At 44.0% G+C, this 144,179-nt stretch overlaps 1 protein-coding gene across 5 annotated transcripts; it reads left to right on the top strand.

The window, feature by feature from the left end:
• Positions 1-47,935: 47,935 nt before the first annotated feature.
• On the top strand, positions 47,936-130,898 carry LOC100762612 (IQ motif and Sec7 domain ArfGEF 2). Of its 5 annotated transcripts, XM_027432142.2 has the most exons (15): positions 47,936-48,657; positions 69,773-69,802; positions 105,845-106,106; positions 106,885-107,286; positions 113,234-114,129; positions 115,664-115,825; positions 116,283-116,405; positions 117,602-117,768; positions 121,214-121,353; positions 122,284-122,409; positions 124,804-124,903; positions 125,962-126,123; positions 127,925-128,098; positions 128,579-128,628; positions 129,217-130,898. In XM_027432142.2, exons 1-15 carry the CDS (start codon positions 47,951-47,953, stop codon positions 130,180-130,182), a joined length of 4,467 nt encoding a protein of 1,488 aa, XP_027287943.1. In that variant the 5' UTR covers positions 47,936-47,950; the 3' UTR covers positions 130,183-130,898. The 5 variants fall into 5 exon arrangements, with proteins under 5 accessions (XP_027287943.1, XP_035305866.1, XP_035305867.1 ...); XM_035449975.1 differs by lacking the exon at positions 128,579-128,628 and having other exon boundaries at positions 129,217-129,359; XM_035449976.1 differs by lacking the exons at positions 47,936-48,657; positions 69,773-69,802; positions 128,579-128,628 and adding exons at positions 81,547-81,657; positions 83,504-83,599 and having other exon boundaries at positions 129,217-129,359.
• The last annotated feature ends 13,281 nt before the right edge of the window (positions 130,899-144,179 follow it).

Raw genomic sequence — 144,179 nt, 5'->3', positions numbered from 1 at the left:
CACATATCCAAATTTTATGATACTAAAAGGAAAATTCATCTGGGCATGGAGGTGGATGCTTGTAATCCTAGCACTTGAGACGTGAAGACATGGGGGAATCAGGAGTTCAACTTCAGCTTTGGCTATGTAGTAAGTTTGAAGGCAGCCTGGATTATATGAGACCTTATTTCAAAACAATAAAAACACTTTAAAGGGCTTGGGAGATAGCTCGTAGGTTAAAAGTGCGCAATTGCTCTTTTAGAGTACTGGAGTTTTGATTTCCAGCACCCTCACTAGACAGCTCACAACAACCTGTAACTCCAGCTCCAGGGGATTCAACACTCTTCTGACCTCCGCTGGCACATGCACATACATGCACACGCACACATTAATTAATTAATAAATTAATAAAAATAAATTGAAACCAAAACATTTTAATGTTTCTCTTTTAAGGGATTAGGAGGGGAATGAGATGTAGAGACACTATGCAGGAGAATAAATAATAAATAGGGTGAATTAAAGCAGAAGACGTAGGTCAGGTTTACTGCCGAATGATTGTAATCCAGTATTTGGCAGAGGGTAGGAGGGGTTAGGAGTTTGAAGGCAGTCTTTCTTCACTTCCCAAGTGCTGGGATTAGGGTATACATTGCCACACCTGGATTTTTCTTGCTTTCTTTAGATTTGTTTGGCCATGTTTAGGGCTTAATTTGTCTTGTATCTTATTTTGGGAGATAGCATAGAGATTATTATTTAAGAGAAATTAGGAAAACCAGTGTAGGCTTTTTTGAAACAGTAGTATTTGGAGTATGCAATGAATGCACTAGAGACAAATCTTTGATTGGCACAAGAAGGTATTCAGTGAAAAACAAATGCCTTAGCCTTCATCCTCAGTTCCCCGGCTCTACCCTGAGAATCTCCATCCACTGTTAGCACTTCCTGTGTGGCTGTTATGTAGATAGTCTAAGCCTACACAGTCATCCCTCAGTAGCCAATGGGAACTGGTTCCAGGACTCTCCTTGGATACCAAAACCCACAGACATTCAAGTCCCTTATATAAAATGATGTAGTATTTGCATAATAGCCTACACACATCCTCCCATATACTTTAAGTCATCTCTAGATTATAATACCTAATAGAATGTAAATGCTATGTAAATAGTTATTACAGTCTGTTATTTAGGGAACAATGACAAGGAAAAAATATGTACAGTACAGATATAGTTTGAAAAAAATATTTTCAATCCTTAGTTGAAACTGCAGATGTGGGAACCATAGTATGGAGTCCAGTTGCATTTATAGGTTCTGGGAACTAGAATGAGGACACTTGCTTGTGTGCTTGGGCATATATAAGGAGTTCTTTTGTCTTTTCGTCCTTTTTTTGGTTTGCATACCTGTTTTTTGAACAGGATTTCACTATGCAGCCCTGGCTGGCCCCAGGCTGGTCTCAAATTTACTGCAATCATCCTGCTTCAGCCCCCAGAGTGCTAGGATTACAAGTGTGAGTCACCACACTTAGCTTGTAGGTTCTTAAAATTTTTTTAATTAAAATATTACATCATTTCCTCTTTCTATCTTCTCCTTCCAACCCCTCTCATGTCTTCCTCCACTCCCTCTCAAATTCACGGCTTCTTTTTCATTAATTATTGTTGGTACACATGTATGTAAATACAGCCTGCTGAGTCATTTATTGTTGCTTGTATGTATGTGATTTCAGAGCTGAGCAATTGGTATTAGAAAACCATTTAGGGACCTCATCCTGGGGAATTCTACGTCTTCCTTTTTGTCAGCTGTTAATTGCTTGTGTCTCTTCTATATTGGAATGCCAACCATTGTTGGAGTTGTTCAGGTTTAGTTTAGTTTCTTTTTTTTTTCAACCACATTACTGAGATTTTATGGGTATAGCTTCCCTGTGATAGCTAGAAGATATAATGTCACAGCAGAAGTCCTGACCTTCTGGATCATGCAATCTTATATTTTTGTTTGTGAACCTAGTCTTTAACGGCTGAACCATCTCTTCAGCCCTGGATCATGCAATCTTTCTACACATCTTCCATGATGTTCCCTGATCTGTAGGTGCAGGAGTTGCCTTGTGGATGTTTCTGTCTATTGGATCTGGGAACCCAGCGTCAGTTGTTCTCTTCATTCTGACCAGTTGTGGTTTTCCTGGAACGGTCTCTGTGTCCTGAAAAAGGAAGTTTCCTTGATGAGGGATGAGAGCTACAATTCTCTGTGGGAAAAAGGATAATCATTTAGAATGCAGTTAGGAATTACACCTGTCCAGAAAAGTGGTGATAGGCAGTTCTTCTCTAAGATTCATGACATCACTAGCCAGGGGTATTTGGCTGGGTTTCTGTTGTCTAACAGTTTCCTCTGAGATCAAAACATTCCATTCTGCAGGGGATCTCCCTAAACAGGGAGGCAAACAACTAAAGAGTAGCCTCAAGAACTCCCTGAAACTGACCAGATTCAGTAGGTCCCTCCCCACCAGAGTGAACAACAAAAGCTGAGAATCTCAGACGGAAAAAAAGCTGGTCTGCACAGAAGACTCTAAGACCAGCTGAGCTTCAAAAAGACTCCGTGGAGAAAAACTGCAAAGACTGACAGCAGACTGGCTGCCCAGCTGCCTGGAAGAGGTTTAGACCAACTGAACCACTTGAAAGGGACATTCCTCAACCTGTTGAGCTACCTGAAGGCTGTGCAGTGTGCTCCAGGTTTCCAAGCTTTTGTGAACTGTGTCACCCATGCTGGAGTGGGACTTGGTGATGTAGTTGTCTTGGGGTCATTTCTACTCCTGTAAGTAACTCCTCACCTATTATTCTGGCTAGATTTATGTCAGCTTGACACAAGCTAGAGTTATCTGAAAGGAGGAAAAAATTGAAAAAATGACTCCATAAGATCTGACTGTGTGGCATTTTCTCAATTAGTGATCAATGAGGGAAGATCCAGCCTGTTGTGGGTTGTGCCATTCCTGAGCATGTCGTCCTGGGTTCTATAAGAAAGCAGGTTGAGGGTTGGAGAGATGGCTCAGTCATGAAAGGCTAGGCTTACAACTGAAAATATAAGAAAGCAGGTTGAGCAAGCCATGGGAAGTAAGCCAGTAAGCAGCACCCTCCATGGCCTCTGCATCAGCTCCTGCCTCAGGAATCCTGCCCTGTTTGAGTTCCTATCCTGACTTGCTGTGATGATAAACTGTCATGTGGAAGTGTAAGCAGAATAAATCCTTTCCTCCCTAATTTGCTTTTTTTTTTCAACTTGTTTCATCACAGCAATAGAAACGCTAACACCCATATTCCTGTAAGTAACCCCAATAAAACTCATTGGTTCACCAAGTTGTATTTTGTTGTTACCCATACTTTGGTCTCTGGTGGGTTCCCTATCTGGGATGAATAGACAAGTTTGTTTCCTCTTCCCAGGAAAAATTTTGTCACACAACAGTTTCTAATACCAGATATGATTTCCCTCCAGTTGTCCAATCAGACAGCTGTTAGTAACCACCAAGATGTGAGTACCACTATTGCACCTTTAGGGATATCTTGCCATGCTGATCATTGTTGTGGTTCATAGCTATTGCAGCTGGGTAGGACTGTCTATTACTTTCTTCTCTTGGCTGCTTGCATAGCAACTTCTGGTGATATGAGAGCTATTCTTCAGAGAAGATGCTATGGGGTCAGACCCAGATGGATTGTTCCATGTCCTTATCCAAAGTGTGTGGTTTCTTCAGCAATAGGGAATTACCTTCAACTTCTGGGAAACAACCAAGGGCAAAAGATATAGCCTATATTGTTTTGGGAGTCTCTTGGACTCCCCTGATCAATAACTCAAAAAGAAGTTTCTCATACCTGGTACTGGAGATACAGTTAGTCTAAGGTTCTTAAATAGATTTATTGAGATATAATTCATGAACCATACAAATTACTCTTTACAGTATAGAATACAGTGGCCCTCAGTATACTTATACAGTTGTCTAACCATCACTACAATATGTTTTAGGATGTTTTCATAAAGCTATCCTATACCCCACAGATATCACCTATCAATATCCTCATTCCTCTACCTAGTTGTAACCACTAGTTTCCTTTCTGTCTCTATAGGTTTGCCTTTTATCAACATTTCATATAAAATAGAATAATACAGAATATGACCTTCTGTGACAACTTCTTTCACTTAGCATGTTTCCAAGGTTCATTCATATTGTAACATAGAGTAGTACTTTATTCATTTTTAAAATTACATGTAATTGCTGAGGACATAGCTTTTATATCAATGGCAGTGTGCTTGCCTGGTGAGTGTGAAGAATTGTGTTCAGGCTCTAGTACTGCATGCGTGTGTGATATGTGTGTATATATACAGATGCATATATGTAAGTCTACATTTATTTTCAGAGCAGTTTCATATTTACAAAAAAATTGAGTTGAAGCTACAGAGTTCAAAGTTCACATATACTCTCATCCTATCCTAGTGCATATTCCACAACTCTTTTTTTTAAAGTTAGGGTCTCACTATGTTATCAAGGAAGGCCTTTAACTGCCTCAGTTTGCCATGTGCTGCTACTACAGTTGTCAACTGCCATGCCTAGCTTATTCTATGAATTTTGAAAATGTATGGCATAAATGTTCTTTGGTTTCATACACAATAATTTCACTGCCTTAAAAAATCTCTGTTCTGGGGAGGACATTAGGGAGCAAGAAGGTTGAGTTGGGGGAAGAATAGAGGAGAACAAGATAAGAAATACCATAATACAGGGAGCCATTATAGGTTTGAAGAGAAATCAGGCACTAGGGAAATGTCTGTAGATCTACAAGGATGACACCAGCTAACAATCTAAGCAACAGTGGAGAGGCTACCTTAAATGCCCTCCCCTGATAATGAGATTGATGACTAACTTATATGCTATCCTAGAGCCTTCATCCAACAGCTGATAGAAGTAGAAGCAGATACCCACAGCTAAACACTGAACTGAACTGGAATCCAGTTGCAGAGAAGGAGGAGTGATGAGCAAAGGGGTCAGACCAGGCTGAAGAAACCCACAGAAACAGCTGACATGAACAAGGGGGAGCTCTTGGTCCCCAGACTGGATCTCTGGAAAACCAGCATAGGACTGATCCAGACCCCATGAATGTGGGTGTCAGTGAGGAGGCCTCAGAAATCTATGGGGCCTCTTGTAGTAGATCAGTACTTATCCCTAGCATAGGAATGGACTTTGGGAGCCCATTACACATAGAGGGATACTCCCTGAGCCTAGACACATGGGGGAGGGCCTAGGCCCTATCTCAAAGTATATGACAGACTCTGAAGACCCCCCTATGGAAGACCTCACCCTCCCTGGGGAGCAGAAAGGGTATGGAATAGGTAGGGTGTTAGTTTAGGGGGGCAGAGGAGGAGTGGAGGGAGAGGGAACTGGGATTGACATATAAAATAATCTTGCTTCTAATTTAAATTAAAAAAAATATCTGTGCTTGCTGTGTGGTGGTGGTGCACGCCTTTAGTCCCAGCACCCAAGAGACAGAGGCAGGTGGATTTCTGAGTTCAAGGCCAGCCTGGTCTACAAAGTGAGTTCCAAGACAGCCAGAGCTGTTACACAGAGAAACCCTGTCTTGGAAAAACATTCTCTGTCTTGAAAAATAGTTTTCTGTGCTCACAGCTTCCTCCTGCAGCACTTGGTAAGAAATATAAAGACCCATATTCAGATAGTTTTTGGATAGTGAGAGACCTTGGAACACTCAGGCCTAAATGGGATGTCTCCATCATATCCCTCCCCCTCAGAGCTCAGGGAACACTCTAGTAGAAGAGGCAGAAAGAGTGTAAGAGCCATGGGGGATGGAGGACACCAGGAGAACAAGGTCCTCTGAATCAACATGAGCAAAGCTCATATGAACTCACAGAGACTGAAGCAGCATGCACAGGTCTGTACCAGGTCCTCTGTACATGTTATGACTTCCAGTTTAGTGTTTTTATGAGACTCCAGAGTGTGCAAACAAGTGGGTCTTTGATTCATGTGCCTTTGCTTCTGGCTCTTTTCCTTCGGTTGGTTTGTCTTGTCCAATTTTGATGTGATAGTTTTTGGTTTTGTCTTACAATATTTTATTTAGTTATATTTTTAAAATGAATGGATAAAAACCTAGCTACTAGGGTAAAGGTTAATAACTGAACTGTCATTTATACTTCTAGCTGCTGGGAAAAGGAAAATCAGTTTCTCCAATGGAATGAATAGCACTGAGTATGCCAACCACTCCAGGACAGGCCCCATGTTCAGGAGAAGTTGACCAAAATATAACGGATTCCACAGTTTTTTGTATGCTTTTATTTGGCTATAGTTGGTGTTTCATTTTGTCTCTTTTGGGGGTGGTGTTTTTTGAGTAAGAACTTAAAAGTTGTGTGGGTAGGGAGGGGGAGAGTATGAAGAAAGACTTGGGAAGAAAAAATATGATCAAAATTTATTTAAACTTAAATTTGTTTTAAATAATAATATAATAAAAATTCTCTATGCTGTTAGCCTTTTGTCCTCCAACCTTCAATAATCACTAGTTAAAAATTATTATTATTATTATTATTATTATTATTATTATTATTCGTCCATGTGTTTAGTGTTCAGAAGAAAAATTTTTTCAAGACATCAGGATTTTAATACATGCTATTTAGAAAAATGTGTGTGATACTATTCCCTCCAACGAAGCCTGAAGACTCATGCATACTTGCAAAAGAGCAGAAGACAACTTCTAACAGTTGGGTCTCTCCTTCCACCTTTGTATGGTGGATTCCAGGGATCAAAACTCAGGTAACCAGGGTTTCACAGCTGAAAAATTCCTAATCATGATTTTTTAAAGATGAGATGTTGCTATGTAGCCCAGGCTGGCCTGGAACTTTGCATCCTCCTGCTTTAACCTCTCAAATGTTAGGATTAAGGGCATGGGTCACTCTACTTAACAATCACTGATAATTTTTTGTTGTCACCATAGTTTTGCCTTTTCCAGAATGTTACGTTGGATTCATATAGTATTTAGTCATCTTAGATTGACCTCCTTCTCTTTACAATACACCTTTAAGGTTTTCTTTTTCAATTTTTATTTTATGTGCATTGGTGTTTTGCCATGGGTTTGGGGTCCCTGGAACTGGAGTTACATACAGTTGTGAGCTGCTATGTGGGTGCAGAAAATTGAACGTAGGTCCTCTGGAAGAGCAGTCAGTGTTCTTAACTGCTGAGCCATCTTTCTAGCCCCCCACCTTTAAGGTTTATCAATGCTTTTTTTTTGTTTTTTGTTTTTTGTTTTTTTGAGACATGGTTTCTCTGTGTAGCTTTTGGAGCCTATCCTGGCACTCACTCTGGAGACCAGGCTGGCCTCAAACTCACAGAGATCCACCTGCCCCTGCCTCCCGAGTGCTGGGATTAAAGGCATGCACCACCAATGCCCGGCTATCCATGCCTTTTTATGATTTAGCCAGCCATTTCTTTTTATTGTTGAATTAGTATTCTATTGTATGGATTATTGTAGTACCTCACCTGCTGAAGTACATTTTGGTTGTTTCCAATTATGGGCAATTATGAAAAAGCTGTTATAAATGTTTATATGCAGATTTTTGTATGGATTTATTTTTAAGTCATTTGGGTGAATACCCATAAATACAACTATTGGATTATGTGGGAAGATGATGTTTATCTTTGTAAGAAACTCTTAAACTATATTCCGAAATGATTGTTCTGTTTTGCATTCCTATTAGCATTTAATGAATTCCTGTTTTCACATCCTCATCAGCATTTGGTGTTGTCAGTGTTTGGAATGTAACGTTTCTAATAAGTGTGTGTTGATAATCATTTTAATTTTCAATTTCCTAATGACACATGATGTTGAACATCTTTTAATATCCTTCTTTGCTGTCTGTATATTTTCTTTGCTAAAGATCTGTTCAGAAATTTTGCCCATTTTAAAGCTGGTTTGTTTCCTTGTTGTCTTTGAAAGGCTCTTTGTCAGCCAAGCAGTGGGGGCACACACCTTTAATCCCAGCACTTGAGAGGCAGAGGCAGGCGATCTCTGTGAGTTCAAGGCCAACTTGGTCTACAAAGTGGGTTCTAGGACAGCCAGATCTATACAGAGAAATCCTGTCTTGAAAAACCAAAAAAGGAAGAAGAAGAAGAAGAAGAAGAAGAAGAAGAAGAAGAAGAAGAAGAAGAAGAAGAAGAAGAAGAAGAAGAAGAAGAAGACAGGTTCTTTGTGTTGTGGGGGTGTATCTCTGTAGTGGATTTCATGTTTAGTGGGTGTGGCACCCTAGTTTGCTCCCCAGGACCAAAAAAGTTCATTGCATATTTTGAATACCAGGCCTTCCTGTATTAGACAAGTGTTTGGGAGATAATTTTTTCTCCCATTGTTTGGCTTGTGTTTGCTTTCTTCTAACAGTGTCTTCAGCAGAAAAAAAATTACTTTCACAAAGCACAATTTACTGATTGTTTTCATTCATACGGTGTCTATGTAATGTTAGATCTAAAAAGTCATTGCTGTGGGGCAATGGTAGCACACACCTTTAGTCCCAGCACTCGGGAGATAGAGGCAGGTGAATCTCTGTGAGTTTGAGGCCAGCCTGATTTACAGAGTGAGTTCCAGGACAGCCAGTGCTGTTACACAGAGAAACTCTGTCTCGAAAAACCAAAAACCAAAAACCAAAAACCAAACCAAACAAAACAAAAACAAAGAAAACAAAAACACAAAAAACAAAAACAAAAAACAAACAAGTCATTACTAAAGTTAAGGTCACTTGCGTTTTACCTGTTGTCTTTTAGGATTTTTATAAATTTGCATTTTATGTTAAGGCTTATTGTCTATTTGAGCTACTTTGTGAAGAATGGAAGATCTATCTAGATAAATGCAGATATCCAGTTGTCCCAGACACATTTGTTTAAAAGATCATCTTTTCTCCATTGACTAACCTTCGCTCCTTTGTTCAGATCATTGATTAGATCTGTGCTCACTTCCATGTTTTCGATTCTGTTTTACTGATGTATTTATCAATTCCTTCACAAGTACCACATTGTCTAGTTTATTACAGCATTAGAGTATGCCATGATGTCAGGTAGCATCAGTCCTTATTTTTGTTCTCTTTCAGTATCATTTTGGTTATTCTAAGTCCTTTTACCTTTTAAGGGAAGCTTCAGAAACACTTCGTTGATGTCCAACGAATTTTGGGGATTTTGTTTAGGATTTCATGGAATCTCTATAGATCAATGATTCTCAACCTTCCTAATGCTGGGGCACTTTAATAAAATTCTTCATGTTGTGGTGACCCCAACCATATTTCGTTGTTACTTCATATCTGTTATTTTGCTACTGTTATGGATTGCAATGTAAATATCTGATTTGCAGGATATCTGATATGTGACCCCAAAGGGGCCATGACCCACAGGTTGAAGAACCACTGCTTTAGATCAAGTCAGTCAGAGCTGACTTCTTAATATTCCTATATGTATGTGTGGAATATCTTTTTAGTTTTCTTTTATTTCTATAATTGGAGCATTGTATCTTTCCTCATACAGATCTTGTACATATTTTTGTTAGGATTTATACCTAAGTTAAGTTTTGGGTGCTAACATGGATAATACTGTATCTTTTAAAGGTTCAAATCCCAGCTGTTCTTGCTGCTATATGAAAAAGCAGTTGACCTTTATAGCCAACTTTGTTATCTTGCAACTTTGCCACAATTCTTTGTTACGAGAGGCTTAAATTTTCAACATAGATAATATCTTCGGACAGAGAGTTACATTTATTTCTTCTGTCCCAATCTGCATACCTTTTATTTCCTTTCCTTTATTTCCTTTTCTTATCGTCTTGGTTTATAGTGTGATGCTAAACAGGAGTGATGAAAACAGACATCCTTGCCTTGTGTGTGTGTTCATGTGCATGTATGTGTGTGGCTGCAAGTGTACAAGTATGTGGATGCTACAGGTTAAACCCATTGTTACTCCTCAGAAGCCATCCACCTTTTTTCTTGAGGTGCAGTCTTTCACTGGGGCCTGGGGCTTGACAGTTAGGGTAGGCAGGGTGGCCGGTGATATCATGAGACCCTTGTGTCTCCACCTTCCAGTACTGGTATTAAAAGGAATGCTTTCTACATGGGTGCTGGAGATTGCATTTGTGTTCTCATGCTTGTACGGCAAATACTGTGTTCTCTCTCTAGTCCATAGCAATGTTCCTTATAGCAAAAGAATCCTCTGAATTCTGTGTATTTAGTTATTACATCCCTTTAGCCTCACTACGGTAGAATTCTTCAGTCTTTGTGTTTCATGGCACTGACATTTTTCAAGAGTACAGACTAGTTATTTTTAGACTATCCCTCAATTTGAGTTTTTCTAGTAATTTTCATCATTATACTCTCGGAAGATCACAGGAGTGATGATGTGTCCTTTTTGGTACATAGTAGAAGGAGGCATATAATATCTATTTGTTTCACTAATGGTGATCACATGGGTAAAGAATGCCTTCCAGATTTCTCCACAGTAAAGTTACTGTCCTTAATAGTATCTTGCGGAAAGATTCATCACACTTACTGTAATTATGTCTTTACTCAGACTTGAACCTGCTAGTTTTCACATTCACCTGAGACAATTATCATTACTGGGATTGTCAAATGGTGATTTTCAAATGCTATCATTCTTTTAACACTGCTTTTTCTAATGTAGGGGAGAATTATCATTACCCTAGTGTAAGGATATAAGTGTGTGTGTGTGTGTATCCATATATGAATATATAGAGATATATATGAATATATGTGTGGACATATAGGACTCAGCAAGTTATATCATATATTAGTGTCATTCTTTTTGTTTTGTTTTTGAGACAGTGTTTCTCTGTGTAGTTCTCACTGACCTGGAACTCACTCTGTAGAGCAAGTTGTCCTCGCACTCACAGTGATCCACCTGTCTCTGCCTCTGAATGTTGGGGTTAAAGGCATGCGCCACCACCGCTGGGCTCATTCTTTATATTAGCATTTAAATGTCCAATATTCAACGAGGAGGAACCATTTTGTATTAGTCAGGCTCCTCCATGGGGAAAAAACAATAAAACACATATAGAGTTTTGATGAGATTGACTGACAACATCATTGAGGCTGAACAAAGTGGTCTTCTTTGAGTAGCAGAGTGGAAAGCCTAAAAACAGCCCTTCAACCTTATCCCATACAAAAGAACCAAGAACCCACCAGTACATAGACACATGCTGATACCCAGAGTTCAAACACCTGTAGTTCAAAGTACATGGGATTCGATGCCCAAGGATAGTAATGGCAGAAAACATGTTCATTCTTGAACGAAGAACTGGAGAGACAAAGAATGTTCCCCTCTTCCTCTCCATTCCATTTTGGGTCCTTATCTAATTAGATGATAGTCGATTTATTTAGAGTGGGTCTTCCTCATTCAGTTTGCTTACCTTCTCTGGAAACACATACCTGGAAGTGGTGATTTCCCACTTTTCTAACATCTGTCAGTCTAATCAAGTTGATAGACAAATTTAACCACCACTCCACTCAAGCTGGCTCCTGTATGCTTTTAGTCTTTGTCACTCCATCTTTCTTTGAGCTGTTCTTTATTTTCTCACACCAGAAGATGTTCCAGACCTCTTACATTTTTATTTCCTCAGCCCTGGAAATAGTCAACTTTCCAAGAAGCCTAGCTGTTTTGGCCAGATAATGACATTTAGAAACAAAGATTTGGATACTTGGTGTTTATTATAATATTTAAAAGTCTGCTTTTTTTTTAAATTTGGGAAGGAACTCTGAAACCACACTGCTGACAGCTAAATGCACTTTGTTGGAAGTGGTGGGAGATTGACAGTGTCTTCCTGTTTTGATATCTTCTAAAAGCAACTTTTACATGCTGATGTTACCATAGAGATCAAGGTGAAGACGTGCCACCTGAAGTGATTGGCAATGAGATTCGGCTATAACACTTGAAAGGTTACTAATGCCTAGTAGTAGCTTCCCTTTAGGGAGAACTTGCTGAGTGCCATACAATGTGCTGGGAGCCTTATAAACATTCTGATTCCCTATGGGATTTCTGGAAGATGGAGTGAGACCAGCCTGATTGGCTAGTTATAACTGAGCCAGGAGAAGAACTGAAAAAGACTGAGCTACATAACTTGGTGTGCTTGGGAGACTTGTAGCAGTGGGAGCGGGGCCTATCTCTAGTGCTTTGGCTGGCTTTTGGGAACCTATTCCTCGTGCTGGGTGACCGTGCCCAGCCTGAATACAAGGAGAGGAGCTTAGTCCAACCTCAACCTGATATGCCATACTTTGTTGACACCCATGGAGGGGAGCTGCCCCTTTCTGAAAAGAGACAGAGGAGTGGATTGGGAGTGAGGGGGAAGGGAGGAGTGGGAGGAGATGAGGGAGGAGGCTGTGGTCAGGATGTGAAATAAGCAAATTTTAAAAAAGAACTCAGAAAGATAAGATGGTGGAAGACCCTACCTACTCTAGGGGAAAACCAATGTATTTGGAGAAAGCACTCTAATGTAACAAGCTGCAAACTGAAAACTTGATGTTCTCATGCTAGTTTTGCCACCCACTGATTGTAAAATCTGAGGTAGCTATATATTCTCTCTAAACATTAGTTTTACTGGCTGGCTACATCATATGTTTGTTAAGGAAATCAAATTAAAAACACGACTGGAAAGCAGATTTGTAAGCTCCGAAAATGTTACACAAATGGATGTAGCTACTATTTATCTGGCTATATAGCCTGGAGTCTCTTTTGCCAAAGATCATACTTTTCATAAAAATTAAAATTGAGCTGAACATAGTGTCACATGCCTGTAATCCCAGTACTCAGCAAGTGGATATAGGAAGATGTTCTGTATGGTACAGAGAATGAACTATGACAGCCATATTTTAGAGTTTGAATGTAGTTTATTAAGTACATAACAAGCCAAAGTAAAAGAATAGGTGGCAAATGACTGATGAATTGATAGATAACAAAATATCATCAAGTTAGATACACAAAACATCCAGCAGAGATCAACTGAGGAAGCCCCTCTAAGGCACTCAGCTGACCTTTACCATAAACAGATTCCACGTGGGTAACGTTTCCAAGTAAAACCAAAAACGAAACAAAAGACCAAATAGCAACAGAAAGAGATAGTATCACCAAATTGGCTCATGACATCCAACAGAAACTGACTGCATACGTTGAGGCAGTCAACTGAAGTTCCTCATTGTGCTTTCTTTCCATGGCTGTGCTTCCAATGATAGAACTGCCCATGGCTGAAATTGCAGCCTCATTTTTCCACTGTTGGCACATGAATACCCTGGGATGGATGATAGTTACATCTGTTAGAAACAGTTTACCCTCTAGCTGTTTTTAAGGGCACAATAATTTTGTTTTTCATTTTTAGAGACAGGTTTTCTCTGTGTAGTCCTAACTGTCCTGGAACTCGATCTGTAGACCATGCTGTCCTTGAACTCAGAGAGATTCAGCTACTTCTGCCTTAGTTCTGGAATTAAAGGCCTGAACCACCACCACCTGGCAAAGACACAGTATTTTATAACTCTGTTCTGCTGTTGTTGTCCCTCTGTCACAGAGTTGAGCAGGGGAGCCTATCCCCAATCAAGTGAACTTGGAGGACACTTTGAGACAAGCATGCTTCAGGCCAAAGTGGGTTGAGGACAGTCTCAATTTCAAAATTAGCTTCTCACTGAACTCAAACAAACAGCACATGTCAATTTGTTAATGTACATTTGAGGATGCTCTGAACTATATGGTGAATTCCAGGTCAACCTAGGCTAAATAGTGAGACCTTTCTTCAAAAAAATCAAAGAAAGCTGACTGTGGTGCAATCTCAGTACTGGGGAGGTAGAGGCAGGATGATCAGGTCACCAGAGAGGTGGAGGCCAGCCTGAACTGCATGACTTTGTCTCAATAAAGAAAAGGAAGTATAATTCTGGTTTCTTTGTTGAAAATCAGGTGTCTTCAGGTGTGTGGCTTTATGTCAGGGTCTTCAATTCGATTCCATTGTTCCACTTGTCTGTTTTTATGCCAGCACAATGTGGCTTTTATTACTATAGGTTCTATACTAGAGCTTGAAGTCAGGGATAGTGTTGCCTCCAGAAGTTCTTTTACTATACAGGATTGTTTTAGCTATCGTGGGTTTTTTGTTTTTCCATATGAAGTTGAGTAATTATTCTGTCAAGGTCTGTAAAGAATTGTGCTAGGATTTTAATGGGTATTGCATTGAATCTGTAGATTGCTTTTGGTAAGATGACCATTTTACATGTTAATACTACTGATTCATGAGCATGAGTATGCCGTCTATTGACATCTTCTTCAATTTCTTTCTTCAAAGATTTAAAGTTCTTGTCATACAGGTCTTTCACTTGTTTGGTTAGAATTACACCAAAATATTTTTTTATTATTTGAGGTTATTGTAAAGGGTTTGATTCTCTGATTTCTTTTTCAGCCCAGTTATCATTTGTATATAGAAGGGTTACTTATTTTTTGTTAATCTTGTATCCAGCCTCTTGACTAAGGGTGTTTATCAAATTTAGGAGTTCCCTGGTAAAGTTTTTGGGGGTCACTTATGTATACTATAATATCATTTGCAAATAATGACACTTTGATTTATACAATGGAAAATAGAAAGCATTTTCCAACAAATGGTGCTGGTCCAACTGGATATTGGCATGCAGGAGAATGCAAATAGATCCATGTCTATCACCCTGCACAAAACTCAAGTCCAAGTGGATCAAAGATGTTAGCATAAACCCAGATACACTGAACCTGTTAGAAGAGAAAGTGGGAAGTAGCCCTGAACATACAGGAGACAACTTCCTGAATAGAGCACCAATAGCACAGATACTGAGATCTACAATTAATAAATGGGACTTCATGAAAATGGAAAGTTTCTGTATGGCAAAGGACACCCTCTATAGGACAAAATGGCAGCCTACAGAATGGGAAAAAGATCTTCACGAACTCCACATCTGACAGAGGGCTAATCTCCAAAATATATAAAGAACTCAAGAAACTAGACATCAAAATACCAAATAATCCAATTAAAAATAGGGTACAGATCTAAATAAAGAATTCTCAACAAAAAAAACTCAAATGGCCAAGAAACATTTAAGGAGATGTCCAACATCCTTAGCCACCAGGGAAATGCAAAACAAAACGACTCTGAGATTCCATCTCACACCTGTCAGAAAGGCTAAAATCAAAAACACTGATGACAGCTTATGCTAGAGAGGATGTGGATCAAGAGGAACACTCCTCCACTGCTGGTGGGAGTGCAAACTTGTACAACTGCTGTGAAAGTCAGTGTGGCAATTTCTCAGAAAACAATCTACCCAGCTTTACCTCTCTTGGGCATATACCCAAAGGATGCTCAATCATACCACAAGGACACTTGATCAACTATGTTCATAGCAGCTTGATTTGTAATAGCCAGAACCTGGAAACAACCTCAATGGCCCTCACCTGAAAAAATGGATAAAGAAAGTGTGCTACATTTACACAATGGAGTACTACTCAGCTGTTAAAAACAAGGACACCAGGAAATTTAAAGGCAAATGGGTGGAACTAGAAAAAAAAATCATCCTGAGTGAGGTAACCCAGACTGAGAAAGACAAACATGTTATGTACTCAATCATAAGTGGATATTAGCTATAAAATAAAGAATAAATATGCTACAATCCACAGCCCCAGAGAGACTAGGTGACAAGGAGGGTTCATGGGGCGGGGGGGGGAGGGAATGCCATGATCTCCCTGGGAAGGGGAAATGAGTGGATTGAGAGTGGGTGGAGACAGGAACATGAGTGATCAGGATGGGGAGGAGGGGGAGAGTACTGAAAGTGACTACTGGAAAAGGGGTGCATTTGGGGGTCAGGTTAAAAACATGGTGCAAGGGAATCTCCCAGGAATCTACAAGGATGACTCCAGCTAAGACTCCTAGCAATACCAAATATGTAGCCTGAACTCAACTGTGATCAGAGAGGCATCATGCAGCAACTGATGGAAACAGATGTAGACCCACAGCCAAACATAGGCAGAGTTTGGGGAATCCTGTAGAAGAGGAGGAGGAAGGATTGTAGAAAGAGGGGTCAAGGACACCACAAGAAAACCCACATAACCCACTAACCTCATAGGGGCTCACAGTAACAGAACTGACAATCAGGGAGCCTGCATCGGACTGACCTAGGCCCTCTGCATATATGTGACAGTTCTGTAACTTTGTCTTCTTGTGGGATTCCCAGCAGCAGAAACAGGGGCTGTCTCCAACATTTTGGCTAGCTTTTAGGACCCTACTCCTCATACTGGGTCGCCTTGCCTAGCCTTAATACATGGGGAGGTGCTTAGTCTTACTGCAACTTGATACACCATGTTTTGTTGATACTTATGGGAGACCTACCCTTTCGTGAACAGAAATGGAGGGGGGAATGGATTGGGGGTGGGAACAGAGGAGGGTGGGGGAACAACTTTGGGGAGAGGAGGGAGGGGAAACTGTGACCAGGATGTAAAATAAAATAAAATTTAAAAAAGAAAAGGAAGTAAGGAGAGAAAGATGAAGAAAGTAAGGCAGTGGTGGCACACGCCTTTAATCTCAGCACTCAAGAGGCAAAGGCAGGTGGATATCTGAATTCGAGTTCAGCCTGGTCTACAGAGGGAGTTCTAGGACAGCCAGGGCTACACAGAGAAACCCTGTCTCAAAAACCAAAGCAAGCAAGCAAACAAACAAAAAACCCAAAGAAATTGAAGTTTGTATTGAGAAACTTGTATTTTTTTCCCATGTATCAGGGGACTCTAGGAAATTCCTTTGGCAAATTTTGAATTAGCTAATGATTCTACATTTACTGAACTTTGTATTTCTTAGTAACTGTGATAAGTAAGTAACCTTTAGGATGACCCTCCATGATTCTTACTTTCCATATTGACATCCTTGTGTGATTCCCCCCTTTGGGTGTCGGTTGACATACAGAATTGTGTACAATCCATGTATATGACAAAGGTGATGAGATTTAAGTGTTTAGATTTACCTAGGACTGAGACCTATCTTGCTAAACAATGATTAATTAATTTGGTGTGTGTGTGTGTGTGTGTGTGTGTGTGTGTGTGTGTGTTAATGGATATCAAACCCAGGGCCCTGTCCTGCACATTTCATCAATTGCTTTACCTGTGACTTACACTTAGGGTCCCTCTGTTGACTTTGATGAAACAAGTTGCCATGTTAGAGAGGTCATGTGTCAGGGAATTGAAGCCCAGGAACTGAGGGGGGTTCTCAGTCCAACAGTCACTGAAGAAGGGTTGAAAATTTGTCAATAACTGTGTGATCTTGTGAGTGGGCCCTTCCTTGGACACCTTTATTGTGGCCTTGTGAGGCCCTGAAGCAGAGGACTTGAGTTAATTGTGCTTAGATTCCTGACCCATAGAAAATATGAGATAAATAGGGTTGTTGTTCTAAACCACTAAATTTGTGGCTGCTACTCAGCAATAGATAATAAAGTAACCACCACTAATACAGTAACTTCCTCTGCTCTGTTCTGTCCTGTATTTCATACAATTCTGTATTTCCTGTCCCTTGAGCCATACTTGAATTTCTTCATTTCCTTCTAAACATTGTCATTGTATCTTTCTGGAAACCTTACTGTACAGTTAAGGGGCTCCCTTATAGGTTATAAAATATGTGCATAGGGCTGGCGAGATGGCTTGGCAGGTAAAGGCACTTGCCACCACACTTAACAATCTGAACTCAGTCCCTAGTGTATAATGAAAGGAGAAAACCAAATCCTGCAAATTGTCCTCTGACCACCACTGTGGAACAGGCATGCCTGCGTGCACACACATACATACAATAAATAGATGAATAATGTAATAAAATAAAAATGTGGGAAATGTTCAATATTTATAAAAATGTTAGTACTCTTCAAATAGAGTCATACAGTTCATGAAATTAAAGTAAGTTTAAATTGATCTTGCATATATAAATTGAATCCCTTTAGAAAAATAAAGATCCAGAAATAACAAGGAAAATTCCGGGATGACTAATGAGTAATGAGTAACCACCAGTCTTTTCACTTAATGAAAGAAATTGTGAGGCTGTAGGAGTTAAAATATAGTGCTACTGGTTCAAAACTGAAAACTAGATTAATGGAATATTGCAGAATGCTTTTAAAAATCAGGTTCATGAAGAATTTAGCATATTAACAATGATAAATTTATTTGTGAAAAGATGAATTGTTTAATTCCCTTGTAATTTGACAAAAATAAAGTTGTATCTCCATCTTATTGCTTATGCCCAAATAAAATCCAAGTAGTCAAAAAGGTATAAATATTAGGAGCTGGAGAGATGGCTCAGCACTTATGAGCATTTACTGCTCTTGCTGAGGATCCAGATTCAGTTCTCAGCACCCGCATGTTAGTTCAAAAGCACCTGTAACAACAGTTCCAGGAGATAGACCACCCTCTTCTGGCCTCTGTCCATGGTGCACACAAATTCATGTGGGTTCACACACGTACATAGAAATAAAACAATTAACTTTAACATGTTTTTAAACACTCATATTTTATTGAAAGGGGGAAATGGAAACCCCAAATGCCCAACAGGTGAATGGACAAGCAAATTAAGACACAAACATGCACATATGAGAGGACTGCTCAGCAAGACAGGTATGGATTCCTGATGCAAGCAACAACTGATTCTCAGAGTCATTATGCTGACTGAATGAAGCCAGACACACACACCCGGAAAGCACATCATGTATGACTCAATTTTTGTATTTTTCAGAATAACAAAACTTTGGATAGAAATAAGAACAATAGCACTTTGGAAAGAAGACTGATTTTGAAGGGTCATTAGGAGAATGGGAAGATTATGTGCCTTGATAGAGATGTGGGTTAAGATGGGTTCATGCTTTTGTTGAAACTGATTGAACTTTTCACTAAGATCTGAGCAATTCATTTTATGTAAATTATACCCCAATAAAAATCAATGTTACTATTATTAGTTACAACAATGCTCAAGGTTTTAAAAGAAAGTATGAATAGATGTGTGGTGATATATTATTTATGATTTATTAAAGCTTGCCTGAAGATTCAGAAAGCAAAGTCCGCCACAAGCTACAGAAACTAGGCACACACAACTTTATACCCAGCAGCCAGAAGCTTGGAGGTCCACATCTTTAATCCTAGGACTCAGGATTAAGAGGGAGATGAATCTCTGTGAGTCCACAGCCACCCAGATCTAGACAAAATTGTTCCAGTCTTAAAGAGAAACAGCTCACACAAAGATGATCTCAGCTTCTGGGATCATACGCCTTTAATCCCAGCATTAGGGAGGTATATAAGATTGGAGCAAGGCCTCAGTATCAGGCATTCATTCTCCAGCCACATTGAGGACAGGTGAACTCATTCTCTGGCCACTCTGAAGATAGGAGGCATTCATTCTCCAGCCACATTGAGGATTGGAAGACATTCAGTCTTAGGATTCTCCAGCCACAATGAGGAGAGGCAGCAGGATCAACCCATTCAGCCTGAGGTAGTGGTAAGAGCTAGTAGCCCACTACTCTGCTTTTCTAATCTTTAGCTTGAAGTTTGAGCCCCAATATCTGTCTCTGGGTCCTTTTATTTTTTCGTGCAACACTAGAGTGGAAAAGGACTTTTTCCTGCAGATTTTTTTTATTTGAATTAGAAACAAGATTGTTTTACATGGCAATCCCAGTTCCCTCTCCCTCCCCTCCTCCCCTACTACCCCCCCCAACTAAAACCCTACCTATCACATATCCTTTCTGCTCCCCCTGGATGGTGAGGCCTTCCATAGGGTGTCATCAGAGTCTATCATATCCTTTGGGATAGGGCCTAGGCCCACCCCCATGTGTCTTGGCTCAAGGAGTATTCCTCTATGTGGAATGGGATCCCAAAGTCCACACCTATGCTAGGGATAAGTACTGAACTACTACAGGAGGTCCGGTAGATTTCCGAGGTTTCCTCACTGAAACCCATGTTCCTGGGGTCTGATCAGTCCCATGCTGGTTTCCCAGCTATCAGTCTGGGGACCAAGAGATCCCCATTGTTCAGGTCAGCTGTTTCTGTGGGTTTCACCAGCCTGATCTGGACCCCTTTGCTCATCACTCATCCTTCTCTGCAACTGGATTCCAGTTCAGTTCAGTGTTTAGTTGTGGGTGTCTGCTTCTACTACCACCAGCTGCTGGATGAAGGCTATAGGATGGCATATAAGTCAGTTATCAATCTCATTATCAGGGGAGGGCATTTAAGGTAGCCTCTCCTTTGTTGCTTAGATTGTTAGCTGGTGTCATCTTTGTAGATCTCCAGACATTTCCCTAGTGCCTGATTTCTCTGTAAACCTAAAATGTCTCCCTCTATTATGGTATCTCCATTCTTGTTATCTTCTATTCTTCCCCTGACTCAACCTTTCTGCTCCCTCATGTCCTCTATATCCCTCCTCTTCTCCCTTATCATTCTCCTAGCTCCCTCCCGCCTCTTCTCGTGCTCCCAATTTGCTCAGGAGATCTTGACCCTTACCCCTTCTCCAGGGGACCATGTATGTCTCTCTTAGGGTCTTCCTTGTTTACTAGCTTCTCTGGCAGTGTGGATTGTAGCCTGGTAATCCTTTACTCTATGTCTAAAATCCACATATGAGTGAGTACATATCATGTTTGTCTTTTTGTGATTGGGTTACCTCGCTCAGAATGGTTTCTTCTAGTTCCATCCATTTTCCTGCAAATTTCAAGATTCCATTGTTTTTTTTTTCTGCTGAGTAGTACTCCATTGTGTAAATGTACCACATTTTCTCTATCCATTCTTCAGTTGAGGGGCATCTAGGCTGCTTCCAGTTTCTGGCTATTACAAATGATGCTGCTATGAACATCGTTGAACAGATATCCTTGTTGTATGAATGTGCTTCTTTTGGGTATATGTCTAAGAGTGGAATTGCTGGATCTTGTGGTAGACTGATTCCCATTTTCTTGATGAGTCGCCATACTGATTTCCAAAGTAGTTGTACAAGTTGGCACTCCCACCAGCAGTGGAGAAGTGTTCCCCTTTCTCCACATTCTCTCCAGCATAAACTGTCATTGGTCTTTTTGATTTTGGCCATTCTGACAGGAGTAAGATGGTATCTCAGAGTTGTTTTGATTTGCATTTCCGTGATGGCTAAGGATGTTGAACATTTTCTTATGTGTCTTTCAGCCATTTCAGATTCCTCTATTGAGAATTGTCTACTTAGTTCTGTACCCCACTTTTTAATTGGATTGTTTGGTGTTTTGGAGCCTAGCTTCTTGAGTTCTTTGTATATTTTGGAGGTCAGCCCTCAGTCAGATGTGGGGTTGGTGAACATCTTTTCCCAGTCTGTGGCTGCCATTATGTCTTGCTGACTGTGTCCTTTGCCTTACAGAAGCTTCTCAGTTTCAGGTGGTCCCATTTATCAATTGTTGATCTCAGTGTCTGTGCTACTGGTGTAATGTTCAGGAATCGGTCTCCTGTACCAATTAATTCAAGGGTATTTCATGCTTTGTCTCCTAATAGGTTCAGTGTGGTTGGATATATGTTGATGTCTTTGATCCATTTTGACTTAAGTTTTGTGCCTGGCGATAGATAGATAGATCTATCTGCCGTCTTCTACATGCCTGCATCCAGTTATGCCAGCACCATTTGTTAAAGATGTTCTCTTTATTCCATAGTATAAATTTAGATTGTCAAAAATCAGGCGTTCATAGGTGTGTGGGTTCATATCAGGGTTTTCAACTCTATTCCATTGGTCTACCTGTCTATTTTAGTGCCAATACCAAGCTATTTTCAGGACTATAGCTCTGTAATAGGGCTTGAAGTCAGGATGGTAATGCCTCTAGAAGTTCCTCTATTGTACAGGGTTATTTTGGCTATCCTGGGTCTTTTGTTTCTCCATATAAAGTTGAGAATTTTTCTTTCAAGGTCTGTGAAGAATTGTGTTGGGGGGAAAGGACTTTTTCATGTGACTCAAAACCCAGAAACTCTAAAGAAAAAGATGATGTTTGCAGCATACTTGTTTTGTTATTTCATTGAATAGGCAATTTATTTATATAGTGTGGAATGCTAAAGAATTACCTTCCAAGATTGTTCACATCATTTCCAATAACTTGAAAATAATACTTTACATGGCCTCTTAACCAATTCAGATGCTTTAAGAACATGTTTTAGACCAGTAATTCTCAACCTTTCTAATGCTATGACCCTTTAATACAGTACTTCATGCTGTGGTAACCCCAGCCATAAAATTATTTCATTGCTACTTCATAACTGTAATTTTGCTATTGTTATGAATTGTAATGTAAATATCTGATATGCATGATATCTCATATGTGACCCCTGTAGGCGTCATGACCAACAGGTTGAGACCAACTGCTTTAGAAGGATAATGTTTTTCATTTTTTAAAATTAAAATATAATTACATCATTTTCTCCTTCCTTTTCCTTCCTCTAGTCATTCCCATGTATTCTCTGCTCTCTTTGAAATTCATGGCCTCTATTTCTTTAGTACACACACACACACACACACACACACACACACAGACACTCACACTCACACATGCACTCACACGCACATGCACACATATGCCCCTAAATGTCTAAATGCAGCATGCTCAATCCATATAACATTACTTTTATATATGTGATTTCAAGGCAGACCATTTGGCATTAGACAACCAGTTTGGAGGTTCTTACTTGGGGAAGACTGTTTCTCCTGCTCTCAGCAGTCCTTAGTTTCCTGTAGTTGTCTAGGGTTAAGGCCACATGAGCTTTTCCCAGTCCATGGTAGCATGTCTGTTAGTGTTGTCTTTGTTCAGGTCATGTCTAGGCAACCATATTGTTGAGACTTCATGCATGTAGCTTCTCTGACATTTCTGGGAGACACAATCTCACAGTAAACTTCCTGTTCTTACAGTCTTCCTACCTCCTCATGTAAATGAGTGGTGTTGTAGATATCAGTTGGAACTGAGCTTCACAACTCTGCGTTTTGATTGGTTGTGGTTTTCTCTGATGGTCTCCATCTGTTGCAAGGAAATGTTTCTTTGATGTGGGATGAGACTTATACTTATCTATGAGTATAAGGATAAATATTTAAAATGTAGCTATGAATTAAGCACAAGGTAATTGAGTTGGTTTCCAGTACCAGGCATGATTTCCTTCTTATTGGTCAGGCCTTAGGTCCAATTAGACAGCTGTTGGTTACTGCCAAGTTGTGTGTACCATTACTGCACCCTTATGGATAATGAGCTATGTTGGTTACTGTTTTAGTTCGTAGGCTAAATGGGTACTTTGTAAACAATGCAATATGTCTCATACTTCTGAAGGCTGAAAAGTCCAACATCAAGGCACTGGCAGATCCAGTGTCTAATGACAGTCTGTTTTTGATATGTGCCACTTGTTTTTTCTTATTCTTTTCTTCTTTTTTTGTTTTTTTTTTTTTTTGAGACAGGGTTTCCCTGTGGCTTTGGAGGCTGTCCTGGAACTAGCTCTTGTAGACCAGGCTGGTCTTGAACTCACAGAGATCCACCTGCCTCTGCCTCCCGAGTGCTGGGATTAAAGACTTGGCCACCACCGCCCAGCGGTAAGTGCCACTTTTTAAAATACATCCTCACGTGATTAATGGATAGAAAGGAACTAACAAGATTTCTTGGGATTCTTTTATAACATCATTAATCCCATTCATGAAGGTTGAGCCTCCAAAAGGCCTTAAAGCTTTTTTATACTAACACCATGTGGGTTAGGGATCAACACAGGAATTTTGTGAGAGCACATACGCTTAGATGTTAATACACGTAAATGTAAATGCCAAATTAAGGATCTTGACAATAGGAATACTACTCTGGATTGACTAGGTAGGATCAATCTAATTATAAGGGTACTTACAAGCGAAAGAAAAAGGGAGGAGAGTCAGAGAAGTGTAGCAACTTGTTGCAGAAATGAGAGAGGAGACAAGAGGGAAAAGAAGAGAAACAGGTCATAAACCAAGGAATATGGGAAGCCTTTAGAAGTTGGAAATGACAAGGAAAGAAATACTGAAATACTCCCCCTTGGCACTAAAGAACAACATGTCCTTTGCTTTTGGCCCTGTAACACCCATTTCAGACTTCTGACCTCAAAAACTGGGGATTGAACCCATGGCCTGCTGCATGCTGGGCACGTTATATTTTTACATTGATTTATTTAGTGTTTTTGCATATGTGTGCATGTGCCATGGGGCACATGTGAAGGTCAGAGGACAACTTGTAGAAACAATTTCTCTCCTTCCATTATGTGGATCCCAAGGATTGAACTCAGGTTTGGTGGCAAATGTTTTACTTGGTAAGCCAGCTTGCTGATCCCTGAGTATGTTATTTTAGCCATCGTTGTGGTAACTTGTTATACCAGAGCTAGGAAACTAATACAAATAGTTAAAAAATTGAAACTGTATGTAAAGTGTATCCTGGGAATTATTGTCAACAATCTGTCCTCACCCAGCTGTTTCCCTTGAACTCTATATAGTAACTATTTTTTTATTAACTTCTAGTGTTAACTTCATTCCTTCTTTTTCTATTGGACTTACATATGTATATGTTTATGTCCATGCATATGCTTGGAGGCAACAGGAAAACCTTAGGTGTCAGCCTCAGGAGGGTCATCCACCTCCTTCAAGGCAGTCACTCATTGGTTCAGAACTCATCAATTAGCTAGGCAGTGGTGGTGCATACCTTTAATCCCAGCTCTTGGGTGGCAGAGGCAGGTGGATCTCTATGAGTTCAGGGCAAGCCTGGTCTGTAGAGTAAATTCTAGAACAGCCAGGATTATACAAAGAAAACCTGTCTCAAAAAACAAACAAAAACTTTATCAATTAGTCTAGATTAGCCAGCTGGTCAGTGAGTCTCAGGGATTCTGGGATTAAAAGTGTAGGCTACTGTACCTGCCATTTTTATGTGGGCTTTGAGAATTGAATTCAGGTTGTTATGCTTGCAAGGCATGCACTCTAACAACTGAGTAATCCTTCACCCCCATTGTTTCTTTATGTTGTCATATTTTCTTACTCTTTGCTTTTGTACACAAGCATAATCCCATACATAGACTTCTCACTTTTTTTCAGCTAACAATACAAGGTAGATAAATCTAACCATGTAAAGCTAAACATTGTTAAATAACATTCCAAGTGAAATCAAAGGATAAACTTGGGAAAATATTTGCATAAAGCCCACACTAAAAATCAAAAGCTGATTATTCATTGATAGAGAATTGCTCAAGCAAATTATGTTGTATTCATAAGATGATTTCAAATACACAGTAGCAAGTAAACAAGGCACTTGCAAAAATACTATGTATATACAAGTCTTTTGTTTGTATAGCATAGAAAATAGAGAGAAAGAATATGTGACAAATTATAAATAATAGCTATCTTGCATATGAGATTATAAAGGACTTTTCATTTTCTTCATTAAATATTTGTACAATAGTCAATTTTTAACACGTGTTATCACTTTAATTGTCAGAAAAGGTTGACTCAAATATTCTCGTCCCCATATCCTTTACTAGTCATGGATCTATTTTGCAGTTATGTCAGCCATGTCTCTGGGTAACTGTAACAGAAAATGCAATTTCATTGTTGAGACTGAAATTATTGGAATTAGAAGTGTTGGTAGCTGTGGCAGAAGCATTTACTACTTAGTAAACTTTATTTGGTGAAGCCATGTGGCTAGTTCTGGTCAGTGTGTTGTGCATTTAATAGCTGGTACTCAATCCACCTATTCTCTCTTCCTCAATTGTTACAACCATAAACGCTAGATGATTCAGTCAAAAAGATGGTAGAACATTCGTCTGCCTGAACCTCTGAGTTACTGCCTAGAGAACTATTCTAAAAAGCTGCTAGGGGCTAGAGAGATGGCTCAGAGCTTAAGAGCACTGACTGCTCTTCCAGAGGTCCTGAATTCAATTCCCAGCAACCACATGGTGGCTCACAACCATCTATAATGAGATCTGGTGCCCTCTTCCGGCCTGCAAGCATGCATGCAGGCAGAACATTGTATACACAATAAGTTTTTTAAAAAAAGCTGCTAGACCTGCAGTAAATCTTGCATAGACAAGAAATATATTTGACTAACCATGATAGTGCATGCCTATAATCCTAGCATTCAGGAGGCTGAATTTAAGGCCAGTCTGGGCTGTGGAGAAGACCCTGAAGTTAGGAAGAAGGGATCTATATGTGTGAAGTCATTTCAAGATTTTATTCAGTTTACAAAGCTTAAGCCAGCCTACAACTAATAGAAAAGAATGTCCATGAGAGTCCTGAGGAAAAAGACAAGGTCATGAACCAGGCATGGCATGACGTAAACCTAAGAACAGCATGGATGATAGGATAATTCTGTCTCACCCACGAACAACCTAACACTTGCCTATACAGCTGTAGACCGTGCTATCCCAAAGATTTTGTTTTGAGACCAGGTCTCACTTTGTTGCTCAAACTGGCCTTAAATTCATGATTATGTCTCAACCTCCTGAGGGCTAAGATTTTATGTGTGTGCCTTCACGCTTAACTGTATCAAATTCTTAACTTCATCAGTTGCCTTGAAAAATCACTAAATGACCCTGCACACTTTTGTATTATTCCTTCAACATTTCAAGTTGAGGGCAGGATCATGTAATTGGCCATGTAGCGTCCCCAGGGGATGGAAGGAAGAAATAGTTTGTGTACTAGAAGCTTCATTAGGAAAACCTCAAGAAGGTGTGATACAGTTCAGTGGTAGAACACTTGTCTAGAATTCCCAAGTGCCTGGGTTTGATCCCCCACCACTACCCTCTCTGAGACACAAAGCAACCTACAAACTAGGAGAAAGCAATGCAAACGGTATGTCTGATAAGGAATCCAAATCCAGAATATGTAAAGAACAACTCAGTAGCAATAAGATGCATAATCCAATTGAAAAATGGACAAAGGACTCAAATAGAAAATGAATACATAGAAATGGCCATGGAGTACTGGAAAAATAAATTCATAGCTGGATGTGATAACACATGCCTTTAATCACAGCACGTAGAAAGTAGAGGCAGGCAGATCTCTGTGAGTTCGAGGCCAGCCTAGTCTACCTACTGAATTCCAAACAAGCTGCAGCTACTATTGTAGTTTGAATGTATTTGGCCCCCATAGTCCCAAAGAGAGTGGCACTATGAGTAGGCATTGCCTTGTTGGAGGAAATGGGTGTGGGCTTTGAGGTCTTTTTTTTTTTTTTTTTTTTTTTTGCTTAAGCTTCGCTCAGTGTCACAGCCCACTTCCTATTGCCTCCTGATCAAGATGCAGCCAGCACCATGTCTGCCTGTATGCTGTATGCCACCATGCTCCCCACCATAATGATAATGAAGTGAACCTCTATAAAGGAGCCACCCCAATTAAATGTTTTCCTTATAAGAGTTGCTGTGGGCTGGGCATTGGTGGTGCACGCCTTTAATCCCAGCACTTGGGAAGCAGAGGCAGGTGGATCTCTGTGAGTTCGAGACCAGCCTGGTCTACAAGAACTAGTTCCAGGACAGCCTCTAAAGCCACAGAGAAACCCTGTCTCGAAAACAAAAAATTTTTGGGCTGGAGAGATGGCTCAGAATTTAAGAGCACAGGCTGTTCTTCCAGAGGTCCTGAGTTCAATTCCCAGAAACCACATGGTGGCTCACAACCATCCATTATGAGATCTGGTGCCCTCTTCTGGTGTGCAGATATACATGGAAGCAGAATGTTGTGTACATAATAAATAAATGAAATGTTTAAAAAAAAAAGAGTTGCTGTGGTCATGGTATCTCTTTGAAGCAATAGAAACCCTAACTAAGCTACATAAAGAAACCCTGACTCAACAAAGAAATTCATAGTATCATTAGCCATTAGGGAAATGCAAATCAAACTCACCTCACACCTACTAAGGTATGTATAATTTTTTTAAATGGTAAGTGTTGGCAACAGGAATCTTTGTACATTGCTCACAGAGATTCAAAATTGTGAAACCCTGGAAAAATTGTTTGATAGTTCTTTTTAAAGGATAAACATAGAATTACCATATAAGCCAGTGATTCCACTCTTAGGAATATATTCAAAGCAACTGGGGATAAGAATTCAAATGTACACAAACATCCATAGAAGAATGCACAAATGCATAAATGGCCATAAATTGATGAATGAATAAAGTAAATGTGATATATGCAGTACAATTTAATATTTTCAGCCACAAAATGAGATGAACTACTGATACATACTACAATGCAGATGAACCTTGAAAACACAATGCTAAGTGAAAGAATCCTGACACAACAGATCAGCTATTCCATGCTTACATTTAAATGAATAGCCACAGAAAGTAAATGCATATACACACAAAGCAGAATAGTAGCTGCTTATAGTCTGGGGTTAGAGAGCAACAAAGGATGACTGCTAAATGAGGACTATGGGAGTTCCCTTTTGAAGTGATGAAAGCAATTTAGAACTACAAAGGGGTGATGCTTGCACATTATATGTGTAATAAATGCCACTAAATCATACCATTTCAGGACTTTTAATCAACAAATGAAAGCATTGTCTGGGGCAAAGAGATGGCTCAGTGGATAAAGACCTTGTTGCAAGTTTGATGACCCAAGTTCAATCCCTGTAACCCAAGTGAGGGAGGAGAGAACTGACCCCCCAAAGTTGTCCTTTGATCTCCACATGCACCCCAATAAAAAATGAAATCTAAAAACTTTCAAAGCATCGCCTCCAAAATTCTTAAGAATCTAATCATAATTTACCACATGATCCCAAAATTGTACTCTAATACTCTAAAAAAATTAAAACTTTAGTGAGTACAAGAAAAATATATTCAGGCTAGGCGTTGGTGGCACACACCTTTAATCTCAGCACTCGGGAAGCAGAGGCAGGTGGATCTATGTGAGTTCGAGGCCAGCCTGGTCTACAGAGCGAGTTCCAGGACAGACTCCAAAGCTACAGAGAAACCCTGTCTCAAAAAACCAGAAAAAAAAACAGAAGAAGAAGAAGAAGAAGAAGAAGAAGAAGAAGAAGAAGAAGAAGAAGAAGAAGAAGAAGAAGAAGAAGAAAGAAAGAAAGAAAGAAAGAAAATTATAGTCAGATGCCTTATAACGGTTTTGTTCAAGCTAGCCAAAAGGTAGAAACAGTCCAATTTTCTATCAACTGGTGAATGCCTAAACAAAACATGGTACAGTCATGTTATTCAGAAACAGAGCAGTGATACATGGTACAGCATATATGAACCTCAAAAACGTTGTGCTCAGTCAAAAAACTCAGGCACAACCAACCATGCACATACTATCACTCCCTCTATAGAAACTTTGCACAAAACACAAACATATAGTAACAGAAAGTAGATAAGCAATTGACTGGGTGCGGGTGGGAATAGGAGGAAACCGAATGGGCATGATTGATCTTTTGGAGGAAATAGAAATGTTTAAAAATTAGATTGGTGTTGAGAATGGTGGTTGTGCCTTTAGTTCCAGCCATTCAGGATACTGAAGCAGGAGGATTGTTTGACCCCAGGAGTTCAGGCCAGCATGAACAACTCCTATCTCAAAAAAGTGACTTGTGATGATCACACAATTTTGTAAAGAGGGTAAAAGTAATTTAAGTGTGTACTTAAGTCACATGAAGTTTATGTTACGTAATGCTACATCAATAAATGTCCACTGCTCTCTAGCTTCTGCCCTATTCCTCTCCTCCCTGTCAGGGACAAACAGCTTGAGAATGGTGTTAGCACTGCCGTCCCACCTCCTCGCCTCCCCTTCACTTTTTAATCTTTTCTCCCCCGTCACTTCTTAACCCCTTTTCATTTTGCCTTCGACTTTTTCCTTCTTAGCCCATTGTAATTTACCATCCACGCCCACTACTCCATGGAAACTGCTCTCTGCAAGACTGCCAATGGTCTTGTTTCTAAATCTGGTTGATTCAGAGTTTGTTTTGTGTAATATTTGGCATCATAGACCACTCCCCCATTTGGTTTTGGTGACATACACTCTTCCTGGGTTTGCTCTTTACTCCTTGGCCCCTACATCTCAGTCACTTTTGTGGATCCTTCTTTCTCTGTCCCTTTATTAAATGTTTTTGTTTGATAAAGCTATGTTCAAACCCTTTTCTCACTCTTGGGTGGGGGGAAGGGCAGCGGCAAGCCAAATGAGAATAGTAAAAGCTATTATTTAGAACTTGCTATAGCAAGGAAATCCATCACCGTTTCATTTTGGTAGAGACTCAGAGGCAGGTAGAGGAGGAAAGGTTCAGAGTCGAAAAGAAAGGTTTTTTGTTTTTGTTTTTTGTTTGTTTGTTTGTTTGTTTTAGATGTGCCCTGATTAGAGACTGTTTAGCCTGGGAAGCCGTTAGAAGCAGGGTATCCTATGTGATCAACTAAGGGTACATATTTGCCTTCTGTTGTTAGTTCTAAGTTAAAAGTGGGGGGGAACTCAGGAAAGTATCAGTTTTTTATCAAGTCCTAATCATTTGGGGCCAGTTGTTATGGAAGTCATTTATTTAGCTGCCTCGAAGGTTGTTAGAAGTAACCACCTAACTTCTTCCAAGTCTCACTTGTTAAGAGCTTGCTTCCTAGGCTGATTACCGTAAGTAAAGGGTGAGTTTCCTAGGCAGGTTGTTGCAGATTGTGTCAGAGTTCTGTTTTATTTGCAGTCCTGCATTGTCCATCTGTATACTCAGTGGCTCACTTTGCAGGTGATCCATCCACTCCTTGGTAGTTACTAATTACCTGCAAGATGGTCCCCAGTTCTGTAGCTCCCAGTTCTATAGCCTACATGTCTTTCTTGAACACCAGATCCTACATCCATCTCATGGATGTCTTCCCTAAGGCAGAGAAGACATAGATGCCCATTCAATATTTTTTCTGCAGACACCTATTCCTGTTTGGGTGTTGTCCTTCTCAGTGAAAGAGTCGACCATCCATCTAGCTATCTCTTTAACTAAGCAGGCTGTATACCAATGCAATCCCCTTATTGGTCATGCTGCTCTATTTCTTTTTATTTGAATGGGTTCCTGCTATGCCCCACAGGCTAACCTCAAACTCCCGCATTCAAGTGTACCTCCTGCCTCAGTTTCTTGTTGCAGCTGGAACTACAGGAGTTTACCACTGTATTTGGCACTCATGCAGATATTCAAAATCTCTATATTCTCTAACTCAGAGACCCTACACAGGTGTTCATGGACTGGATGGTTCAGAACACACTAAAATATGCTGAATTATAGGCAAAAGTTGGTGTGCTGTGTGATTTGCAATTTTTTCTGGGGACAGTGTGCAGGCTGGAGCCTTTACCACATTCTCAGACAGATGAGTAACTCAACAAAAAGTTAAGAAGCAGCTCTCTGAATTTATCCATTTTAGTTATTCGCCTTTCCGTTCTGACAAAGTGTACTCTCTGCATGTGTTATTTCCCTGTATAACTGCTTTCCCTATCTCTTACAGCTGCAAACCAGATTTTGCTGAGGTCAAGGACCAAAGTGTTGGCTTCAGATCCTGGCCTTTCTTTTTTTATGTGTAATCTCACCTGTCTGCCTGGTTTCTTTTTTTTTCCCAAGAGATTAATTTTTTATTAGTTCAAACCAGAAACAAGGCTGCTTCACATGTCAATCCCTTCTCCCTCTCCCTCCCCTCCACCCAACCCCCCACCAGTCCCCCACCTCATCACCCCTCTGCTCCCCAGGGAGGGTAAGGTCCTCCATGGGGGTTCCCCAAAATCAGTCATATCATCCTGGGCAGAGGCTAACACTGAACTGAATTCTGGAACCCAGTTGCAGAGAGGGAGGACTGAAGAGCAAAGAGGTCGGGATCAGGCTGGTGAAACCCACAGAAGCAGCTGACCTGAACAAGGGGGAGCACATGGACCCCAGAGTGATGTCGATGAGGCCAGCACAGGACTGATCCAGACCCCTGAACATGGATGTCAATGAGGAGGCCTCAGCACTCTATGGGGTCCCTGGTAGTGGACCAGTATTTACCCCTGGTGTAAGAAGGGACTTTGGGAGCCCATCCCACATGGAGGGATGCTCTCTCAGCCTGGACACATGGGGGAGGGCCCAGGCCCGGCCCAGGATGATCCTGGCCTTTCTATTGATAGATAATTCCTTGATTTCTGTTTCCTCCCCTCCCCCATCAGTCTTCTCCTTTTCTCTTTCCCTTTTTCAATTTCTGCATCATGCTTCATTAACACACAAATTATAGGGCCAAGAGATCTTTAGCAAACAAAGCTTGAAACTTTTCTCTTTTTAAAAAAGACTTTTATGTTATGTATGTGAATAGTCTTGCCTGCATATGTGTTCATGTAGCACATGCATGCAGTGGACATGGAGGCTAGAAGAGGGCATCAGGTCCCCTGGAACTTGAGTTACAGAGGGTTATGAGTCCCCATATGGATACTGTTACTAAACAGTACACCGAAGTCTGCCTCTTACTTTCTACCTTGAGACAGAGTCTCACTAAGTTGCTAAGGTTGCTTGTTCTGTAGCCCAGGTAGGCCTTGAACTTGTGATTTTGTCTAAGCCTCCTGGGTAGCTAAGGTGATAGACAATGTCATCAGGCTTGCCCTTGTTACACCAATTCTAAAATGAAGTTCTAGCGAAGGGGGAGAACTTGACACATTCTATTCCATGAAGGAAATTTGTATTTGATGCATCTTGCATCTAGCCTGAACCCATTCTGTTTTAGATCATATCCCCACATTGCTCACTTGTATGGACCATGTGACAAGAAGCTTGTTTTAAAAAGGAAATGTTAAATATGAGACTGTACCAGCAACCTTCATCTAGTTCACGGACAAGTTTGTAGAAGATCTTGACCTGATTTTTTTCAGCTCCTATTTCCAGTAAGTTCTGTTGTATGTGTCTCAGAATTTGTTCTAATCTGCTCTATTGATCTATGTGTGTTTTCCTCTTTAGCTCCTCTGTATACTGTAACTCACTTCTACTGTGGCTGCCTTGAAACAGGATAGTGTAAACCCTCCAATTTTGTCTTTTCATTTCTTTCTTTCTTTCTTGTTTTTGTTTGTTTTTCAAGACAGGGTATTTCTGTGTCATAGCTCTGGCTGTCCTGGAACTCACTCTGTAGACCAGGCTGGCCTCAAACACACAGAGATCCAACTGCCTCTGGGATTAAAGTTCTGTGCCGCCACCACCCAGCCAATTTTGTTTTTCTTAAGTATTGTTGTAGTTGTTCCAGGTCTTTGGCCTTTCTATATCAACTTCAGAATCATTTTGTCTATACCCACAATGTAAGCTTGTTGGTAATTTGGCTGGAATGACATTATATCTAGGCATTAAGTTGGGAAGGATGGATCTTCACAATATCTAGTCTGTTTATACATGAACATAGAATAATTATTTCTTTATTTAGATTTTATATCAATGTTTTGTGTTGTACACTGAGATCCTATACCTATTCTATTGTTGTAGTTATATCTAAGTATTTCATTGATGCTATTAAAACTAGTTTTCCTGCCTTAAAATTTCAAATTCTAATTGTTTATTGCTGGTATGTAAGAAGCAGTTGATTCTTGCATGTTGACTTTGTCTTTTAATCATGCTATACTCCCTCACTAGTTTCTGGGGATTTCATTTTATTTTGATTTTAAATGTAGATTGTTTGGGGACTTCTAAAGATTGCTTGGACTTTTCTATGACTTATGATTTGTTGTTGTTTTGAGACAGAGTCTCCCTCTGTATTCCAGGATGGCATGGAACTCCCTATGTAGCCAAAGCTAGCCTTGAATTCACATAATCCTACTTCCAGGATTACATGTATGAGCCACCGTGCCTGGCTATGGCTGCACTTGTATTTGAACACTTCCAGTTTTCCCCCAGTGACTTTTGCTCCTAAGTCAGTGTATCTTTAGGATTACTCTGTGTATTATAAGTTATCTATTTCTTTTGAGCTCATTCCTTTTTTGTTAAATTTTTTTGAAGGGAGATCCATTGTCAGAATGCATGTGGAGGTCAGTGGACAACTTGTGAGAAGTGCCTCTCTCCTTCCACCATGTGGGACCGAGGGATCAAACTCAGCTTGTCAGGCTTGGCAGCAAATGTCTTTACCCCCTGAGCCATGTTGCCATCCCTGAGCTCATTCTTGAACATGTGTATAAAAGAGAAAAAAATAAATAAAAATATGGTCATTATAAAAATGCTAAGGAAGGCAGTATTCAATAAGATAACCCATGTTCATAACAAACAAACTTCTTAGCTACTAGGAATAAGAGATTTCCTTACCCTGATTTTTAAAAAAGTACTCCAAAATCTAAGCATCATATGTAATGGTAAAACATGGAACTCTTTTTCATTTAGTTAAATAACGAAGATGCCCATTTTATCTCTTTTGTTAGCTGTAGCTACAGTAAAATCTGTATCCATCCCCACATTCTAGAGATCCCACACAGTAAGACAAGGAAATGAAACAACAAGAACAGGAATTTGGAAAGAAAAAACGAAGTTGCCATTTAAATCTCCTGTCTCACATCTTTCACTCAGTATTCCTTCTGCTCCCTGGAGTGTGTGTGTGTGTGGGGGGGTGTCCATATAATAGCTCCGTCTCGGGGCCACCTCATCTGGTAAGGTTAACCCCAAAGCGCTTTGCGATTCTATCTTCCTGTGCTTATCTGAGTTCATAATCTCATCCCCACAGGCATTCCCACTTTCCTCAATAGTTCCTGATGAAGAAGGTTTCCAGATCGCTCCTTTCCTAGCAACACACTCCATTTTGTTTTGTTCTGTTCTGTTTTGTTTTCTAAATGGTACCCAGAACTCAGAAAGAAGGTGAAGAAACAGGAGGGCACGAAAAGATGGAAACACATGAAATCAGACCGAAAAGAGAGCTTGGGAAGGGTGGCGAGGAGGGATGAAGAGGCCTGGCAGAGAGAGCTTGTCAATAGAGACCCATCTCTTTGACTTATTTTTGTGGGACAAGAAGAAGGTCCCCGTGTGCTTTTGGAGCACAGAGTCCACAGGCTCTGCTATTTCTCTTTCCTAGCACTCCTGCTCCTGGAATCCAGGACTCTCACGCTGGTAGCTGGGGTGGGGTTGGAGGCAGGGGGATATTGACAAAAGCATGCTTGGAACAGGAAAGGGAGCTGAACAGATCCAGGTCTCTGTCCAGGAGGCAGGAGCAGCCGCCACAGTGGGAGGGAGAGGCAAGCCAACAGCTGAGTGAGACAAGGCCTGGGTTATTTTTTTTCCAGTTTGTTGGCATGTGGGTGGATTTTTCTCCTTTTTTTCTTCTCTCCTGCTCTCTGCCGTTTCCACAGAGATGTGGGAGTTTGCAAATTTGTCTCAGTGGAGGGGAGAGGCAGGAGCTGATTTTTTTTTTGGGGGGGGGTCCTTGTCAGGGACCAAGGGAACAAAGAAGGACATGTAAATTTAGGCGGTCAGGAAACTAGGACCTCTCTCCTGACAGACTTGCTAGGATAAGGAAGTCGAGCAAGGTGGCTCCTTTCCCAGTGATGCCTGCTTACCTCTCCTCAGCTCTTGATTCTCAAATCCATCCCACCTGGAGATTTCGGAAGCCTCCCTCCCCATCTCTCCTTTGTCTGCGATGCCAGATGCCCTTCCTCGGGCCACTGGACAAACCTGAGACTGCCCTCAACTAAGGTTGCTCCCCTCTCCAGTATTTATGGAAATGAGAGTTGGGGCGAGGCTGAGAAAAAGAAAACCTTAACAAAGATGGGAGGGGGAGGGGTGAGGGAGCAAGGAAGGGGGAGTATATGAGGGCAGAGTGGTCTATCAGGGTAAGCTTGTGGGCAGTGCCTCATCTTCTTGGCTTATCTGTCTCCCTGGGAAATATTTTCCTCATTACACATTTAGAAGGTAAAAAACGGCACCAGTATTTAAAGAGGGAGGGGTTTTGAAAGGCTGAAGAAGCAGAGCAGGTGACTTAGGGAAAGACCTCTTAGAAGATTGGAGAGCTTCACAAACTGACAAGTAGCTGAGGAAATGGTAGGCAGGGGCAAAGCACATGAGGCTGTTGGTCTACAGCTTAGATGCTATTCTGGATTCTACTGTTAAATTGTATCATAAGACTCAGAAAGTTCTTCCATTCTTTCAGACTTGGTTTCTTTGTCTGGAAAATGGGCTGATCTTGAAGGCTCTTTCCAAACTGAATCTTGATTCCTAGCCTTGGGAGTCATGAATTATCTAGGGAGATCATATGTATGCAGGGTATGTTGAACACTGTGGAGGGGTAGTATGGCCAAATGTCCTGGTTTAACCGGCATTCAGAGCCTTCAAGGGATCTGGGGTCTTCAGTGATTAGAAACAATTCTGGGAAAACTGGAAAGGTTGATCATTCTAGCAAAGATCATACCTACTAATGAGCATTTGATCATCATTATCATCATAATTACCACAAGAGGGCAACACTCTTATGCCTGACAGTAGGTCCTACCCTTGTCAAAAGGTGTAGAACCGTCTCCTGAATCCAGAACCAACCATTGTTCTCTGTCTTGCTCCTAGAGATGAGAATGCTAAGACACAGAGCAAGCTACGACTCCCGAGTCTCAGGAGCAGCCCTCTGTGGTCTGACTACCAGTTGTGCTCAGTTTATTCCACTCTAGCAGAACAGGCTGCTTCTCAGGCAACTGGGAAAATAAAGGAATTCTGAAATGTACCTGGTTTTGTCTGAAGAGGACTTTCACAAAGCTGTGCTTTTCTCCCTATGGTTGCCTGGCAGCATGTACATTTCTGAGGTCATCCTAGACCAGTCCCATGGATCTGGAACTGGCTATCTTCTTCCTAAGGAAGTGATTTTTATATGCTATCTTATATCCCTTATCACACTGAAATATAATTATGATACATCTATCTACATACTTTAACATTAGGGTGTTGATTCAGACATCCAACAGATTGGAATCTCCAGGATTTTTTTACTATACCTATGGCCTTGAATGGGGATTGCAACAATAGACAGAGGAATACCTACCCTTGGGATGCTAACAGTCCAAAGAAGAAGCAGATACTAAGCAACAAAGAACTGCACACGTTGGTATGCAATTACAAGCTTGTTGTGCTGGGCAAGGAAAAGAACTCAGTGAGAGCATCTATCAGAGGGACCTGCCTACATTGAGAATGAGAGAAGAGGGTGCTGATGAACTCAGTTCTGAAGGATGCACAGGCAGGAGGTATGCACAAATGGGGAAGAAGCTTTCCATGACAGTACATGTGCAGGCCAAAGGCAAAGCATTTGCTCCTTGAGGACACAGTTTATCTCATGCCTACTCTTGTATGGCTCCAGGCTTCTGACACAGAGATGGGAAAATTTATTTGACTAGAACTGAATGTTATTTTGTCAAAGAAAGCATCAAAGATCATGTTAGAAGGCCCAACTTCTAGTTTCAGCCCTTTGGGGACAATTATGCTCAGTTCAATGTCCCAACCACTAATTGTGTACCCACCATGTGCAAGGATCCAACACCAAGCATGTAGAAGGATTGAAAGATGGAAAAATTGATTTGCCCTCCAGCAGCTCTTTGTGAGTTGAACTGGGCAATGGGTAGACTACTCCTTTCCATTCCTGCCTCTGTCTGTCTGTCTGTCTATCTATCTGTGTATATATGGAGTCTCATTATATAAACCAAGTTGTCTTTGAACTGAAGATGCTGGGATTACGGGCATGAGCCACTACAGCCAGCTCGCTCTGAGATTTGGATCACATGATATCTAAGGTTCCTTTAAACTCTTAACAGCCTTGGCTTATTCTTCTTTGAATAACAGCCTATGGTGTATCGAGCAATGCAAAGGGCTTTTCAGTTTCTTTCCCCCTATAAGAGTCACATGGAATAGGACTGGATTAGTGCAGACTTGGGTTCTGTTTATAGCCTGTTATTCTACTTTTGAGTGTCTCTGAAGTGGTCAAGGTTCATTTTGACTGGAATATCCCAGTATTTGGTGAGTCTTTACTTCTTTCCCTTTCTCCCTCCACACCTTTCTCTTTTCCCTCCTGTCTTCTAACTTACAGCTATGATGATGTCTTGCACATGTTAGGGCTGTAAAGGGACTTTAAAACCATCCTATCTAATATGTTCCCATTCTCTGTTGCAACAGATCCTCCAAATGATACTATCCAGTCACTATTTGAAGGCCTGCAGTGACAGTGAACTCGCCTTGTTGATTGAGCTTCCCTGGAAAAGGTTTCTTCCCTTGGGCTCTGTCTCCCAGTAATTTTCACCCACTACATCTGGCTGTGCATTTTGGAGCTATGCAGAATAATTCTACTACATTACTCTCCTGGTAGCCTACTGGATATTTGAAAACGGTAATCATGTCCTTAGAAGCCTGCTTTCCTTTAGGCCAAATATCAGCTGTTTCTTCAAATGTTCTTCATTGTTTTAAATCCCCTTAGCATCTGTAAATATAGTTTAGTTTATGTGAGATTTATATCTCGCCTACTTTAAAGAGGATATTAGGCAACTCGTCAGTTTATAACATGAAAGAAAGACAATTGGGGATAAAAATGTGGAGGAAAACAGACCAGCGACTAAGGAAAGGAAGCACAAATAGATGCTGCCAGGTACCTAAAATGAACTGGATTATAATTGGACTCTGAATTTGGCTCAAAGTTTTATGGCAGCTAGGACAAAATTGGAAACACGATGGGTTATGTGGTTTTATGTTCTGACAGGATCTAGCTTACAAATCATCTTCAGAGAGAAAATTTCTCCTAAAACGAAACTCCACAGCAGCCTATTAGGCTTGCTCTCTGCAGTTGTTAGAGGCTGACAAGTACTTTGGTTACATATCACCCCATCCCCACTAGGGGGAAGGGGGCTGGCAGCGTAGTTAATTAATTAGCTAAGAGCTGTCTTAGTTTTAAGCACCGCTATCTCTGTAAGGATACCCAAGAGAAAAGCGTAGTCCTTTTCTCTCTTTCTTTCTTTCTGTGTTCCACATAAATGGTCTCTTTCCTACTTTCCTGCTCTCTGAATTCTGATGCTTCATCTTCGTGTCTCTTTGGAGCAGCAAACTCCAGGAAATAGCCCAAGAAAAGCACTAAGTGGCAGTCTACTAGACTAGTGGTCACTGACTGCAGCAATTAGGTGCAATCAGTCTCTTTGATTCTCAGTGTCTTTGCCTTGAAAATGAGTTCCTCTGGACACTGAATTGCCTGAGAGAAAGATTTTTTAAAAAATGGGATCTCACTCTGTAGACCAAGCTGGCATTGATCCTCCTGTCTCTGCCTCCCGAGTGCTGGATTAAAGGTGTGCACCGCCATGACTGGCAAGCCCAGAGACTTGCATGTGCTAAGAGCATGCTCTACCATTGAGAGACACCCAAGAGCCTTATTTTCTTTTAATCTTATATTCCCATTTTTGTACTTGGCAGCTAACAGGTGTAGGAGAAGGTCTGTGCATAGATAGAGCTGTGAGAATCTAGTAGACAAGACCCAATTTGAACAGATGCCACCATCTGAGGAAAATGTTTCATGGCTCTCAACATCACGACAAGTTCCTTGTTGACTGGATACTGGCAGTGGTGAGAAGCGGTTTGGGGGGCTCTTTCCTCCTCTAGCACACATTCCTTGGCAAAGGTGGCCCTTGGATAAGGAGAATTGGAACAGTCTCACTGGCTACAGAGGCTTCTGGGAAATGACTCTGGGAGGTGGCAGGCAAAAAGAGATGTAGTACCATGGTTTCTGCTGAACAACAATAACAAACCAATACTGAAGTCATCTTGTAGTGTAGCATGTTTGGGGCCTACAGTACCCATGTGGGTGCCCACCTAACATGTTTAAAAACTTTTCATTGCCTATAAGAGAAGGTCCAAATTCTTTAGCTTGGCAATAGAATTTTCCAGTTAATCAGGCACTGTTTTCCCATCTGTTCTCCCTTACAACACTTATGTAAACACACACACACACACACACACACACACACACACACACACACACACACTTGCACATGTATATCTATCATTCTCCCCTCAATGCATAGTTTTTCTGCCTCTTCCTCTCCTCCCATGGCACACGAAGTCTTGTTCATTTGCTTCTCTTCCTTAGTTGTATTTGGTCCAGGACCCCTGCCCATGGAACAGTACTGTCCACATTTGTGGGGTATATGTCTTCCCTTCCCACCTCAATTAACCTAATAGCCACAATCTCTCATAAACGTTTTCAGAGATTTTTTTTCTTATTGAATTGATAGTCATTATCAAAAGTCATCCCTTGTCTACATAAGACCTAAACCATTAACCCTCTACTCCTTTTATCCATAGACTCACACTGTCTCGTAATGCAAAATACACCAAGTCAAACTTCAAAACTCTTCACAGTGTTTAATAATCCCAACACTGTTTAAAAAGTCCAAAGTCAGCCCTTTAGAGCGAGGGCTCACCAGATAAGAGTACTTACTGCTTTTGCAGAGGACCGGGGTTCAGTTTCCAGCACCCACATGATAATTCACAACCATCCAGGAGTTCTGATGCTGTCTTCAGGCCATTGCAGGTACCAGACATGCATGTAGTACACATACATACATGAAAGCAAAACACTCATACACATAAAATAAAAATAAGTCCTAAAAATAAAAAAATAAAGATCCAAGTGTCATCTGAGACTCAAGGCATTCTCTAAAACTGTGAGTCCCTATGACATCAGAAAATAAGTTACCCACTTTCAACATATATAATGGCACAGAATGAATGTTCTCATTCCAAAAGGGAAGAATGGGGATATAACAAGGAGAGATTGGACTAAAGTAAGACCAAAAACCCAGCAGAGATAATAGCAAACTTTGAAGCTCTGCATCTCACATCTGGGATTCCAGATGGAATCATTCAGACTCTAAACGGCTTAGGTAGTTCTGCTTCTCTAATTTTGCCACATGCAGAGCATATAGCCTCTCTTTTGGGTTGAGTCCACCCAATGCCTGCAGCTTTCCTCGGCAGAGGTCTCATGGTTTTGGCACCTCCAACATCCTGGGATCTCCATTGCAACTTAGACTTTAGCTTTTCAGCTTCTCAGGGTCTCCCTGATGGGCCTCCGACCCTGCCCCACATTGTCTGACCTCTGGGGTTCTCTGAAACCATGGAATAAGAGTCTATGACCACTTCCATCTTGTATTGTTCATGCTTTCAGACTAGTACCGCATGGATGCTACCACCAAGTTTTCTGCCAGATCACCCACTTGGACCACAGCTGTTATCAACTCCTGTGTGCTGACCATTGGGAAACAGTTCCTTAGGCTGTTGCTTTTCAGGAGCTGGGAATTCTTTTGCTTTCGACTTTCTTCCTTCAAATGAGTTTGTATCTTTATAAGATGGAGCCTTTGATGTGTGTTGTTCTGTCTTCATGACATCATTCTTACTGGCTCCATGCAAAGCATGGGGTTTCTCTTTAATGATGCTAGTCTTTTTAACAGTCATATCTACTTTCAAACCTGCTTTGTCTATAAGGTTATATTTGCTTACACTCTTTTCTTCACTAAAATACACACTTTTGATCTTTCTGCTTCATTTTTTCCTTTCTTCCAGTAGACCTGGGTCAGAACAATAAACAGTAGATATGCCATAGCCCAAGTGCCATTTTGTCTTGAAAGTTTCTTCCACCAAACAAGTTAGTTTATTACCTTTAAATCAAGCCTCACTCGTGTTCTTAGAACACAGGCAGAATGCAGCCAGATTCTTGACCAAAACATCACATGAATGGCCCCTAGCCCACTTTTCCATGAGTCCTTGTTCCCCTCTGAAACCTCATGAACTGGGCTTTCACTGTTCACATTCCTCTCAGCTCTCTGGCCTTCCAAATTCCCATGAGAATGGCCCATTAAGTCCTACTTCCAGCATGTTATAGTTTTTCTAGCCCCAAGTACTACACTCTTCAACATTCCATTTACAAAACAGTTCCAAGAGGCTTAAGGACTACAGGTAGGTTTATCATAACAAAAGCCCCCATAGTCAGTTTTATCACATCAAGAGCCCCACTTCAGCTGGGTATGGTGGCAGAACACTCCTTTAATCTAACCCCAGCACTCGGGAGGCAGAGGCTGGTGGATCTCTGTGAGTTCACGGCCAGCCTGGTGTACACAGTGAACTCCAGGACAGCCGGGGTTATGTGTAGAGATCCTTTCTCAAAAAACTAAACCAAGAAGGAAAAAAAAAAAAAAAAACCGAACCAAACAACAACAAAAACTCCAACAAGCAACCCCATAAAACAGAAACAAAAAAGAGCCCCACTTTTTTGTACCAATTTTATATATTAGTTACTTTTTTCTGTTTCTATAATCCCTGATGAGAGCAATTTAAGGGGGAAAGTTCATTTCCACTCAAAGTTTTGAGGGTACAAGTCCATCATTGCAGGGAAGTGAAGTCATCAGGAGCTTGAAACATCTGGACACATTGTATCCACAGTCAGAAAGCAGAGAGAGATGCACACTTGTGCTCAGTTCACCTCATCTTTAGACAGTCTATGGATGCTTCTTCCTACCTCAGTTGAAATAATCTAGATAATCCCTCACAAGCATTCCCATAGATTTGTTTCTGTTGTGATTCTAAATTCTGTCAAGTTGACAGTCATTATTGGATTAGAACGCACTAATTTCACAGGACCTTATTTTAATTTGATTAAATCTCCAGGAATCCTTATTTCTAAATAAGGATTTAGAATTACTTACAGTTTCTGGGTGGACATGCATTATGGAGGAACCTATTCAGCACAGCACATATTCTGTCTATTTTTCTTTCTAACCTGCTGGGATGTTAGCACCATAAGATTAGGGCTTGTTGTTTGTTTATTCTAGTTTTTTGAGATTATAGTATAATTATAGCATTTCTTCTTTCCTTTTCTTGCTCCAAACCCTCACATACACCCCTCCTGTTTTCCTTCAAATTCATGGCCTCCTCTTTAAAATTGTTATCATATGCATGTATATACATGTATACATATATGTTACTTCTATATATGTTTTCACAGCTGACCACTTGTCACTAACCAACTCATTGGTGTGCTCATCCGTGGGTAAGGCCACCTCTTCCACTCCCAGCTTTCCTCGGTTTCCTGTAGTTCTTTGTGTAGGGTCAAAGACTTGTGGGGTTTCCCCTATCCACTTTGGCATGTCCATTGATGCTATACTTTTTATCTCATGTTGGGGCAGTCATGTTGATGATATTTTATGGGTGTAGCTTCTAGCATTACTAGGAGACTGTTGTCTGTCTTATTTATTGTTATATCTTCAGTGTTCAGAGAAATGCTTGATACATAGTAGACATAGTATTTTGTGAATGAGCCTTAGTACCTATCTGCCTCCAACGCCAGAGGGCATTTGAATGACAGATGCAGGTAAGGATGAACACGCAGGTGTTGCCTGGAATATGGACAATGCTTTACACATGTTTGCTGGATGAATAGAAATATGCACTAGATATATGACTAACATTTACAGAGTGCCTCTTTTGTACAAGGCCCTGGGAGAACATGCAAAGATGTGAAAAGGAAGCTGTTGAATAAGTATTTTGGTTATCCCTCTGTGTGACTATCATCAAATCATTCAGTCTTCATTTTATTTTCCTTATGTATTGAATGGCATAACAGAACCTACCACATAACATTGTCATGAGGATTGAGTAAGCTCATATATTTAAGTTGTTTAGCATAGTATCCAGAACATGGGAAACACCATAGCAGTAATAACTGCTATTATTATAGCTGTTGTTGTTATGTGCTAGTTTTGTGCAGCACTTTTCTTTTAAAACAGCTTTATTGAGATATGGTTCACACGATATGAACCTGCCTCCCAACCCCCTTCTTTTTCAAGACAGACTTTCTCTGTGCAGCCCTGGCTGTCCTGAAACTTGTTCTGTCGATCAGACTGGCCTCGAACCTGGAGATCTGCCTGCCTCTGCCTCCCAAGCGCTGGGATTAAAGGTGGAAACTGGCCCTTTCAAAAAAGTACCATTTAATGGCTTTTAGTATACAAGCAATGTTAAACTATGATTAATACAATCTACTTTTAAAGACCTTTTTATCCCCTTCAATAAAGTCCCATACACATTAGCAGACACTTTCTACTTTTCCACCTATCTAGCCTCTACTACTACTACTCTACATATCTATAGAGTTGTCTATTTCAGAACTTCATAGAAAAGGAATCATACTGGTTTATTTCAATTTGTTTAATGTTTTTACAGTTCACCCACCATATATATATATATATATATAATATATATATATATATATATGTGTGTGTGTGTGTGTGTGTGTGTGTGTGTGTGTGTGTGTGTGTATAATATTTTTTGTTTTCAATACATCCCAACTGCAGTTTCCTCTCTTCACTCATTGCAGTCCCCCGCCTCTCACCCCTCCCAGTCCCCACCCACCTCCCCTCTCACCCAAATTTTTTTTTGTTGTTTTTTCGAGACAGGGTTTCTCTGTGTAGCTTTGGAGCCTATCCTGGCACTCACTCTGGAGACCAGGCTGGCCTCAAACTCACAGAGATCTGCCTGCCTCTGCCTCCCAAGTGCTAGGATTAAAGGTGAGCGCCACCAAAGCCTGGCCTCACCCACATTTTCTACGTGTTAATTCATTATTTCTGTTGTTGCTTTGAAACTGAATTTCACTATGTAGCCTAGGCTGGCTTGGAATTCACAATCCTCCTGCCTCAGATTCCTGGGATTATAGGCATGCATCACCACACTAGACTCTTCATCTTTTTAATGGTCAAATAACATTCTGCTTTTAATTTTAGATGTATTTATTTTATGAGTATGGGTGTTTTGCCTAGATTATGTGATGTGCAACATACATGTGCCTTGTGCCCAGAGGTGTTGAATCCCCTGGAACTGGACTTATTTATGCATGATTGTGAGCTGCTTTGTTGGTGTTGGGATCAAAGTCAGGTTCTCTGCAAGAACAAGTGTTCTTAACTGCTGAGCCACCTCTCCAGCCCAGTATTTCAATTTTTGATTATACCATGTTTTGTTTATTCATTCATCAACTGATTTGTTTAGTTGTTTCTACTTTGGGGTTATTATTATTATTATCTATAAGGCAACAATGAATACTCTATGGGCTTTTGTATAGTTGTACATTTTTCTTCTGTTTGGACAGATACCCAGAAGTAGAACTGTTGGCTCTATTTTTTTTTTTCGAGACAGGGTTTCTCTGTGGCTTTGTAGGCTGTCCTGGAAACAACTCTTGTAGATCAGGCTGGTCTCGAACTCACAGAGATCCACCTGCCTCTGCCTCCCGAGTGGCTCTATTTTTTTTAACCTTTTAAGGAATAGCCTGGCTGCTTTACAAAGCAATGGCTTCATTTTACATTCCTGCTTGCAATGGATGAGGGTTCCAATTTCTCCATGTCCGTGCTAACATCTTTGATTTAGCCATCATAGATGATGTGGTATCTATTATGCATGTTTAAGAAACTGATGTTTAGGGGCTCAGAAGTTAAAAGCACCTGCTGTTCTTCCTGAGTACCCAAGTTCATTTCCCAGCCCCTATATCAGTACTCCCCACTCACAGCCACCTGTAATTCCAGCTCCAGGGAATCCAATGCTCTCCAAAAGCATCTGTACATATAATGTAACACACATACAATAATAATAACAATAATAACAAAGCTTTAAAAAGAAAGCGATGTTTATTTTCCATTAGCTTTATTTCACTTTCTGTTCAACAGCCTGTGGAAGGTTAGCTCAAGAACATTCACTCTGCATCTGTTTCTATGAAGGCAATCCTGGCCAGTGGGAGCCTAAGCCCAGTACTCACTGGCCACCTAAGCACACTAGAGGACTGCTGCATAGGCTCAGAAAGCATTTGCCATGCTTTCAAACCATTCTGGATCCAACCTCATGTCAGAAAGCTGGCTATTCTATTGTCACTGAGCTTCCTCCTTAGTTAGTCACAGCCTTTTCAGCACCTTTCAGTTTGCCCTTCCTGTTCAATTTCTTCATGAGTTCTGTAGAAGTACAGAACATTTATCACTAGGAAAATCAGGGACGGCTTCAGAAAAATTCCATTTGACTTGAGACTTCTTCTTCTTCTTCTTCTTCTTCTTCTTCTTCTTCTTCTTCTTCTTCTTCTTCTTCTTCTTCTTCTTCCTCCTCCTCCTCCTCCTCCTCCTCCCTCCTCCTCCTCCTCTTCCCTCCTCTTCCTCCTCCTCCTCCTCCTCCTCCTCCTCCTTCTCTTCCTCTTCTTCATTTCTTCCTCCTCTTCTTCTTTCTCTTCCTTGTCTCCATCTCCTCCTCCTTCTCTTCTCCTTTTCCTCCTCCTCCTTCTTCATGTATGTGGGTGTTTTGATAGCACTTACATAGAGTGCCTGGTGCCCATGGAGGCCAAAGGAGGGTGTCAGGTCCCCCTGGAACTGGAGTTACAGATGGTTTGAATTGCCATGTGGGTGCTAGAAATTGAATTCTGGTCCTCTGGAATAGCAGCCAGTGTGCTTAATTTCTGAATCATCTCTCCAGCCCCCAAAGTTTCTATTGTTGTCATTTTGATTTTTTTTGAGATAGCATCTCATACTGTCGCCCAGGATGGTGTGGAACTCATTATTTAGCCCAGGTTGGCCCTGAACTCCTGACAATTCTCCTGCCTCAATCTTACAAGTGAAGGCATTATAGACCCATTCTGAGCATTTGATTTAAGTCTTGATGGATACATAAAACTTCATTGGATGGCAATGATGGAATGAACAAAGATACCATTTCCATGGGGAATAGAAAATGATGGTTGAGCCGGGTGTTGGTGGCGCTTGCCTTTAATCCCAGCACTTGGGAGGCAGAGGCAGGAGGATCTCTGTTCATTCGAGGCCAGCCTGGTCTACACAGTGAGTTCCAGCACAGGTTCCAAAAACAATACAGAGAAACCCTGTCTCGAAAAACCAAAACCAAAACAAAACAAGAAAATGATGGTTGAAGAAAGATGTTTTGACATCAAGTCAGACTCTGATGGGGAGTCCGGGGGGCATGGGAGGGGCTTGTTGGAGTGGATGATCTTGAGGCTGCCTTGGTCAAAAGACTAGCTAACATGGGGAATCCTGGGGTTGCGTAGGATTGGGAATCTGAGCATTGATTTGCATGGAGAATTTAGAGGCTGGCTGGAGGTAAATGCCTGGGAACTTTCGTGTGTGGTGATGGTGGTGGTGGTTGTGCTGCTGCTGCTGCTGCTGCTGCTGCTGCTGCTGCTGCTGCTGCTGCTGGAGGTGGTGGGAGTAGAATTCCAGGGGCTGCCAGGGATAGGGAACTACAGACTGGGTGGGCTGTAAGATCACAGAGCTAGAGAAACACAGAAGTACAGGGATGGAGGGATGATCCATAGACTAGTTGGAATGAAAAAATCAAGAGTTTGTCATGAGGCTGGAAGGAAGCCTGAGACAGGAAGCCAGCTGGGCTAGGGAATAGGATATTGTTTGGGGTTGGCAGACGAGAGGGTTAGAAGTCTGAGTTGGCTGAGTCTTGAGACTGCCTGGGATGGGTGTTCTGATGGTTTGCATCTTGGGCCCCTTGGACATGTGAGAATAGGTTGGAGGACTTCATTAAGCTGTTAGGTGAAGACCCCAGAACTGCTGGAATGGATATATCTCCTGCAGACTGAGCTACGGCTGACCTCCAGCTGAGGTGCCAGTGCCTTGGGGCTGGTCCAGTTCGGGTGCTGGTGGCGACTGCAGGTGGGGCGCGCGGGGGCGGGTCGGGAGAGCTGGGTGGGGCAGGGGCGGGGGCGGCCGGCGGCCGGGGCGGTCCCGCGCGCCGCGCTGCGCAGTGACTCCGCAGCGGGCGGAGCGCCGTGGGCCGCGTCCTTCCGAGCCCTGGCGGTGGTGGTGGCGGTGACGGCGGCGGCGGCGGCGCGGCAGCCTCAGCTCCTGCGCCCCGTGCCGCCGGCCCCAGCGCTGTCTCCCGGGCCCCCCAGGGCCCCCGGGCCCCCGAGCCCGGTGCGCGCCCTCGCGTCCCGCCGGCCCCCTCCCCCGGCTGGGCCCGGGGGAGGGTGGCGCCGTGAGCGAGCGGGGACTGGGCTCTCCTGCCCATTCCCCTGTCCCTGGGCCGCCAGGATGGAGGCGGGGTCCGGGCCCCCGGGTGGCCCGGGATCTGAGAGCCCCAACCGGGCGGTGGAGTACCTGCTGGAGCTGAACAACATCATTGAGAGTCAGCAGCAGCTGTTGGAGACCCAGCGGCGGCGCATCGAAGAGCTGGAGGGCCAGTTGGACCAGCTCACCCAGGAGAACCGCGACCTACGGGAGGAGAGCCAGCTGCACCGCGGGGAACTGCACCGGGACCCCCTTGGCGCGCGGGATAGCCCTGGCCGCGAGAGCCAGTACCAGAATCTGCGCGAGACCCAGTTCCACCACCGCGAGCTGCGGGAGAGCCAGTTCCACCAGGCGTCCCGGGACGTGGGTTACCCGAACCGGGATGGCGCCTACCAGAACCGGGAAGCTATCTATCGGGACAAGGAACGAGAAGCCTCCTATCAGCTCCAGGACACTACCGGCTACACAGCCCGCGAGCGCGACGTGGCCCAGTGCCACCTGCACCACGAGAACCCAGCCCTGAGTCGAGAGCGTGGCGGGAGGGAGGCCGGGCCAGCGCACCCGGGCCGCGAGAAGGAAGCCGGCTATTCCTCGGCGGTGGGCGTGGGGCAGCGGCCACCGCGGGAGCGGGGCCAGTTGAGCCGTGGCGCATCCAGAAGCTCCAGCCCTGGCGCGGGCGGAGGTCACAGCACCAGTACCAGCACCAGCCCGGCTACAACCCTCCAGAGAAAGTAAGGAATGTGTTTGCAATCCCCCACCCCACCCTTCCCTTCCCCTCTAGATTCCTCTCCAAGTTATCTGGCGGATAAAGTATATGAAGCCCATGCCTGATCCCATTTCCTGCTTCTCCTGTCCCAATCGGGAGAATCCAGGTCCTCCTCAGCCAGCTGACATGCTTTCCCCAGCCACCACACACTGGTTTGGTCAGATGAGTGCAGTCTTTTTCTTTTTCTTCTTTTTCTTCTTCTTCTTCTTCTTCTTCTTCTTCTTCTTCTTCTTCTTCTTCTTCTTCTTCTTCTTCTTCTTCTTCTTCTTCTCCTAATTCTTCTTCTCCTCCTAATTCTTCTTCTTCTTCTTTTTTTAACCTCCAGAACCAAGGCCAGTTAAAGACTAAAGCAATCCCCACTACCTCTTTCCACTTCTTCAACCCCCAGCGGTATTCTTTCCCGAGGATGGAATAAATATTTTTTTAAACAGAGGTGGTACCAATTCAAAGCCCCGAAGGAGAGGAACACTCCTACACACCTTTTTTTGGGGTGGGGGTAATCTTGTCTAGAGGCAGGTAGGGATCAGAATGGATTCTGGCAGCTGAGACATCCCTCCAAGGAGAACTGCAGTACATCTTGGCATGGGGGGGGGTGTGATGGTGGCAAAGATGGGGGAGCAAAGATGGAAGCTAGGCCTTTGGTTAGTTTCTCAAAGTCCAGCTGGTCTCCACCCTTCAAGAAAAACAACACCCATTTAAAGAGCCCTACCAGGAAGGGAAGTCCATAGATCTCCCATCTGTTGGATTAGCTTCAGTTCCGGTGTTGGGGTCTGTACATGTGTCTGAGACAGGATAGGAATATTTCTGAGTTGATGGGACATGGGCAGGGTCCACTTTTCCCATATAGATCCCATTGTGTGCTGCTTGGGATAGATTAGATGTATTAGCCTGTGAGTCAAGGGCATGAAGGCTCACAGGGATGCCCTAAAGGCTCTCCTATTGCTTTGCTGCTATAGTGGAAAGAACACTGAACCGGGTTTCCCTTCCAGCTCTGTTGCAGATTGGCTTTGTGACCTTGACTGAGTCGTTCTTCTGTCAGTCCATCCTTTCCCCTATATTTCTTTTAAAGGCAAGGTCTGCCAACTGAGATTCAATGGTGATGTTACTAACCCAGCCACACCAAAGAGCAAGTCTGAAGTCATTTAGCAAATGGACAGGCTTCCCCCTCCTCTCACTGCTCAGCTGGTCCTACCATGTGCCACAACTAGTGGAGTGTCTCTTGGAGGCTGGGCTGGGGGTGGGGAAGCCTTCTGCCTCAGGAAATCTGCCGGGAGACAGCTCTCTGCAACTCCCCCATGGTGAGGCAGCAGGCTGGGGTGCTGGGTTGAGATGGCTGGGCCCCAGGAGCAGCAGCTGCAGCTTGAGGGCTTGGCTGGGCTCCACTGCAGTGCACCCTTAGCTGAGTGTTGGGGTGGAGGGACAGCCCCAGAATGGGGGCAGAGAAAGACTGGACAGGGCATTGTGGTCCTTGGGCCTGGTTGCAGACTTCTCTAGAGGGGTCAGGCCTATGATGGAGGGAGCAGCCTCATTGTGTATGACTCCAGGGAGCAGATCCAGGAACAGTGGGGACATTTGAGATAAAATCAAGAGAACTTTTCAGTCTAGCCAGTTGTGATGCAGTAGATTGCCTCAAGGGTTGGGGGTGGTGGCTGGCCTGACAGGTCCAGTTGAGGACTAGACGGGGTCCGAGAGAGCTGGAAGAAACATATAGTTCCTGACTCGGGCACTGAGCCCAGTGAAAAGACCTGAATCTTCCTCAATTTCAAAATTCCATTGCTCTCAGATTCTCCATTCTGCAGTCATAGGTCTGAATGTCTTGGCTGGCTGGAAGCCCATTTGCCATTCTGCCATCTTTGCAGGCCTGCTTCAGACTCCCTCCTTCTTTTTGTGCACTTTCCAGGTTGGTTGTTGGAATGCCTTGCACCACATTTCCTACTGGGCTAATAAAAGAGGTTTAAATAGCACTTTGAATGTCTCTCAACTACATATTAAGTGTTTGCCTATCTGTGATTACTTCATTTGGACTTCACAACAAAGCCCACTTAGTGAGCATTGGCAACTCCATTTTAGAGAGGGAGAAACAGGCTTCAAGTCGAAGGAGCCTTATTAAGGTTTTGCTACTAGTTGCTAATGGAACTGGGACTAGAATCTAAGTCTGCCTCTCTTACAGGCACGTTATTTGTTTCCTAGAGCTTAACCAGCCCCTAGGAGTCTTGGCCTCAGGACCTGGTGAGGTACTGAACTACGAAAAGCCAAGGGAGCCTTAGGTATCTCCAGGTTTTGAACCAGAAGAGATGGGTCTGGAATGAGTGGAGGAGTCGATGGGGAGAAGAGCCGACTACCTTCCTCTTTCCCACCTTCCTCCTTGCCTGGTGTCAGGAGAACCTGTAGCCATTGCTGTAACCAATGCTGCTGCAAGCAACTCCCCTGCTAGGCCTGTTCTGGGTTTGTAAGGAGTGGGTGAGAAGGCTGCTGTTGGAAGCGCGGGCAGGCAGGGTGGGAGTTCAGCAGCTGAGGCTGCAGCATTGGGGGAGAACAGGCAGAGCTGGTACAGGCTGGGCTCTGGTGGGCCCTAGGCTCCCTCTGGTGGACAGACTGGGGAGAATTAGGGTCCGGGTCAAGATGTAGCTTTTTGGGAACCCGGTCTGCCTAGGACTCAGTTCTCCCAACCACCCTGTACATCTGTCACCACCATCACGTCACAACATAAGAAACTGAGGGCTCTGAGCAGTAAAGTCCATCCGAGGTCATGCTACTAACACAACATACACAACATATTCCTGTGAACTTTGCCTTCTTTGCTTTGCCTGTCACCCATCCATGTCCATATCAGTTACCCAGAGCTCCCACATCCTTCCATACTGCTCTTCTGGACAGGTTCCAGCATGCCAGAATCTCTTCTGCCAGGCTCTGGGTGTGGTCTTCCTAGTGTGACAGAAAGCGACATGAATCCCTGCCTCCTTCTGGTCACTGGTACATGAGGATTTAGTTGTTGGATTACTAGTTGTTGAGCCTGACCAATGCTTGTCATTTTACGTGGAACTGTCACCTCCTGCCAGGATTTTAAGAGCTCTTTTTTGTTGTTTAAGCTTGGTCTGCTCCCTCCCCCTACAGTTCTGACACCTAGAATGATTTATAGAGGCTAGGACCCACTGCTGAGTGTCCCGTGCTCAAGAGAGCTGTGTTCCTACGTTTTCTGCATGGGCCTAGCTCCGTCTCTGCTCTATGCAGTGGTGGGCTGAAGCCAATGTCGTGGTAACTGTGTATCCTCTGCCCCCACCAACCCTGCAAGCTGGCTCACATTTGGATACTGAACCTAGAGAGGCCAGCCTGGTGTTCTCGACACCCAGGGTGATGCGTGGTCTACCACGTCACTGTTGAACTACCATCAGCTGCAGGTGGTGGGGTTGTCAGCAAGCTCCCTACAGGGGCTGAGGCCACTGAGAGCGAGTGACAGTGAGAGTGAGCCAGGACAGAGGCTCTGGGGGAAGTCTGGCTCCTTTGGCGTGCTGGATTCTTTTTCTACGGTGCCTGTCTTTCCTTTCACGAGGGAGACTATTTATTGCCCCCTCCGCTGTGTTGTGAGCATTATGCTGGTGTGGGAGAAAATGATAATGTTGAATTTAATGAGAATTAGGAGTCTTGCTCCTCTGTCTAGATCTGGGGCAAGAATGGGGTTGTTGTCATCCACAAATATTTCTTGGCTGTGTTCACAGAGCAGGAGGGGCCACCAGGCTGAGCAAACACCATGCTCTTGGCACTTGCAGAGCTCTCTTCCCACCAGCCAGGAAGACAGGGTTTCGGGCTTAGTCAGGCCTTAGACACAGTCCTGAGGACAAAGTGAACAGAAAGGGTGGAGTTTCTCAGAGGATAGAGGGATCAAGACAGGCAAGGCCACTGGTTGAGGACTTGGCCAGTAGAGGAAGGTGCTATGAAGAAAAATGTGCACAGTTGCTTGGTGTCATCACAGTTGAGATGTGTGGCAGGAGGAAGACACCAGGCTTGATGTTGACTGACTGTTCTTCCTCTGTCCATCCCTGTCAACTGTGGCCTCTGCATTTGCTTGGGGCAGAGGAAAGGCCTGGTGAAGAGGCCATATGTGTACCGACTCTCAGCCTTCTGTGTGGTAGGTCTATCCTATGCAGCTTTATGTAATAATAGCTAACATTTTTCTACTGCATTGACTGTGTGCTGGGCACTTCGTTCTGAGTGCTTCCCATGTAGCCAGTCATTCTGTTTTCACACGAATCCTTTCATGTAATTATTGTCAACTCCATTTTTTGGGTGAAGAAACTAAGGACTAGGAAGTCCAGGTAACATATCCAAGGTCCCTAAGTGAATAAGTGGCAGGACTGTAAAAGAGCTAGTAGGAACCCAGGGTCTGTAGCATTCTTGGCATTCTTACTCATCCGGCAGCCCTAGTTCTTATCTCATTTCCACAGAATCCTTGCCAGGTGGGTGTTATTGTTATCCTCATTTTTCAGACGAGGAAATGGAAATCGGAGAGGAGCAGTGAGTTACACAGCTGGCTGAGACCTAGAGCTGTATGGCTTCCAGTCCTTCAGTGCCCTGTTGTTCCCTTCCATCGGTGGGGGTTTAAAGACATGAACTCTAGGCGTGACTCTGGCTTGCCTCCTACAGAGGTTCCCTTTTGCAGTCACCTCCTGCTTTTTCCATGATGTCCTGAGAGATTACTCTTCTTTTTCTGTCAAGCCTCTGATAAATCAGCTGGAGCCAAGCCATGTCTGCAGTCTGGCTCCTCTGTTTTCTCTGTCTTTCTGTTTCTGTCCACAGATTTCCCTTCTCTCTTTTTTTGCGAATTCCTTTTCTACAGCCCGTGCCTAAATTACCCTGGCCATGTGCTGCCATCATTAGTCCACCAGGCCTTCTGATGGCCTCTGTGACTTGGCTAATACTGTTCGCTTCTCCTTGGTTTCTTACTATTATTTCTAAGGCTGAATTAGCTGACACCTCTTCGAGCTTTATTTGCTGGTCCTTTTTAAAAATTATTTTTTGTTTTATTTTATGTGTATGGCTTTTTTGCCTGCATGTGTGTATGTGTAGTACATGTGAGTCCATGGAGAGGAAAAGAGGGTACGAGATCCCCTGGAATTGAAGCTATGAACTGTCGTGTGAGTTGCTGGGAATCAAACCTGGGTCTTATAGAAGAGGGACAAGCACTCTTAACCACTGAGCACTTGTTGGTCCTCCAAGATGCTCAGTTTATCCCTGACATTTGCCGTGAAAAGTTTAGCCTTTTTATTTTATTTTTATTTTATGTGTAGGAGTGGTTTGTCTGCATGAGAGGGCATCGGATGCCCTGGGACCACAGTTCCAGATTGTGGTTCTCGGAATGAAACCTGGGTCCTAAGCGCTCTCTCTCTATCTACACCTACATCTATATCCTTCTTAGTTGTTCACATCTTGTGCCTCCTAGCAACCTCGAAAACAGTGGTTCTCAACCTGTGGGTTTCGACCCTGTTGGGGTTGCATATCAGATAATTACATTATGATTCGTAACAGTAGCAAAATTAGTTATGAACTAGAAGTGAAAATAATTGTATGGTTGGAGGGGTCACCACAGCATGGGGAACTGGATTAAAGGGTCTCAGCATTGGGAAGGTTGAGAACCACTGGTCTAAAAGCAGTCAGACTTACCTGACATGTATTGAGTACATGTTATATATCAGATTCTGTGCTTGGTGCTGGGGGCACAACAAAGGAGTGAACAACTTGGAAGTAAATCACATAGCACATAGTTAACTGCTCAATCAATTCTGAGAAGACAATATGTATGTCTGATTAAATCCTTGTGAACTAATAGCCAGGTCCCTCAGTTTTGTTTTTGTTTGTTTGTTTTATTATTCTGGATTCCTGTTGAGAGAAATGTCACCTTCAAAATTCTCTTGGCTTTTTCCTCTTGCTCCCTGGAGGCAGTTGGCTTAGGATTTTTCTACTTTTTAAACCCAGCATGGTCTCCCAATTGACACAGTGACAGAGAAGCCAAGTCGGATGAGACTTTAGAGGTATACAGGCCAATCTGCTCATCATTCCATCTCCCTAGCATGCCATGCCCATGTCAAGCCACATTCTTGACTCTTGGTTCAAAATCTTCTCTTCTGAATGAACCAGGAGTTCTGTACAGGACATGTATGCAGTTCAACCAAATCCAGCTACAAGTTGTTTATTGGCACCTTTTTTTTCATTTCTTTTCCTTTTTTGTATCCATCCAGTCTTTATTGAGACTATATGTTAGGCCAGGCACAGCATGTTGGGAGTGGGAGTAGACTTCGCCTCTTTGGCTCATTCCCTGGCAAGGTCATATGCATCGGTCCCAGGGGAGAATGATAAATAGATGACTTATTTCCTCTTTGGAGGGGCTCTTGAGGGAATAATGATTTGCCAAGTAGTCTAGTTTCCTCCTGCTCTCTCCGTCTCACCAAGTGTCCAGTTTTCCAGACCCTTGAAAACACATACACAGGAAACCCATCTCGGATCCTTAGTAGCTGAAGCTCCTTGGGACCTGGGAACCCTGAGCACTACCTGAGAGAATCTGAGGGAAGTAGGATGTTCTGGAATGTGGACTTCATGTGAGACTCTCAGCATCATTTCACTTGCAGGGCCTGTTTTTTATTTTATTTTTCCCCTCAGCAGGACACGGGGATAAAACTGTATTTTATAATATATATGATTCATACTAATCCCCATTCCCCCGCCCCACTCCCAACCCCTCAGTGTGTCAGAAACTTTCCTGCCTGCTCCTCATATTCATCAAGGTCCTGATCAGGATGGAAAGCAGAGAGCTAAGGATAGAAAAGAAAAGATGATACTGCCCTGCCCCCTAGAGGCGAAGTGTAACAAACAACAGGAAAATAGTTCCATCATATCCAAAACAAAGGCAGATAGCCAGAGCTATACGACTGATCGGGATTGTTCCTCTTATGCTTTAGATGTAAATTAATCACCACCATCATCCAAAAGGTACCCTTCCCTTATATAAGATACATGTCTATGGCATAATGTGATTTCTTTTTTAGACTATAGGTTTTATTTCCTTTTAGTTGGCACATAGGAATTAGAGTGAGGATGTATGAATTTTATGCTTTCTTAAAGGGTTAGGAATACTGCATATCCAGGCCTAATGATTTCCTACTAGATCCCAGGATACAGTGTTCTACACCCATCTGAATCAAACCAATGTTTTCTTCTATATAACCATGTTAGAATTACTGTCATTAGGGGCTAGTCGTTGATTAATATAATGTGTGTGAGGCCCCGGTTCATTTTCTGTTGTATTCCCTGACGAATAAACATTGGCCATGAGGAGGAATTGTGAGCAAATTAGTTTCATCTTTAGGGAGGAGCTCAGTTTATTCCAAACATTGAAAAAAATTGTTGTATATGATGCAAAGTATCTAAGTGGCACCTCACACAACTGCACTTCTGCTGTGTTAGCCACTTCTTGAGTAGCCCAATTCAACTGTGTTGGTGCGAATTGAATATGAAATAGCTAATCTCAGCACACAGTATGTGTTCATTCACTGATAAACATTATTATTAATGATACTTTCTAAAGCTGTGTGCTATATGAAAGGAAGGAGGAAGTGGCCAAGTAGACACTCCCCAGAATTCTGAGAGAGGTTAATGCAGTGAATATTTGCATGTCTAGTGCATGTTGCACCTTGTGCCCTAACAGGTAAGAGTTTGGTGATTTACACTGCACAATTCTGGCTTCAGGGTAAGAAAGCAATTGTGGAAACAGATGAACACAAAGTGGTATCCAGTGCTGTATTGCCAGAGGGAAGGACCTAAGGATTGGTATCTACAGACCATCAGGGAAGGCTTCTTGGAGGAGGTGATCTCTAAATGGAGGCTCAAAGGATAAGTTAGAGTTAACTAGTGAAAGAAGATGGTGTGGGTTGTTGGGAATTGGGGGCAAATGAGAGGCTAAGGTGGGGGAAACAGCCTAAGTGTACTCATACATGAAGTATGTGCAAAGAAAAGGAAGATTTTTTATCTATAGAAACAAACTAGAGCAGCAGATAGGAGGCAGGGAGTTTCATCAAAGTGGAGGAGGTCCTGAAGAATTGGTCAGCTTAGAGCATGAGGACATAAGATGACAGCATCAGGAGCTTCAAGCTAGGGAGAGAGGTGCCCATTGCATGGTATATTGAGAGTCACATTTTGGAGCAATCTCCCTAGAAAGGCAGACTGTAAGATAGATTTGAAAACATCTAGTGAGGAAGTGCATGCAACAGTCTAGATGAGAGACTGTAAGATCTGCACTCCTATGAATATGAAAGCAGTGCAGATGCCTATTTACAGATGAATCAAGAAAATTTGTATATATACAGTGCAGTTTTATTCATCCTTAAAAAGAATTAATAATGTCATTTGTAAGAAAAATGAATAGAACTGGAAATCATGCTAAGCAAAATAAGCCAGACTTAGAAAGACTAATCTTTCTCATATGTAGAATCTACACACACACACACACAACAACCACACACACACACACACACACCACACACACACATATATAATATATATATATATATATATATATATATATATATATCTGGGAGCTAGGGAGATGGCTCCCTGGGTGAAACACTTGCTGTCCAGTCATGAGGACCTGAGATAGAATTGCCAGCACCCACTAAAAAGCTGGGTGTGCTGGTGTGCTCCTGTAATCCCAGCCCTGGGGGAGGTGGAGACAGGGGGGACTTATGGGCCTTGCCAGCTAGTCATTCTAACCAGGCAGTGAGCTCCAGATTCGGTGTGAGACCCTGTCTCAAAGATAAAGAGGAGAGCTGTTTTGGAAGACACTAGGCATCAACCTCTGGCATGACCACATACAACACACATGCATGAACAGACACATACACAATTATATATGACATGATAGCAGAAATGGGACCATATGGAGGGGAGAAGGAGACTAGTGAAGGGAGAAGAGAAAAATAAGAGGGTGCAATATGAGGGTGAATATGAGCAAATGGCAAAAATAGACATGTATGAAAATGATATAATGAGCCTTTAATGCCAGCACTCAGGAGGCAGAAGCAGACAGATCTCTGAGTTCCAGGCTAGTGTGGTCTACAGGGGGGGAGTTCCAGGACAGCAAGGACTAAGCAGCCCTGTAGCAAAAAGAAAACAAAAGAAAGAAAGAAAATGACACAATGAAACTAATTTTTAAAAGAAAACAATTTGTTAGGAGAGTCATTCTCATTTTAAAAAGGAAAAAAAGACCTGCACACTTGGGTGCCGGAGAGAGAGAATGGTGATGACAATAAACTCCTCAAGTGCCATCATAGAAGGGAACACAGCACACTGAAGGAGCTCGGAGGAATGGCAGCCATTCATGATCGGCTGGAAAGGCCTGAAGTACGCAGCGATTTCCTTTGCAGGTGAGAAGATTACGACCAGAAGCCACAAAAGACTGTGTAAGGCCCTGCAAGTGTGTGTAGAAAAGAGCCTCGGGACTGGAAGAGAACCTCTAAAATGCTTCTGTCCAATGTGCTGCTTCCTGCTCTAAAATCTTAGGATTGCTTTTGTGTTCTACTTAGAGAAACCCAAATGAAAGAAAGAAGAAAACTAGGACTCAAAGAGATTGGGTGCCTTGTTGGGGATGAAGCAACAAAGAGCTTCTAAAGGGGCTCTTGCTTGAGTGGTAGACTGGCCTCCTGCTCTGATTTGGCTCCTCAGAAACCAAGGTGCTTGATTCATAGCTGGGATAGGAACTCTTTCTTCTTTTTCTCCACCAGCTCAGGACCAAACTTCTTGCTGCTGGTTTTTGTCTTGCTAGAACTTGTTTGATGTATCTGAGGCAGCTCAAAGGCAATTTCTGGCTTGACAGCCAGGCCTGGCCACCCCCTGCCCCCATTTCAATTTTCATATAAAGGAGGGATGTGCTTTTGAGAATATAAATGCTGCCTCAACCGTGCTAGATGACCTCAGTGAAGCCATTTTATGTTTTATAAGCTTTTAGTTCCTGGTCTTTAAAATGAAATAAACAATACCTACTGCTCAAGATTAACCGAGATAATTTGAATTGCACTCTCTGATGTTTGTACTCAATAAACAATTATTTTTGTTCTCTTTCTAAAATCTCCTGTGGACAGTGATTTGAAGAATCCAGTGCTAGGCCAAGCTTTGCTTTTCCTGAAAATGGTGCGTTCTCTCTTTGCTAATTGGAGCTAATATTGTATCTTCCTTTATGCCTCGACCACCAGTTAACCTGAAATATAGCTGTAGCATCTTTGTTGATCTCTCTTCCTGAGTTCTTATTTTTTGGTTCAATTTCTGGTCTGTCTTTATCTGTGCTCTTGGAGTAAGTCACTTTAAATCCTTCATGAGTCAGGCAGGTATAAGTAATAACTGAGTATAAATAGTTGAGTAAATGGAAGGCTGGACGGGCTGGAATGGTAGTGGTGATATTTGAAGAGGACCAGAAGTGGTGCAGGTTGATTTGGTTGAAGAGACTCTGTGGATTGTTGCAGGGAGCCAAAGTATTAGTTTAGAGCAGTGGCTCTCAACCTTCCTAATGCTGTGACCCTTTAATACAGTTCCTCGTGTTGTGGTGACCCCCAGCCATAAAATTATTTTTGTTGCTACTTCATAACTGTAATTGTGCTACTGTTATGAATTGTAATTTGTGTTTTCTGAAGGTCGTAGGTGACCCCTGTGAAAGGGTCATTCTACACCCCAAAGGGGTCACGATGCCCATGCTGAGAACCACTGCTTTAGAGTGTCTAGTGCTGTGCCTAACCTCTCTCGCTCCTGCTCTACACAGAAGCAATCACTGGAGACTAGGACCTCATATCAGCAGAATCATCACCCTCTCTGCTCAGTATGTACAGTGTGGAAGACAGAGAACCCAAGAAAGGAAAGGGACTTGATTTTAGAATGTTAAAAATTATACCAGCCAGTCAAGGTAGCAGCCACCTCAGCTGGAAGGCTGAGGCAGGAGGATCACTTGAGCACAGGATTTCAAGACCAACCCGGGCAACACAGTCAAAAAGACCTCATCTCACATACAGCAAAAACCAAATCAGCACAAATCAAGGCAGTGTATATACAATATTATTTTTAGTTTTAATTGACACAGTAATTATACATGTTTATTAGATACAGTATAGCAATTTAATATATGATTACAATATGTGATCATCAGATCAGGGTGATTAACCTGTACACAAACATTTATTATTTCTTTGTATTGAGATCATTAAAACCTTCTCTACTAGCTAATTTGAAATATTCCATTAGTTTTGTCAACTATTGTTGTCCTGTTGCACTACAAAACAGTTGAAGTTATTCCTTCCATCTAGAACCCACCCAATAACCATCGTCTTTCCACTCCCTCCCCATTCTTTTCAGTTTTGGTAAACATTATACTGTTCTGTATTTCTGTGAGATTAACTTTTTACCTTCTACATTTACGTTAGATCATGCAGCATACACACTCATTTTCAAGTGATACATGAAGGAGTTGTAGAATAAAAAGCCAATGTCTTGCCAGGCATGGTGGCACATGTCTGTAATCTCTGCTTTAGGAATGCTAAGGGAGAAGGATTCTTGGGGATGGGGAATGCCGGATGGGATCATAGGGAGAACCTGTCATAAAAGGCTTCCCTCTTGCTTCCTAGCCCCTGGAGGTAGCCACTTCTTTTTGTTGTTGCTGTTTTTTGTTTAGTTTTAAATTTTTAGACATAGTCTCACTTACTGGTTGGCCTGGAACTTGCTACGTATATCACACTGGCCTCAGATTTGCTAAGATTGTCCTGCCTCGCCTCCTGATTCCTGGTGTTACATGCATGGATCACTATGCCTGGCTGTTGTTGTTTTCAGGCAGGATCTCATGAAGTCCAGGGTGGCTTTAGAGTTGCTATATAGCTGAGGCTGGCCTTGAACTCTAGATCCTCCTGTCTCCATTTCCTAAGTACTGGAATTATAGACATTTAGCCTCCCCCCTCCCCAAACCCAGTTGCTGGATATGATCACTTTTATCATTTAGCTTTTCTGGTAGTAACTTATCTCTTCTTTGTTATTACATTTTCGCATGTGTGTATGAGCGAATTAACATGCATTTGCATATACTATGGCAATTAGAGGCCAAAAGACAACTTTTTCTCTTTTCTCTCTCTCTCTCTCTCTCTCTCTCTCTCTCTCTCTCTTTCTTTCTTTCTTTCTTTCTTTTGGTTTTTGAGACAGGGTTTCTCTGTGTAGCTTTGGAGGTTGTGCTGGAACTCACTCTGTAGACCAGGCTGGCCTTGAACTCACAGAGATCCACCTGCCTCTACCTCCCGAGTGCTGAGATTAAAGGCGTGAGACACCAGCGCCTGGCTAGGACAGCTTTTTCAGATCAACTTTGCCTTGGATTGAGTTCAGGTCATTAGTCCTGGTGGCAAGCACCCCAGACCTCTGAGCCATCTCACCAACCCTGTGACTTCATGTTTCTAAGTAGTCTGCTTTAAGAATTACTTCCTCACTTATCAGCTTAAAACATTATCTCTCTTTTCTTGCTATTTAATTTCCATTAATTTTAAAATTTGTACTCAAAGTAATGGATTTAATTATGGGATTTTTATACATACTGTCAACAAATCAATGGATAAAGAAAAAGTGATGAATATACACATGGAATTTATTTAGCTGTAAAGAAAAATGAAGTCATAACATTTGCCAGAAAGCGGATGCAACTGGAAATTATGAATTCACACAAAGTATCCCAGATCATATATATGCACATATATGTGTGTATATATGAGAATGAGTATATGTCATGAAAAGGGGGACTATGAAGAGAGAGAAAGAGGTCTTAAGGGAGGGAGGGGTGGAGAGAAGATAAAAGGAAGCTTAGAGAATGCCTGTGACATGGAAGCTGAAGGAGAGCTAGCAGTGATGTAAAGAGGACTAACAGGATGGGGAGGGGTTAGGAGAGGGGAGTAGGGAAGAGGATCAACAAAAACATTTGTTAAATTTTCTTTTAGTGGCTGGGTGTTGGTGGGGCACGCCTTTAATCCCAGCACTCGGGAGACAGATGCAGGCTGATCTCTGTGAGTTCGAGGCCAGCCTGGTCTACAGAGCGAGTGCCAGGATAGGCTCCAAAGCTACACAGAGAAACCCTGTCTCGAAAAACAAACAAACCAACAAAAAATTATTTTCGCTTATTTGTTTGTAACACTGCATTCCTTCCCCCATCTCAAATTGTGATAGTTTTCTCTCCTTTTTTCTGCTTTACAGACTAAGAATGAGTTAACAGAAACTCTTACTGACATGTTTGTATATCCAGAATCACTTGTGCACTCTCAGGTTTTATTTGGTGATCCAACAGGGAGATGATTGTTATAGTAGGTGTCCTTCAAATGCCAAAATAAAAAGCAGCTTATTTGGGGCCACTAAAATGTCATTAGATACTCTAATCCATCCCTCATAGTTTGATTCCTTACTCCAGCAGCCCTGTGACATTTCCACTGTACGTAAAAGCCAGGCAGCTCGTGTTCTGAGCCCAGCACTTAGGGTGGCAAGGAAGGAAGGAGGGAAGGAAGGAGGGAGGAAGGGAGGGAGGGAGGGAAGGAAGGAATGATTTTGTTTACTATTATTATTATTGTGTGTGTGTGATGCATATGTATATGAGCACCTGCCATGGTGTGCATGAGGAAGTCAGCACATAACTTGTAGGAGTCAGTTCTCTCCTTCCACCATGCGAGGTCTGGGGAACAAATGTCATTAGGCTTGCCCAGTAAGTACCTTCACATGCTGAGCCATCTCCCTGGGCTGAAAGGCTTTTGTATACTGTCAGTTTATCCCTTGTCTTTTGCCCCCCTGGTGATGTCTGCCCTTCACGGTACATGCCAAGGCTAAGTCTGGCTAATCTCTCCTGGCCCAAGGGGCTCCCTCCTCAACTGCAACCCCCTATGAGGGTTGGCTTCCTTCAACTCCCCAACCCTCTGTTGATTTTTTTTTCTTTCAGAAACTTGTTGAAATCTCATACTCACCGATGATGTCATCCTCTCCCATTCTTTTTCCTGATAGTTCATACTTAATATACTATTCCTTTACTTTTGTTTACTGCAGGGAGAGAGGAGATGCACATTGATGCTCTTGAGTTACAGGCTTTGGCTCTAGCTAAACCTGATTGAAACTAGAAATTATTAGTAACTGCACATTCCTAATAGCCAAGCTTGGATGACCTCTTTTTGATCCTATGTTACTGTTGGTCCCAGCCAGTGGCATGAACATTCCTCTAGCATCCCTGGTGCATCCCTTTCCTTAACCTCCTCTACCTAGTCAAGGAGCCTCAGCTGAGGAATGGATACCTGGGCTCTGCCCCCATTCTGGCTATTGCATCCTTATGATGTCTCCAAGCCTTCGCCTTCACCTCTCTGGGCATCCTGTCTGTGACTTGACAGGTTTCTGATCTACTGTGAGCCAGGGTTGGCTAGGTACTTGTGTGACGGGAGATGGGAGACAGGGGAGGAAGGCAAGTCAAGTCTGCAGGCTGGTATGGGAGATGAAGTGCCTCTTGGCTCTGTTGTGACAGAAAGGAGCAGAAGTTGTGGCAGCTAAAGGCATTTGTTGTGAGCATGTATGATGACACATGCCTACTCAGGAGGCAGAGGCAGGAGGACCACAAGTTCCCCATAGGCATGCACTGCATAGCAAAATCCTGTCTCCAAAAGCCAAGCAATCAGACGAATACAGATTTTTAACTCATATCCACCGCTTATTGGCTGGGTGATTGTGGGTAATTCACATTGCTCCTCCAAGCTTCGGTTTCTGTTTCTGTATGATAAGAACAACTTCCTTGCACAGATGTTTGGGAGACAGGATGAGTCCTGGACCATTATAAACACATAATAAATAGTACCATTGTTATTATTTGGGTTATTGTAAGTTTGGCTATGATAAAGACCTGCTTATTATATTTACTATGATTACATAATACTTGTTTAGGAATTAAAGGAGGCATACCTTGGGTGAAGCCTCCCTGGTGCTTCCCAGCAATTATAAGGCAAAGTCCATACCCTGTTGCTTGGTCTTTAAGTCTTTGGTTGTAGTCTTTTGGTTTTCTTCAAGATATAAATACAATGTGATCTTTGCCTCTTTAGTTCTGGAACATGACATTTAAAATGTGGTAGCCCTGTGCAGTGTTACGTGCCTATAATCCCAGCACTTAGAAGGCACAAATGGGAAGATCAAGATTTCCAGGCCATCACCCTCTCTGAGGAGTGGATGGGGGATGCCATGGGGACATGGGGGCCATGGGAGGATGGGAGGGAGAGGGAACTGGGAGTGGTATGTAAAATAAGATTGTTTTAAAAATAAAAAGTAAATATTAAAAAATATTTCCTGGCCAGCCTGAGCTGCCTAGTGAAATCTTGTCTCAGAAAAATAAGAATAAGAGCTGGGTGGTGGTGTACACCTTTAATCCCAGCACATCAGAGGCAAAGGTGGGTGGATCTCTATGAGTTTGAGGCCAGCCTGGTCTACAGAGTGAGTTCCAGGTCAGCCAGGACTGTTACACAGAGAAACCCTGTCTCAAAACAAAACAAAACAAAACAAATAGACAAATATATAGTCGACAGTATGAATCGATCTTTACCGTCACCAGCACCACTAGCATCATCTTTTTTATCCCAGACTTGTTCAGACAAGGACTATAGAGAAACTATAGAGAAACATTCTAGAAAGACCCTTAATACATAATGTTTTTTTTCTCCAGAAGCATCTAGCATCTTTTCTTTAATCCCCAGTGTTTTGAAATGCCATAGCAGCATATCTGGATGTGGGTCTTTGTTTTGTTTATCTTGTTGGCCTTTCATTCCTTCAGTTCTGGGAAACATTCTTCTATTGTATCTTTGAGCATTTCCTTCCTGCTGGCTCCTCCATTTTCTATTTCTGGAACCCCTATTGTTAGGTGGAGGAATTCCTCAATTAATGCTCTCATTTTCTCATCTTTTCTCTCCTGCCGTCCTCTTTATTGTGTTGTTTTGTTTCCTAGGATATCTCTTCACCTTTTATTTTTTAATCCCAGGGACATTTTCATTCTGGCTCTCACCATTCTCCATTTCCCAGATTTCTTCATTGTCTTTGTTCCTTCCAGATTCCTTCTTTGGTTTGTTTTCTTTGTCCATCTGCTTTCTAGGTTGGTGGTCTCCCTCACATAGTTTTGCATCATACAGTAATCTTTGACTGCTTGGAACTGTGTTTCCTTTGAAAATAATGAATTTTATTAAGGTTTATTTAACATAAAGCAAAATATACCTAACTTGGGGGCTGGAGAGATGGCTCAGCAGTTAAGAGCACCTGTTGCTCTTTCAGAGGACTCAGGTTCAGTTCCCAACACCTGCATGGTAGTTTATAACCATCTATAACTACAGTTCCAGAGAACCTAGCCTCCTCTTCTAGCCTTTGCTGGCACCAAGCATATACACAGTGCACTTACATGCATACAGACAAAACATTTGTACACATAAAATAAAGCCAAATAACCTTTAAAACAGAAGCCTCAACTTAAGAGCCTTTCCATGATGATGCCTTGAGAATAGCTCCCATGACACTACACAGGTGCATAGAATTTGTGTGCAGCCCACTTTGCTGTCGGAAGCAGTAGAGTAGAAGGAAGTTAGGGTCCCACCATTTTCCAAGGAAGATCCCTTTGCTTTTAGGTCTGTTTCACCCCATCTGCCACTGCACCTGGTGTTCCCAAATCCAAAGCCTCCGGCTGCCGGGATAGTGCTGGAGGTGGAGAGAATCTGACTGGACAGCATTGAGGACAGCATTGCAAGTCACTATTTTTAGCTTTATCCCTCACTCTGCCTTCTGAGGTGTACAGTGCCTCCAAATCTTGAGCACTGAAGGGGTTCTACAAAGTGAAATAGTTTACTTCTGGTCAGCATCCTAGACTTTGTCTTTCTGTCTTTTTGTTTTTAATTTACTCACATTTTAGTGGGATTTGCAAAGTAACAGAGACAAATCAGTTCGTTCAACTCATTGTGTTTAAGTGAACATTCCCTTTTTAATTCTAGCTAACTTGTATTTATTCATCTTTCATGACTCATGTAGGCACCATATCCTCAAAGAATTTGTGTACATGTCCATAGGGTGGGTTAATGAGCCCTTCTCTGTTCTCCCTTGATATCTACTTCTTCCTTCCCTGTCAGCCATAATCAGAGCGTTCTGCAATTGCCTATTTCAAGCATGACTGACACATCTTCTGGTGGTCTGGAGCTATGCCTCATTTCATCCCATAGCCCTAGTTTGGGATCTGGTCATAAGAGTACAGAGTGAATATGTGCTAATGGAATGAATGAATGAATGACTATAAAACCAGACATAGCTAGAGGGAATGGCCATCTAGAAAGAGTAATAAGCTGGATACAATTGCTCCTATATAAGGTTAGTTTCCTAAGATCCATGTGTTGCTTTAAAGCCGTGTGTGAAAGTCTACCAAAGCCCAATTTAAAGCAATGGGAAAATATGCCTGCATCCATTCTCTACATTCAGAGGGTGGTTAACTACATCATGACAAATCAAAATAATGGTCTTGAAGAATATGCACTTATATGGGGAAACATGTAAGAGGAAAAGCAATAAAAATCATACATTGCAAAATCATTTCTACTACATGAAGAGATGCAAAGACTGAGAGGAATAGAACAAGTGTTCAGAGTGGTTGCTGCCTCTGTGATGCACATCTTCTCCTTTCCTTTTCCAAGGGTTCCTAGATTTTCTAATGTAAGAATGCATTCAGTGCACAATTGTTTAAAAAGCTGTTCAGAAATGAAGATCAGTATACTGAAAGAGCTATGAATGAAATGACCCAATGGATAGCCTGGGAATCAATGTGTTTGTTTAGTGCGGTTTGCAGTGAAAGCTGTATCCTTCACGGGTCACAGATCCTGAAGGCCTTGGCCCATGAGGGATCCCTATTCCCTGGACTGCAAAGCAGGACCTAGCTAAAGAAGCCAAAGGAGGAGGATCTTGGGCTGTTTATTACAAATCCCAGTATCATGAACTGTACCAAGAAACAGGCCTGGGTCCCAAACTTCAAAGACTCCTCCCCATCAAGCAAGTATATATGGAGTCAAGGAGCCATGCTCATTAAGACGCCTTCCCTTCTAGAACATGCTCTAGGTATTTGGGTCTCCAATGAGATTTCTCAAGCTTACTTTTAGGAATTGTAGTCTTAATATCCAAGTCTACTCATTAGACCCAAGGTTAGTCTAAGGAGAAAGGGGGACACACAAACAGGTTATGAACATATGGGCTGATATGTGTGTGCATATATGCATACATATGGGTAGACAGACAGACAGACAGATATTTCCTTCTACTGACTTGAGTAAAAAAAAGAAGTAGGGTGTGGTTCCTGGGTCTTTGGTTCCACATGCAGACAGCTGACTCTAGTTGATAAAAGAAATAGATTTTTGCATTCAGTAATTTTGTTTGTTTTTTTCTTTCTGAGACAGGGTTTCTCTATGTAGCCCTGGCTGTCCTGGAACTCAGAGATCCGCCTGCCTCTGCCTCCCAAGTGCTTAGAACTCAACTAACACAGCTCCTTAATTTTGCAGACGAGGAACAAAAGTCCAGAGAGGTGACTTACCAAAGTTAACACTGCCTGTTAGGGACCAGATCATAATACATCCTAACTTCTACCACTTTATACTCTCCCCCCAGAAGAATGGTGGCCCAGCTTCATGAAGTAGGAGACAGACTGACCATTGGTCAAGGTACTGTTCCCTGAAGAAGTGCCATATAGCACTATATTGATGATTGCTGTCCTAGAGTTTCTATTGATGTGATAAAGCACCATGACCTTTTGGGGAGGAAAGGGTTTACTTCAGTTTACACTTCTACATCACAGTCCATCACTAAAGAAAGTCAGGACAGGAACTCAAAAGCAGAAACTGATGCAGAGGCCATAGAGGGACAGTGCTAGCTTGATTTCCCTGGCTTGCTCAGCCTGCTTTTCTATAAATCCCAGGACCACCTGCCCAGGAGTAGCACCTCCCCAATAGGTTGTGCTTTCCCACATTAATCATTAATCAAGAAAATGTTCCATAGACTTGGTGTACAGGCCAATTTTATGGAGGCATTTTTCTCAATTAAGATTCTTTCCAAGTATGTCTAGGTTTGTGTCAAATTAACAAAAACTGACCAGCATTATTATTATCCATATATAACATACTAAATGCTTAGTGATAGACTGGTGAGGTGAAATGTACCCCCAGTTTGGATCTTATGATGCTATGTCCTCCCAAACTAGGAAGAATCAGTCCCGTGTGAGAAGAATTGCCTAAAACACTCTATATCAGGACTTTGACATTTCCCCCATCCCCACTGTCATGTTGAGAGCTGTGAGACAACAGAGGAATACTTTGGAAGCAGAGATACTATGATTGGTACATAGGAGATGTTCAATGATGGTTCATGATGATAATGATGAAGTTAAATTTCTTGAGTATGTAGTTGTCTTAGAACCTAGAGTATAGGCAACTGAATAAATGTGTTCTGGCTTTTGAGATGGGTGTTTGTAGACCAGCCTCCCTGGATCAGGGGATTAGTGTTAGAGATGCTGAGGGTTTTGGCTCCCATTCTGTAGGCAGCTGGGGACTCATTCAAGTTTGGCTCCTTGGACTTTATACCTGAGAATAACTGAGCTTGTTGCTATAGAGTGGGATGGAATGTTTGAATAACTGTAATAAGGTGCACAGTGGCCTTGGTTTTCTGTACCTTTAAGGGGACAAAAAGGCAACAGATCAGTACCACTGTTATCAGATGAACATGCACTTTGAGCCTCAAAGCCATTCCATGAAGGGAGGGCTTCTTGCCACTGGCCCATACTGCCCCATTTACTGAGTGAAGAATCTGAGGTCCTAGATAGCAAGGTGACTTCTTCAGGATAATGTGCTAGTAAGTAGTCAGATTCACTTAGCACCCTGATGCTTGCCTGCCCCACCTTGCTAGAAAGAGAGAAAGAGCAATCATTCTCTCATCAAATGCTCTTCTAAAATCATCCTCTCGACATACATATAGATAACACCCCCCCAAAAAACCTAAGATTGTATCTTGGCTCTCTCAGCTGAAGACAGAGGCTCATGTGTTCATCTCTGTGCCTTTTGCAGTTCAGCCTGGGAGAGAACCAGAGGAGTGGGGTGAAGAGGGAGGAAGACTACTTCCCATACTCTCCCACTCCCAGGGGCCCTGCTTTTCCTTTTTCTCCTCTTCTCCCAGTATAACAGCTCCTCTGTCCTAACCTCCACTACACAAGAGCATGTGCATACATAACCATGTGACTGCTTGTACAGGCATATGTGCCTGCCCAACACACACTCTTCCTGAGGAGGAGTCAGAGGGGAGGGGAATGGTCCTGGTTTTGTTCATTTCCTGGCCATCCTCAGAGTTGGCCCTCACCTCATTCTCTTTCATTCTTCTCTTGCATCTGGGGCCCCACATAATGAAGAAGGCAGCCCAGTGTAGTAGAAAGGAGCCAAGCCGCTGACTCATTTACCTGCTCGGCTTCATTCTCCTAAGCTGGAAAATAAGCAGGTTGGACTAGGAAGTTGGCAAAGCCTCTTGTATCTTGTTAATAATATCTGGCACTTGCCTGCCTGGTGCCAAAGAGCTTAATCATCCCAACAGCTCTGAGCGGATCAACCTTGTGTTACTGGGGAACTGAGGGAAACTGAGGTTCAGATATGGAGATGAAGTAGCTTGTCTAAGTCCCAGGGATAGTAAGTAGCAGGGATATCTGAACCTGGCCATCTCTGGCTGCTTCTCAGACCACACTCAAAGGAAAGCTACACTCATGTTGACTGCTGCTACCTCCTTGACTTCACACACCTCCAGTGGCCCTATGCTTGCTTACCTAGCCAACTTACCTTCTCCCTGTTGCTCCAACTGACTAAGCAACTCACCATCATGGAATTTGCACTTGCTGTTCTCCATGCATGAATAAAACACATATGTTTGTGCTTTCATAACATATGTTGGACTTCAAGGTAGGGTAGGAAGAAAGAATGGTGAGCCCACATTGAATGTTGTTTTTTTTTTTCCTGTTTCTCTTTCAGATCTGATGGTGAGAATTCCAGAACAGTCAGGTCAGTACCGCGTTTCTTTAGTAGTACTTGGGGGATGGGGTTGGGCCTCGGGTGGAGGGGTTCTTTGGTTGTTACTTTGGGATCCATGGGCATGGGTCAATGACAGGGTTCTTTCCCCATTGGTACTAGAGGTGGGTGTGGAATGGAAGGGAGGACAGGGAGAACGTGGCAGGCATAGGTATGATGGTGTTAAAAGAGTTATTCAGTCTTTGCAATCCTAGGGGACTTGAGAGCTTTGCAGCACAATGTAGGGGCAAAGTATGGGCACAATAAGAGGCTAGTATGTGGGATGTCAGCTCAAGACCCAGGAAGTTTCTACTTTCTTCCTCCAGGAGAAAAGGGAACAATGGGTGCTGGGGTTACCTTGTCTTATTTTCCCTCTCTATCCTGAATTCTGACAGTCTCAAGTAATGGGACTTAGGTTGACTTTAGATGTGATACATTCTAGACATTAGAAATATATATGGTAACAAGGAGACACTTTTGCATGCTTGGTTAAAGGTTTATAAGCTTTGATAAGGTCTAAAGATTATTAGTTGAGGAAGCAGAAGTAAAACTGGACCCTCATCTGTCAGAAACCCCACGAAGGCAGAAGTGTCAAAAATAGGGATAATGTAGGGATGGTGAGGGGATTCAGAGTGTGGTCTAGTCTTAGCATCTGGACTGGAAACTGTAGCTTTTGAAATGACATGGGCCCAGGAGTAGAAGCACACGGTGAGGACAGTCCTCTCCAGGCCTGCACTAATAAATATGACATCTTGGTGATGATAGAAAACAGTTCACTTCAGGAGCTGTTCTTCCTTCTGAATGGGGTCAATTGGAAAAATGGTCCCTTTCTTGTGAACCTTGCTGGGTTGGTGAACACAGCACAAATGGGGTGTGAACCCCCAGTCACTAAGTCTCAGCTGTAAACCCTTGGGTGGGCACAGCTTGCCCAACCATATGTAATAGCACAGTTCCGATCATGCAAGTTAGTGGACATAGGTCTGGGTCAGAAGTTGCTTGTGTACAGATGGTCTGTCCTAGCATCCCTTGCAGGAGGTCTTGGGTGAACACATTGGTGCCCAGGTCCAAGGGGCTCTGGGGGGTGACACATGCTGAGGCTAGCATTAAATCAGTGAGAATGTGGTGAATATAGTCAGTCCTGGTGTCTGGGCAAGAGGTCTGTGATGGCACATAATTAATCCTTGCATGCAGCCAAGGAGCATGGCCAGGCACAGCTTGTGCTAACACTTAGGAGGGCACTTGCCTAAGAAAGGACATAGATCTCAATGTTCTTACTGTGGCTTTGGAGAAAAGCAGCCTGGGATGACCTCAAGCCCAGGCCTCCCATAGGCATCTCTGTTGATGTGCCTGCTAACTTGTTGAGGAACCAGATTGAACACATCTCTAGTTGTCAGCTCCTCCCAGCTGGGGAGTTCCTGGAACCTTTAGCTCATGGTGTTTAATAATAACCATAACCATGAGTCACGTGATGGCATATGTTGGGCCTTTTATAAGCTACAGAACTTGTCAAGGATTTGTTTTATTTGATCTACCCAGTGACACTGTGGATGGAACCTGTGCTGGCCTTATCGTCTGTGTTTTACAGTTGAGGAAACAAGCCAGGATTCAAACTCCAGTCTGCTTGGCACCAAGCCCAGATTCCTGCCTATACTGTCACATAGGACTTTTTGACAGCTTTGTAGCTGATGATCATCCTTGCCATCATCCAAATATTAGTAATCATAATAATTATCACTGATTCTTCATATACTAGTCACTCTAAATATGATCTTTTTAATGCTCACAGCAGCTGCATTAGGAATGGGTTATGATGTCTGATTTACAAATGATGAAAAGGAGCCTGGTGTGGTGGTGCACTCCTTTAATCCCAGCACTTGGGAGGCAGAGGCAGGTGGATCTCTGTGAGTTTGAGGCCAGCCTGATCTACAGAGCGAGATCCAGGACAGTCAGAGCTATATAGTGAGACCCTGTCTCAAAAACAAAACAAAAACAAATGAGGAAGAGGAGACCCAAGGGGGTCAGTGCCTCACCCAGGGAAAGAAGATCCAATGGGTAGGGTGGCATTCCTCTCATTCATGCCCTGGACTCTGGCTCTGAAGCTAGTGTTGATTTGACTCAGATTTGCTTCCTGGTGAGTATACTGGGCTCATATTCAAGGAGGCTACAGCAGTGTTGCAGGCTCAGCAGGCATAACAAACTCAGGCTATAGCAGTAGCTACATGGCACCAGAAGGGCCTAAAGCAATAGCATATACAGAACCAGGTCTCACCGGATAGTGGGCAGACCCTTTCATTTGGAACCACGGTTGGATGGGACTCTCTGAGGATCCTTTCAGGCCCCATATCTAACTTCTCAAGTTCACTACAGTTAGGGAGTGCTTTTGGAGCAGATGGTGTCTAAGCAGGCAGGGCTGCACAGGACCTAATTTCACATAAGGAGAGTCCCTGGATGTAGAGTCATCATGAGTAGGAAAGCAAGGGATATGTTTAAAGCCAGGGACCAGTCAGTTGGACTAAAACAGATGTGGGCAGGAAAGAACAACTTCTAAAGGTCAGAACCTTGATTGGGTCAAGGATGTGCCACAGAGCTCTTCAGGCATGTCTAGCCTTTTGAATTTGTGACATGTTGTCATCTACAAAGTTCACACAGAAGAACCATATAAACCGATGTTTACAACACAATACAAAAAAATCTCATAGTAGCAGCTGAGGAGATGGCTCATTTGGTAGAGTGCATGCTATATAAGCATGAGGCCTAGAAGCCATATAAAAAGCTAAGAGTGATGCATGCTCTGGTAATCACAGTGCCAGGGAGACAGAGATCCCTGGATCTTGCTGGCCAGCCATCCTAACAAATCAGTGAGAGACTCTGTCTCAAAAATAGAGAAGAGCAATTGAAGAAGACATCTATCATCAGCCTCCAGCCTACACACACACACACACACACACACACACACACACACACACACACACACACACACAGACACATCCTTGTGTATCCACATGCACACATACCATCTACAAACATACACAAACACACACAACCAATTTCATGATGTTTTAAATAAGCTCATAATTTTTTGTGTTAGCACCATTTATAGCTATCCTAGGGTGTAGGTTGCCTCTGAACTGCTGGTTGTATACACCTAAGTGACCAGGAACTAAGGAAGTAGGCTCTGTGGCATAAAAAAAGGGAGTAGAACCTTTGGATCCAAGCTAAGGGTCCATTTTGGGCTAAGTTGCTTTCCAGTTATTTGACTGGGAAAATCTGTTTGTCTCTTGTAGAACCCTAGTTTCCTTATCCAGGAAGCAACCTGCATTCATGAATGTGTACATACATGGGTGCATGTGTGGGTGGAAAAGAGTTAGGTGAGTAGAAGAAATGTCAAGAAGACTAGGTCTCAGCTAGTGTGAAAACTGAATAGCAAGGAATGAGTAGGGTAGGTAGACCGCAAGCCACCCATGTTAGTGCCCAGGCTTTAGGACCCCTCAGTATTGAATGCAAGAGTATAATTGAAGCTGAACAGCCAGTGATGGGGCAGGGGGCAAAGATGGATGTCTGGGTTTCCTGTACATCCAACAGAATTTGTCAGACCTAAAGGTACGGTAACCAAAGTCCAGAGTAAGACTGGCTGTAGCAAAAGATTATGAAGGTGTCAGCATAGCCTGCTTCCTAGCTGTCTGATTTTTGTTACCACTTAAATTCTCTTGTCCTTTGTTTCTCTTTTATAAAATGGAAACAGTGGTTCTGACTTCTCTGAGTTGGGGGAAGTTGAAGTAAAGCTGTGCTCAACATCAAATGGCGGCTCTGCCGGTTGTGCTCCATGGCCTCTCTTAAACTGACTCGTAGCTGCATGATTTAGAGTCATGCTGCAAAATGTGGACAAGCGTAGAACTTGAAAACAGACAGGCGAGGGCTGGAGAGAGGGCTCAGAGGTTAAGAGCACCAACTTCTCTTCCAGAGGTCCTGAGTTCAATTCCCAGCAACCACATGGTGGTGGCTCACAACCATCCGTTATGCTGGGCGTTGGTGGCGCACGCCTTTAATCCCAGCACTCGGGAGGCAGAGGCAGGTGGATCTCTGTGAGTTCCAGGCCTGGTCTCCAAAGCTACACAGAGAAACCCTGTCTCGAAAAACCAAAAAAAAAAAAAAAAAAAAAAAAAAAAAAAAAAAAAGACAGCCAGGAGGGGCTAGATTGTTCCCATCAGCAGAAGATGAGGAAGTCCCAGCTGTTCCAGAGGCAATCATGGCTGTATGAGGTCAGGCTGGAACTCCATGGCCCCTGGGACCAGGCTGAGGTTGCTTGGCATGCAATGATAAGAGCAAGAGGAGGTGGCCTGTTGCTAGGGAAGGAGGGAGGGTAGGGGAGCCACTGACACCCTCTGAGCCAGGGACATCCCCATGGCAACAGAAGCCACTGATGTCTGGAGAAGTGGGAGGAGGAGCAATGGCTGGCTCTGTTCCCAGAGGAGGCCTCCCACTCTGGGCCTCAGTGTCCCTATCTGTCCCACTGAGAATTTGGTTCAGGTAATTTTGAAGATTCTTCCTTGTTTTGACCTCTTAGGATGACTAAGACCTTACAATCTTTCCTTGGCTTCCCCATTCACATATCTGAGATACTACCAATCCCCAGAGCGGCCCCAGCTGTGTCCAGTTTTTCCCTCCCATATGTTTCCTGTTCAGCTCTGCCTGGCTGCCCACCCTGCCCAACTCTCTGTTCCTACTGCTTCCTGTGCCTCCAGCCTTGTTGCTTACCGCCTGCAACCGGCTCTCTGGCTGGGAGGGGGAAGCAATTCCTGTCCTGTCTAGTATGGGAAGCCTAGCCCTCATCCACCCAGACTACTTCCTCCATCCTAGGCTTCCCGGGAGTCAAAGGTCTGGGTCCCTCTTGCTGCAATTTATTGAGCTACTTCTAAGAGCTGGGCTCTCCACATGATACTTGGCGGGTACATTTATGGTGACATATTGTGATTCCCCACTTTACATAAGACCGTATTCAGTAAGATCCTGGGATTTGTCTAATGTCCTTCTGGTACCCTGTGGTGGACCTAGGTTTAGAACTTGCCTCTGTATCTGGGGCATAGGTGTGAATTTTCATTTTGAGCAGCAGCAGTCCTACCAAGTGATGGTAGTCTCTCATTTTGTCTTCACTGTAATCTTAAATGCTGTATATTGTTATTTTACAAACAAGGATGCTAAGGCTTAGAAAGCTAGGATAATTTGACCCATGGTAAAAAAAAAATTAAGGTGGGAATCTAGATCATCAGATTTGTAATCACCACAGTGTCGTGGGCTTAACCTGATTGTTTTCCTGAGGCATGTAGAACATTCATTCCCTAAGTAGCAGGCCTGTGGTGAACAATCTGTTTGGGAGGAGGGTGACACAGAAGGAGGTAATCAGGGACCCCTGCTCGTGGGGAGCTCTTAGTCTAGGGTTGCTACAGACAAAGATAAGCTAGCTTTAGAATGTGATAATGAGGTGGACGGCCAGTGTATAAGACTTCTGAGGCTGGAGGGATTGATCCGGCTTCTGATAACAAGACAGAAGGTAGGACCAAGGGAAGCTGGGTCATTTTCCCAGAGGAGAAACTTTTTTCTAGAAGCTCCAGAAAGATGACATAGGGCAAATGGTTCCTCTTCTCCCCTTCCTCTCTGGGTTCTCCTGCCTCTGCTTGGCCCAGCCCCCGGAAGTGGGTGACCCCTAAGCTGGCTGAGTGCCTGGTTGGCACCAAAATAAACTTGCCTTCCCTCTCTTCCCCTCCCCTTGCCTCTGTCCCCTCTGTCCTGGCTTTAATTAGCAGCCCTAGGGATGAGTCACTTGGCAGCTGGGGAGGGAGGCTATGCAGAGCCCAGTTAAGCTTCGACTCTTGCCCTGAGCCTTACAGGCGGCACCACTGTGTTCATATGTGTGGGTGTGCATTGCTGCATGTCAGGGAGGCTCTGCGTCATTGCTGCTGAGATGAGCGCAGGGGCAACTGCATGCTGCTTCAAGGCCTTGCATGTCAGGGTGTCTGCACGTAAGCATATTGGTCTCTGTGTCACTGAATGTCTGTGTGTGTGAATGTCTGCCTGTAGTGTGTGGCTGTGATAGCAAGTGTCAAGAAACGAGGGAGGGAGCTTTTGGGCAAACAAACACAAATGCCATAATAATTGCAGTCACCTCTCCTGACATAAGCGTTCTTATGTTTTCCCTTCTACAAGCCCTGCGCTTGTATCCCCAAATTTTACTTGTCTTAGTTTGGGTACATTTTGTTGCAGGGAACACAAGCTTATCTGTGGTAGCTCAAGAATAGAGAGGGGAGGGCTATAATGAGATTACTTCTCACAAAATTAACAATAGTAAATGAACGATAGCCATGTTTCTCATCAACCAAAATCAAGACCAGAAGTCAAGGACCAAGACTGTTCTTTGGATCACTTGTGGATCTCTTGGGCCTCTGTCTTGTCTTTATCCCTCATAGCTTGCCTGACCCTTCTCATCTCTTTTTCACTGATTCTTCTCTGTGGCTCCCTCTGCTGCTATGCACCCTAGCATGGTCACAAACCTGGAAACTGTGTGACCTAAGCTCCCTATCATCTAACTGCAGAGATCCTGTCCAGTCTCTGGTAATAGAAGACAGCAAAGTGGATTTCTGTTCTCTTGGAAACGGATGAGGGTAGAGAGGTAGTCCTGACTACTTAGAGCTTGGTTTTTCTTCTGTACTCCAGAGTTTTTCTTCACATAAGAGTGAGGTCAGGAGCTGGGCATGCTGATGCACACTTTCAGTCCCAGCACTCAGAGGCAGAGGCAGGTGGATCTCTGAGTTCGAGACCAGCCTGGTCTACAGAGTGAGTTCCAGGACAGCCAGGGATATTACACAGAGAAACCTTGTCTTAAAAAACAAACAAACGAACATTTGGGATCAGAGCCTGGGGACATTCTCTGCAGACACTTCTGATGTTAAGATTGCCCATCCACCCAGTTTTTGGTTCCTACTTATTTGCAGGTGACCTTTGTTCTCTCTTTCCAAGTTCCATGTTCTTCTATCAAAATACACTATTCTAATCTAAAACCATTTTTCACTTTTTCTTGTGATGTTTGTATTGAACTCAGGACCTCATGTATGCTAGGCATATGCTCTATTCCTGAGCTACCCTGTTTCTTTATTTTAAGTCAAAACATCATTTAAAGTTGTGGTTGTTTGAGACAGAGTCCCACTATGTATCTCTGGCCAGCCTGTACATCTCTATGTAGACCAGGCTGGCCTTGAACTCAAATTGAGAGTACTCCTGAGTGCTGGGATTAAAGGCATGTGTCACCATGTCCAGCCCCAAACACCTTTTAAATGCATGGTGCAAATTTTGTGGCAACTTTCATAGCCTCAGAACAACTGGCATAATGTTACTGGTGCTACAATTGCTACCGAGTTCATGGGTTGCTTTAGGTATTTTTCTGTTTTCTTGGTTCGGTGACTAAACTTATAGTTATTTGTAGTATATAATTACAGACACACATTATCAATATTACCAGGGTGACGCTTGAGCTTACTTTTCCATTAATACAAACCCTGCAGTTTTTACATTAATTACAGAGGGAATTAATGACCCCTTAGACAGTTTTCACCTATTAGTAAAGAGTTAGGAACCAGCTGTGCCAGTAATGACTGGTCTTCAGATGTGAGGGCAATGCCCACAGCTCTGGACTTGGCCCTGACCTAGCATTCTCTGGCTGAAACCAGAGTCTTCCTACCGTCTTGTCTGGGGCCTTCTGTTTCTGTTCCAGCACATAAGAGATGCTGCTGTTATTCTAATAAATATGACCATTCTATTATCACTGTTAAGTCGAAGTGACAGAGATTATCCAAGGCTCAAGTAGAGTCTCTTTAAATTCCTCTTCTTCCTTTGTTTTTATTGTTCCAAACAGTAATTATTGCTTTGGTTCTGAAAATATCTGTTGAAATTCAGGTAGTGTTAGGGAACACTTGGCACACATTACCTTTAATTTCCATGGCCATTCTGCCAAGTAGGGGTGATTTAAGGGTAGGAAACATGTATCTAGAGGAGGTAAAGTGACTTGTCCAAGTCATTAATCTATCCATTCAGGCATTTTTGTCCTTCATTCAAGGATGATTTATCTAGTACCTACCAATACCAGCTGACTAATTGGATGGTGCAAAATAGAGTAATGGACCTTGTGCTGGACCCCATTGTCTAGTTAGGAAACATAAAATTACGCACAATTATAAGAGAAGTGTTGTGTGTGCTGGGAGCATCAAGGAAGTATGCCTAACCCAGCCTGATGGTCAGGGAAGATACCCAAACTGACATCCAAACCGAGACTTGGAAGATGAGTAGAAGTTATCTGAGGAAGGATGGAGTGGTGTGAGATGAAATGGGACATGTGGGAGGGGTGGTTGGCTCCTGCATTTGTGCGGTGGGAGTGGATTGTTATGAGAAGAGATCCAGAAATTAGAAGAGTTTACATTAGGAGGCTGGAACTGGAGCCCTGGTTAGTCGTACCCACTGCTAGGGAGCTGCAGGGCTCGGCAGCCTTGCTTCCATGCTTCCAGTGCTCCTGGAAATGTGCCCCAGGCCAGGCCATCTCCTGGGTGGGCCTGTACATCATCTTCACTGTATTGCAGTGGCTTCAGTGCCCTCTAGTGTCCTCTGGCCCATCTTACAGCTTCCCATGCTGTGTGTGTCGTCTCCCACCAGCATGTATAACCAGGTGGACCTGTTATACAGCTAGGAGCTGGGGACACTGGACTCAATGAGACACCTATCTTACAGATTTTCCAATTAAGGAGATGACCCCATGAACAGTGTCATGAGAAGCTGGCTGAGAGAAGAGCAGGGTGGAAGGACACTAGGGAGGTGATCCACCCTGCCTAGGTGGGCTCAGAGCAGGTTCCTAGAGGACACAGCTTCTAGCTGACTTTTGAAAAACAAGGTGGGGGGGCTGGTTGTGGGGACCCAGAAGGAGAGTTAAGGTGAAGCATAGAGCAGCTGCATATGCCTGAGGGTTAGAAGTATTTCTGTCCAGGTGAAGGAAAATGTGGTACATATCTGTAAGCATAGTACTGAGAAGGTGCAAGCAGCAGGATCTCGAGTTTAAGGCCAGCCTGGGCTATGAGGCAAAATCCTATTTTTAAAAAAATGGAGGAAAACCCAGATTAGCTGAGGGTGGGAGATAGAGGCTAGGTCACTGAAGGATCTACGGGACCCGCTACTAGCTCATTTACTAGGTATTTAAACATGGAGTCATGCCCAAAGCCTCTTTACCCTTTGGAGTCACGCACCCATCTGAGTAACTGATGAAAGCTAGAAAGTTATATTTCCCAGGGAGCACTTCTCAGCCAACTCCAGGGGCTTTAGAGATACTCCCTCCCATGCCTTGCCATGAACCATAGACTTCTGAAATAACCCTAGGATAAGTAAGAAACTCCTATCATGGCCTCCAGGGATTTGCAAGCTTGAACCCTTCCTACATCTCTGGCTTTATGTGTGTCTCTCAGTGAAGTTTTCACTCAGCCACATTGGCCTCTTGGAAGTTCCTGGAAGCAGCATCTCAGGTCCTTTCTTCTGCACAGAATTCTTTCTGCTTCTTGTCTCCACATGAACAAAACATCTGTCTCCTCTCAGTTAGACATAAGCTTCCTGAAGCCAGGACATTCTGTGTCTGTAGAACCCAGCACCATGCCTAGTCTACAGTATGGGTCGAATGAAGGACTCATCAGTGCCCTGTGGCTGGATTAAGCTCATCACTCTGAATTCATTCAGCCCCTGGTGAGTCATCATATAAATTTATGTAACATGCTTACATAGGTCTGAATTACACAAAGGCCCCAGTTCATTAACAGGTATTTTCCTAGAATTCTTCCTTGTCTTTGAAGCAAATGGGCTTCTTGAAATTCCCCTTCCCACATCCCCCTGGAGAAGGAAGGGTTGGCCTCTCTTATTCAAGCGGCCACTCTTCCATCATTGTGTGCATACTTGAGCTCCTGGAATCTTGACAAGAACCGGTGAGGTAAGCCAGGTGTAGTGGCACATGCCTATAATTCCAGCACTCAGCAGGCTGAAGCAGGAGGATTTCTGTGAGTCTGAGGTCAGTCTGGGCTCCATAACAAGTAGCAGGCCAGCCAGAGGCTATGTAGCAAGACCCTGTTTCAAAAAAGACCAATGAACAAACAACCCTGTGAGGTAAGCAGAGCATATACCTGTAATCCCGGTACTTGAGTGACTGAAGCAGGAGAATTAGCAATTTGAGGCAAACTTGGCCTACATAGCAAGACTCTGTTTCAAACAAACAAAACCAAACTTACAGAGTAGAGAATCGTCATTGCTCTTCTACAAAGAACCAAACTGAGGCTCATGGGATATACCCAGATAAATGGTTACATTGAAGTCTACTAGGCTCCACAGTGTAGGCTCTTGGACTACCTGGGGAGTAGAAGAGGCTTGCCCGAGGCCATACATTATCAGCCTTATAGTCAGGACTACAATTTCTGTTCTCAATGCCTGTCAGGCCTAGAGGGAGGTCTGGGCCAGAGGTGACGCAGCTGCAGGAACTGGAGAGTTGTCCAAGAAAAGTGAACAAAGCAGAGCTTGAGGTGAGAGCTTGAGTACCCAGTCACAGGAGATGGGCAGAGAGAGAGGAGGCCTCAGAGGTCCCACAGATGCCAGGTTTGTAGTGGTTCAGAGGCCGTCTCTCTTCCTAGCAGCCTTGGCTTTCTTCAGATGCGCCAGTTGTCCTGGTGGGGAGGCAGGAAGGTTGGCCTGTGGCCTGTCAGCTCCTATTTCTTCTAGATCACTGACCACCCTGGCCCTCCCCAGGAGCCTTCTGCTCAGAACAGCCAGGAGCCTGGGCTCTGGGGCCGTGAAAGGCTAGGATGCTCTGAGTTGGACCTGTGATCCTTTTTTAGGAATGCGCCCATCTTTCAGACTCCCCAAATTTTGTTTTCTCTGGTGCTACCATGTAGAGAGTAGAGAGTGCTGTGGGTAGGCAGGCGCCAGACACCCACTTGTGCCCTGATGTATTAACTTTGCTGAGATTGTGTGCCTCTCCAGGTTTCGGTTGTTGGACCTGTAGAATCAGGCTGCACAGTCTTCCTGGAGGAACAACCTCTGGATTATGAATGATGTGTGTACGGTTGTTCCTCTCTCTCTCTCTCTCTCTCTCTCTCTCTCTCTCTCTCTCTCTCTCTCTCTCTCTCTCTGAGATTACTGTAGTCATAAAGAATATTATTCAGGGCCACATCCGCATATCTGAAACTGAGTGACTTGAATTTTACTTGATGTGACTGTCTAGGACAGTCTACATACATCTGTAAATGTGCTGAACCAAAGATGTTTGTGAAAGGCCTCTGCAAAAAGGTTTTCTGTATGTACAAAGTAGTAATAGAACTAAGGTTACAGATTGCAGATTTTGGAATAGCCAAATTAAGTCCTAATCTTGGGGTTCTGCCACTACTACCAAGCTTTGTATCTCAATTTTCTACAGAGGGTATTCAAATAGGCCTTGTGATCCAAACTTTTTAGGATGGGACAAGTTACTTGTAGGGATAGTAGCAGAGGAGATGCACATAGGGGGCCCAGCCTGAAGTTTAGCCCTGAGGAATAAGCAAGCTCTCTAAACTGCTTCCTCTTGTGCGGAATTCCCAGCCCTTGCAGAGCAAGGAAGGAGCAAAGTTTCCAATTGCAGCCTGGCCTGGAGCCCAGCTGGCCTGGCTCCTCCTCCTTGGCTCCTCCTTCTAGGGAAGGGCTGAGGAAGAGGAGGTGGGAATAGTGACCGGGCACTGGCAGAGAGTAGGGAGGGGGGGCTGCCCCTGGGACAGGGCCAGACTCATGGAACCGCCCTGGAGGAGCAGCAGGTAGGAACCTGGGCCACTTAGCCTGATCCCCTTCCCTTCCTGCTCAGGTCTAGCCCCATTGCCTGGCCTGATGATTCAGCTGCCTTCTGGCTTCCTGGTTTCTGGCTCCCTTTTTGTACTGAAGGCCTTTGGTTTAGGAGAGGGGGCCAACTTGAGTGGGTGAGTCTGTGGGCATCTGAAAGCCAGCTCGGTAAGGACCTTGGAGCCCCAAGCAGTACAGTCCATGACCTGAGAGAGGTGACCTCCGTGACTGCCCTGGCGCTAGCCTAGCACACCCGACAGCCTGCATGCTCCAGCCACTGACATTCTGATGCCAACATTCCAGCAGCCTGAGGGTGTCTGCGGCTCAGAGGCAGTGACTGGCACATAGAGGGTTCTTGAGAAACGGCCACGCTGATGATGATGATGGCCATTTAGAGCTTCAGATAAGAATTCTCATGTGCAAAGATTCTCTGAAAAGATGTGGGCATCTTCTGACTTGTACTACATTAGTGAATGGGTGGCTGGGCTGGACTGCAGCCCCATTTCTAACTTTTACTTGGGCTCTTGAATGGCCAATACTGACCATCTACGTTTAGACTTGTGGAGACAGGGGCTGGCTGACTTGGAGGGGCAGACTCCACTTTCAGCTTGTCCTGACTGTGGCCACTTGGTATGACCCCCCAGCAACCACACTGTTGGACAGGACAGGGACAAGGCCCTTAGCCCCCCTACTTACTGTCCCTCCTCTTCCCTCTTGCCATTTCCTGGACTTTAATCACATCAAGCAGGTGCCAGAGGTGCCTTTAGACTGTGCACTGGAGGTGGGGGTGGGGTGCAGCAGAGGGGTGGAGTGTGGGCCCAACCTTGGGATGTGTGGGGGACAGTAACACCTTGGAAGCAAAAGACTCCTTGGAACCACCCTGTCCTCTACCTTGCCTTCCCTTCCGCCCCCCAAGCTCTGAGTCCTATCCTGTCACCAAGACCACTGCGTTCCTGCCAGCCTTCTCTGCCCTCAGCCCGTTCTGCTCTGGCATTCTCTGGCTCTCCCTGTCTTCTCTCTGTGTCTTTTGTCTAGCCCTTCCTCTTTCTCCTTTTCTGTCTCTTTCGGTTTCTCTCTGTCTCTCCCTCTGCTCCTTCAGTGCTCCACCCTACCCTAATTTACCCCAGGCCACTCTTTGGGGTCCCCTCCCCTCCTTTCGTAGGAGGGGTTTTCTCTAAGGGGAGCCCTTGCACTTCCCACACATCTTTTCCTTCTCTTTCATCCCCTTCTGCTTTCCTTCCTACCTTCCCCTGTGGTGTCTGCTGTGAGGAGGGCTCCTTTTCCCTTCCCTGCTGTGGTGTCCCACCGTCTCTCAGTGACCCAGGTCCCCACGGAGTCACCTGGAACACAGGAGGCCCAAGCCTGGCTCTTGTCTCTACTGCCCCCTGTTGTCATTGTGTTCTTTGTGGTTGAGTGCTGTCCTCTCTTTCTTGACTTTGTGGTTTTTTCTTTTTCCTTCCTTCCTTCCTTCCTTCCTTCCTTCCTTCCTTCCTTCCTTCCTCCCTTTCTTCCTTCCCCCTTCCTCCCTCCCCTGTCCTTCCATGCCTCCTTCCCTCCTTTTCTCCTTCCCTTTCTTTCCTCTTCCCTTCCTCCCTTCACTCTTATTTCCTCTCTCCCTCCTTTCCTGTATTCCCCTCTCCCATCATATCTTCCTTTCCTCCCTCCTACCTCCCTCCCTTTCCTCTCTCCTCTTCCTTTCCTCTGAGCCTTCCTTTTCCCCATCCCCCACCTACTCTCCCCCCTTGTCCCCACTGCCCTCCTGCCTCTCCCTCCTTCCCTGTCTCTTTCTCTGTCTCTCTTTCCCTGTCTCTTGCTGTCTCTCAGGTCCACAGCGTCTCATACTCTACACCAGTATTGCTGTCCTACTCAGGTCCTTGACTCCATGAAGCTTACCCCCTCAGGCAGGCTGGCAGAGAGCAGGTAAGAGCTAGACCTAACCCTCCCCCCAATCCTTTCCCCTTCCAAACCAATATGCACCATCATTGCCAGATACCTCCACCCCTGCCCTGTGTCCCTTAGTCCCCTGAATGACTGTGGAGTGAGTGGTTGTCTGAATGTCTGACGAGAGGATCTTGGGAGATCAGGTCTGGAGACTAAAGAGGACCTTTGGAATCTATTTGTACTTTATTCTTTTTTTTTTAAGAAATACATCCCAAGAGGCCCGTCTCCTTAGCTGGGAGTGGTTGGTCTTGGGATATGTGGCATTTTGAGTAGACCGTGGAAGGATGTTTAGGCAGAGAGAAGGATCTGCCTACATTTTTGGAGAACAGCATTATTTCCAAGTTAATCAGAAATCCTGTTTTGTATTTCTGATTAGAATTCGACAAAAGGAAGTATTAACAGCCACATTTTTAAAAAGAGAGGTCCATTCCCTATGGAGGGATAATCTCTCATCCTAGATACATGGGGTCCTGCCCCAAATGATGTGACAGACTTCGATGATCCCCATGGGAGGCCTCACTCTCCATGAGGATTGGATGAGGGGGGTGGGAAGATGGTGGGGGAAATGGGAGGATGGGAGGGAGAGAGAACTGGGATTGGTATATAAAATAAGACTGTTTGATTTAAATAAAATTAATTTTAAAGAAACGAAGGCCTAAGCAATGTGGTGTCTTACACCTTGGTCTCAATATTCAGGAGGCAGAGGCAGGCACATCTCTGTCAGTTCAAAGCCAGTCTGGTGCACACAGTGAGTTCAAGGCTAGCTGGGACTACACAGTTAGATCCCACCTCAACAAACACACACCTCGCATCTAAAAGGGAGTAACAATGGAATTTATAGACTATTTATAATAAATTAATTTGGGAGACAATTACATTTCACAGCCTATGAGGTGTGTCCATAAGGGCTTTAGAAGAATATTGTTTCCAGTGCTTTTATTTATTTATTTATTTATTTATTTATTTATTTAGTCAGTTAGTTAATTTTTTTTGGTGCTGGAAATTGAAGTTAGGGCTTCATAAGTGCTAGGCAAACACTATTGCTGAGCTATAGACCCAGCTGTCCTAGTGCTTTCATTAGAGAGCAAGGCAGGTTAAATGACATGAACTAATCATTCCACGTAAGAAGCTAGAAAAAGAACCAGAAGAGGAAAACAGAATATACTAATTACTGTAGATGAACCTGGAAATCAGTGAAACAGAAAACAAAAGTTTTGATCACCTGGCAGATATGACTGGGGAAAAGGCAAAAAAAAGTAAGCAAAATAAGATTTTTAAAAGAGATTTATCATAAATTCTGATAAAATTTTTTAAACAGTTGTAAGAAAATGGTGTGGTGTGTGTGTGTGTGTGTGTGTGTGTGTGTGTGTGTGTGTGTGTGTATTTATACCAAGAAACATGAAAATGTAATTTAATTGGGTGATTTTCTAGGAACATGTAAATTACTGAAATTACCTATAAAAGGGAAAAACAACCCTGAATAGAATGGAAAAGAAGAATAAAATGAAAAAAGTGGTCAGTTTTTTCTCTTGAGAAATAATACCATGTTTCTGGAGGTCCTGAAAGTTCCATCAAATCTGACAAGGTCAGAAATGTAGGATAACCATCTTCCCAGCTCATGTTGTAAGGCTGGGTAACTGGCTGTTAGTGGTACACCCGCAGTCCCCTATACTCAAGAGGCTGAAGCAAGAATGTTGCCTTAGTGTAGAAGTTTGAAGTCAGCCTGGGCAATGTAGAGAGACCCTTTCTCAAAAACAAAGCAGAACAGGGCTGGAGATAAAGCTAAATGGAAAAACACAAAGCTCTGAAACTTTATCTACCCACCCCACAATTATATGTTTATTTATTTGTTATCTATTAGTACTGGGAATTCTATTCTGGGATTTGTGAATGTTAGACTGGGCTATGTCTCCAGCCCAGTTTTCCTTTATCTTACTAAGTTACTTAGGTGGTGCTAGAAATCACTGTGTCGTCCAGGCTGCCCTCAGTCTTGTGTTTCTACTGCCTCTCATGAGTTCTGGGGTTTCAGCCTTATGCCCCTGATGTAACAAATGTTGTAATGGAATATTATTAAATAAAAAAGAATATTATTAAATAGAATCCATTAGAGAATTAAAAGTATATCTTTCTTGCCTTGGTGCCATAGGTTTGTAATGCCAGCACTTGGAATGGAAGGTAGAAGCCAGAAGATGAAGGGCTCAAGGTCAGATTTTGCTACATAGCAAGTTTGAACCCACTCTAGGCTACGTGAACCCTTTAGAGACAGAGAATATCTTAACAAATGAAGGCTTCCTGGGAGGCAGGGATTATTTTACATTAGGAGCCCTGGGGGCTGGAGAGATTGCTCAGTGGTTAAGAACACTGACTGCTCCTCCAGAGGATATGAGTTCAATTGCCCATACCCACTTGCAACTCATAAATTTCTGTAACCCCACTTACAAGAGATGCAATGAATGCCCTCTTCTGGCCTCTGCAGGCACTAGGCATACACTTGGCTCACAGACATTCATGCAAACAAAACACCCATATGCATTAAAAATAATAATAATAATAATAATAATAATAATAATAATAATAAACAACGTTAGGAACTTTGCTATTTTAATTTGTTGCAGTATTTCTCTTTTATAGGAAAGATCATTTAATTACTCTAATTCTGGAAAATGTTTGGATATTTTCCACTACATTCTCTTGCTACAATGGAATAATTTGTTGCACAGCAAAAGATAGCTAATACATTAATCTAGGAATTAGTGAAAGCTTCCTTAGCTTGGTAAGGTTTGTTTTTATCAGAAATCAGAGACAATCATCAAATGTAAAAATGAAGCACTTAATACATTCTATTCAAGAACAAAGTAAGAATGATTGCTTTCACTATTATTTAATTAATAATTTTTGGAAAATTTAAAGATTGGTATTTCTTTTATTGAATTTGTTGTTTGACAATTTCATACATATGTATATTTCATTCCAATTATAAACAGTGGAACTTAAAAAGAGATGAGTATCGTAAATATTAGAATGACTCATAATTAGTATTATCTGAAGATGATATGATTGTCTAATTAGTCAAAGAGAATAAAATGAAAATTTCTTTCAACTACTAAGTGTGATAGGTACATACAGGGCAAATATGTACCCAAAACATTAGCATCTCCAAATACCAGTAGTATCTAACTAAAAGATGTAATAGAAAAATATACTTTTCACAGTAATAAAAAGTCTACAAACTCCCTAAAAATTTACATGATATAGGAAATATTTTTGGAGAAGGCTATACATTTTTTATTGAAGGCTGTAAAACTTGACTACATCGAGGGTTATCTTCTATTCAAGGAGGAAATGGTTCAATATGGTGAACAATGATCTTTTCCCCGAATTTGATCAAAATGTTCAATGCACTTGTCATAAAAAGTTCAATGATCTTTTCTGTGCTATTGAGCAATTGCATTTTAAAGTTCATTAATTAAGAAATCTTTGAAAAGAGGAATAATATAGAAGATTTACCTGTTAGATGTACCTAAATCGTACTGTAAGAGTGTGTTAATGGATTGGAAAGATGGCTCAATAAATAGTTAAGAGCACTGCTTGCTCTTGCAGAGGGCCTGGGTTCCCAGCACCCCCCATTGTGGCTCACAACCATCCATAACTCCAGTTCTAGGAGATCTAATACCTCCTCCAACCTCCATAGGCACCAAGCATACAAAAATTTTAAAAGACTCCAGTAATTACAAATATTATATCTTAACAGAAATAAAGCAATATAGAATAGAACAAAGTAGGGAGTTCAGATGCAAATCCACATGTTGAAATGGGAAATTAGATTGTGATGAAAAAGACATTTCAGACCAGTAAAGCATATGAAAATATAGTTGTAGAATTTCCAGAAGAAAGTCTGAAGTATTTGAATTATAAGATACAGGAGGCCTTGCAAAGTGAGACTTTCAAACCTAGAAGCAAAGCTGGGTGCAGTGAGTGGTGGCACATTCCCTTAATCCCAGCACTTGGGAGGCAGAGGCCGGCGGATCTCTGTGAGTTCCAGGCCAGCCTGGTCTATAGAGTGAGTTCCAGGACAGCCAGGGCTACATAGTGAAACCCTATCTAGAAACAAAACAAAATAAAATCTAGAAGTCAAGCCAGCTATGATGGTGCATGGCAGTAGTCCCAGATACTCTGGAAGCTGAAGCAGAAGGATTAATTACTTGAAGTCAAGAGTTCAAGGATAGCAGGAGCAACATAGTGAGATCCCAGATCTCTTCTCAAGCAATGATAAAACCCAGAAGCCGTAAAATAGAGTAGTATTTTTCTTCATTAACATTTAAAACTGTGTGGAGAAAGAAATTGTATACAAAGTTAAAACATAAGTAACAGCAGTAGAAAGTTTACTACATAGATATCAGGTAAGATGTTGCTATCTCTCTAAATTTAGATTGTGTCCTGGAAGTCAGTAAGAAAAATGGAGAATTATGTTGGACATGGTAGGTTCTGAAAGCTGAGATAAGAGGAACTCTATGGGTTTGAGACCCACCTGTGCTACATAGTGAGTTCCAGGACAGCCTACACTATACAGTGAGATCCTGCCTCAAATAAAGTCAATTAAAATGTTTAAATAACACCATTTGATGATTCAACAATGAAAAAATTATCTAATAACTGTGAATAGGCACTTATCTTACTACTTGTTAATAAACTGTAGCTGAAACCATAACAAAGCACCATTTTTAAATATAAAAATTGTAAAAGATCAGAAGGATTGTGGCAAAACAGAACCTCTTATATACATTGATTGGAGTACAGGTTAATACAGGTTTTTGTTTGTTTGCTTTTATAGGGCCACTTTGTCAGTTGCTAGGAGAATTTCTCTTTTTCTTTTTGGATTTATGAGACAGGTTCTTGCTATTAGCACCAGCTGGCCTGAAACTTTTGATTCTCCTGCTTCAGCTGCCTGAGTGCTGACATCACAGGCTTGTGATGCTGGACATCATGAGTGTGAGAATCGTGAATGTGCACATTCTTCCAAGCTGAGAACCATGCCTCGGAACAAGATTTTTCTGAGGATTTACTAACAGAGATGGCCAAGCTTAATCAGGCAGAAACCTTTTCTAAAACACCCAATCCAAATTGCAAACATAAAATCTGCTGTGCAACTCCTTGTTAAATACCCCTGTAGAATATCACTCCTTTAAAAAAAATCATTCATTTTAATTTTAGCTCTTTGTGTGTGTGTGTGTGCATGTGCATGTGTTGTGTGTGTGCACATGTGAGTGCAGTTGTCTTTGTTGTTTGTTTGTTTGTTTGTTTGTTTGTTTGTTTTGAGACAGAGTCTCACTATATAGCTCTGGCTGTCCTGGAACTCACTACGTAGACCAGGCTGCTTGCAGGTATCTTTAGAGGCCAGAGGCATTAGATGGAGATCTAAGAGGTTATGAGCTTCTCACGTGGGTGCTAGGAGTCGAACTCAGGTCCTTTGCAAGAGCATGCTCTTATGGATGAGGAGTCTCTCCAGCCTCGAATACTAGTCTTGACCAAGTCTTCGAATTTTTTTATTAATTTGTTTATGTGCATGGGTGTTTTGTTTGCATGTATGTCTGAACACCACATATATGTGTAGTACCCATAGAGGCCAGAAAAGGGTATCAGATGCTTTGGAACTAGGGTTATAGATGATATATGTTCTGGGAATCAAGCCTAGGTCCTCTGGAAGAGCAACCAATGCACTCAATCATTAAACCATCTCTCTAGCCATTTGACTACCTCTTATTTAAAGGGTTATATAATGTATGCTTCTCTTAAATAAAGACAGGATTTATGAATAACCTTTACCTTTAGCTAGTCTATATACTTGTTAAAGCAATGGAAATAACTTTTATCTACACTTTAAATATATATTTTGGGGACTGGAGAGATGAGTCAGTGGTTAAATGCACGTGCTGCTCTTTTGGAATGGAGTGTGTCTGGTCCTACTTTCAGGGAGGTCTAGTCTTGCAGGGAGAAAAGAAGCATAGTGTACTTTGGAATGGGACTGAATTGGGCTGAGCTGACTGCCAGGATAGAGGCAATATAACTCCATCTGGCATCTAGGGAAGGCTTCCTATAGGAGGTGACATTTTTAATGAGTTGAAAAAAATAACTTTAATCCTCCTCCTTTATGAAGAATGGCCATGTCTTCTTTTTCACTCTTCCAGACATGGTGACCTCATTGGGGAAAAACTAGTTGAGTCAGTTTAAGTTCGAGATTTTCCACTCTCCGTGATTTTGGGCAAGTCATTTAACTTCTGGGCCTCTCTTTCCTCAATCTAGTCATGAAGCTAATGCCTGCTTACCTCTCAAGGCTGCTTTTAGGATTGGAGGTGGCCATGTGAAACTGCAGGTAACTGTCAACTACAGAAGAGAAAAGGGTACTCAGATCTTGTTTTCCTACTGGCAAAGTTTGTAGCACAATACATGTGTGAAGATGGTTCTGAAGCAGAGACTGGCCCTGACCATAGCAGGCAGGATGTGGGGAAAGAGGAGGGTAAACATAGTCTATTAGGATAATGGAGGATGCATGATAAGGAGAGCGCCAAGTGCCTGGCCTTGGCATGACCTATATGGGAATTAGAATAAGAGGTGGTCTCGGAAAATAGAACCCAGGTCCAGAGCTTTGGCCCTAGTTCTTGTTCCTTTTCTTTTGCTGATGTTCCCTTTAACTTCACAGTCCAAAGTAGTAAGGCATGGTATACTGCTATTTGCCATGACAACCATGGCAGTCTCTGTCCAAACTCTGTCACTTGAACAACTTACTTCACACATCTTTCTTATCTGTTAAAAATAAAGGACAGAATACTACCAACAGCATCATGGATTTTATTGACTAAGGAGTGGATGATTCCATTCAAATGAATTCATTCAGAATTCATATCACTAAGTACCTGGAACAACTTGGGTAGGCACTTACATAGTGCTGCCTGTGGAAGGTAAATTGTTGTCCTCTGTGAATCCGCAGTTAGTTGCAGGGAAGATTGTGACAGAAAAGAACACAATAGGGTAGAGGGTAGAGAACAGGATCTCAGAGGAAAGACTCCAGCCCTGTCTGTGGCTGGCACAGGTGAACTCACCCTGAGTTCTGGGTCTTAAAGAATAAGTAAGAATTAGCCAGATGGGTGAAGTACTGAAGAACAGTCTAGGCAGAAGGAATAACATATGCAAAAGAACTGGATGTTTTTAGATAGAGCAAGAGAATGGAGTGTATAGGTTTCATGAGGCCCACGAACCTCCTGAAACTGGATCAAAATGCTACATGTGTATAGCTATGCACATAATTTTATGAGGAAGTTAGTTCATGGCTTTCATTAAATGCATAAAGGGATTTGTATCACCTCAGAAAGGTTGAGAACCCAAATTGTTGTTAACAAAGTGTCATGTGACAGAATCTGAAATGGGAGTATAATTTGATAAAATTTGTGTTTTAGAAGTGTCACATTACCAGTCAGTATGAAAAATTATTCTAGCTGGACAGGGTGGGACATACCTGTAATCTTAGCACTTGGTAGGTGGACGCAGGGCCATCAGGAAGCCATCTTAGGCTATATGAAGAGTTAAAATTCAGCCAGGGATAGAGAAAATCTTGTCTGCAAAAAGTGGATTGTGTACATGGAGGCCAGTGTAAGGTCTAACTTGGGATTGGCATAGCAACAGTAGAGTCAGGCAGAGCTAGTTACACTTAGTACATTTTGTGACTCTGGTGGGCACCATTCATTTAGAGGCATTTTATTTTCAAAGTTCAGAATCCAAATCCTTTGAGAGTTCTCAATAAGAGAGCTTCAGTTCAGCTGCTGAGTAATATAAACTGGTAGAGATAGTGAAGCCGAGGGATACGGGGGCAGCAATGAGTAGACATTAACAGAAAGCCAGAGACCAGTCCAGGCTAAAGGTACAAGAAACAAGAACCTCCATCAGTGCCCATCCATCATCCAAAGTCCCTGGTCTCAACATAATTACTAACTTCCAATCTATTCCGTATTCTTAGAGATCCCAATTAACACCAGAGACTCTTATTTTCCTGCGGATTAGAGAATGTGGAGGGGGAGAGAGCTATATTACTTCTAAGTTGTGAATCAAAGTTTCCCAAAGAAAGTAACATCTGAGCTAGTTACTTAAGATCCATAATGAGGCCGGGCGGTGGTGGTTCATGCCTTTAATCCCAGCACGCAGGAGGTAGAGGCAGGCAGATCTCTGTGAGTTTGAGGGATCTACAGAGCAAGCTCCAGGACAGGTTCCAAAGGTACAGATAAAAAACCAAAAAGATCAATCCATAATGAAGTCAAGAGCTAAAAGTAGATGATGGAGGATGCTCTGAGGGTTGGCACACAGTTTGGAGGTAAGAAAGAGCAAATAGAAATATTAAGAGGGGCCAGAGGTTAGACATGCCTCAAGCAGTTGTCTGCGGAGTATAGGCTTGTTATGTTTTTCAAGGGGGGAGCTTTGAGCAGTTGTTTGTTTGTTTGTTTGTTTGTTTGTTTTGTTTTTTGAGACAGGGTTTCTCTGTGTAGCTTTGGAGCCTATCCTGGCACTCGCTCTGGAGTCCAGGCTGGCCTCGAACTCACAGAGATCCGCCTGCCTCTGCCTCCTGAGTGCTGGGATTAAAGGCGTGCGCCACCAATGCCCGGCCCTGAGCAGTTCTTGAATAGGAAAGTATCATCAAATTAACATTTTAGAAGGAAGGGATATTTGGGAAGAAGCTGATACAGTCATCCAAGAGAAGAGAAACTAAGAAAGTGACAGTGAGCATAGAGCAGATGAGATGGACTGAGAAGTGATTAGGCAAATGAAAGGACCAGAGTCAGAGACTTAGTGCATAAGGAAAGATGGAGGAGGAGGTAGACATGATTGAAAATGTAGTTCACAGTAGGTTGGAGTCTTCAGGCTTGGCAATAGATTCATTTATTGCATGAATATTTACTAAAGCACAGTTCTGGGCATGAGAAATGGAGCAGATATCTGAACAAGACAGATATCTGCCTGCCCTGGTGGATCTTACTGTAGATAAGACAAACAATAAACAACAGGATGTGTGTGGTGAAGATGTACCTTTTGAGGAGTTCAGTCTATAATGGTTAATTGCTCGTCAGAGACTTGAAGGAAGTCAGGCAGCACAAATTTAGGAGATGATGCTCCAAGCAGAAGGTGCATGTGTTTAAAATGCAGTAGGAAGGACAATGTGATTTGAGAAAGGTTGAATGAGGGACAAAGGATTAGAAGATAAGGTGCCACGTGCAGAATGTTAGCACTATTTAGGGAGTAGAATGAGCAAGTCTTAGAGACTGACTTGAGAGGAAGCAGGAAGAATCAAGCATGTATGTCCAATCTGCGATCTTTGGGCCACATTTAGTCAAATAATAGCTATGAATTTGGTCTAACACAAACCTTAAACTTACTTAAAAACATGGTGATACCTTTTTCATTTTTTTCTTGTAATGTGACTGCATGATTTTTAAGTATAAACTGTGTAGATGTCATCATGTTAAAATGTCAAAAGGTTGGACTTGCCTGACAGGGTAACTCCAAGGTGTGTTTTGACTAGGTGTATGGCATTAGCTTTCACTGATTCGGGAAATACAAGAGGCAAGGCTTACACTGATAAGGTCGTGGGAGAGGTCCCTCCAACATCCAAGGACTGTACGGGTTGTCCTGTTGGAGTTGGCCCACAAGCACTAGGCTTGATGGGCTTAGACCCAGCAGAAAGATCTGTGCTAGATAGAACTGCACCCGAAGTTATGAAATGGAATGACATCACTGAAGGAGAATGAGATGAAGGAGAATATGAGAGAAAAACCGAGGAAGATGTACTAACCTGAAGAATGGGCCCAAGAAGGGGTGGAGGGGTGGGCCAGAGAAGGAAAACCAACTGTGAGTGGGCTCACCAAGGAAGGAAGTGGTGTTGGGAAGAGTGTTAGATCTTGTGGCCAGGAGGAGTTAGGTCCAGGGCAGAAGTGAATGTATTGCTTTAACCATCAGGAAGTCCTGGGCAACCTTCCTAAAAACATTTTCCATGCAGCGATAAGTGCAAGAGGCAGATTGCAGTGGGTTGAAGAACTCGTAGGAGGTACTGAAGTGGAGATGGCCAGTGTAGACAAATTTCTCAAGAAGCTTAGCTGTGAAGAAGAAAGAGGGACAGAGGGAGATGTGGAGGCAGGTAGAGGGTTTTGATTCCCAGATGGGAAAGACTTGAGCTTCTATAAATGGGGACAGGAAGGATGCAACAAAGAGGGAACAGCTAAGAAGATGGGAGATAGAAGGAATGGTTATTGTGCATGAGAGACCAAGGATAGACCCAAGAGCTTAGGTGGAAACTGGCCTTAAATAGTATAGGGGACCCTTCTATAGTTTGATGACAGTTGGGCAGGAGTGAGTATAACAATGTGGATACCATTGGCAATGGCAGCTGTAATAATGGTACCATGTGTTAGGCATCAAACCTCTCCTGTGGTAGATGCCTTAGCATTTGTGGATTCCTGTGATCCAAACCATACCCTGTGGGATAGATGTTTCCCCATTCTACAGATAAAGAAAGTCCCAGACTGGTGAAGAAACAAATCCCAGCCCAACAAGCTGGTGGGTGGTGGGGCTGGTATTGAAATGCAGGTCTGTTTGAGTTCATCTGTCCAGAGAAGCCAGCTGAGACCATATGATGAGGGAGCCGTCAATGCCAACTTGGAGTCTTAACTTTATCCAGCAGACAATGAGGAGCCGAGGTGAGCAAAAGAGATTGGTGCTGAAAGGTGAACTTTAGGGAGGCTATAAAAGAAAGAGAAAGGGGTTGTCAGAGGGAGAAACTACAAGAGCCTGTCCTTGGTAAGAGGGTAATAAAAACAGCGAGACTGGATTGTCATGTTTTCCTCATGACAACCTTAAGAATTGTGGCATTTTATCACATTGTTTAGATGAGGAATGGGGAACTAAGGATCAGGGCTTGAGAGATGGATCTTGTGATTTTGCTGATTCAGTGTGTATGTGGGACAGTGTGTCAGAGGGATCTCCAAGTTGGAGAAGGGTGTCTGCACGTATGTGTGTGTATTCATGCATGTGCTTGTCTGCCAGGTGGACCACAGTGCCTTCCCCTGCTTGCCATCTTTCCTTCTCATCTCTTCTTGATCCCTTTCTTTCCTGGATCCCATACTTCCTACATTCTCTGAACTGAGGAGTCTGGGAATGGGATGTTGCCATTTCCTTTGTTGTCCTCAGAAAACCCACCTTTTCACTTCTGAAGCATCCAATTCTCCTCCCAGTCCTAATGTCTATCCATACACTCCATGATACTGTAGCCCCACTCCCGTGGCTGCCATGTGCAGTCTGGCCCCTTAGAAATGAGATTTAGAAACAGTTAACACAATGCCCATTGCTCCTGTTTCCATTTCGTTTGTTTGCTAGGCATTTAATGTATGTTCTAGACCTTGCAACAGTCCTGGGAGTTGGCAGCATGAGCCCCTTTTTACAGCTGAGGTAACAACTCCCAAGAGGGACAATACAATGTCCAAGGGCGCATAATGTAGAAGCACATGCAGAGCCTGGGTTTAGACCCAGGTCTCTCTTCCCTCTCCCTTCCCTCCCCTTCCCTCCCCTTTCCTCTCCTCACCTCTCCTCTTCTCTCCTCTCCTCTCTTCCTTATCTTTCTTTCTTTCCTCTTCTTTTTTTTTGTGGTTCTAAGAGTATAACCCAGGGCCTTGCATGTGATAGGCAAGCGCCCTACCATTGGGCTACATCACTAACCCGTGAACCCAGGTCTTTTACTTCTAAGGCTGTGCACTTTCATGCTTGATTTCTAAGCATCATTCCTGGTTTTGCTGACCTTGAGTCTTAAAGAAATATAAATATCTGCCCTATAAGGACAGAATGGATTTCTAGCACAAAACCTGGAAGAACCGAGTCTGAGACCTGAAGCTCTAAGAACTCTGATTCAGATCCTGACTATATTTTATACCCAGTTGTGTGGCCTCAGTCAGTTTATCTAACTTCCCTGAGGTTAAGTTCATTTCTAAAATGCTGCTTCTGCAGAGTTGTTGCAGGGGTTAGATGAAATGATGCATACAAAGTTCTAGCAGAAAACACATTGCTATTATTTATAGGAAAGTGAATGGGCACCTATCAGAGTCAAACATTGTGTTTCTATACTATGAAGGTGACCCTAAGATTAAGGCTGGGTTGGGGAGGACTATCCACAAGGGGACCAGCCATAGGCTCCTTGGAGACTGAGTTGGATGTGGCACTGGATAATGTGTCACACTGGCTTCCCCCCCTATTTATACCCCCATCCTAGTCCAACTTCCCAGTTCTGGCCCTTCATGTATCTCCCCTTCTCTGCAAACTAATGTCTCTGCCTCTCTCTGTCACCCCTACCTGTGGCCTCTGCCCTGCCCTTCCTGGTCCCAGGGAAGAGGAGGAGGAGGAAACTGAGGAAGAGGAAGAGGAAGACGCTCACCAGTTCTGCTGTCCGGCCTCCGAATGCAGTAGTCCCTCCTCTCGGTAACTGAGAGGACAAGGGCCATTTTCTATGCAGAAGCAAAAGCCTTAACCAGCCCCCAGCCCCCTGCCTCTGTGGATCCCTCATGGGACCCTGTCCCCTGCTTCAGGAACCAGATGTGCAAGCATCATGCTCTTTCTTCCCCAACCTCCTTCTTGGAATTCCTCCCCACCCCTGCTGTCTCCCCTAGGCTCTAGTCTTGAATTAAAGAGCTGGAGTCCTAGATTTTACTAAAATGTGGGAGAAGCAGAGCTTGGAGCTTGAAGCTTGAGACCTGGACCCTCTTGCACCCATACCCCCACTTCCCAGGCACCCTGGAGGCTGTTACTACCGGAGAGGTCTCCAAATGACACCCCAAGGACCTACCTCTGTCCTCTGTGAGCACAAACAGAGATGCAGGGTGCCTAGGGCTCAGAGGACCAGACGGGAGCAGGAACTCAGCCTGCCTAGTTCCCCGTCACTCATTCCCTTGCTGTGGCTATAGCTGCCGTTTTCTTCACTGCTTGAAGGCCTCACCTCATACCCTCTCCCCAAGCCCCATCACTCCCATAGCGCTCTGTAAACATGATCAGGAGGACAAGGCCTTTCAGCATGTGTGTTGCTATGTATAAAGAAATTTCCATCAATAAAAGCTGGTCTCTTCTCTCTGTCTGATGTATGTTCCACCCCACCCCATCTCCCTGTCTGCATTCCCACCAGAACTTTGCCTTTTTTTTCCTATCCAGGGCTGGTAATGGGCTGGAAGACAGAGTAGGGTTTGATTTGTGACATTGTTAACACCTCAAAGTCATTCAATAAATAAATGTGTGAATGTCTCCCAGCATGAGCACACCTGTTACTGTCTTCAGTGCACTAGCCGGAGGCATCTTTGAAATGGCTAATCTTGGACATGGCCCTTGACTTCTGCCATACACATATTTTACTCATCTGGAAAATGGGAGGGTGGTTTGACCAGGGTCACCAGAGTTCTTCCAGCTCTGATGTTCTGAATCTGAGATGCTACCATTTGAAGAAGCTGTAATATGAGCTTTGAAAATATGATGATTTGGGGACATATTTCATGCAATTCTGTGATTTCTCTTTCTACAGTGTTATGATACTTGGATTCCCCAATCCTATGATTTTAGATTTCGTAATTCTACCATTTAAAATTGTGAGGATATGATTTTAATACTAGGATTCCTTGGTTCTAATGCTGTAACTTTAGGATCTCTGAGAGGAAGCCATTTCCACCAACATGACTGTAAATATTTCCTTAACCTGGCTGGGAGAGGAGATTCTTAAAAGCAGTGGTTTGCAGCCTGTGGATCACTTAAGACCATCGGAAAACACAGATCATTACAGTACAATTCATAACAGTAGCAAAATGACAGTTATGAAGTAGCAATGAAAATAATTGTATGGTTGGGGTCACCACAGCATGAAGAACTAACTGCATTAAAGGGTTGCAGCATTAGGGAGGTTGAGAACCACTGCTTTAAAGGGTGCTATGGAGAGAGAAGGTAGTGCCCTCTATGGATTTTTGCTCCCCCTTCCATCATGTGTTTATATTAGGAAATGGAAAGGTGGGTGGGGAATGGTTGGCCCTAGGAGGCTTCCTGGAGGAAGAAGGGTAAAACTTGGGTCTCAAGTATTGGGAAATATTTGATTAGGTGGCAAGAGGTGGGAAGACATTACAGGGAATAGAATAGGGACCATACGAAAAAAAATACCCACTGGGGTGCTCCAGGGTCAAGTTGGGGATGGTGAGTAATTACTGTGTTCAAATGTCTCTCCAGGGTGTGTGAGTCTAGGTGACCTGTGACTGGGAGAAGGAGATCATCTATGCTTTATAGATGGAAATGGAAGTGGGCAGTGGTTACCTGCATAAAGGAAAGGGGCAAGTCAAGGACAGATGGTCATCCTGGCAACTGTAAGAACCGTAACTCCTATTCAGGCAACTGAAGTGGCTGGATCAAGTAGGGTCTATGCTGTGGAAAGGGAGCAGGCTTATTTCCATTATGAGAAAAATATCCCTCCATGTGTCTGTGCATCTATGTGTACGTGTGTGTGTGTGTGTGTGTGTGTGTGTGTGTGTCTGCACAGGTCTCATAGTAGCAAGAAACTGTGTGAGCTGTTGTATATCTAAGGAAATGTGGTTATGTGAGACAGAGTGAGGAATTCTGAGAATATGAGGTTTCTGTGTGAGGTTCTGGCTTTCTGTACCTGGAAATCTCTAAGTATGTGCCTAGTGAGTGTAATCACAAGGGTGAGATATGGTTGACTTTTAAACATGGGACTGTGGCTCTTAGGGTACCAATTATCAGGCAGGTGGTTACACACATACAGACATATGTTACCTGCAGATTCAGGGAACAAGGTGGTTGAGCAACAGATGTATGCTAGGCTCTGATCTGGGCATGGTAGCTCCATAAAAGTGAATCATGTGAGGCGACCACTCTTGGAAAACAGATATGGGGTTCAAGAGTGGGCAGTGCATACTTCAAGAGAGATTCACATTAGCTGACGGTAAGGGCCACCAGAAGATGGGTGAGCACGAGACACGGAGGAGACAATACCTGATTCTTGTTGGGTTCTGGGAGGGTAAGAGTGAGTCATAACTGCCTTGGCTGGAAGAGCTGCCTGCTCAGGGTACACAAAATGAAGATGAGCTCATCTAGGCCAGTTAAGTCCAAAGGTAAAAGGAAGAAAAGACATTTTGGACAGGAAAAATAAAGCAAGTCTGTGAGTGAAAGCCCAGAGAGATGATGGATGAGCTTGCTATAGAGGAATTGCAAGTAGCCTATTGTTCCGTTTGGAACATACAGGGCAGAGTGAGAGGCAATAGGAAATGGGGTGGGATGGGGGTGTTAGGAATAAAGAATAATGGGTTGGGACCGGAAATGTTAGGAATAAGGCAGCGTGGGTTGGGACCGCAGGTGGCAGGTCCCTGGTTCCGCACTGGGACCACGAGGATCTCAGTCCTGGGGCGGGTGATGGACAGCAGGCGGATGGGGAAACAGAGACCTGTAGACATGACTCATATTGAAAGTTTTATTGAGGGGGAGGTAAGAAAATAAAGAGACACAGAGATGTAGAGACAGAGAGAGAACAGAAGAGAAGAGGGAGACAGGAAAAGTCCTGTCTGCCCCATTGGAACAGTATAAAGAGTGTGAGTGGGTGGGGGTCTTCCTTTTAAAGGGGTCCTTTGCACCTGTATGCAAACTACATAGCCATGGAACCCTGGTCTGACCAGGTTACTGCCTGAGTCCATTCTGCCAAGTGACTGGGGCAGGCCAGCATAATGCCTGAATTCTTACAGGGGTTGGTGTGGATCTTTGTAACTCAAAGTACAACTTTTGCCTAGGAGATAGGGAAGTTTTCAAGAGAGTTACTTTCACGGCCTGGGCTTTACTTGGATCTGTTGGATTGGATGGTACTTAAAACTTGTTTGTAAAATTCACTCCAGCTCTGTGGATCTCATGAGTCATTGTTCTTAAATGCAGGAGCTTTTCCCATCTAACTTCAGGCTTTCCTACATCCTCGTTTACCACTCCACAAATATTTACCCAATGTCTAGTCCCTTGTGTGCCACTATGGGAAGAAATGGAGCAATGGATCATGCAAGGACCCCACAGTAGAAGGACACAGGAAGAACATGAGCTTTGTATGCAGAGTTATTTTCTGTGTGTGGGGGGGTGGGAGGGTAGGGATTGAACCCCAAAACCTGGAGATGCTAGGCAAATTCTCTGCCACTTAGCCATACTTACCAGCCTCATGTGTTCAGATATGCCTTCTTTTGAGTCTTGGCTCCACCACTACTTACAGGAAACGTTTTGCAACTGAGTTTATCTCTCTGTACCTCAGATTCCCATCTATGTTATATCTCCTTCAGGGAGAAAACCCAGACTTTTCACAGTTGCTAGGCCTAATGAAAAGAGTAAATAAGTTACAAAACTAGTATTTTTCTAGGGTTACACATGAGCAGATCCAGGATTACAACCCAGGTCTTTGGACTCCCAGAATCTGTTTTTCCATTGTTTACCTGGTCAGCCCTCAAGTTAGCAGTTAGCTATTCCAGGCTGAACTTGGGATTGGATTATCTGTGGCACTGAATTGGGCAGCGAAAACATCTTGCAGAAGAGCTAACAGGGGCAGTGGCTGCTGTTCCTTGGTATCCCCTGCCACTCTGTCAGCTCCAACCTCCTTGCCCAGTCCTTTCCCTCTAGAGTCTAAAGCCATTGGTTCCATCTTTGTATTCTCACCTCCTTGTTTTCTTGTATCTCACTTCCAGTCCCTTTCCTTTCCAACGTAAGTTGTCATGGGGATAGTTTCAGCAACCTTGCTTTCCTGTTGCCCTCATCTTATGGTATCCATAGCAACAGTCTCCATTCATTTCCATGGCAACTGCATTCTGATCCCATTCCCTGCTGAATTCCTGACTCTGGGCAGTACCAATAAAGAGAAGGAGGGAAAGAAGATCTCCCCACACTAAACAGGAGTATCATCTGGGAAGGGTCAGTGCCACGCCCTCTGTTATGGTCAGGCCATCCTCAAGTCCCTAGAAGGCATCCTATCCTGCTTCTCCCTATCTTACAGCCTTGGCTTACAAGATTCCCCTCCTCTCATCTCTCCTAGCTCCTCCCAGGCAAAGCACAGTCCACGAGCTTCCTCTCCTAGGAAGACTTCAAGACAGCAGGAGAGCCAGCACAGGCTTTGGGTCTGAATTCCCATCCTGCCAGTTAGTAGCTCTGTGACCTTTGTCATCCAGTTTCCTTCTTAAAGCTGTTTTCTTCCTCTGTAAAACAGGAATCCTAATTCTCCCCTTGTGTTTGCCATGCAGATTAAATAATGTGTGGAAAATGCCTGACACAGGGTAGGTGCATAGTTAAGTGCCAGTTTATTTTTATTCTGCTCAGCCACCCCCAAGCAGAAGGAATCTCTCTCCTTTACTCCCCCACCACTTCCTGTATTCCCCAGCCCTGATAACTTTCCACTTTGTTCTGTGGTTATTTGTGTAGCATGGCTTATTCTCCCCCTCTGCAAAGGATGCTCTCATTTCCCCCTAAAGAATAGTTCAGCAGGCAGTGTGTGTTTGTGTCTACATGTATTCATATCTACTTCCGTGTGGCTATGGATGTGTCTGTGATCTTCTTCTTCTTCTTCTTCTTCTTCTTCTTCTTCTTCTTCTTCTTCTTCTTCTTCTTCTTCTTCTTCTTCTTCTTCTTCTTCTTCTTCTTCCTCCTCCTCCTCCTCCTCCTCCTCCTCCTCTCTCTCTCTCTCTCTCTCTCTCTCTCTCTCTCTCTCTCTCTCTCTCTCTATCTGTGGGGGGGGGGGTTCCATGTGAGTGGCCTGTCACTAAAGTGTTTTAGTGTTTAGGGGCTCTGACTTTATGGGTTCCACACTTCCAGATTCTTCAGCAGTATCTATGATAGCAGGAGCAACCCTTCAAGCAATCTCCATTTCTCTGGCCAAGTTCTCCAATGGGGGGCTGTGCTGCCACCCTACAATTCCTGTAACTGTTCCCGTTGCAATCAAAATGGGGCAAGTTCTCAAGAGAGGAATTACCAAGGAGTAGAGAGCCTGAAGCAGCACAGGGCTGCAAGTAGGAGAGGCACTGAAATATCATTAGAGGGCAGTCTGATCTCTGAGTTTGCATCCTGGCATTCTTACTTAATAGCTACATATGACTGTGAGTTACAATTGTATTAACTACACCTTTCTGCACTATGAAGGGGGTCAACAGTGCCTGTTGCAGGGGGCAGAGATGACTGCAGAACCCTACAATAGCATGAAGGAGGGGCATGTATGTAAGGTAACCTGTGTGAAGGAGGCAAGCAGGTGTAGAAGGGCACACCTGAGCTAAATGTTGATATGTGAGCAGAAGATAGCCAGGTTTGGGTGTGGTATATGGCTCAGGCCAAAGTAAGGAAGTGAGAGGCTGTTCTATTGATGGTAAGTTAGGTTACATCCCTTCTGTGTTCATCTCAATCAGACCAAAAGCCAAAATCTTTATGATAGGCTCAGTGTCCTTTGTATTAGTTTGCTTTTTGTTGCTGTGATAAAACACAAACCATAAGCAACTTGAGGAGGAAAGGATTTATTTCATCTTACACTTCCTGGTAACAGTCCTTACTGAGAGAAGTCAGAGCAGGAATTCAGGGCAGAAACCTGGAGGCAGGAACTGAAGCAGAAACCATGCTGCTTACTGGCTTGCTGTCTATGGCTTGCTCTGCCTGCTTTCTTACATACCCCAGGACCCCCTGCCTAGGATGGCACCATCCACAGTGGGCTGGGCCCTCCCACATCAATCATTAACCAAGAAAAAGCCCACACATATGTCCACAATCCAATCTGATGGAGGCAAATCTTCTGAAGCTCCCTGTTCCCAGGTGACTCCCTTGTGTTGAATTGACAAAAACTAACTAGTACAACTCTCGCTGCCTGTCTCATGTTATCTCTCATTACTCTCTTGTTCACTATGTTCTGGTTATACTGTCTTTTTTTATTGATCCTTAAATATGTAGACATGTTGTGCTGACTACTCTCTTGCCTCAGACAGCTATACAGCTCACTCCCTCATTTCCATCAGGGTTCTGTTTCTATGTCATCCCCCCTACCCTGGGCTTTCCTGGACACCACATCTAAAATAACAACACATTTGGCTGGGTTTATGGCTCAGTGGTAAAGTGCTTGCTGAGCCTGCATAATTCTTTAAGTTCTAGCCCTAGTCTGTCTTTGTCTCTGTCTCTCTCTTCCTCTTTCACATGCGTGTGCGTGCACGTGCACACACACACACTTGATTAAAACAGCATCTTTTTACTCTGCTTTATTTTCCATCTTAACACTTAGCACTACTTAAAACATTTGCTTCTTTCTTTCTTTCTTTCCTTTCTTTCCTTTCTTTCTTTTCTTCTCTCTTCTTTCTTTCTTTCCTTTCTTCTGTGTCTGTTTTCTTCACTATAATATCACCTTCCTGCGGGGCATTGGTGGCACACGCCTTTAATCCCAGCACTCGGGAGGCAGAGGCAGGCGGATCTCTGTGAGTTCAAGGCCAGCCTGGTCTACAAGAGCTAGTTCCAGGATAGGCTCCAAAACTACACAGAGAAACCCTGTCTCGAAAAAAAAAAAAAAAAAAAAAAAAAAAATCACCTTCCTGAAGAAATAATTTTGTGGCTTTGCTTTTTATTCTATTTCCGGTGCTTGACACACAGAAAGTGCTTGGTTATTGTTTGTTGAGTGAATTATAGGAAGCTGTGGCAGGATTTGATGAGAAAGCAAGATGGGCTAATTTGTATGTTTCAACGTTCTCACTATCTAAGGAAAGAGGAGAGATTTGCAAATAAGACTGGAGTTTGTGGTATAAATTTGGGTGAGAGTCTTATTAAAGCAACTGCCAAGAATATTCACTGACTCCCTCATGCCAGGAGCACCTACTCTGGTCTAGGCCCCGTGCCTTTGCCAGCCAGATAGGAGTTTACAAAATTCTCTTCCTATGCTGGGATACTGAGAGTTATGCGTTCTTTGCCAAAGCCAGTCTGTGCAAGAAAAGGGAGCTGTATGCAAAGGTCGGGGCTCTGTGCAAGATCAGTAGTAATTTCTAGCTAGTGGCCAGAAATTCAGGGGGCCTCTCAGTAGGGAGATAGGACTTGAATCTAAACAGAGCTAGCATGTGGGGGCATTTCTTAGATTGTACTATCAGAAATGATGGGGATGGCACTGACAGTGGAAGATAGTATATGAGCAGTTTGGGAGGTAAGGGGCTGAGGAACATTTGAGAAAAACAGAATCTGGGGCTGAGGTAATTTGATTAGGGGTTGCTTAATGATTGAGAGTGCGAACAGCTGGGCAGTGGTGGTGCACGCCTTTGATCCCTGCATTTGGGAGGCAGAGGCAGGTGGATCTCTTTGAGTTCCAGGCCAGCCTGATCTACAAAGAGTGTGAACTCTGAAGTCATGCTGCCTAGATTTGACTTCTGCCTCTATTGTTGGTAAATAAAGACAAATAACAACCATATAGGGTTGTTAGAACAACCAAGTTATAGAGTTTAGGTGAGAACAGTACCTAAACACAAGTGTTCTAGAAGGATCCATTGTCTGTTGAACCCTGGAGAGGCCTTCAATGCCAGAATGGTTGGAAATTGGACTAACTTGTAGGCAGTGAGAGCTGTGGATGTTTTGTGGGTAGAGGAGATGGTTGACCAAAGCTGGGTTTCAAATGAGTACTGGTAGTGGAGACGTTTAAGGAGGTTGGTGAGCAGGATCCTGAGAGAGACAAGAGGAGTGTCTTTGATAATGGGCTGGGTCTAACTTGTGGAGGGTGACATCAGGGGCTTCTGAGTTCTAAGAGGAAGAAGAATTTAGGGTGGAAAGCAGTCTTCAGTCTGGTGCTCACTAGTACTTGGGAGGGTGGAGGATGAACAGTGAGTGAGAGTTCCCATCAGGGCAGAGCCCAGCTCCACTGCCCGACCTCCAGCACAGAGGGCAGCTGTCCCTAGACAGCACAAGCTCTTGTGCTAGTAGGTAGCCCCTTCCACCCACCCAACTTGCCCTTGCCTTGTACCCTGGCTTCTGCCAATAGAGGCTGGGGAGAGGCCCTTTAATACTTTTACTAGCCAGGAGCTCCCACAGCCTATACTACTTCCCCCAGGTTAAAAAAAAAAGATCGTTCTTTTAGCCACACCCATTCTCCCACAACCTCCTCCACGCCTCAGCCTTCCTGGTTCTCCCCACCTCTGTGCTTCTCACCATGCCCTGAAGCTCTGCCGCCACCTGGGTTCCCTGGCAGCCTGGTTGCCATGGCACTGTGGGAGCAGGTCTGGAAGAACAACAGCTCTAGGTAACCCCAGCAGGCAAGACCTGGGACCCAGCTCCTGCCACCTTCCTGCTTGAGAACCCCCTGCCCTGCTCCCCCAGCTGAGCAGAGGAGGCCATGAGGAGAAAAAGGAAGCTTCCCCGCAGGGCAGCTCTTTACCTGTGAGGATGCTGAATGGGAGGCACTTCCCACTGTGGCCCAGCCTGTGCCTTCACCCTGCCCTCTCACCAGCAGCAGCAGCAGCACCAGCAGCAGCAGTAACAGCAGCAGTAACAGCAGCAGCAGCAGCAGCAGCAGCCTGGGAACCCTGGGAACTGGCCAGGCCTGGACTCCAGGCTGCTAAGGGCAGGGGCAGGGCACAGGGGCAGGTCTGGGTGGGGGAGGGGAGAACCTGGATGGGCAGGGTACAGGAATCATCAAACAAGGCTGGGAGGGGGCTATATGTCAAGCAAACTGGTCTGGGGTAGTTCTGGGGAAATCACTGCATGGGGGTATAAGAGGATAGAGCTGGGAGGGGAAGAGGTCAGGGACGGGACAACTAGGCTATCAGGGGAAGGTCTGATGTTGGAGCTGCTAGGGACAGGAGTGGGAGGATACTAGGGGTAGGGTTGTGACTGAATCAAATTATGAGGAGTGGTGTGTAGGACTGAGAACAGAACTGATAAAACACCCTTGAGGGAGCAGTGTCTCAGAACGGGAGTTATGGAGATGGGGCTCCAAAGGGAAGGAACTGAAAGGGAATGAAGATAAACAAGGGCACTTGAGGAAAGGAGCCGTGTAGGCAGTGAGGAGACAGATTGATGGGTCTCTTAAATGTTGGGGTCACTAGGTATCTGAGGAAATGGGAGAAGATGGGGTGTATTCACTCAGTTGGGCCTAGCAAACCTCTCTCCTGTTGCCACATCCTGGCTCATTTTATCTCATCCCCACAGTGTGGAGGGTGATGCCCCAGGCAGTGACCTGAGCACAGCGGTTGATAGTCCTGGGAGCCAACCCCCCTACCGACTGAGCCAGCTGCCCCCCACCAGCAGCCACATGGGGGGCCCCCCTGCTGGGGTGGGCCTTCCTTGGGCTCAGAGGGCACGCCTCCAGCCGGCCAGTGTCGCCCTGAGGAAGCAGGAGGAGGAGGAGATAAAGCGCTCCAAGGCCCTGTCAGACAGCTATGAACTCTCCACAGACCTGCAGGACAAGAAGGTGCAGAAGAGATACTCTGGTTGCAAATGGGAGTGGTATGCAGAGAGCTAAAAGAGGGGGTTGGGGTGTGGTACTTGAGGGTGGTATTCATGAAGGGACACTAAGGCTGGAACTGGAGAAGACTGGCTCCAGGACCTGTCATTGTACAGGTGACTCACATTCACTGCACATGCACTAAGTCTCCTAGTCACTTAGCAAACATTATTGTACTCCAATAATGGGGTCCAAAAGATGAATGAGACCTGCATCCAGCCTTCAAAGACATGGAATCTAAGGGGGGGGGCACACACATTTAACAGTTTCACAGTGTGGTGCAATACACTGTCTAGAGGGGCTCTCGGGAGGGAGGGAGGGAGGAAGGGAGGAAGGGGGGACAATATACAAGATTGCAGAAAAATAGAGCCTGGAAGAGCAATTATCAACACATTGGTTAAGGCTATGCCTAGATGTTTGGACTGCTGATGAATCCTCCCTCAACCCCTCCTGTCTTTCCTTCCTTCCTGCTTTTCTTTTACTCTGATTCTCTTTCTTCTTTCAACTACTACTACTCATTTAGTGTTTCTTTCACTTGTTTTGGTTTCTCTAAGCTTTTTCTGATTTGAAATAATATGTTTCCTTTTTTCTCTTGTGATTGTATATATCTTGGGACTATACGTGAGAAAACACTGGGCACAGAGCCTATCATGACTTCCAGCACTTAGTTGTGACTTGCATGGGGTATGGTTGAGGATCAAGGCCACGAGGCTCTGGCAACTTTCTGAACTTGTTCCTCTGACAGGTGGAAATGCTGGAGAGGAAGTATGGGGGCTCCTTCCTGAGCCGAAGGGCTGCCAGGACCATCCAGACAGCCTTTCGCCAGTATCGTATGAATAAGAACTTTGAGCGGCTGCGCAGCTCAGCTTCAGAGAGCCGCATGTCCCGCCGCATCATCTTGTCCAACATGCGGATGCAGTTCTCTTTTGAGGAGTACGAAAAAGCACAGAACCCTGCATACTTCGAGGGCAAGCCTGCCTCACTGGATGAGGGTGCCATGGCTGGTGCCCGGAGCCACCGGCTTGAACGGGGTCTCCCCTATGGAGGCTCCTGTGGTGGGGGCATCGATGGTGGTGGAAGTTCAGTCACCACATCTGGCGAGTTTTCTAATGACATCACAGAGCTCGAGGACTCCTTCTCCAAACAGGTCAGGAGCCCTGAAAGGGGCTTTTCTTCTCCATTCCCAGGCTCTGGCTGCTTTTACTGTTTTTTATCTATTTTCCAAACTGCAAGAATTTGCACTCCTGAGCACTTAATAGCAAGAATAGCAGCGATTTTAATTGACACTTTGAGAGTGATGAGAATTGTTAACATGAGAAAATTACAGCTGAGTGTATACCTATAATTGAAGCACTGACAGGACTGAGGCAGAAGGATTAAGAACACCTATTAAAAAAAAAAGGCACCAAAACAAACAAACCAAAAAACAAATGAACAAAAAACCCTAAGGCAGACATGTAGCTTAGTAGTAGAACACTTGCCTAGCATGTACCAGACCCTGTGTTTCATCTCCAGCACTGTTAGGGGGAAAAATGCATTGCTAAAACAAGCATGTTAGAATATGGATGCATAGGGCCAGTAAGATGGCTTAGTGGGGGAAGGCACTTGCTGCCAAGCTTGATGACCTAGAATCCACACTATGTAAGGAGAGAACAGATCATTTATTTTAATTATTTTATTTTTATGTTTGTGTATTTCTGTGTGTATGCCAGGTATGTACAGTTGCCCAAAGAAGCTAGAAAAGGATGTCAAGTCCCCAGGAGCTAGTGTTGAAGGCAGTTAAAGGCATCTGGCATGGGTGCTGGGAACCAAACTCAAATCTGCTGCAAGAGCGGTATATATTCTTAACCACTGAGCCATCTCTCCAGTCCATAAAAATATAAAAAGATTTGTTTATTTTCTTTTATATGTTTGGGTGTTTTGCCTAATTGTATGTATGTGTACCTGTTGCATTCAAAAGAGGGTGTCTGATCCCATGAAACTGGAATTATGAATGATTGTGAGCCACCCATGGGTGCTGGGAACTGACTTGGGTCCTGTGAAAGAGTAACAAGTGCTCTTAACTGCTGTGCTGCTAGTTTTATGTCAACTTGACAGACAGAGTCATTTTAGAAGAGGAAACCTTAGTTGAGAAAATGCCCATGTTAGATTGGCCCATGGGCAAGCCTGTGGTGAATTTTCTTGGTTGATTGATGTGGGAGGGTCCAGCTCACATCAATCAGAGGTGGGCTGTGCCACCCCTGGCTGGTGGTCCTGGGTGCTATAAGAAAGCATATTGAGCCAGGTGGTGGTGGCACATGCCTTTAATCCCAGTACTCATGAGGCAGAGGCAGAGGCAGAGGCAGAGGCAGGCAGATCTCTGAGTTCAAGACAAACCTAGCCTTCAGAGTGAGTTCCAGGACAGCCAGGGCTAAACAGAGAAATCCTGTCTTAAAAAAACAAAATGTAAACAAAACAAACAAAAGAAAAAGAGAAAGGAAGGAAAGAAAGAAAGAAAGAAAGAAAGAAAGAAAGAAAGAAAGAAAGCAGGTTGAGCCAACCATGGGGAGCAAGCCAGTAAGCAGCACTCCTTCATGGCTTTTATATCAGTCCTGTCTCCAGGTTCCTGCCTTGAGTTTCTGGCCTGACTTCCCTGTATGATGTAAAATTAAATAAACAAGTTACATTCAGTCATAGTTTTATCAAAGCAATAGAAAGCCTAACTAAAATAGAAATTGGTACAAGGTTCATGGGACATTGCTGTGAGAGACCTGGACCATGTTTTGGGGATGATTATGGAAGGACTTTGAAACTTTGGGCTAGAAAAGTAATAACAGATGAGACAATTCTCCAGTCCTGGGAAATGATTCTTGAAAGTTTTCCTTTCACCTGTGCATATGTACTGTGACATACAAGCACATGTGCAGACACATGCACATGAGTACACACACACACACACACACACACACACACACACACACACACACACAACTCAATAAAGAAATAAAAATATGAATATGTAGAACAAATAGGAAAACAAAAAGTCCCCACTGTTTGAAACTTGATATAATAGCAAATAAATGCTTTACTAACAGATAATGAGCACCTGCTGGATGCCAGGTACTCTGTATGCTTCACAACAGATCTGTAAGGCAGAGTATTTTCCTCATTTCATAAAGGAGGAGACGGTGGCTGAGGCTTGTGCTCTGCTCCATATTCTCCAGGATCTCCCAGTCTGGTAGACGGTAGAGGACATACAGGTGCATGGCCATATCCTAAAACAGAATGTGTTCAGAAACAGCAGGGATTCTAGGAGGACCAGAGAAGTTTCTTGGAGAAAACAGCATTGTAACTAGGCCTTACAGGACTGAAAAGATGTAGCTAGTTAGAGATGTTGAAGATGGCATTGTTTGCCCAGGCATTGATTGCATCAGCAAAAACATGCAATGATAGGAATGGGCATGGCAGTGAGTAGAATGCGAGGTTGTTCTAAGCTGAGGCTATTTTCGCATGGCTCCCTGGGTGAAAATCCCACTTGTGCCATTTCATAGCCATATGACTGCCAGCAAATGGTTTCACCATTTGATCAGCAACAGGGAGAGAAAGCTTTCTTTTCAGTGCTGTTTTGGAGCTGTTGTGAAGATGCATTTCGACTAGGTAACATGTATGAAAGCACCTGGTATTTGGTAATGGCTAAGTGAGTTGTTTTTTGGTAGAAATTGTTGAATGAATGAAACCTTAGAAAAGAAGAAATCACTGTGATCTAAACTCTGTTATCTGACCCTATCATTGGTCTAGCATGCTTCTCTGAGGCTAGTTAAAAGATGGAAGGAAGGAAAGAAGTAATGAAGGGAATATCTGTAGCATCCAGCCATTCATTTATATGATCATTAAGCATCTTTCCTGTGTCAAGCGGTAGCTGATCTAAAATAGAAGCTGAGCTTGTACCTATTCCTCAAGGGAAGAATAGAGACTAGGAGAATACCATCTGATGAAAGAACCAGGTCTGATCCTAGCACTCTGTGCTAAGTCAGATGTGGGGGAAATATATTATTTACCAATTTCTGTACAGCAAACTACCCCCAAATTTAGTAACTTCAAACTGACCTTAGGGTCCAGTGAGATGGCTCAAATAGGTAAAGGGACTTGCTGTGCAAGCCTGGTGACCTGAATTCAATCCCTGAAACCTTTGTGAAGGTAGAAAGAGAGGACCCAGTGATGCCAAGTTGTCCTCTGACCTTTACACAATGCTGTGGCTTATGTACTTACACCCACACATCATGTGCTCACAGACACAGTAATAATAAATTTGAAATCAAATTAAAAACAAACCTGACATTAGAACAAAGAAACAAACTATCTATTTTTATTTGAACAGAGTTGTTCAAATTTGATCAGCAACAGGGAGAGAAAGCTTTCTTTTCAGTGCTGTTTTGGAGCTGTTGTGAAGATGCATTTCGACTAGGTAACATGTATGAAAGCACCTGGTATTTGGTAATGGCTAAGTGAGTTGTTTTTTGGTAGAAATTGTTGAATGAATGAAACCTTAGAAAAGAAGAAATCACTGTGATCTAAACTCTGTTATCTGACCCTATCATTGGTCTAGCATGCTTCTCTGAGGCTAGTTAAAAGATGGAAGGAAGGAAAGAAGTAATGAAGGGAATATCTGTAGCATCCAGCCATTCATTTATATGATCATTAAGCATCTTTCCTGTGTCAAGCGGTAGCTGATCTAAAATAGAAGCTGAGCTTGTACCTATTCCTCAAGGGAAGAATAGAGACTAGGAGAATACCATCTGATGAAAGAACCAGGTCTGATCCTAGCACTCTGTGCTAAGTCAGATGTGGGGGAAATATATTATTTACCAATTTCTGTACAGCAAACTACCCCCAAATTTAGTAACTTCAAACTGACCTTAGGGTCCAGTGAGATGGCTCAAATAGGTAAAGGGACTTGCTGTGCAAGCCTGGTGACCTGAATTCAATCCCTGAAACCTTTGTGAAGGTAGAAAGAGAGGACCCAGTGATGCCAAGTTGTCCTCTGACCTTTACACAATGCTGTGGCTTATGTACTTACACCCACACATCATGTGCTCACAGACACAGTAATAATAAATTTGAAATCAAATTAAAAACAAACCTGACATTAGAACAAAGAAACAAACTATCTATTTTTATTTGAACAGAGTTGTTCAAATTTGATCAGCAACAGGGAGAGAAAGCTTTCTTTTCAGTGCTGTTTTGGAGCTGTTGTGAAGATGCATTTCGACTAGGTAACATGTATGAAAGCACCTGGTATTTGGTAATGGCTAAGTGAGTTGTTTTTTGGTAGAAATTGTTGAATGAATGAAACCTTAGAAAAGAAGAAATCACTGTGATCTAAACTCTGTTATCTGACCCTATCATTGGTCTAGCATGCTTCTCTGAGGCAAGTTAAAAGATGGAAGGAAGGAAAGAAGTAATGAAGGGAATATCTGTAGGCTGGCCTCAAACTTGAGGTCCTTTTAGCTGAGCCTCTGGAGTGCTATAATTACAGGTGTGCACCACACACTCACAACAACAAACATTAATTATGCAGTTTCTGAGGGCCAGGAAGCTGTGAGAGGCATGGCTGAATGATTCTGCTTCCGGGTCTCTCAGGAGACTGCTGTCAAGCTGTGTAGGACACAGTCTCAGAAGACTGGACTGGGCTGGCAGGTTAACTCCTTTTTTGGCAGTTCTTCTCCCTTAAGACTGTTCACAGTGTGGCTTCCCTTAGGCAAGGGTTGCAAAGGAGTACAAGTCAAAGGGAGCTTTCAAGACAGAATTTGCAGTATTTGACAGTGTCATTCCAGAAACGACATACCTTCATTTCTACCCTGTGTTATGGGCCAAACAGACCAACTCTAGTGTAGTGGGCATCGAAGATTATGAATACCAGTAGGAAGAGATCGTTAGGAGCCAGTTTGGAAGCGAGGTATACAGGGAGGTATAGTTCAGATTCTCAAGAGTAAATATTATGGATTTCCTAAGAGATATTTACACAGAGAGCTCTGGGAGGAAGCTGAGATTGGGGTTTTCCCTGGATGGAAGTTGAGATGGTATGACAGAGGTAAGAGTGTGGCTTGAATCAGGGAGGAGGTAGTATTTGACTTGGGTTGATACGGAGATGGACATACTGGAGTGTCTGGGAAGGCATCTTGTCGTTTAGTCCTAGCCTCTGTGAACTTGCAGTGACTGACTCCCTGGGAGGTATTTTGTAAATTGTTAAGAAGCTATGGAACAACAGACAATGAACCCAATGGCATTTTTGTAGCTTTCTTATCTCATAATGCTTTGCTTGGGATTTTTTTTTTTTTTTTTTTTTTTTTTGGTTTTTCGAGACAGGGTTTCCCTGTGTAGCTTTGGAGCCTATCCTGGCACTCGCTCTGGAGACCAGCCTGGCCTTGAACTCACAGAGATCCGCCTACGTCTGCCTCCTGAGTGCTGGGATTAAAGGCATGCACCACCAACACCCGGCTGTATGTTATGGTTTCTGATTTTGTGTTTTTATGGGATTTTGATTGTGTGTGTGTGTGTGTGTGTGTTTCTTGTGCTTTTTCTTTGTTTTATTATTATTATTTTTCTGGTTTGATTTTTGTTTTCTAAAGAGAGAAAGAAGGCATGGAGTTGGGTAGTTAGGGAGGATCTGGGAGGAGTTGGGGAGGGGAAACTGTGATCAGAATATGCTGTATGAAAATAAATTTATTTCCGATAAAAATATACATACATATATAAAAATAATAAGGGGCTGGAGAGCTGGCAGGTTTGAATCCCAGAGCCCACATGGTGGCTCTAAAACTCCAGTTTCAGAGGATTTGGTACCCTTTTCTGACACCAGGCACGTGTGGTATACAGACATAAATTCAGGCAAAATGCCCATACCCACAAACATAAATAAATAGATAAATAATTTGAGAGTTTAAAATAAAGAACATATGAACAGGGGGGATGATGATGACACAGACACCTGCTTTCTTGGCTGACCTACCAGGAAGCTTTCCCTCCTTCCCTTCCCTTCTTCTCTCCTTCTGATCCTTGTACCATTCCTCCCGTCATCATTCCTCCCTTTCCTTCTTCAACTTCACTGTGTACAGGTTAAGTCTCTGGCTGAATCCATCGATGAAGCCCTGAACTGCCACCCATCAGGGCCTATGTCTGAAGAACCAGGGTCAGCCCAGCTGGAGAAGCGGGAATCAAAGGAACATCAAGAGGACAGCTCAGCCACATCCTTCAGTGACCTTCCCCTCTACTTGGATGACCCAGTTCCTCCTCCATCACCTGAGCGAATGCCCAGCGCAGAGCCCCCACCCCAGGCCCGCCCTGAATTCTGGGCACCAGCTCCCCTCCCACCAGTTCCTCCACCGATGCCACCAGGGACCCGGGAAGATGGTAGCCGTGAGGAGGGCACTCGAAGGGGTCCTGGGTGCTTGGAATGCCGGGATTTCCGGCTCCGGGCTGCGCACCTTCCCCTCCTTACCATTGAGCCTCCCAGTGACAGTTCTGTAGACCTGAGTGACCGCTCAGATCGCGGCTCTGTCCACCGCCAGCTGGTGTATGAGGCTGATGGCTGCAGCCCCCATGGGACCCTGAAGCACAAGGGGCCACCAGGCAGGGCCCCAATCCCACACCGCCACTACCCTGCCCCTGAGGGTCCAGCTCCAGCCCCACCAGGGCCCCTGCCACCAGCCCCCAATAGTGGCACTGGGCCTAGTGGTGTGGCTGGAGGTCGGAGGTTGGGAAAATGTGAGGCAGCAGGTGAGAACTCTGATGGTGGAGACAATGAGAGCCTTGAGAGCTCCAGCAACTCCAATGAGACCATCAACTGCAGCTCTGGCTCCTCTTCTCGGGATAGCCTGAGGGAACCTCCAGCCACTGGCCTGTGCAAGCAGACTTACCAGAGGGAAACAAGGCACAGCTGGGACTCACCAGCCTTCAACAATGATGTGGTCCAGAGGCGGCATTACAGAATTGGCCTCAACCTCTTTAATAAGTATGTGCTGTCAGTTCTAGCCTCCTTACCTCTTCCCACCCTGCATGGATACCTCGTTTTAGGACCTGGATCCAAGCAGTGACCTTGGTTCTGCCATCCTGTCATTTGGTGAAATGGTATTTCTTCCCAGATGGTCAAGGATGAGGACTAGGTGGCCAAAGATGGATGCAGTGGTTCACACTTGGAAATCTTAGCACTCAGTAAACTTTAGTCAAAGGGATTGTCACAAGTTAGAAGACAGCCTGGGCTCTGTTGTGAGCACCAGGCCAGCCTAGGCTACAGAGTAAGACACTGTCTCAAAAAAATTAATCAAACTAAGAAATAAAGGTGCAAACACAGAGTTGCAGAATAGAGAGGCTCCCAGTGTGCCTGAGTTCGGGTCCTAGGGCTTTCAATATCTGTGTGTATGCTCTTGAGCAAGATGGCAAGATGTTCCTGCAAAATGGCTTCCAGGTGTTGTCGTCCCTATACCCCCTCTTTCAGAGGAGAGGCAATCTAGAATATAAAAGACTGAAAACAAGGACCCCGAATCTGCCTTTGTTCACTCATTGTGTAGACTTAGGTAACTTGTGTTCCTTCTTTGGGCTTCAATTTTTTTCATCTTTCTGTAAATAGGGTTGTGTATTTGGCGGCAGTCTGGTGTGACTAACGGTGACTAAGCTCTTTCTAGGTGCCTGGTCCTGTGCCAGGTGCTTAGGAATGGGGGTGAGAGTGTGGCATTTGATTAGAAAATAATTAGAAAACATAAGATGTAATTAGAAAACATTAGATATAATGGAAGGCATTTGATGTAATGCCTCACATCTTTATAGTTTGTCAAACACTGCCACCTATATTTAATTTCCACAGTAACTCAGCAAGGCTGGTGGTAATGTTCTTATTTTAGAGATAAGGAACTAAGACCCACAGACGTAAAAGAGGCTAGCCAAAGCCATACAGTTTGAAAGTGATTGGTTAGAGACTCCTAGGACATTCAAGTCCAAACTTCCAAACTCTAGTTTCATGGGGGTCCTAAGTCATTCAAAGTTCTGCATATGGGATAATTCCAAGCCAGATTTTGTTGACCTCACTCTCTGAAAAGATTGGCAACACCTTATCTGAAGAAACAACCACAGAGGCTGGGTAGGATGTAGGACATGGAACAAAGTGACCACTTCTTCCTGTCCTAAGAGTCCTAAAAAGGAGTCTTGGTCTAGAGCTCAGGCCTTTCCTCAAGGCTCTCTGATGGTTGCTGGGACTATCCTGGCAGAGAGTAGGCTCCCATTTCAATATTTATTTTCTCCCGACCGTGGTATGCCTCCAGTAAAAGAGGAAATTAGTGAGGATGCCTTGGAATTTTGAAACTCTGTGCAACGGGCAAGTAGTTTCTTATTGTGCTGTGGTGTTTTTATCTGTACCCTGAAGGAATTGGACCACATTAGAGATCCTCGGCTCTCTGAAGCCTTGGTTAGTGGGGCCCCAAATCAGTTCTAGAAACGAACCAGGTGCAGTTCTAGAGGAACAACTATGTCACCTACCTCTTCTTTTTCTGCAGGAAGCCAGAGAAGGGTATCCAGTATTTGATCGAGCGAGGTTTCCTGTCAGACACTCCTGTGGGGGTGGCTCACTTCATCCTGGAGCGGAAAGGCCTGAGCCGGCAGATGATAGGGGAATTTCTGGGGAACCGGCAGAAGCAGTTCAACAGAGATGTGTTGGAGTGAGGACCCCAACATGGGGCAGGCGGGCTAGGGATTCCTGGAAAAGGAAGGCAGGAGGGAGGAAGGGGGCAGTTCATGTTTTTTCCTCAGATAAACTTTTTAAAACAAGATGAATAGATTTCCCTGTTCCCATAGTCCTCTGCTCCTAAAGGGTCTTATGTCTCTTGACTCTATTCCTAAAGCCTTCTAAGAGTGGTTCTCCGCAGGGCATGCTCATCTAGTAGTTTGCTTTGGGCCTCAGTTTCCCATCACTGAAATGAATAGATTAATGAAAAGCACTCCTAGTGCCTTGAGTTTTCTTATTTCAGCCTCAAATGTTCTGTTCTCAGGTGTTACAGGTTCAAAGTTTGGGAGCATGTCATTGGGAGTGTTGGGTTGCTTGTGCGAGTGGGTGGGTCAGTGGTTTGAGTAGAGAAACGAAGAGGCCACTACCCACCCTGCTTCTTGACTTTTCAGCTGTGTGGTGGATGAGATGGACTTCTCCTCTATGGATTTGGATGATGCACTCAGGAAGTTCCAATCTCATATTCGAGTTCAGGGTGAGGCCCAGAAAGTGGAGCGACTCATTGAAGCCTTCAGGTGTGCCTGCTTCCCACTCCTGAAGCCGCCCCATTCTCCTTTGGGGCCCTATTTCCACAGGGCGCTTCTCTGAGCATTTTAATTTTCACCATGAAACAGAAATGAAGGTCCGGTGTGGTGAGGGAAGAGGCAGGAGGATCTCTGGGTTTGAGGCCAGCCTGGTCTACAGAGTGAGTTCCAGGACAGCCAGGGCTCCATTGAGAGACCCTGTCTCAAAGAAACAAAAGAAAACAAAAACTAACCAACCAAGCAAAAATCCAGAAATGATAAATCTCACCTTGAGAGGCATTTATGAGGTTCAGAGGTAGTGAATATAAAGTGTCTAGCTCTAGCAACTGAGATACAGGCATATTAGTAAGCTACAACATCAGTAGTAAATGGTGACATTCGTGGATCTGTGTGTGTAAATCAGTGATAGATCATTTGCCTGTTGCATGACTATGAGTCTTTGGTTTCTATGCACAGTGCTGGAAAAAAAGACTATCATTCTATGAGGTGGATGCTTCTATTGCTATTTCCATTTTGTAGATGACAAATCTGAAGTCCAGGGACATTAGAGTAATTTAGCAGAACCAGGATTTGAACTCGAGTGTATCTAATGCCATGATATCTATGCTCAGCTGTAAATGCTTTGAAGATCAAACAGAGCTGGGTCTAAGTCTTGCTCCACCCCTTGGGAGCATTTACAGGAGAGATGGAGGAATTGCTGAGAACTCATTTCCCATTATGGGAGAAAGACTTACTTTGCAGCCATATGATCTGTTTTCACCCCAGCTTTAACATTCACCAGCTCTATTGCCTGGGCAAGTTGCCTCACCACTCTGAGCCTTAGTTACATCCTGTGTGAAATAGGACTGCTTGGGAGTTGGAGGTGTGGTTCAGTGGTAGAGCATATGCTTAGCATGCTCAAGGCCCAAGGTTCAATCCCCACCACTACAAACCAAAGAAATAGGGAAATAGCAGTCTTTCAGTGGTGTGATCAACTGCCTGACAGTGTACATGAGTCTCCTGGGAAAGCTCCTAGAAGGTATTTATGACTTTTTCATGGTAGTATCAGGGAAATTGAGGAGGAAAGACTCCGAATACTAAGGGAGTGTTTCTTGAAGGAAAGGGTTTATGATGGCAACCTGGGCAAATGGTGGGTAGGTGGAGATTGCTGGCACCTAAGTCTAGACTTGACCCTTGTTGTCTCACAGCCAGCGGTACTGTGTCTGTAACCCTGCCCTTGTACGCCAGTTCCGGAACCCAGACACCATATTCATCCTTGCTTTTGCCATCATCCTCCTCAATACGGACATGTACAGCCCCAGTGTCAAGGCTGAACGCAAGATGAAACTGGATGACTTCATTAAGAACCTGAGAGGTGACAAAAAATTCCCATCTATTTTTCTTGCCCGTCATCAGAGAAAAGAAACGGGGGTGGGGATGGGAGTAGGGTGAGAGAGATCCCAGATGTCCTTATAAATTAGCCTTCAATGCTGTCACTTTATCTCATGGCTGGATGTCCCCAGGTCGTTCACTTGTTAATTCACTCAAATAGTTATTTGCCACAGCCGGGCGTTGGTGGAGCATGCCTTTAATCCCAGCACTCGGGAGGCAGAGGCAGGAGAAGCTCTGTGAGTTCGAGACCAGCCTGGTCTACAAGAGCTAGTTCCAGGATAGTCTCCAAAGCCACGGAGAAACCGTACCTCGAAAAAAAAATTAGTTATTTGCCAGGCTGTGTGGGTAGCTCAGTAGCAGAGTGCTTAACTACCATGTGCAAGGCTCTGAGTTTGATTTCCAGAACTGCAAAGAAAAACCACTTGTTTATCCATGTACTCACTCTCAGACCAGCTATTTACTAAGTATTGGCTCAAGTTGAGAGTTTGTCTCAAAAAACAAAGCAAAATTATCCTCGCTTTTAAACTATTTCACTCAGTTATCCTTTCATCCATTTCTTATTATGGCTTTTCTTGTCTTTTCTGTTTACAACCAGAAAGACTCATTTGATTACTCTGAATACCTTTCCCTCCATTCATTTATTCATTCAACCAACCAGTCAGCCAGTTGACACCTACCGAATGCTAAATGTGTACCAAGTAAAATGAGTACCGAGGCCAATGGAGGGGAGTCGCTGTAGTCTCTGTTCTTAGAGATCTTCCAGCTTGAGGGAAAGATTGACATGTAGTGCCTAGATAACCACGCTAAGACAGAAAGTGAACATCGATTGTCAAAGAGGCCAAAAGACAACCTAAGCTCAAAGGAAGGAGAGCTTACCTCCTACTGCTTCCCAGAGGACTTGTATTTTAAGGTGAGCCTTGAAGATGACAGACTAAAAATAGAGGAGGGCTTACCCAGCAGAAAGAACAACAGAGGCCCAGACAGACAAGACTGTGAAAATGTTTAGAGAACAACTGAGATGAGGTGGATGAACACTTGGGAAGGTCAGATGGGTCCGCTATCGGAGGTCCTGCAATTGCAGATAAATGATGTTACTTTGATCTTTTCTTTTGGTTTATTGTAGCAATGTCAAGCCCTAGATCTCAACCGAAGAGCAGCCTACTAAATTGGCACAGATACTGTGATTATTTCAAAAGAAATGAAAGAAGGGAAATAGAGATAAGGAAAACAAAGCAAAGTTGCCGACTGTCATAATTTACGTAGTTGAAGGCTTTAAGCTGTCTGGCAGCCAAGTTAAAAAAAGAAGGCAGTAGGGAGAAGAATGTACTTTTAGCACTTGTGCATGGAAGAAATATGGTATTTCCAAAGGAGAAGTCACTTTTTCTTAGCAGAGGCTTTAAAGAGAAGAGTAAGAAGGTTTCACTCAGCATAGTCAAGAGTGAAGAAAGATGGTGGACTTAAGAAGAGGAAGTCAGATTGGAGGGAACCCAGAGCTGTTTCCCTTAATCTTGCCATTATTCATTCATCCATATACGATATATACAGTCAGTCCTCCATACCTGTGGGTTCTTCATCAGTGAATTCAGCCATCTGTAGACATCTGGAAAAAACCTTGTGTCTGTACTGAATATTGCAAACTTTTTTCTTGTCATTATCCCAAATAATATAGGAAAACCAATGTTTACATAGCATTAGCATTGCAGTAGATATAAGTATATACAGATTATTTAAAGTAACAAGAGAATTATGTAGGTTATATGAAATACCACCCCATTTTACAAGACCAACACCTCAGCATTTGGCAACTGTTTTTGACTGTCCTATTTTATATATGAGATATGAGCCTTTGGGTATTGATGGAAGATCTTGGAACCAATCTCCTATGGGTATGGAGGGAAGAGAGAGAGAGAGAGAGAGAGAGAGAGAGAGAGAGAGAGAGAGAGAGAGAGAGAGAGAGAGAGACTATATATTTCCTCCAGTTATTGAATAAATAAGCAAACAAGCAAATGAAAGTAATACATGCTTATTTTAGGAATGTGTGGCATGAGGCTATATTTCAGCAACAGCCTGTACTTAATATTCATGAGACCCCTGGGTTTAATGTTCAGCACTGCCAAAAATTATTTTCCTTACATTTATACATTTATTTGTTTATCTATTGGTGTGTGTGTGTGTGTGTGTGTGTGTGTGTGTGTGTGTGTGTGTGTGTGTGTGTGTGCGCGCGCGCGCGCACATGCATGTGCGTGCAGTGCATGTGTGTGTTATGTGTGAGTGCACACATGCCATGCTGTTCATGTGGCGGTCAGAGGATGGATGACTTGCAGGAGTTGCTTCTCTTCTTCCACCATGTAGGTTCTGGGGATGGAACTGAAACCATCAGACTTAGCAGCAGGCACCCTTACCTGCTTAGTCATCTTTCTGGCCCTCATGTAGTTTATTATCTTACTCTTTTCACTTAACTTGATACAAGGATTTTCTCACAGTATTGAAATATTTTGGTAAACATCAAGTTTATAGAAAAGTTTCCTTTACTTAGTTATTTGTCTGTTGTTAGAAATTAAGCTGTTTCAGAATTTCTCCACAAATAGCACCAAGTGAAACATTCTTTGACATCAAGCTCACATGTATTTCTGAATAATTCCTTAGGATAGATTCTTTGGAAGGGAATTGATGGGTTTGGGTATTTAGGGTTCTGCCAGATTAGTTTCTGAAACTGTTACATCAGTGTACATGCCAAATCCCTCAGATTTTTGCTAACTCTGGATAGTAAAGTAATATTCCCAGTTGAGAGAGCAAAAAATAGCCAGGTGTGGTGGCACACTTCTTTAATCATAGCATTTAGGAAGTAGACGAAAATGGAATAAAAAGAAAGAAAGAAACAAAGGAAGAAAGAAACAAAGACAGAGAAAGTGGTCGGGGATAGGAGTGGTGGCTCAGCAGTTAAAAGCACTGGCTGCTCTTCCAGAGGATCCCGGTTCAATTCCCAACACCCACATGGTGGCTTGCAACTGTCTGTAACTACTGTTCCAGGGGATCCAATACCCTCCTCTGACCTCTAAAGACAGCAGGCCAACATGGTACAGAAACATATATGCAGACAAAATACATTTATAAAGATAAATAAATAGATCTTAAAAAAAAAAACAAAGAAAACCATGGAAGGTAAAAAGCAGTACCTGATTGTCTTAATTACAGTGTGTGGTAAGTTGTTTAGACAAAATCCCTACCCTGGCTAAAAAAGCATTTGGCTGTTTTGTTGAAAGGCACCTTCCCTGTCCCACTCATAACTAAAAGGCCAAGAATACCCACTGTTTTTGTTGTTGTTTTTGGTAAGGTTCATGCTGGGTATGGGATGTTATGGAGACCCTCCCCTACTGCCTACTCTTCATACTGACATGACATATTCCTATGTTACACTTTCCACGTAGGGGTTGACAATGGTGAAGACATTCCCCGAGACCTCTTGGTAGGCATCTACCAGCGCATTCAAGGCCGTGAACTGCGGACCAATGATGACCATGTGTCCCAGGTGCAGGCTGTGGAGCGCATGATTGTTGGCAAGAAACCGGTGAGTGCCTGGGGAGGGGACACTGTTGTGTGGTAAGTCACTCTCCTGAACCCCAACCCCAGATTCCTCTTATCTGTAAAATGAAGTAGAAGATAGTATATTCCTTAAGGATCATGGGAGATTCCCCATGTAAATACATACAGTATATTGCAAAGTTTATATAGTAGGTGCTGTATAAATATTTTCTTCTCATCTGTGGTTTTGTCTGTCCATCTCAAGTAAGGAGATTAAAGCTAATATTTGCTAAGAAACAGATACATTTTGGCCAACAGACATTTATGGATGCCTTACCCCTGATCCCAGCATTTTACTGGAATCCAGACACATAGATGTGAATCAGGTACAATTTCTGTCTTTAGGGACACTCAAAGATTAGTGATGTTCCAAGGCAAAGACACAAATAATACTTCTGCCTCGTGGACTAATTTAGAGGAACAGAAATCAGGGAGAGGCCATTTTAAATTAGCCAAGGGAAGTCAGAAAGACTTCTTGGAAAATAACTCTGGAATTGTGATTTGAAAGAGAGGCAAAATATGGCCATGCAAAGCCAGGCAGGAAAGGCATTTCAGACAGAGGGTGCTAGCAAGACAAAGACAAAGTGGCAGAAAAGCTTAAAGGACTTACTTGTTTATATTCTTTGTGTCAGGGTGACAGATAGGTATCAGGTGTACATTTTGCCTTGTTAAGGTACCAGAGGCCTGACACTGATGGGATGGCCTTGCTGACACCTATTTTCCATTTCTTTTTTTTTATTTTTTTGGTTTTTCGAGACAAGGTTTCTCTGTGTAGCTTTGGAGCCTATCCTGGCACTCACTCTGGAGACCAGGCTGGCCTCGAACTCACAGAGGTCCACCTGCCTCTGCCTCCTGAGTGCTGGGATTAAAGGCGTGTGCCACCAACTCCCGGTTCCTATTTTCCATTTCTCTCCAGGTCCTGTCTCTTCCTCACCGTCGACTGGTTTGCTGCTGCCAGCTCTATGAGGTGCCAGATCCAAACCGCCCCCAAAGGCTGGGACTGCATCAGCGGGAGGTTTTCCTCTTCAATGACCTCCTTGTGGTATGATCATTGGGAAGAAGGAAATGGGAGGGAGATAACACAACTGCTTGCTCTAATGCAAACCATGGTATGTGGAGTGTGATTGATACAGTGCTCCAGCATGCCATTTACATGGTCTCCAGTGAGGCATAGCCCTTCTCTGCCCCTCCTTTTGCTTCATTTCGATGTAGGGACAGCCGCACAAGGGCAGACAATGTGAGGATCAGGGGGAAATGATGGACATATAATCTGGGAAGTGGTAGGAAATGTCCCTGCCCACCACAATAGCACAGAGGGTTGTGAACAGTAGCACAGAGGCCCGTGAACCTTATACTTGTCTTGATGTTGGAAGTGATTAAACAAAGCACATCACTGGTACAGAGATACAGACCTTTTAGTGATGGGATTCGTTGAATTCTGTGGGTTAGAAGGGATTTTCAGGATTTCCTGGGCAAGAGCCATTCTTCAATATAGCTTAGCCCTGACTGCTAGAATCGTTGTGGGGGGTTCGGAGGGGGAGGTGGGTTTGTTTTTATTTTTGTTTTATTTTTCTAATACAGGGTCTCATTGTGTATCTCTGGCTGTCCTGGAATGCACTATGTAGACCAGGCTAGTCTCAAACTCATAAAAATCCATCAGCCTCTGCCTCTGCCCCTGCCTCTGGAATGCTAGGATTAAAGGCACGAACTGCCACACCAGGCTAGAATCTGCCCCTGATAAGGTTCTCCTCCTACTCTACATTCTCCACTGTTTCTTGGGATCACAAACAACAACTAATTCCCCTCTGTTCTGATTTGAGGGATTTGAGAACAGCAATCCTGTTCCTTCCTTGGTCTTCTCGCCTTCACATTAGGGTTTCTCAGTCTTGGCACTGTTCATATTTTGATACAGACAGTTCTTTCTTGCAGGGGCCTGTCTTGTGCACTGTAGTCTTTTAGCACCACGCTGGGATACCTACTAGAAGCCAACAGCAAGCCTTCAACCCAAAAAAAATGTGTTCTCCAGAGAAAAGCAAAAAGAGAGAGAGAGAGAAGGAGGGGTGGGAGAGGGAGAGAGCATCTTCAGGGAAGAAAAGGTGGAGGGAACAAAAGAAAGCAATATCTTTTCTGGCCATTGTGCTGTATCCTGTGGCAGCTGGGGTCAAAATCCTCTCCAGTTGAAAATCACCACTTGAAACAAAATGCCTCAACATCCTCTCCAAACTTCAGTTGCTTGCTTCATGAAATAGTGTTAGCTAGCCCTTATCTCCTAGAGCTGTCAAGAAAAAGAACTAAAAAGTCAGTGCCCAACAATACGGTTCTGGTTCTGTAGTAGTTCCTTAGCATATGCAAGAATCTGGGTTCCATTCCCAGCACTACAAAAGGGGGAAGAGATAGTCACACCTTAAATCAGATGTGCCTGGCCCACACAGGTGCCCTAGTAGATACCCTTCATTTACTGACACCCCTCTGTGTGAAGCTCTATGTTAGCTACTGAGTGAGTACATGGAGATAAACGAGACTTAGTCCTTGTTCTCAGGGACTCACAACCCAAAGGACCTAAAATATGTTTTGCAACATGGTGATACAGCCCTGTAATGTAAGCATTTGGGAGGGGGAGGCAAAAGGAACATGAAGCTAAGGTCAGACTGGGCTTCAAGATGGAGACCTTATCTCAACCACCAAACCAAGAAGTGTTTGACACCATTGTGCACTGTAGCCAATGTAAAATCAAACATTTATTTTAAGAGTCATTTGTAGGTGGGACGGGGGAGGGGGGGGTCTCAAAAAACAAACAAACAAAAAGAGTCATTTGTAGAGGATGAGCTGTAGTTTAGCAATAGAGTACTTGTCTGGCCCCAGGGTTTCATCCCCATCATACAAAATAAATGAAATAAAATAGCTACTTGCAGATTGTCCGAGCTTATGTTAGTGTAGAATCCAGAATGCCTAAATACTTGATAAAGACTTTGGGTTGGTGACAGGTTGTTAATCCTGTTTGAAGGCTAGGCAGAAGTTGCTGTAGCTCTGAATGGTGGAGGTGAGAGAACCTGTGGGACAGCAGGGGGCCATCATGTATTCACAACTACTATAGAGTCTAACAAGGGAAAAGGTATAGAACCGGCACCCTGGAAGCTCAGAAGATAGGAACAGAAGTCTATGTGAGGTATTAGGACAGGCTTCCTGGAGGGCCAGGCATTCGTTTAGTTCCTTTAAAAGTCACATGCCTGTGTATGCTCATGATGTCACAAGCTTGCATTTTCTCCACCTCTCCGTTCCTCAAGTTTCAGTTCTCCCTTGTGGGTATACGTGTTCATGTGTATATATCTGTTACTGGAAATAGGTGGGGAAGGTGGTTACTAGAAATGGGTACCACTTGGAAATTCCCCACCCTAAACCCTGCCTCTTATCTTTTTCCCACCCTTCTTTGCCAAAGGTCACCAAAATTTTCCAGAAGAAGAAGATCTTGGTGACATACAGCTTCCGACAGTCCTTTCCCCTGGTGGAAATGCACATGCAGCTCTTCCAGAATTCATGTGAGTCCCCTCTTGAACCCTAGCATGTGTCCCAGGGTGTATCAGAGCCCATGCGCATCCTTCATCTACACTAGCTTCTAGCCTTTCAAGTCCTCTACAATTGGGTTAAAGTCTCCAAAGTATCTTCTTGTCCAAGGATGAAAGGAAGACTAGAATGGAGTATGATTTGGGTGTGGTTTCTGGAGAACATGGAACAGCAATGTTTGATGTGTTCCTTAGTGAGCAGATGTGGCAGTCACACTGTGCTTTGAAGTACTGAACTGAGAAGAGCATGATTGGATATCATTCAAGAGAGCAGAGTCATTGTGTGAGGCAGAGGTACAAAGGGAAAGGTTTCTAGAAAGCAGTTCAGAATTCTGTTTGCTTTTACACCCTGCAGTCTGGGATAAGGTTGCCAGGGCTACCAGGAGTCTGAGGCAAAGGGAAACCACTGAAGATGCTTGATCACAAAAGAGGCATTTCAGAGTTGGATGTTACTGGAATGATTTCCAAAGTGGACAGGGTGATGTGTAGGACAGTATTTGAGAGGCAGAGACAGAAAAGTTACTTGATCCCAGGAATTTGAGACTAGCCAAATAGGATGACTCTGTCTCAGAGATGCTTGGCAGCAATGGGGAGTGGGTTGTATCATTTCTCAGTTTCTTGTCTTAGCCACTTTGCTTCAAACCTGACAGAAATACCCAGCTTCTGGACACTTTGCATGTGGGTGACAGTTGTATATCTTGGTCTGTTTGTGGGGTTCCTGGCAGTGGGACCAGGATCTATCCCTGATGCATGAGCTGGCTTTTTGGAGCTCATTCCCAATGGTGGAATGCCATACTCAGCCTTGATGCACATGGGAGGGGCTTGATCCTGCCTCAACTTAATGTGCCACGCTTTATTGACCCCCCATGGGAGGCCTTACCTTTTCTGAGGAGTAGATTGGGGGTGGGTTGGGGGTAGAGGGGGGAAGTAGGAGGGGAGAGGGGAACTGTGGTTGGTATGTAAAATAAGAAAATAAATAAAAGTAATTAAAAGAAAGAAATACCCAGCTTTTCTGTCTGCTCTCATTGCTGCAGATTATCAGTTTGGGATCAAGCTATTGTCTGCGGTACCTGGAGGGGAACGAAAAGTCCTCATCATCTTCAATGCTCCTAGCCTCCAAGACAGGCTGCGCTTTACCTCTGACCTGCGGGAGTCTATTGCTGAAGTGCAGGAGATGGAGAAGTACCGTGTGGAATGTGAGTAGCTACAGTCATGTAGCTACTCCTGTCATGATACAATGTTCCACAGACACCAAAAATCCTATATTCTGAGTTAAGGGCCAGCTTGCCCAACCTTCCTACCCCTCATTCTAGGAACCCTTCAGCTTCTAGGAGCCCATTGCTTCCTAACCCCAGATGATTCCAGTCATTGTGAGTCTATGCTGTGGCCTCCACAGCCACCCTCTAATCATGAGCCAACTCTTCCTTCTGTTGCATGGTATCAAGGAGAAGACTCAGGGCATAGGAGATAGGACTGTAGCTTCATACTTCATGTTTGCTATTTGTTATCTGGGCAAACTTGGGTGAGTTCCATGGCCCTCTGAACCCTTTGTTCAGATGAAACCGGGATAAAGAAATCTTCATGGAGTTTGACAAGGAGCCAGACACAGTGGTTGCACACCTGTAATCTCAGTACTGGGGAGGCTGGGGCAGGAAGATTTGAAGTTCCCAGACCAGCCGTGGCTATGTAGTGAGTCTCTCACAAAGAGAGGGGAGGAAGAGAAAAAGGAAGAGGAGAGGAGAAGTTGAAGATGAAGGAAAGGAAGAGAGAAGAGACCAGTGCATCCATGGTGTCCAATAATACCATTCACTATCTCCTCTCCTCAGTATCAGCTCCTGAGCTGAGGTCCAGCTCAATAACCAGGGCCTACGCCAAGTGTTTTCGATCATAGACGATGGAAAATAGTGATTTTTATCTCATTCTTCCTGATGCCCTCCAGGTTTTCTCTTTTCTAAGCTAAGCAGTCACAGTTAAGTAACATGGCATCGAGGAGGAAGAAGGCAGAGAGAAACAGAAGCAGTAGTCAGTTCCTTAATAGGTCTTCAGGAAGGCGCATTATCAGTTTAGTAGAGTCCTGGAACCCCTGGGGGAATAGAAGGCAGGAGATCAGCCATATAAAGATAAGGAGAGGCCCACTAGACCAGTTTTCCTGACCTCATTGGAGGTATGGGGGCCAGGAGAGCAGGATAGACCTGCTTGTAGAATGTTTGCTTTACCGATTTCAACTGTCCTACCGTGAGCAGACTCTGACTTGTCAAGTTCTCAGGTTCTTTTTCTGCAATGTAGATGATGCTCATAATGTGGAATGAGAGGGATCAAGTGTGTGCTGTCCCCAGCATCCTGTCTGGCACATAATAGAGGGTTTGATTCCCATCAGTTTCCTGCCCTTGCTGTTCCAAGAGCTCCTCTGCTATGAAGCAAGGCATCTGAAAACTGAGTGAACTTTGAAAGGACTGTCTTTCTCCATAGGCTAGAAGGGCCTTCCCATCCTTACTGTGAGCCATCTGTTGTAAAGCTCTTGTTTAAAGGGCAGGGGTGAGCCTGGCATTGGTGGCGCACGCCTTTAATCCCAGCACTCGAGAGGCAGAGGCAGGTGGATCTTTGTGAGTTTGAGGCCAGCCTTGTCTATAAAGTGAGTTCCAGGGCAGTCTGCAAAGCTACACAGAGAAACCCTATCTCAAAATAAATAAATAAGTGGCAGGAGTGATTAGGGAGGCCTGTCTACAATAGGGTAAAGAAAAGGGAGCAGGAAGTGTAGGCACCTATACTTTCAGGGAGGAAAGAAAAAGAAGGGTTAGGTGGCATAGGGTGAGCTAGGCACCTAAGGAGCTTTGAAGATAGAATTGCAGTTTGGGGGGGTACTAATAGAGGGGTGGGAGTGGGGCAGGAAGCTTGGGGAGCAGAAGGAGGGAGGAAAAGTGAGGAAGGCTGTTAGTCTATCAGGTGGGTTCTTAGTGTTATTCCTGATCTTTCCCCATTTTCTCCACTGCTACCCAGCGGAGCTGGAGAAGCAGAAAGGTATGATGCGGCCTAATGCCTCACAGCCTGGAGGAGCCAAGGACTCAGTGAATGGGACTCTGGCCCGCAGTAGTCTGGAGGACACTTATGGGGCAGGCGATGGGCTCAAGCGGGGTGCACTCAGTAGTTCCCTGCGAGACCTCTCTGATGCAGGTAAGTGCTCTGGGCCCCTGCCCTGACTGGGGAGATGCGGGACCAGGTGTCCTTTTTGCCTCCTGTCACTGGCTGTTAGCCTTCCTCCATCACACACACACACACACACACACACACACACACACACACACCCTTCCTTCAGAGCCCTGGGCACTATGTCACAGGGGGCCTGGTAGCCAGGTCAGAACAGGTGGGGCCCAGGGTTTCTGCCAGGGAGTATAAAGTGGGGCCACAGACTCAGCCCCTCTCCTCTTTTCCCTCTTCTGTCTCTCCTTTACTGCCTCTCCTCCATATTTTCCTCCTCTCTTTCCTCCTTCTCAACCTCTCCTCCTCCCTACCTCCCCCTCTTCAATGGGGGAGAGGGGTAAAGGGGTGTTTGTCCCTGGGAGGGACCTAGGCCTGGTGCCCAGCTCTGGAGCCCAGCAGGGTGGGGAGGGAGGGTTGCTGCTCTGACGCTGGGCTCCTTGCTTGTGGGTGCAGGGAAGCGGGGGCGGCGTAACAGCGTGGGATCGCTGGACAGCACCATCGAAGTAAGTGTCCGCTCCTGCCCCACTCATTTTCTGCATGAGCCCCGCCCTGGCCATGGAGCCCCAGAGGAGGAGGGGACCTGTTGCCTACCCCTCTTCCGTGCTGGGAACCATATGGCTGACTCTCCCAGCCAACCACTTTCTCCATCTGTCCTCAACTCTGTCTGTCCTCACTCTGCCTGTCTCTCAGTCTGTCTTCCACTCTCCCATGCCCCTTCTTAACCCCAGGGCCAACTCCAAATAGGGATGCCCTTGGACTTGGGCCTCAAGAAACGTTAACCTCCAAATCCTGCTCTTTGACCCTGAGCGAGTTACTCTGCCTTTCTAGGCCTAACATTTTCTTGGCCTGAGAAATGGTCATGAGAAGGAGGTCCTACTGATTCTTCCTCTGCCCTCTGAGGTTCAACTGAGGTAGTGGATGTGGCAACAGAGCTGGGGAGCAGAGCTGGCCACAAATACAGGACTGCTGTTTGGTTTTTGCTGTTACTTTGGGAATCCCTGTTGTTCCAGCTTCAGGGACAGGGGTGGAGTTTAGGGTTGGGGGTTTAGGATATTTAGACTGGCCTGACTTCCCCCCCTCCCCCCTTTCAGGGGTCTGTTATTAGCAGTCCACGCCCTCACCAGAGGATGCCACCTCCGCCCCCACCCCCGCCGCCAGAGGAGTACAAGAGCCAGAGGCCAGTCTCGAACTCCTCATCTTTCCTGGGCTCCCTATTTGGAAGCAAGAGAGGCAAAGGGCCCTTCCAGATGCCACCACCGCCAACAGGCCAGGCCTCTGCCTCGTCTTCATCTGCTTCCTCCACCCACCACCACCATCACCACCACCACCATGGTCACAGCCATGGTGGCATGGGGGTGCTACCTGATGGGCAGTCCAAGCTCCAGGCCCTGCATGCCCAGTATTGCCAAGGACCGGGCCCTGCCCCACCACCCTACCTCCCACCCCAGCAACCCCCTCTGCCTCCACCCCCTCAGCAGCCTCCACCCTTGCCCCAGCTGGGCTCCATTCCACCACCACCTGCCTCAGCCCCACCTGTGGGGCCACATCGACACTTCCATGCCCATGGCCCAGTTCCAGGACCCCAGCATTATACCTTGGGCCGGCCAGGGAGAGCCCCAAGACGAGGGACTGGAGGACACCCTCAGTTTGCTCCACATGGCCGCCATCCCTTGCACCAGCCCACATCCCCATTACCCCTGTACAGTCCTGCTCCACAGCACCCTCCTGCCCATAAACAGGGCCCCAAGCACTTCATCTTCAGTCACCACCCACAGATGATGCCAGCAGCAGGTGCAGCTGGGGGCCCTGGCTCCCGGCCACCAGGGGGATCCTACTCCCACCCTCACCACCCCCAGTCACCACTGTCACCACACTCACCCATCCCACCTCACCCCTCCTACCCACCCCTGCCCCCACCCTCACCTCACACCCCACATTCACCCCTACCACCCACCTCCCCCCATGGCCCACTGCACGCCTCTGGGCCCCCTGGCACGGCTAATCCACCCAGTGCAAACCCCAAGGCCAAGCCAAGCCGGATCAGCACTGTGGTCTGAGGAATGGGATGAGTGTCCTGGGGAACAGGATAGTCTGGGGAAATCCACGGGAGAGGGACTTTGCCCCCTCTCTTCTTCCTCAGTTTTTTCTAAATATATATACACTCAGCAGTGTCCTTTTTTCCACTTCCTCCACACCTCCAGACCCTTCTTTCAACCCCTGGCAGTTGTCATGGGGTTTCCTTCTGGATCGGAGGGCCCTTGCCACTTGCAGCCTGTACTTAGGGCACTACAGTGCTGGGAAGTGGTAAGGGCCTCTCCGCAGTCCTTGTCCTCCGTTTCCTGTCTTCCTCTTCTCTTTCTTGTCCCTGGAGGTCTAGTGGGTGGCCTCAGACCTCTGGGCAAATGTGAGCTTCCTTGCAAGCTGGTGGAGAAGGCAGGCTTCTGGAGCTGTGGGGGTGAAGGCTTCCCTGGAGCTCCTCTGGCTGTGTGGGGCTAGGAGAGAGCTCTGTAGAGCTGTGGCCAAACCTCAGGGCCTAGCCACACACCTCCATGTGTCTTTCTGCCTGCTGGAGGACACAGACTTCCGTGCACTCTGTGGGTGGAACCCTGCTTGTGCTGGCCCCTCACTGAGGGCACTGCTTCCTCTCTTGAGCCAGTCTGTGTGTGCCCTCTCTCCTAATAAGCCCCAGCCCAGACCTCTTTGGCTTCAGGAACTTGCCTTGCCCTCTGCAATGTTCTTATCCTGATCAAAGTCTTTTTTTTTTTTTTTTTTTTTGGAGGTGGCGGGGGGCTCAGGTCTGGGATGAGAAGGGTACTACCCTCCCTCACCCATATTGCATGCCCCCCATTCCTTCTACTTTCCCCACCTACATCTGAAGACAATGCACTTTACAGATATCACCCACACATATCACACTGGGGCAGGGCACCCAGCATCAGCCCTGGGGAAAGACTCCCAGAGGATCACCCTGAGCCCAAGATGTCCTTCCTGAGGCAGAGATCGAAGCCATCAGAGCTGGGGCTGCGAGCCAGAATGCCCAAGCCCCTCTTGTTCATCAAAATCTCCACTGCCTCGCCAGTCCTTTCACAGCCCTGTTTATTTATTATAAATATATTTTTTACAAGTCCCAACTCCTCTTCTTGCCCTATACATCCAGCTCCTTTCACAGTCCCTGCCTTCTTCTCCCTTGTCCAGTATGGGCTGCAGTACAGACAGACAGAAGGACCCTCTATGTCAAAGGGTCCCCGGGGCTTGGGGTTGTGGGAGGGTGTTGGTGGGAGGGACTGTGTGGAGAGGAGCGGGGGTCCAGGCATTGTCTTTTTCCCTCCTTGTATATAAGAATGTATATTTGATGCCTCATAAAAGACCTTGTGCTCACCTCTGGCCTCTGCCTCCTACTTATGCCCCCTTCACTGTGGAGCCCATGGAGAGAGAGGCACTCGTCTGGGGAGGTGATGTGTTAATGGTAATTCAGACAACTGGGTGGGCAAGATGCTTTGCTTGGGTAGGAGTGTAGATGAGGGTGGATTTCCTGTCTCATTTCTTATGTCCTCTGCATGACAGTGGCAGGAGTGTGGGCCTTTGTGTTGATCCAGTACATACCCTGAGGGTTTCACTGAGGCACAAGACTTTCAAGGAATGACTCTCCCAAGTCTTAGTCACTTCACTTTACCACCTGGGATGACCGCATATTGTTATGCTATCGAACTTGGAGGTCACAACCTCTGCCCTAAGTCAGTTTCTTAATTGGCTTGTTGACAAGCAAATTAAAAGAGCCAAATTAAAAGTTGAAAGCAGAATGAATAAGAGATTGATTCAATGTGACCATATTGGAAGACAAATAAAGGGGTCTAGAAAACCCCCAAGTCAGTCTTCAGGGTCCTGAAGGTAGGTCCAAGTTTTAAAAAAAGGGCCAAGGATAGGCACATGGAAGTAGTTGAGGTCAAGGTGTGGTCCAAGCCACCATTGGCCCTTCTTTCTATGGGCTTCAGTCTCATCCTATAAAATGGTTAGAACTGGGTAAAATCTCTTTCCTGGAGACAAATTCTCCTTCTGGCATGAGATTCCTGGGGAATTTCCCTTTCTTTGGAGCCCATTGTTTCAATAATCTGATAGATTGAGAGGCACAAATGTCTCTGTAAAATATTCAGGCTGGGGAGAAGGCTCAGAGATTAAGAGCATTTCTTGGCCCAGAGAGTAGTGGCACACACCCTTAATCCCAGCACTTGGGAGTCAGAGGCAGGCGGATCTCTGGGAGTTTGAGGCCAACCTGGTCCTGAATTTCAGGACAGCCAGGACTGTTATACAGAGAAATTCTGTCTGGAAAAACCAAAAACCGAAACAAAGAAACAAACAAAAACCCAGAACACTTCCTGTTCTTGCAAAGGACTGGAGTTTGATTCCCAGAACCCAAATGATGGCTCACAACTATTTATAACTCCACAACTCTGGGGGATCCAACATACTCACTTGCATATAACTCACATATGGATACACACATACATATAATTGAAAATAAAAATAAATATTTAAAAAAAGAATATCTTCATTTTTTGCCAGTCTAGTTACAGCTACATGGAATTGTGCTAACTGCATGAAGTAATCAATACCAAGCAGCTAGGATGGAGTAGGTATTCAGCAAGTTAGTTGTCTTCTCTGTAGAGGGTGGCTATGTGAAAGTGTGTGGCCTCTGTTCTCACTCTTCCTGTGACTGGCCTGGTTTTGCCTTGAAATCCCTGCTACTGACTCTCCATGCAATGGCTGGCCATATTTTTGTTTTTGAGACCAGGGAGGTGATGAGCTAGGAAGGCTCAAGTCTAAATACTTTATTTGAGCTCTGTGTATATACTTAGAATACTAAATAACAAATAGCTGTCTTTCATTTACAGAGGAGACAGAACAGACAGCAAGTTAGGATGGGGCTTCTTTCTTTCTTTCTTTTTTGGGGGGGTGTTTTTGAGACAGGGTTTCTCTGTGTAGTTTTGGAGGCTGTCGTGGAACTTGCTCTGTAGACCTGGCTGTCTTCGAACTCACAGAGACCCTCCTGCCTCTGCCTCCTGAGTGCTGGGATTAAAGGCATGAGCCACCAACACCTGGCAAGATGAGTTTTCTTTACTTGTTGCCCAAACCCATTTCCACTGCCCCAAGCTGTGTCCCTGTAAAATGGACCCATTTCTAGCATCAGTAGTTATGCCTTGGGTCTCAGCCTAACATGGGACAGATGGAGCAGAGTAATGGCTCTTAGATTCAGCAGGGTCCCCAGACAACATTCAGTTGGCAGTTTTGCTGCTTTCCTAGGATCTGCAATGGTGGGATGGTTTAGAGGACCCTACCCTTCTTGGATCAGTGCTTTTGTTTTCTTCCTGGTAAAGCATGCTGAAAGGCCACCCAAAGAAGATAACTAGAGCAGCAGCTAGAGCCATGTAAGTGTTTGGTGCCTCCTGGTGGATCCGACCTGAGTGTTTGAAGAGCCCAGATGTGGGGTCCACACAGCATGTTTTGGTTTCTTCCTTGGTGGGCTATGCTAGGCTCTCCTTGGTCTCTCCCAATTTTTCTACCTTCAGCTAGTGACTGGCTGTATCTTGGTAATGGTTAGCCTTTAGCACTCAGATACTGACCCATGCTTCTTCGGCAATTCACCTGACCCCTGAGAGCCTGGTTTTTGACCTCTAGAATGGAAACAAAAAGTTTTTCAGGACAATTGCTAGCTGATACATTGTTAGCTGATACATTGTTAGCTGATAACATGTGAAATGCCTACCTCCTGCCACACTTACAGTCAGCTGCTCTCAGTCGCCTACAGAAATCAATGCAAAAGTTGGGAGTTTGTCACAGGGTGTCCTAGTCAAGATCTCAGAAGTCCATCTCTCTCTCTCCCTGCCTCCCTCTCTCTCTCCCTCCCTCTCCCCCTCTCTCACATACTTAGTAATTAATGAATGAAATTTTTTAATTTTTAAAATTTATTCTTATTTTATGTGCATTGGTGTTTTGTCTGCATATATGTCTGTGTGAGGGTGCTGGATCCTGGAGTTACTGACAGTTGTGAGCTGCCATGTGGGTGCTGGAAATTGAACTCAGGTCTTTTGAAAGAGCAGTTAAATACTCTTAACCACTGAGCCGTCTCTTCACCCCGATGAATGGAATTTTTAAAATTAAAAAGAATTAGAGAATTCAAAGCAGTAGTAATACAGAGTAAACATTCTCATTCCACAAGGAAGGAATGAAAATACAGAAAGGAGGGATAGGACTAAAGCAAGGCTGAAAACCCAGTCAGATGAATATTACATTCTGTTGCTTCATGTCTGGTGTCTAGGTCATGTGTATCGTAATGTGACATCCAAAGGGCCTGGAAAGCCCTGCCCCTGTGGCCCTTCTATTGTAGCCCCTTTCTTGGGCTGGCCTTGTTGGCTGGCTGAAACTTTACTCAGCAAAATGTTCCCATTTCCCTGGCATCTCTAATTTCCTGGAACTTTTCAACTTCCATAGACTTTTCAACTTCACCCTCACAGCTTTGCCTGTTGCACTCTCAAGGGTTGCATGTTAGGGGTCCTGGCATCTCTTGAAATTTGGGTAGAAACCAGGTGTGATGCCACATGCCTATAAACACAGCACTTGTGGGAGGCAGTGGCAGGAAGATTAGGAGTTCAAGGGCAACCTGAGTTACATAGCAAGTTGGAGGTACACTTGACACCCTGTTTCAGAAAGCCCCAAACTAGGCCGGGCATTGGTGGCGCACGCCTTTAGTCCCAGCACTTGGGGGCAGAGGCAGGTGGATCTCTGTGAGTTCGAGACCAGCCTGGTTTATAAGAGCTAGTTCCAGGACAGCCTCCAAAGCCACAGAGAAACCCTGTCTCAAAAACCAAAAAAATAAAAGAAAGAAAAAAAAAAAAAAGCCGGGTGTTGGTAACGCTCGCCTTTAGTCCCAGCATTCGGAAGGCAGAGGCAGGTGGATCTCTGTGAGTTCGAGACCAGCCTGGTCTGTAAGAGCTAGTTCCAGGATAGGCTCCAAAGCTACACAGAGAAACCCTGTCTCGAAAAACCAAAAAAAAAAAAAAAAAAAAAAAAAAGAAAAAGAAAAAAAAAAGGCCCCAAACTAAAACTAAACCAAGCCCAAATTCATCAGTGTCATGATGGTGGCCGACTTCTGCTGTCAACTATAGGGTGAGGGGCTTAGACCATGCAGTCCCTGTCTTGTAGTGCCAGGGGCAGAGAATAGGAGAATGTTTCCCTAGGAAGTGTGAGCATTGGTGGTCCCAGGGTGTGTGTGTGTGTGTGTGTGTGTGTGTGTGTGTGTGTGTGTGTGTGTGTGTGTGTGTGCAAGCCCGAGCTTGATGTTGTGTATCTTCTCCAGTCACTCTCCATCTTATTCGGGGGATAGGGTCTCCCACTAAACCTCAGAGATCCTCCCGTCTCTACCTCTACCTCAGTGCTGCTGATTACTTGGCTTTTTTTTAAATATGGATGCTGTGGATCAAACTCAGGTCCTCTTGATTCCATGCCAAACACTGTACCAAATGACCCATCTCCTCAGCACTTTCCCCAGGACTCTCTTTAATGAAGACTATTTACTTATTTATGTATTTATTTGTGTTTGTGTGCATGGTGGGTATGGAAAGCAGTGGCACATATGGTGGAGGTCAGAGAATAACTTTTGTGAATCACCGTTTTTCTTCCTCTGTGTAGATTCCAGGGATCAAACTCAGGTCAAGGATTAGTGCTATCTCATCACCCAGCTTTTTGTGCTTGGTTTTTCTTTTTTTGTTTGCTTGGGATTAAAGGTGTGCACCAACCACCACCCAGCTCACCCAGCTTTCATAAAGCAAAAATTTACATTCCTGAGACTGCCTTAAGGCATTTTCCTATTACTCTAAGGCATGCTGCTTCTTTTTAATTGTTCAAATCTCTTTCTCCCGTCTCTTTTCTCCCTCTCCCTCTTTCCTTCAAACCGCTGCCTTTCCCCATCTCTCTCCTTCCTTCCTTCCTTCCTTCCTTCCTTCCTTCCTTCCTTCCTTCCTTCCCTCCCTCCCTCCTTCCCTCCCTCCTTCTCTCACTCCCTTCTCCTTTTCTCTATCCCCTTCCGTCTTCTCTCCTTATTTCTCTCAATTTCTGAGACTGGGTTTCAGTGTGTAGCTTAGGCTAGCCTTAACTTATGATCATCTTGTCTCAACTTGCCAAGTGCTGGTAATAATTATACACCACCATACCCGGCTCCATCAACATCAGTATTTTGGTGTCCAGAATGCCCCACTGTTAGCTGGGCATGATGGCACAGGCCTGTAATCTCAGCTACTCTGGAGGCTGAGGAGGGAGGACCACAAGTCCTAATTTGGGCTACAGAACTGAAAAGTGAGTTCAAGACCAGCCCCAGCAACTGAACTCTGGGTTTTTAAAATTTTATTTTATGTGTAGGGGTGTTTCATCTATGTGTATGTAGATACACATGTGTACCTGGTGCCTGTGGCCAGAAAAGGGCATTTGTTCCTCTGAAACTGAGTTACAATTATGAGCTACCATGTGGGAATTGAACCTGGGTCTCTAGAACAACCAGGGCTCTTAACCACTGAGCCATCCCTCCAGCCTCCTGGCCCCTTTAAAAATTTTTGAGACAGTGTCTGGAACGTGCTATGTAGTCCAGAATGGCCTTGAGCTCACAGAGAAGGTGTCCAGCTCTGAGACCCTGTCTTAGAAAGCAAAAGAAATAAAGCCAGGTGGTGTGGAACACGCCTTTAATCCCAGCACTTAGGAGACCGAGGCAAGTAGATCTCTGTGAGTTCAAGGCCAGCCAGGGCTACCCAGAGAAATTCTGTCTTGAAGGAACAAATAAACAAACAACCTGGCAAAAGATATTAAAGATAAACTGGGAATAAAACCTAGTGGTAGTGGGGCTGGAGAGATGGCTCAGAGGTTAAGAGCACTGGCTGTTCTTCCAGAGGTCTTGAGTTCAATTCCCAGGAACCACACGATGGCTCACAACCATCATGAGATCTGGTGCCCTTTCTGACCTCCAGGGATACATGCAGACAGAATACTGTATACATAAAAACAAGAACAAAAACAAAACCCTAGGAGTGCTTGTCTAGCATACACTGGTTTTAGGTTCATCCCCAAATACTATGAAACAAACAAAATCGATGAACACAAAATGGCCCAGATTTGGCCTGTAGATAGCTCCTATGTCCTTTGACATATCTCAATCTTTTAGCACCACCTTTTTTTCCTGGCTCCATAAGATACTCTTAGATAGTCTTGTAATTTCTCTGCCCCAGCCCATGAGTCAGGTTTTTGTTTTTGTCTTTTAACAAAGATTCTTTCTGTAAAGGGTTTGGAAATCAGGACCTAGAAAGGGCATGGTGGCTCACAAGTTTAATCCCAAAGTTTGTAGAATAAAGCAGGAGGAATGCTGTGAATTCTTTCTTTCTTTCTTTCTTTCTTTCTTTCTTTCTTTCTTTCTTTCTTTCTTTTTTGGATGTTTTTGAGACAGGGTTTCTCTGTGTAGTTTTGGAGGCTGTCGTGGAACTTGCTCTGTAGACCTGGCTGTCTTCGAACTCACAGAGACCCTCCTGCCTCTGCCTCCCGAGTGCTGGGATTAAAGGCATGAGCCACCAACGCCTGGCAAGATGAGGTTTTCTTTACTTGTAGCCCAAACCCATTTCCACTGCCCCAAGCTGTGTCCCTGTAAAATGGACCCATTTCTAGCATCAGTAGTTATGCCTTGGGTCTCAGCCTAACATGGGACAGATGGAGCAGAGTAATGGCTCTTAGATTCAGCAGGGTCCCCAGACAACATTCAGTTGGCAGTTTTGCTGCTTTCCTAGGATCTGCAATGGTGGGATGGTTTAGAGGACCCTACCCTTCTTGGATCAGTGCTTTTGTTTTCTTCCTGGTAAAGCATGCTGAAAGGCCACCCAAAGAAGATAACTAGAGCAGCAGCTAGAGCCATGTAAGTGTTTGGTGCCTCCTGGTGGATCCGACCTGAGTGTTTGAAGAGCCCAGATGTGGGGTCCACACAGCATGTTTTGGTTTCTTCCTTGGTGGGCTATGCTAGGCTCTCCTTGGTCTCTCCCAATTTTTTCTACCTTCAGCTAGTGACTGGCTGTATCTTGGTAATGGTTAGCCTTTAGCACTCAGATACTGACCCATGCTTCTTCGGCAATTCACCTGACCCCTGAGAGCCTGGTTTTTGACCTCTAGAATGGAAACAAAAAGTTTTTCAGGATAATTGCTAGCTGATACATTGTTAGCTGATGCATGTGAAATGCCTACCCCCTGCCACACTTACAGTCAGCTGCTCTCAGTCACCTACAGAAATCAGTGCCAAAGTTGGGAGTTTGTCACAGGGTGTCCTAGTCAAGATCTCAGAAGTCCATCTCTCTCTCCCTCACTCCCCCTCTCTCTTTCTTTCTCTCTTACACATACTTAATTAATTGATTTAATTTTAAAAATTTATTCTTTTTTGTTTGTTTGTTTGTTTGAGACAGGGTTTCTCTGTGTAGCTTTGGAGCCTATCCTGGCACTCGCTCTGGAGACCAGGCTGGCCTGCCTCTGCCTCCTGAGTGCTGGGATTAAAGGCGTGTGCCACCACCCGGCCGGAATGCTGTGAATTGTAAGATTGCCTAGGCTGTAGAGTGAAGTGAAATGCTGTCTCGTTCAATCCCCCTTCAAAAGAGAGATTATGATTTGGGCATTAGGGTTATAGAACTATGTTAATAATGGTAGCATATTTGGAAAAAGCTTCAGCATCCGTTGATGATTTCCCAACTCAATTATTCCATATTTTTTGTTTAGAATTCTAAATGTTCCCAGATGAGTATAATGGTACATAATAATCCCAGATGTTGGGAGTTGGAGGAAGAAGATCAGGAGTTCAAGGCCAACCTGGGTTACATGCAATCCTGTCTCAAAAAAATCAAAAGAAGCCGGGTGTTGTTAGCACATACCTTTAATCCCAGCACTCAAGAGGCAGAGATAGGCAGATCTCTGTGAGTTCGAGGCCAGCCTGGTCTACAGAGCGAGTTCCAGGACAACCTCCAAAGCAATACAGAGAAACCCATCTCAAAAAACCTAAACAAAATAAAAAACATAAAAGAACAATAAAAAACGTTCCCTTTTCTATAAAATTCTCTATGTATATCAGTATGGAGTTATGGATTTCTATTTTAATCAATTTAAAATCATACTGTCATAATTCATTTTGAATTATCATTATTTTGATTATATGATTTTATTAACTATCTGTTTCCATCTTCCTTTGAGCATCATCCTTTTTTCTGGCATCATAAGATACTCTTAGATATTTTTATAATTTCCTAATTTCTTAACACATATATACAGCTGTATGTCTCTCTGAGTATGCCTCTCTCTGAGTCTCTTTCTCTATCACATATATCTTGTTAAGGCCCTTATAATAGTTCAGGATAGAATCTGGATATGGTGGTTCATGCCTATAGTCCTGTCTGCTCAAAAGACTGAGATAGTTGCATTGCTTGAGTACACAAGCTCAAGATCAGCCTGGTCAACATAATAGTGCTACTCCATCTCAAAGAGAGAGAGAGAGAGAGAGAGAGAGAGAGAGAGAGAGAGAGAGAGAGAGAGAAGAGAGAATAGGGAGTGGAGAGAAGTCTCAGTTACGCACACTGACTGCTCTTGAAGACAATTCAGATTCCCACACCCACATAACAGCTCACAACTGTATGTAACTCTAGTTCCAGGGGATCCAGTGTCCTCCAATGACACAAACCTAGTTGCAGGCAAAACACCTGTATACATAAAATAATGATAATAATAAAAAAATTTAAAAATGTTCCATAGTAGAGAGATAGTAAATGGTTCACAAGTGATGTAGAAGAGTGTGGGTAGAAGTGGGAAGGAGGTGGATTCCAGAGATATTTGGGAGTTGGGCATGGTGGCTCCTGCCTGTAAACACAGAGCTTGGGAGGTAGAGGCAGGAGGGGATCAGGAGTTTCAGGTCATACTTGGCTACATAGCAAGTGAGGCCCCATGTTAAACAAATAAACAAGCAAACAACCCCAATCAAAGACCAAATAAGCAACAACAAAAAGACAATGCATACCAATTTTGGAATTTTACAGACCAAATTTAAAAGGAGGCATAAGGGTTGGGAGGTGGCAGAGCACCTGTTTAGCTGTTTGAGATGCTATGTTTAGGGCACTGGGTTTCATCACCACCACGAAAGCACAGTGTCAGTCCAGTGCAGTTTATCTACAAAACAGATGGGGCATGAATGGAAGCCCAGCCAAGACCATGAGTTATTGCTTTGCATACATTCTATACCAGCCCCTCTCTCCTGGGTGGCTGGGTGAGGCCAAGCTAGCCTTTACCACAAGGCCAGATCCCTGTTGTTTTCAAATTCTGAAGGCTGCTGTGTTCAATCTCTGACGGGTGTCCAATAAGACTCAAAGCTTCCTAAACACGTTTCTGTGGTGAGGACCAACATCCAAGACGTTTACAGCTAGAATTTTTGGGAACTAAAATTATAGGTTGTAGTTTTGAATTCTAGCTCTGCCACTTTCTAGTTATGTGACTTGCACTTGAATTTCATTCTCCTCATCTGCCAGACAGAGATAATACTATTCCACAGCACCTGGCCCTTAAAGGAAGGCAGACATCATTATCTCTAATCTTCCTAAGTAATGAAAGGATTACTCAAGTTGTTTTTATGAACAAGAAAATCAAGGGCCAGGGACACGAGGTACTTGGTACCTCCCAGTGAGTGAATATTTGCTCCAGGAAGGTATGCCTTTGTATTTCCACATGCTCACAAAAGTTCCTGGTGCATAGTATGACTTTCACAAACATGAATTAGTAGACTCAATCCCACTGGCTTAAAAGAGTGTGCAGTTTAAGCCGAGCATTGGTGATGCACGCCTTTAATCCCAGCACTCGGGAGGCAGAGGCAGGCAGACCTCTGTGAGTTCGAGGGCAGCCTGGTCTCCAGAGCGAGTGCCAGGATAGCCTCCAAAGCTACACAGAGAAACCCTGTCTCCCAAAATAAAAAAAAAAGTGTGCAGTTTCCTTTTGTCCTGTGTGGTATGTCTGGGCTAAGGCCATTGGAGAAGACTGTAGGAAGATTGGTGCTGCTGAGACCCAAAGCCTGGGTGTTTTTTAACCTTTATTGAGCTCCACCAGGTAGAGAAGCCAAACTGTCTTTAGCAGAGGAACAGCAAACTCACCAACCTTAATTTTACTCAATTTTCTCCTGCCTGCTCCTCTTACTTTATATTGCTGTTGTCGCTATTATGACTATGTGGGATATCATCTTGCTGTATAGCTCAGGTTGGCCTCAAACTCAAAATCCTCCTTATTTAGCCTTCTACATGCCAGGATTAGTGACAGAGCCACTTAAAAAAATATTTTATGTGCATTGGTGTGAAGGTGTCAGATCCCTGGAACTGGAGTTATAGTCAGTTGTGAACTGCCATGTGGGTGCTGGGAATTGAACTCCTATCCTCTGGAAGAGCAGCACCAGTGCTCTTAACCACTGAGCCATCTCTCCAGCTCTGCTACTTTTTTTTTAAATCACATGAATACTTAAAAAATTAATACATTTATTTATCTTTCTGAGTGTGTGTGTGTGTACCACATTGAGCTGTACGTGTTGAGGTCAGAGAACAACTTGTAGGAGTTGGTTCTTCCATCATGTGGGCCCTGGGGGAATCAAACTTAGGTTGTCAGGCCCTGGATCTCTTTTTAAAAATCACACTTGTTTATTTATTATTTCTATGTAGGCATGTTTGTGCCACATTGTGCAAGTAGAGGTCAGAGGATAGAAGTCAATTCCACCCTTCTACCATGTGGGCCCCTGGGGATCAAAATCGAGTCATTACGCTTGGCAGGAAGTGCCATGATACCATCTCACCTTCCTTGAACCTTTTTAAAAAGTTTTATTTTGAAATATTTATTTACTGTTTTTATTTTAAATGTATGAGTGTTTTGCCTGCATGTATGTATGTGCACTGTGTGCATGCCTGGTGCCTTCTGAAGCTAAAAGAGGGCACCAGATCCCCCTGGAATTCGAGGTGAGGATGACTGTGAACTGCCATGTGGGTGCTGAAGCCAGCGCCTAGATCTCTGCAAGAACAGCAAATGTTCTCAACTGCTGAGCCATCTCTCCAACCCCCGCCCAGCCTTGAATCTTAATATTACCTTAAATACTTATCCTTACTTAGCTTATGAAGAAATATATCTAAGCAGGGCAAATGATAAGAAAAACGTTTGACCAGAAATCTGCAACTTCTGCAACACTGGCAAGTCATTAAATCTTTCTAGAACTTGATTCCTCTTCCACAGAACGGAAACTTGCCTTACATCTTTCCCAAGGCTGTTGCCAGATGTGTTGGCTCATGGATTCCTGTAATCCCAGTGAGGTAGGAGGATCTTTCTGAGTTTGAGGCCAGCCTGGTTTGTATAGTGAGTTCCAGGCCAGCTAGGGCTACATTGTCAGACCCAGTCTCAAAAACAAAACAAAAACCCCAAACAACAAATAAAAAAAATATGAAAATGTTAGTTGGGCATAAGGGATATTCTTTTATTTTGGAGCAGGCTCTCGAATCTCAGGTTGTCCTGAAACTTGATATGTAGTTCAGGTTGGCTTGAAAAGTCAGTTCTGCTTTGATTTAGGATTGCTGGCAGGAGCCACCACACTGTGACAACAGTGGGATCTGCAGTGAGCTTTACTTTGTAACGGTATGCTGACTCTAAGAAACAGCAACAACAAAATAACTGTAACTGGGGAACTGACATGTACCAGGTACTATAGGACAATTCTGCAAGGCAGGCATTTTCATCCTCATTTCACTTTCAGTTAGGACTAGAAAACAGCAGAGCTAGAGAAATGAGAAGGCAGGTCTGTGCGACTGCAGGGTGTGAAGTTCTCCCTGTGTACCCTCCTCCTTCTGCTAGAATGGGCTAAGCCCATTTCTGAAGTAGAATCTACTTAGTTTGTCTCTGTATGTGATTAGGAACAGTTAACTAGAGGAGGAATAACGCTCCTCCTCCTCCTCTTCAAACACATTCAAGCCATGGTAGATGCTTTATAGTATACAAGAAATGTTTGAGCCGGGCGTTGGTGATGCATGCCTTTAATCCCAGCACTCAGGTGGCAGAGGCAGGCGGATCTCTGTGAGTTTGAGGCCAGCCTGGTCTCCAGAGCAAGTGCCAGGATAGGCTCTAAAGCTACACAGAGAAACCTTGTCTCAAACAAACAAACAAACAAACAAACAAACAAACAAAAAAGAAATGTTTGCAAAGAGTTTACATTATTTTCAGTCAATGTAAGTTGTCTGTTATAAAATACAATCATTTTTCTTTTGTTTACTTAACATTTATTGCTTGCTATACAAGGTACTGAGGGTCCCTTCGATGAATTAATTCAGTCTGATGGGAGAAGACAAATTTAGTTGGCATGTGCACAGGTACTCAAGTAGTGGACACACAATCTGTACATATAGATACACACCTGATAGAATAATTTAGATGATTCCCCAAATACAGATATATATCACCCCCAAGTACTTTTTTGTGTGTGTGGTGCTATGGGTTGAATCCAGGGCCTTGCATATATTAGACAAATGTCACCACTGAGCTACATCTCCGGCTCTAAAGTACTGGTTTGATACATAGTTGCCACTGATGAACCTATGGAGAAACAGCTTAAGGAACCTGCACACAGTAGATGTACATGTAGTAGGTACAAAAATGCATATAACAACAGCTATCCACAATAATCACAAGCTATGTGTATGTAAATGTTGGAAAAGCAGTACACTACAGGCTCACAAATTGGCAAACAGGTGTTTTACACAGAAGTCACTGGTGAAATGTACTGTTGCTTAAACATCTAATAGTTAAAATATAAAAACAGGTGTGGGGGGGGAGATGGTTCAGTGGTTAAGATCACTTGTTACTCTTTTAGAGGATCTACATTCTGTTTCCAGCTCCCACAAGGTGGTTCTCAATCATCCATAACTTGAGTTCCAGGGAATTGAACATCCTCTTCTGACCTCCACTGGTACCAGGCACACATGTGGTGCATATA

The sequence above is a fragment of the Cricetulus griseus genome, chromosome X (assembly GCF_003668045.3).
Source record: "Cricetulus griseus strain 17A/GY chromosome X, alternate assembly CriGri-PICRH-1.0, whole genome shotgun sequence".
NCBI classification, from domain to species: domain Eukaryota; kingdom Metazoa; phylum Chordata; class Mammalia; order Rodentia; family Cricetidae; genus Cricetulus; species Cricetulus griseus.
Note: the sequence above shows the minus strand (reverse complement) of the source record. Positions and strands in the feature narration are given on the sequence as shown.

Coding starts and splice junctions, on each gene's coding strand:
- LOC100762612 (XM_027432142.2), top strand. CDS start 47,951: ATGGAGGCGGGGTCCGGGCCCCCGGGTGGCCCGGGATCTGAGAGCCCC. Junction 106,107..106,884: donor CAGACCTGCAGGACAAGAAG/GTGCAGAAGAGA, acceptor TTCCTCTGACAG/GTGGAAATGCTGGAGAGGAA. Junction 114,130..115,663: donor GGCCTCAACCTCTTTAATAA/GTATGTGCTGTC, acceptor CTTTTTCTGCAG/GAAGCCAGAGAAGGGTATCC.